The sequence below is a fragment of the Diadema antillarum genome, unplaced genomic scaffold (genome assembly GCF_040938485.1).
Source record: "Diadema antillarum isolate AM-2024a unplaced genomic scaffold, OU_Dant_1.0 seq00001621_RagTag, whole genome shotgun sequence".
NCBI classification, from domain to species: Eukaryota; Metazoa; Echinodermata; class Echinoidea; order Diadematoida; family Diadematidae; genus Diadema; species Diadema antillarum.
Window position 1 is genome coordinate 5,750 of NW_027272332.1, and position 142,055 is coordinate 147,804.

At 39.2% G+C, this 142,055-nt stretch overlaps 2 protein-coding genes and 1 long non-coding RNA gene across 3 annotated transcripts; 1 reads left to right on the top strand and 2 right to left on the bottom strand.

Moving 5' to 3' along the window:
- Positions 1-10,907: 10,907 nt before the first annotated feature.
- On the top strand, positions 10,908-41,718 carry LOC139711163 (uncharacterized; the record flags this gene model as incomplete). The annotated part of the gene is made up of 3 exons (XM_071623079.1): positions 10,908-11,116; positions 40,359-40,531; positions 41,388-41,718. Coding segments are annotated over 3 exons (713 nt in total), but the record flags the coding sequence as incomplete, so codon positions are not given.
- A 17,718-nt stretch (positions 41,719-59,436) lies between these two features.
- Positions 59,437-121,685, bottom strand: LOC139711167 (cation-independent mannose-6-phosphate receptor-like). The gene is made up of 44 exons (XM_071623082.1): positions 121,534-121,685; positions 117,334-117,622; positions 115,968-116,202; positions 113,665-113,888; positions 110,839-110,998; positions 110,048-110,219; positions 108,894-109,000; positions 108,062-108,364; positions 106,076-106,234; positions 105,406-105,540; positions 104,421-104,463; positions 103,021-103,141; positions 101,439-101,611; positions 100,619-100,778; positions 99,974-100,129; positions 99,059-99,262; positions 97,284-97,452; positions 95,702-96,016; positions 94,492-94,676; positions 93,885-93,965; positions 91,854-92,073; positions 90,607-90,735; positions 88,804-89,049; positions 88,039-88,102; positions 86,924-87,071; positions 85,624-85,756; positions 81,566-81,694; positions 80,765-81,030; positions 78,565-78,765; positions 76,418-76,564; positions 74,803-74,973; positions 73,962-74,163; positions 72,901-72,980; positions 72,222-72,382; positions 70,656-70,792; positions 69,632-69,773; positions 69,047-69,118; positions 68,006-68,089; positions 67,112-67,314; positions 65,477-65,583; positions 63,935-64,020; positions 63,016-63,153; positions 62,031-62,106; positions 59,437-60,317 (listed from the first exon to the last, which is right to left on the bottom strand). Exons 1-44 carry the CDS (start codon positions 121,683-121,685, stop codon positions 60,156-60,158), a joined length of 7,047 nt encoding a protein of 2,348 aa, XP_071479183.1. The 3' UTR covers positions 59,437-60,155.
- Positions 121,686-128,980: 7,295 nt separating this feature from the next.
- LOC139711165 (uncharacterized) lies at positions 128,981-130,543 on the bottom strand. The gene is made up of 3 exons (XR_011709498.1): positions 130,532-130,543; positions 129,725-129,819; positions 128,981-129,072 (listed from the first exon to the last, which is right to left on the bottom strand). It is a non-coding gene; the product is annotated as an uncharacterized lncRNA (long non-coding RNA).
- Between the last annotated feature and the right edge of the window lie 11,512 nt (positions 130,544-142,055).

Below are 142,055 nucleotides of genomic sequence, written 5' to 3' on the forward strand. Positions count from 1 at the left end.
AGCTAGAGCTATGATACCTATTACCTAATTTGAAGTGCTGTGATTTCACTAATCTTTAATCTAACTATTCAGTGTATTTATGTATACCTATGATATAAGCTTTCTGCCAACACTTTCCCCACTATAACACACATAGTATAGCTCTAGTTGGTGCATTATGAGTACATTATTATATGCACTCTATGTGTTTTTTTTTTTATGGTAGGAATTGAAATGTACAAGATATCCTGTGAAGAAGAGAAGGACTTACAACAGTCAAGGGACCATTTTGATGTAACTGTTTCACCGTCGTAGGAAGGAAAGGGTGATAATTTCTGATATGTGTGAAAGCCACTGCGAAGGAAAACAGTGTGTCGGGGATTTACAGAGCGCGGGACGCGACGGTATGCATTATTTTACCATTAAACATAATTAACTTACAATGACACGATGCAAAGAGGTCGCGTAGAAATTGATATGACATCTGCATTTTCGCGTCTAATGGTATATAGTAGGTGCTCACATTTGCATAGAGTATCTTGGGAATTTATAGCAAGGAAAAAAAAAAAGGGTCCTTACAACTTTACCGGCTCATGTGGAAAACAAATCGATAACATCAATTTAAATTCATGCTCGTTGCGCTGGGGGATTGAAGCGTCTTTCACGGAAATGAAACCAGTGATTTTCTAAAGAATAAAATATCAGTGCTTGGTTATGGGGTATGATAAATCCACTTACTGATGGGACGACATGGACTGAATGTTGTATGAGTAATCAAAACTGGAAAAGGCCTATACAGTTATCAGGCATGGTTTATATACAATGTACACTGTTGTAAGTGTATGGGACAATTTATCGCATATAAATACATATAAAATATAGTTTGCAAACACACTCGAGATATAATATGTGTCAGTTCAGCAGTGTTTTTAATTTTGATCTGTGCGCTTTCTACCTGCATGTATCCATATTTCATTTGCTTGTGTTTTCCTAAAAAACAGAACTTTGTGCGTGCAGTTTGATGGTGATTTCTGAAGGAAGACCGTCAGATATTAAAGATTGGAACTCTTCAAGTAATTTTGAATAGTTTCGCATAGTTAAAGATTGCCTGTGATTGGTCCAACAGACCTTGGAAAAATAAAAATCTAAGAAAGCAAGTTTGTATCATTTTTTGACCGCTTCATATTTCTCAATCCCTATACACTACCAAGAAGAAGCGTGAACTCTGACACACTTACATGTATATCATGACTACCAATTTCAAGCTTTCCAGTTCTTTCTTTTGAAATTGCTCGAGTTTGCAGAGAATGCTAATATCTATAAATCTATTCCTTATAGAAGCCCTTTCCGACAAGACCAGTCCCAACTGCCTCGTATTTTGTCGCTGACGTTCATTATTATTTTGGCAACAAGTTTTGATTTCTATACCAGTTTTCTGAGAGAGGAGATGCGCCCACCTGTCATGAATCTTTGGTGCCGCATAAAGTTCTTCTGTTGCCCCCCTTTTTTTCTGCAAAGGAAATATAAAAGATATTATTCTATTTGTTCAAGGTGCAAGGTGCCCGAATACTTATGTATCGAAATGCAATATATAGAATTTAAACGATAACAATGGTATATGCTCAGAAATAAGGCGATTAAGACACCTGAGAATTGGGAAATACAGCTCTCTTCTTTAATGAGATACGACAGATGATTTCGGATGTTAGCTGTGCTTCTGTTTTTATAAACCAAATATTAACTTCAAAACCGTGATGCACTGTTCTGAAAATCTCATCGTTTATTGGTAATGTTGATATAGCATCATATTTCGTAAAATGAAACTTTCCAATAAAGATAATACAGATGAAACACCATAACTTATAGGTTTGATCATCTACACACGATGTATTATTTTGTCGTCAACTATAACGAGTACATCGTTTGGCTATTTGGATTTTCGGAATGATAAAAACGTATATTTGAATATTTTGCATCAATATTGTAAAGGTATACGTGTAGAATGTTTCTTTTTCAAGAAACGTTACATTCTTCGTCATTGAACTTAAATCATACGAAAAGTTATAGATATATCCGTAGGCCATACGGCTACTATGATAAGAACATTTCTTTATAATGTCGAATCTCATACATTTTGAAGAATGATTATGATAATTTAGAGGTGTGATAGCTATCAGGTTCCATTTTCTCTTGGCTATTACGCAGTTTGGTCTCTATCTACCTCGGTTGCGTCGAAGCGATATGGTCCACGAATCATTACCTGTGTACACGATTGATATTGATTGATATTTATAGAATGATCAAAGGAAAGTGTCTTTATCGAGCCGACAATGATTGCACTTGACACAGGTGTCGCGCCAATGAAGCATCCTACATACACTTGTATCCCTGTCAATTAATTGCATTCGTCAAGCTTCGACAGAGAACACACTGTACATAATATTGTTAGATAATACAATGATTTGCTAATCATAATAATTTTGTTTAATAGTACTGTTAATATAGTTGAAATAATCAATAATGTTTCATATTACACACATGTAAGTATAAGTATTTGAATGTCATGTGTGTACTGCCGATGATTATGGGAAAGTATACTTGTTTTGCTTGAATGCAATTTGGCACAAAGCACACTGTCTTATAAAAGACTAATTTTGTTAATAATTTTGATAATAAATGTTATGCACCATATGAATCGACAATGAATGATTTGCAATTTGTTCATGAGATTGGATAAGTCACCTGTAACTTTCACGATAATTCGGCACTCACAACACATATGCATCTATTCTTGCAAGAGGAAAATTGTCGAATATGCATGCCATACGACTTTATAAGGAACACATGGACAGTGTTTTATTGATGAATGCCAGCAGATGAAATTATTTTATAGTAAAATCTGATGACTTGCAGACCAGAAAGGATACATCTCAAACGATGATGTACACATTGTAGACACGAAGACTGGAGTGGTGAGATTGGAGGTAAGAATAAGATTGGAGTAATAAGTTCTTAGACATGCATAAAACCTCTTTGGCTATAGATTCTTATACAAACTGTGTCTATAGTGCAGTAGCGCACTATGTTCAACTTGACCGTATAATAAAAACAATAAAATCAAAGCACAGAATGGCCCGAAGTTCATCGAAATAGGACAGAGCATAATTTGATTTTTTAGAAGAATTTTGAAGTTTAACATTATGTTTTCACCTGATAGTAATATAGGTGGCAAGTATCCGTTATGTAAATTTAACTGAGCTGGTGATGTCGTTAACTCATATCTTTGCCCTTGACTTATGACTGTGCTGTAAAAATATCATCAAAATAGTATATTTTCGTTGATGCTTTAAAAAGCAACTATTACCAACCCATTCTTACAAAAATCACCATTACACCATTATACAGTGTTGTATGTTTTGCAACACAACAAAGATTCAATACTAATGTTTTTTATGTTAATCAATTTACGAAATTGAAATTTCGTGAAAATGTGTGCGTAGGTCAGTTGAAACATTGTGCAAACATTAATTTGGAACATTAAATGTGCAGATAATGTGCAGAGAATGTCATTTCAAACTATGCAGTGATAAATCATCATTTGGATTTGAGACAGGCATGAGGCCCGCAAATATCTGGGATGGAAACGTGGTAAACTTATCGATCGATATCTATAAAATAAACTCGTAAATAATATTCTCACGTTTTGAGAGGAATACAAAGACAATATCTCATATTCATGATTGTGTTTCCGCAGGATGTATGCTCATTGCATCCAATGAATTACGTGTAGAACATTGTACAGCCTGTATCTCCTTGTTTTGAGTGGAAGCTGTTTTCAGGCTATACTCCTCTGTGTGCATTCGACGTACACGCATTGAAATAGAGCGCGCCTTTTCTCTTGACCCTTGACCTGGTCATTCGGTCACTGAAGCTCTGCAGCTTGAAACACATACAGAACACACACATACACATACACACAAACCCACGTATGCAACACACACCCACGTACAAGAGCGTGGGAATTCTTGAACGGGCAACAACAACGCGGGTCATAATCGTCGGTATGAGTTTAGAACTGGAAGGACCAGTTTGGATTGATGCCACCCTCCCTCCATGCCCTCTGTCCCCCTCGTTTACCGCGGGGAGGTGTTGTCTTGCCCATCTCTGGTTATAGGGGAATGTCACTGGTAGATTTCCCAATCTGTATGCACGATCATGCACACATATTGGTGTCCACTGGGAAGATCTGTGGTTCTGATGGTGAAACAAGTAACGATTATAACATTCACATTCTCATTTTCTTTTGAATGACACAATTTGAAAGATCATTAGGGTTGAGCATTGGATTTGTTAGATTTTTTTAAAAACATTATGTTAGCAGAAATTGTCCGAAATACTTATCAACTTCGCAGTGATGATGAGAATGGATGTAGAATGTCACAGTTTTGCAAGTCATACTATAAAAAAAAATCATTCTTACGTGTAAGCTTAGTTACTACGCGTAGTTTTTAGTGTAGGAGAACCTCATTTTTTATTTTTCTTTATGCTTTTATATCTCTTTAGTTTGGGGGAAGTGGTCATATCGACAGTATACGTACTACAGTCTGTGAGTATAGGTATGTAGTGAAAGGTTTACCATAAATATCATTTGAAGTGGCATAGAACTATATCAATGTTCCCGTCAAACTTGTAGTTTTTAATATGAAGATGGTTTGTGTAATAATCATCACCCTGTGATGGATAGTTCTCTCAGGGATTCTTATAGGGCCTACATGTACTTACTCTCTAAAAAAATGGAGTGAAAATATTCACTCTTGAAGGAGTGAATACAAAAAAAAGAGTGAATTTAGAGTGAAATGGGAGTGAATTTTGAGTGAAAATGTTTATTTTCACTCATAGTGGAGTGACCTCAGGGATCACTCGAAGATTTTGGAGTGATCCCTGAGGTCACTCTAAAAACGAGTGAAAATGAACATTTTCACCCAAAATTCACTCCAATTTCACTCTAAATTCACTCTTTTTTGTATTCACCCCTTCAAGAGTGAATATTTTCACTCGATTTTTTTAGAGAGTATATAGGAATTGAGTCTGGTATTTATACGAGTCCCAATTTTCTTACCTTTAGAAAGACTTAAATGTCAGAAGAGAAAAATATTTTGTATAATATCACACCTCAATTTCGTATGATTGTATTTTAAAGGAGGATACTTTGTGTATACAAGTAACGCTCTCCCACAAAAGTAATCGCTCATCAACATATAGTACATGTACCTGCAACGTCTTGAAGAACTTGGCTTGAAGTATGCACTATAGACCTATTCGGTTTCAAAACTTTGCCACATTTAATGTTTTTGTGGGTTATGCAATGAGTCGGTTGGATGATTGCTATACAATGTATGTCATTGCATAAATTAGCTATTGTTATTAACATAGAAAACAACGCCCAAACCAAACTGCTGTATTTGTTGCTTATTATCTCTGTTCTCCCCTTTCTGTTATAAAGAGTCATTATTTTTTTTTTGAAGCACAATGAAGAGATGGTGCACACAATTTGCAAACTTCTCAGGCAGACACGCGCTCATAATTCTGGAAATCAATGTTCATATAGTTTTATTTGAATGAGTGAATAAACGAACGAACGAATGAGGAAATTAACGAAGGAAGAGCATTGATATTTTATGGATTCTTTTGACGGTTAGGTGCGTAAATAGTGAGAGGTTATTCTTAGTGATATATGAATATTGGAAGGAAATTAAAACAACAACCTGTGGTCGCACGAAGACTTTGAGTAGAGATAAAAATGAGTATATAATTATTATGAACATGTTGACAACATTGTTTCGAACCACGACGGATCTTACTTCTGAGCAAACTCCTAGAAGTAATTTGTGAAGTTGGGATGATGATCTAAAGGCGAATATTGTACCAGACTTAAAATCATTGTAATGAGGATTCATAAATTCGTGTATTCAAACTATACGACTGGACAAACATTTTGTCACTGGTTCCAGAGAGGCAGTGAGCGAAGCTTCTACAGACAGACAATATTTTTTTGATTACTTCAGGAAGATGTTGATTAGAAAGAGGATTTCCGGATTAAAAGCAAACAAAACGACTTGCATATAAAATAGGAGAAACGTACACTGTATCTCATGGACAACGAATAGGTCAGAATTTCGGTTCGGACTCTTATTGATAAAGTTACTCATCTTAATCCCCGAGGTTATCAATTTTATTGCGTCAGAAATTAAATCAAAACGTTCTGTTTTCCTACTACTGCTATCAAACTTTGTTCGTCGGCCAGGCAATAAAAAGAAGTGTATGTGTGTGTGTGTGTGTGTGTGTGTGTGTGTGTGAGGGGGGGGGGGCAAACATTTTTCTGATCAATGACAACTCATAGTTTATGCAGGGAGGTGGGAAACATCCCACCTCCCTGGTTTATGTCAGTGGTATCTCAACTCGGACCAACTTTGTCAGTAGCAAGTTAATTTACGAAAGAAACTTCTCACGTATAGATATAAAGGGTGACATCACCGTTTGTGCAAAGTTCTGTGTAACAAGTAAATCCAAAGAGATATAGCTCCTTGGGTATATAAGTCATTGCATAACAGTCTTCCCGTTTGGTACTTCAAAAAATTATGAATTAAAGTTGACTGGCCCATCCTACCGTTCAATTTAAGTATTTCAATTCAAAGTTTGTCAAACAGTGCTGCATATTTTGTATGTAAAATGTGTTGACTTGAGTTGTTAATCATATACACTGTAGTATAATACCGTATATTGAAGGAGCGTTATTTACTCAATGATAAAACCAGGAAATGCCGTGCGTATAATGGAAAGATTATGACCAGTGGTGATACTCTCTTTGGCTGTTGAAGATAATAATTAACAAAGGGTCAAGGACGGACATTGTACTTGAGGATTTCCTTTTTGTACGATTCCCAAGTGGCAAGCACGATTTATGTGTGTGTGTGTGTGAGTGTGTATATGTGTGTTTTGTGTGTTTTTTTCGCGCATGAGTATAAGCTGGCTGAAATAGCAGATTCTCGTTTCCAGGATTTTCTTTCATTTTTCCAGCCACGCTTTTTTTTAGTCCTGTATGTGTAAAAACAAACATTATTATTATTGTATTTTGGCATAGGCCTATACGTATGTTTTGACCCAGCAAATGCAATGGTGTTTGATTTTGTTGTTATATAATAGTTGTGATATGATCTGTCATTTTCGCGTGATTTCGCGTGAAATGATTATGAAACATCATGCAAATGTGATTTTTTTTCCTCCTTGGATGAAGTCAAGGCACTTGTATTTCTAATAGATGTCATCGATGCTCACATTTTGTAGTAGGCCTATACCTTTTCGTCATCGAAGAAGACGGGAATAAAGACCAAGAAGTTCAACAGTAACACCTCTTTAAATCACCAATATTAGTGATCATGAAATTGCTATAGAGCTTGGAATTTCTCATCTGTTCACTGTGCATGTTGATTTGATCTAAATTGAAATATAATGACTTTGTGTCCTTTGATTAGAATGACCATGTACTCTGATCAGTAATATTTCGAGTTTTCTAATTGATAGGACGTAACTATTATGTTCTCTTTCTTTTTTTGAACGAATAAACCAGCCAATTATAAGCAAGAGCAGGTGTATTTCTTGTAGTATTACAGTATACTCTTATACTACATATTTCAGACTATTGGGAATAATGAAGCACCGTCCTCGATTTCGCCGAGGTAGAACCATGGAGCTATACGACACATGGTACAGTATATAGTATTGTTCATTTCGGAACAATGCACATTTTATAATAACGACAAATTTTCACTGGTCTTAACTCGTCACCATGAACCAAATATAATATGTTCGGTAACATGATTACAGCGATATCATAAAGGGGAAATCCAGTCCAAATATGAGTTAGTCTGATAAGAAAGAGTAAAATATTACGAGTTCAACGGTAAAATTTTGACCGAAATCGGGTGAAAAATAAGGAAGTTATGACATTTTGAAGTTTTGTTAATTTTTCAGGACACAGCTCTTGAACGGTCAATATGAATATGCAAATGGCATAGCTGTCATCCCCTCACAACTTGCTATATAGTTTGTATATTACACACATAAGATTTTGAGATTTCCATGAGTTTTTTTATGAAAATGCAATTATGCCCGCGGCTCAAATCTTGATATATCTAACTGATCACTATTCTGAAGTTATTCAACCAGGAATAACATCATGTTTCAGACTTCAAGTTCAAAGATAAAAACATTGAATTTTCGTCTTTTTCTTTTGTACACGATCAATGGAAAATTGTGAGGTTATGACATGCATGGTTAGCTCACTCATTTGCATATGCATATCCACTGTACAAGAACTGTTTTGCAGAAAGGAGCAAAACTTCAAAATGTCACAACGTCCTTATTTTTCATCCGATTTCAGTCAAATTTTTACCGTTTAACTTGTGAGATTTTACTCTTCTTTATCAGACTAACTTACTCTATTTCGCACGTGTTTCAATGACCTGTATATAATGTTATCAACCTTTGACTATGACATACAATGTAAACCGAGTGATACTGAACGTGGCGCGAAGAGTTGACTAAAGTGTATATAGTTCGTATAAAAAAATTTATATAGTGAAAGGTTTACTTGTTCATTAGAATCTTTGTTCTCTTAAATCGTACCTATACTCATTTTAAGTCACGACGTTGAGTTTGCACCGTTGCGTTTGCAATTCCTCCCCAAAATCCTTGGCCATATTTTGTGACACCTCTCAACGGAACTGGAGCGATGTTACTAATGTTGATAGTGTGTGGTCACCATGATTTATATAGCATCGTTGATGAATTGCATTGCCACCATGCTTTTTAGGTCGCCTTGAGCTATGCACTTCCCTATTGGTCAAGCAAGTGACCCGAACCCAAATCCGTCGACCGACCTCCTGCTGCCCTCCACCCTGAACTCTGACCTCAACTGAGCCTTTTCGGAATATACGGGGGCACTTGTCAGGCCGCGCAGGATCCCTCTTCCAAGACGGGTGATGGTCGGGTCAAAACACTGCGAGTCCACCCCCCTTCTTTCGAGCAGACCTTCACCTCGCTTTCTCTTTCTGTGAAAAGGAGTCGAATGTACAAAAATTTTCACACAGGAAATTAATTTGGTACACAGGGGTTGAGGGTATTGTTTACCATTGGGAGCAGTGATTTTAAAAATGTTCGAATAATCACATTAATGATGCATATTCTGTATTGTGTATAAGGTCAGTTATATCACAAAACATCCTATAACATATGAATATTTCGCAGTAAAAGCCTAAAGGAGATATTTTTCTCAATAAAGCATCACTGGAGACGATTTATATACTTTTATATAGGAATAATTTTATCATAATTATTGTTCACATTTTGTATATTTAACAATACTTAACATACATTATACTTATAAACATTTTTACATCGGTTGTTTCTATCCCTAACTCACAATTCAGAACTATATTTGAAGCACTAATGCTGGGTTTTTGTTTCATCTGCAAATGGTAAATAGGCCTTATGCCTTTAAACATAGAAGTACATTGTATAGCCTCCGTCACCTTTTACCGTCTCGATGGAGTAAGCTTTGTTGAAATTTCAATATTGGAACATTCAAATAATTTATTATTTATGTTCGAGGAACTGTTTAATTGCTGTTGATTGATTTGATTGGCGTTAAAAACTGTATTTTTCTTTTTTTTTTAGCTGTTGATTATCTACATCGTAACTGTATCATTATGTAAACTTTGTACCTTGCATGCAGAGCGACGAAATTCACAAAATCTTAAGGGATTAATAATTGAATGTAAAATTTCTTATTGAAAATTAGATATGTTCAGGAAGTTAACAAATAAACGAAGTTATTCTTTCAATGTTCATGCTTTATAAGTCATAGGGCTCATGCATCCAATGTACGCATTTAAACGTGGATTTTTCTATCATGCAATCTGTAAAGTTGAGTGGTCAATGTATAGCTCTTCAACCCCCAATTTTTACCTCATTCAACTCGTTACTTTCACCTTATTCACTCAGTCCACTTTAGTAGAAGGGAGCTTGTCATGTCATTGGGAACTATAGGTGTAGAGACTGATTCTCTCATTCACTTATTAGACCGTGCATTGTCTACTGTGGGAGCACGTGTTACAAGATGTATTGAAGTAAACCACAGGACGTCCATATCCCTGTATATGCTCTGTGCACCCGTGTATCCGATATAGGCAGAACTTTTCTCCCCCTTGGACCAACCCATATACATTGTAGATGCAAGTAGTGGGCACACAATGTCAAAGGCAGTGCCCTGTATCGATCGATCATGCACCTAATATGTGCACGGGCTGGGCTAGCCTTGTTTGCTCAGTGGAAAACACGTGTTGATATTAGCCGAAAAAGGACAGTAGACGCCATTTTGGAATGCCAGATACCGACGCACATTTAGCATGCATAGGGTCATTCCTTTCCCTCTGCGGTGTAGTTGGAGTTGCTATGTGATTCAAGACATGCATGTTCGTATAGTTTACCATGGGGGAAAACCACTCTTCAGTAAAGCGTTGATTCTTCCCTGCAATATAATTATATATTCAATGTTTGTAGAGAAGATGATTTGATAATGTCTATTGACATACTTTGTCAGTGAAATATGTCGATTGACTATTTTCTTGCTCAAAATACACAAAGTGGAAATTGACCTTTCTTTAGTACAATTTTGTTTGTGTTAAAATATAGTGAATGATTAAACGAAGTTATTCACATTTACATTTTATTTCTCATTGGTCCTTCATTTGTGAAGATGAAATACTGGAAACGTAAATCGTACTTCAGAAACAAAATTTAATGTCTTATTGGACTTGATAAGCGGCGTCAGTCTTCATGTTTTTGCTGATTTTTGTATCTTGACACAGAAGGCGTGGGAGAGCCAAAGAGTGAAGGCGGTGAGCTCTCTCCCTCCGAGCGGGAGCGGGCCGAGCGAGTGCGGGCGGACGCGGTGAAAGCCGCTGGAAGTCAGGTGCCAGGCGAACTGTACACGGGCAAATGCAAATGGTTCAGCCTGTCGAAGTGCTACGGTTTCATCACGCCGGACGATGGGACGGGAGACGTGTTCGTACACCAGGTAAGGAGCCCCCGAGCCTCCCCATCCCCCGAGCCTCCCCATCCCCGTTCGCTGTACCCCCGACCACAACACATTCACACACCACGGTCTAAACCCCAATCCATCAACGTGTACTCACTCCGGCTGGACCGTGTGTGTGTGTATGCGCAGCCCGGCTACGGCTTTTGATGTGAGCAGTCAGCAGTGCCGTGGCTCTCAAAAAACAAAAGACAACAACCTGCCAGATATTCATATCATTATGTAGAAGGAAGGGAAGGAAGCGGGTTTCATCTCACAGTTTTACTTGCAAGGTGGAAATGTACACATATTTGAATAACGAATAGCATGCACTCAAAACGGTGGCCTTACCCCTAAATTAAGTCATCTGGAATGGGATGAGATTGTAATTACGCATAGTCTAACATAGTTAACTGGTTCTCTGGCTATGCGTTCAATGTTAAAAACCATCTCACGCTCGTTCGTAAATCATTAATGTTTGTGATGTATGATGAGAAAGTTATCTTCGTAAAGTGTGTAACGGAATGCCCTAAGTATACTAATTATTGCAGCGTACGAAAGTGGTGAGAAATTAGAGATACGACATTATTATAATCATATCTTCAAAATTTTCTCAGTGCTTGCAGTGATATGCAGACTGCAATAATACATGTATTACCTTCTAGTTTGATGTGATGAGATGTCGCTCACGTGGCCTTCAATTTCGTATATAGAGATAAATCTCATGGTGCAAAGACCGAAATAATACTGCAATACCTGCTCGTATACAAATATATTTTAAGTGCAAGGGAACAGTAATTGGGAAAAAAGATGGTATGAGATCACTTGCCCATTATCTCCACCTTCTGATGGTAGAAATGCAACATTGGAAGATATCTCTCTCAATAATAAGCCTCAAAGACAGTGACGCCAAGTATTATGTGGACTATTAAAAGTAACGATTTATCAACAGGTGGTTATCCCATTTCAGTCTGGTGTGTAATAAGACGGGTCAAAGTATTTTTAGAGAAGAAAACTTTGTAGATCTGCAGATAACCATGGAAATATTATATACGAATTAATGTTTTCATGTCATGATGCGCTTTGACCTGTTTCTCCTCAAAACATTACGGACTGACAAATATTAGGACGTGGATGATACTTGAATGATTTTGCTGAGTCTGATGAGAAAACAGAAGGCACTACTATATCATAATAAAACTTTTAGTCTCTATATACGTTTTCTTCAGAGAAAAGATGATTTGTTGAAATCAGGTATGCACGTTGCAAAGATGTGCCCCTTCGAATAGAGCGTGGTCGTTTTCTCAAGTAGTAATGTGAAAAGTAGAACGAAGGATACAAAGCGAGCTTCCACGAAAAATAAAACAAACGACTCATCCCACAAAAGACAAAATAAGATAACAGATGAATTCCACCCGCACCATGATAATATAATATTTTGTTGATATATCGATTGATTATGAGGTTGCATAGTCGTTCACAAAAAGATAAATTCGTTGCGCAAATCACGATACCGCTTTGCCACTCTGACCCGATGATTTCCAGATTTATATTTTCTTCACATGTGCAGTTAGAAACCAAAATAAACCGATATACTGACATACTCATTTTTTTTTATTTGCAATTCAATTATATACTTTGTTCCCATCAAACGAAAGGTAATAACATGACATAAAAAAGTATACATTTGACAAAATACTTATATCGTATAACAATTTGTAAGTACTACAATTCATAAAGTTTGGTACGAAATAATATGTACGAATAATAATGAATACATAATAACATTACTTTGCCACGATGATTTCATGCATATACGTAGGCCTATACAACTAGGTTTGTTCCCGACCCCCAAACAGCTTGCTCAGGACTTGACGAACAACGCAACAACATAATGTGTATAACATTCCTAGTATTGGTCGAAATATATGTGATATTCTCGAAACAGACAGGGTTCGGGGTGGATATAATTATATTCCATTCATAAATTCGAATAAATTAGTAAACTCGTCTCTTCTGAATTAGGGATGCATTCTATGGTGGTAAAACAACATCAACATGCAACCAAAACACCAATGATATTTCGGAGGCTGAATAATGGTCGAAACGGAATAGGCATGAATATATCAACAAAAAGGCATACAAAAAATAATCTGCATACCTGTTAAGGTCATTTACCGATGGCATGGTAAAGAAAAAAAACCGAGAGAGAACTTGATTGGTTTCCCAGAAAGCTCAAGGTTATGGAAATGAGAGGGCCATTTATTTTTTTTTTCTGAAAGGGAGCGGGCTGACCTCCCATACTGACCAAAAAGGCCAAGGAATATGGCTCACTGAAAACGCGCAACCCGCCTAAAAATAACTCGCCTTTTTCCCGATCGAATCCAAGCCAATTGATGTGTATTTGTGAATTAGCAAAAATGTAGTGTTTAGAAGTTGTGTGACGCAATAAAGTCGCTGAATGTGTTGTATGTGGCGCGGATCTTGGCCTACAAGGTCGACACGCATGCGTAATGTTGTCTGCAGCACATGGGAATCGCCATGTGGTGGCGCTTTGTCACCGCCATTTGATTCATTGTCTGATGAATGTTTTTGTTTTGTACATACCATCAAACAATGCTCGCTTTGTAAAGTTCCATAGACATGCGTCAATACCTAACTGTATGTGACTAATTGATTGAAAGGCAAAACGCTTTCGGAAATATCATTAGACTGATATAGGGCCCTATGTGCTGATAGATTCCCAAAACCTTGTAAGCCGAATGGGCTTAAAACATACGCCACTTTTCAGATGTATACGGCGCGCCCTGTATATATACAAAAATAGAATGACAAATAGCAATATGATTCACACAAATACAAAACTACGGCATAAACAAGAGAAATAAACTTAAATACATTTCTGTTACATATACTGTACGACCATACATCGAGGGTAAAACAAATTGGAAGAGAGGAGAGTAACTATAAAGAATATTTAGAGATTGACTGATTAATTAATATTATTTCTGCATTTCTTTTTCGTACATAAAAAACCCCCAAAAACCATTTGAACAAACTGAATAAGTACAATATTGTTTGAATCTAACAGTTGAAACAGGTTGTTGATTAATTCAAGTATACGACATAACTCCTTAATAATATTGTATGAAGACGAGGTGTTATTTCATGCATTATTTACCATTTGCAGATGAAACAAAAACCCAGCTTTAGTACTCCAAAATAGTTCTAAAATGTGAGTTAGGGATACAAACAAAAATGGATATGAAACAAAATGATAATGCTCATCATAATGTTTGCTTCATAAAATGACGGATACTTTTATCTTAATTTGAGTGTCATATACAATACGTCTTGAACAATGCGTTGAATCACAGTGCTTTTGACGAACCGTATTACATCAAGGTGTCGATGAATTGAATTGGATGATCAGTAATTGGAGCGGGAAAAATAAACTATTTACCATGGTCATTAGCAGGACAGTACTAGCTGATGGCATCGCATGCATAATAGTTTACATCACGGAATTATGTCTGAACGCGTCTGAACTCAAGTCCACTCGCTGTGCTGTTCGACCAAAGAGTTATCAACTCCCTGGTTAGACCTTGAATCGCAGTTCATAATGTAGGACCCTGTAGCCAGTGGATTCGCGTATATCTTAGGAAGGCAAAAGGGAAAATAAAACTATTTGACTTGGTATATGGTGACATTGGTCAGTTATTGAAATCATCAAATCCGCGTGTTGCCATGCTATGTTCAGTTTAGCGTATAGGCCTATACACATGCGACCACGAAATGCTAATCACGTACTTACTCAAACTTTACATCATGCGTACTCGATCGATGAAATGAAAAACGCGATCACTTTATTCGTAGATTAAACGCGATCACTTTATTCGTAGATTTTCATTATCATGCCTCCCCCGACAGGTGCCAGAAGCATTATTTGCATGTACACATTGTATTTTGCTCCCCTGCCATTACAATGGTATGAATAATAATGCGCTTATTTGTGATACAATGTATACCTATGCTAAAAGATCTTCATCAACGCTCAGATAGGAACCAATTATTAAGCATAATCAAATGTCGTACTATCAGCTGTCCCAGAAATAAGTATAAAACTGTCCATCAGAATGGTAGATGGCGTCTTCAGGTCATCCATGTGCAAGTGCGATCGCCGAAGCTGTTATCGTGACTACCGTCATCACTGTCAACACCATCGACAATACTGACTCCATCACCAACCATCGTCAAGAACATCAGATTCAACACCACTGCTACCTCAATTTTTCCTACAAGGAAAATCCAACAACTCTCCAATTTATCTACCAATATCAAGAGCACCAGCAGTCAGCAATAACACGATCACGAACACCTATCATACCACCACCATTACTCTCAACACCACCTTCACCCCCATCAACAACACCTACCCCATCGCTGCCATTACAAACCATCGTCCACCACCGCTACCACAACTTCTCCCACAGGAAAATCCGGCTCTGCAATTTATCCACCAATAATATCAAGAGCACCAGCAGCCAACAAAAACACGGTCACCAACCTCCATACCACCAGCATCACCCTCAACAATATCAACTCCATCACTATCATCGTCGAGCATCATCAACACCAACTCCAATATACTGTCATCACAAACCATCCTCGACAACATCGACGCCAAGACTACCATTACCGACCACCACCAACGACATCGACTCTTGCAGTACCACCAACAATACTTACACTGCCATCACTAACCACCACCAACTGTAAACGTCATCTCCAACAACGACCGCTTCCACAATTTCTCCGACCTTGGCAGGAACACCAAAACAAGCATTAGGAGCTCCAATACCAAGACAATGTACCACCACCTGCACCAAAATCACCCCCACCATCACCACCACCACCACCAACATCAATGATCACACCACCAGTGCCACCACCGTCACCCACATCTGCCTCCACGCCCATCACCTCATGGACAACTGCCACTCCCGATTCTGCTATCCGTAACCCCATTCCTGGACCTACAACGTTAAAGGCGAACTCCAGTGCATTCGAAAGTTTGAAAAGAATTACATGTAGTAAAATTTCATTAGGACAACAATATACATCTGATAAAAATAGAATGAAAAATGATGAAGTTACGACATTTTGAAGTTTTGCTAATTTTCACAGGAAGCAGTTCTTGACCAGTGAATATGAATATGCAAATAGTGGAGTGATGATGTCATCCCCTCACAACTTGCCAAAGAGTTTTACGTAAGATTTTGAAATTTCCAATTTTTTTTCTATTCAGATGCAATAACACCCCAGTCTCAAAACCTTATTAAATTTTACTAATCATTATTCTGAAGTGATTCAACCAGGAATAACATCATGTTTTACACTAAGTATCTTCAATAACAGAAATATCAAATTTTCATCTTTTTTTTTTGTGGAAACGATCAATGGAAATCGTGAGGTGATGAGATCAGCTCACTCATTTGCATACTCATATCAACTGCTCAAGAACTGTCCTGCAGAAATTTACGAAACTTCACAATTTCATAACTATCCTATTTTTAAAAAAATCAAATTCTGATCATTTTTTTTTTATTGTTGTACTCGTGGGATTTTACTCTTTCTTGTCAGACTAACTTACATGATGTATATCTGGACTGGAATTCCTCTTTAATTTTAGGTCCTTGCCCCATTCTACGTCACCATGCCAATTTGCTGTCCCCTCACTCATCGGATCATTATGCAGGGGCAACTCGGCCAATCACCTCTTCTGGATATACCATAATCATGATCCTCTCATTATGAAGTCATCATAATCAACGGGTTTAGATTACTAGGATGTTCCTCCCATAGCAGTTTCCAATTAGCACTTGCATCACTTCGAAAGACATTAAGTGTCGGTAGACATCAGAGAAGAGAGAGAGAGAAAGAGAGAGAGAGAGAGAGCTAGAGAGGGATGGGGGGGGGGGGAGGGAGAGAGAGGCGGGGTTAATGGTGTCCGCGATGAAGATATTTCTGGTTTATTTCAAATCAAACAGATTATTTTCAGTATAATAATGTATTTAACATGTTTTGGTAGTTTCCTCATTTGCCTTAGCTGCGTCGCCTGCGTTTTGATTGGTGTCGGTGATTGTGGGTGTAAGGATGGAAGATATATTGGAAAGTGTATGTTATCCCGCATTAAAGGCGATTTAAAAAGGATGTGCAATCCATCCCTTGGGATCACGTGACATAAAATAACTAATACAGTTATTCTGGATCAGTTAAAGTTCATGAGCACAACTGTGAAAGTTTAATCAAATTCGGATAAAAGTGAGGAAAGTTATGAAATAATGAAGTTTTGTTAATTTTTTTTTTTTGCAAAACAGTTTTCGAACAGTCGATATGAATATGCAAGTGAGTGAGCTGAATATGTCATCACTTCACAATTTTCCATTGATCGAGCACATTGTACAAAAGATGTTTTTTTTTTCTGCTATAAAAGTTTAAAACATAATGGTATTCCTGGCTGAGACCGGAGCATAATTGTGTCCCCCCCCCCCCCCCAATTTCTAGATATTGTGTACAAACCATATTATGTCGTTATAATAGACAATAACATCATCAACTCATTAATTTACATATTCATATTGAGAGTTTGAGAATCTATTTTTTTTTTTTTGGGGGGGGATTTGCGATACTTCACAATTTCACAACAACTTTAAGAAGTAAATTGTCTCTGTTGTGCTTATAAGGTTTACTCTGTCTTATCAGACTTATAGGACTCTTTTAACTGGTCTGGTATCCCCTTTTACGTATTACAATTTTCGACTCGTATGGGTGCATTGCTGCGTATTATGGTAAAACCACTTGCTCGCTTGATCATTGCCCAGTGCTCCTAAAACTCCCTGTTGGGCGAAATTTGTTGCAACGTTATCCAAGTCACATTGTCAGCTTCAACAGAAAAAATAATATTCAGTTTTATTATGCTGGTGAGAATCATAACATATTGTTTTGTTTATTGCATTCGTTTCGTCTTTTGCGATGTGAATAAACTTTTGCATTTAATGTAATTTCGTAAGCAGTTCCAGAGACAGTATAATAATGCATAAAATATAATAAACCAGTGACAGTTGGTAAATCATTTCTGGAAGGTGGTAGACCAAGCTAACTGTATGTGTATGTGTTTGTTTATGTGTTTGTGTACATGTACTTACATACAACTTGTAGATTCATTTGTGGGGTATACAGAGAACCCCACAAATCAATGTGTGTACGATTTAAGGTAAATGTGCGTGTGTGTGTGCGCGCGCGCGCGCGTGTGTGTGTGTGTGTAGTATGGTGTGTGTTTGTCTAAATGAATGCGATGCAAACTTCTGATCCTGTCGTGGATAATTCATTGACTTGGAAATGTTATTCTACTCAAGAATTAAAGTTGCACATTGGTTTGTGAAGCAGCACATTAGTTTGGCTTTCCCTTTGCTGGATGTGCCAATGAAATTTTGCTGTATGAAAGACACTTTTTGGTCAGTTATTTGAGAGGGAGTGACAAGAATATGACCATAGATTCTTGGTATTTTTTTTTCTTAATACGGTAGTAAAGTACGCTAACAGACAAGAGTGCGACATTGCAAATGTAATAATGATGCGGTAACAAAATGTCTGATGTAGGGACTACATTCATTATTAATTCTGTGCACGTATAGCGGTTGGACGGTAAATTAAGTATCAACAAAAAGCTGAGAGTCAAGTTATTGATATCAGTATAATCATTCATGTCCTCCCTCATGTTCCACCGTACTTTCACAATATGTAGTCCCACGTATTTATATTTGCGTTGTTCAACTTTGGCCCTGGATAGCAGGGGTAATTCATGGAAATCTGGCATTTTGTTTTTTTCTGACAGAGTGAGATTCCAATGCCTGTGGAGAATATGTAAATGGGAAGCCTGCACAATGCCTTTGAGTATCTGACAACGAAGAGCGTTTTGGAGAACCATCTGCTAGTGTCGATGTAACGGGTACATAGGCCTTTACAATATTTTTGTGCACGTGCATATAATAGGCTAAAGTAGGCCTATGCGTATTTTTTTAAATTATACGTCACATAATGTGTGTGCTTGTCGCTACACGTGGTAGTAGAATCTTATTATCTAACGGGGATAGCAGTGTCATACCAAGCTTTGTCGACGACAGGAACTAAATTGAACGAAATTCCTTACACGGTGTTGTGAGTTTAGTAAAATTGCTTGTGCTGGGCAATACCACGCGTGAATGCATGATATTGAGCACGACCCCAAATCGTCATTGGCAAATGCCTGCAATGCTTGTAAAGACGTGTGGAAACCGTGGAACTTGCACAGATGCTATTCCCTTGTACACACTCCAGCTCTGAGAGGCCCTTGAGCACCCAAAATACCATCACGACCCGTGTTCGCCGCATCCCCCGCCGTTTGCCCGACACACTTGTCACGATTTTCCCTGCGTTCCTTGATGAAAGTTTGCAAGCGCACATTCTTCCGTGCCCGCCTTCGGTGCTGGCTTGACCATAGAGTCACCCAAACTAACCACAATTGTCATTTTAGGCACTGGCAGTTCGTCGTGATACTGTAATTAGGTTGTCCTTTCCCCCATTACACGAACTATTTTCTCAGTCCCACGCGTTCAAATCTCTGATGGTATGGTATACAGAGCATGTGGTTCCTGGAGACGATGTCATGCTATCAGCTATAGATATCATTTTCTAGTATACGACGAAGAGATTGTATTCAACTTCAAATGAAATCAATCTGATTGACTGAATTCGCATACCGAAACACGCCCAAGTCGCAGTGATACGTGTGAATCTTTTGTCAACCACCTGAAGATAAAGCCAACAAGAGCGAGTAGGCGTAAATAAGGCGATTAGATGAGAAGAGAATTTCAAAAGTGCTATGCCTACCTATGCTGTCCGTGGATAATTTGCCTCGTCACCAGCAGCCAGTGTAGCAGTAGTGACAGTGGAGATGCAGTCATTAACAGTTACACCTCCTTGGTCGTTACATGCTATGGCAGCATGTTGCTATTTGCCAACAAACATTGTCATCTCATTGGGAATGTTAATGGAGTGATGAATGAAGTTTGGATAATAATGGCAAGTTAATCATCCCCCATTTTGTCTTTTGAATTGGAGTTAGTCCTACTCCGTCGAAAAGTGGCACAAAATCTGCGTACGAACTATTCATTCGTAACAAATGAATATCAGCGCTCTTAATCGCATCTGTAAAATGATGGACGTGGGGTGACGAAATAGTAGAAGGAAGTTTGAATGCAATACTGTGATATCGATATCGGATTGTAATGTGATAAGACTATGCTTTGTCGTGTGAGATTGAAAGATATGTATTTCCCTTTACGCTTTATGTTTATACATGTACATCTTGTACATTTATTTGACAGCGAAAAGCTTTGCGGGAGAACAATTGACAATATGGACATTCAGAATAATCATATAGGTCGTATTTCCACATAAACAAGGTCCTGAAAATATCGTTTCCAGTTTCGACGATCTTGCTTAAGTGTTGAAGATGTCCTGACACGTGATACAAGTTATATTTATCATTCCGTTCTCATCACATGGGCGTATAAAAAAGAATTCATCAAAAGATCAATCCCACTAACAATGTCATCAACTGGCAACTCTCCCATTTCTTTGTGCAAAAATATAAATCTAATTTTTGTCTTATTACAGACCTTTCCACTTTGAAGTCAACATTGCTGTATGTTATTGCCACAAAACCAAAACTGATGCTGAAGACACAATGTTGTTATGATGGGGAGAACTTTGATTAGTGCAGGTCATTGGAGGACTTCTGCATGACGTATACCATCTCACCTAATTTGCAAATGCGCTGCTGCTGTTATCTGCAATGTTGTATGAAAACACTTGAAACTTTACGCGATTCCTTTGGATAAAATTCTTATTAGTCTGTCAGTTTTTGTTTTTAAGGTGTTTATTGAAGTAATGGTGTGGAGTTACACTTCACGTTTGCGAGAATACATTTTGGAGATTTTAACCCCACCCCGCAAAAAGAATACTCAAAAGAGTGTGCCAGATGCACGGCAGAGTCAAGATCTAAACGTTTTCATGGAAATATACTGAAATCAGTGACGTTACATTTTATGAAACAAATATCACGCCACTAATCTGACCATCATACGCAAGCAAATAAAAATTTCTGTCGCCGAACAGATTTCTCGATCTATCAATACGCTGTAGTATTAGGAATTAAGCAGATATGATTTTTTTTTTCTGTAATAATCTTTATCGTAAAGAGTTTCATTTTGTATGCTGAACATCACGAGAAGTTAGAGGTGAAGACACCGAAAAACATTGTTATATCGTCAAATAAAAATACAACCAAACAAACAACCAAACAACCAAGCATACATCAAAACAAACCTTTCTAAGTCCTGCCAATGACCAGCTGCGATTGAATACTAGTAGGTATCAAGTACAGCAAAAGGGTTAACGAACAATACTGCCTTTATATGAAGATGCTACTTTATATACAGCTTATAACAACAACAACAACAATAATAATAACACAAACAACAACAAACGAATATATTATACGAATTTTGAGTCACGACGCGCTCTGTGTAACCATGGTGTAATTTCAGACACGTGTAATTTCCGTTCATCTTCCTCTCTGCCAAAATGCAACAACTCGTTGACTCTGCTGGTGTTATTGTCAGCAGTGTACTGTTTACCTATATTCACTATTACTAAAAAGAGAAGAAGAAAGAGATGTGAATACAAAGAGAGATAGATCAATACAAAGAGAGCCAGGAGGATATGATAATATATACTGTGGATAATCCATGTTTCTTTTTGCATGAGGAAGCCTTGTACACTTAATGGTTGAGATGGGTAAAAAAAAGGGCAGGGGGTGGGGCAACGAACGAAGAAAGAGGAAGAGTTCGCGATTGGCCCTCTGCATAAATTGACCTCGGGAGGTATTTCATAAAGTTTTAATTCAATTTGCGGTCAGGAGTGACCGAGATCCCATTCAGGAGAGCGTGTCCTGAGGTGACCATTGATCGTATTTGCTCATAATGTAATAAAGAAAGAGAGAGAAAAAAATACAATAACAAAAGTGCTTGCAATTCGCGGTTTTATTCAGATTCGCTTCACACAATAGTGCATTCCTCGAGATTCTGCGGGAACTGAGCGTCAACGTCCGCACGTGCTTCGTTTATACGTTCGCGCGCTTTTTAACCAACATCATTCTCATATTTTGCTTATGAAAAAACGTGTGAACACAATGAGCAACGATTATCACTGCATCTGCACAGGGCACATAGTATCATGCAAGAAGTTTGGGTGCATTATGAGCCACTTCCACTTTAGCTCTGTGAATTCATATCAGTTTTCACTGCACAATCTGCGCATGAGCGAAATGAATGTCGTCTGTCTTTCTTTTCACTAAGTTGAAGGATGGGAGGGCCAAATTCTCACGTTTGTCCAGTTCACCGTTGTGTCCAGTGCTCGGTCACGTTTGTAAGAGGGAGAAGAATTGCGCTTCTATCTCTTTGAAAAAAATACATAAAAAATGTGGAGTAGACCATCTTTACTGACGGCTTTCATTGCAGCTGAGATCATCGTAAGTTTTAAAACAAAACATTTTGGAAACTTCCTTGCTGTTAGTATTGGGATTGGTGATTTAGAATTTATATTGTCATCTTATATTAACTATTCTTTAATTATTTTAGGAAGGGAACCAAACCATTAGGCCCTACTGCAATTCTTTTGTTAAAACAGCTCATAAGCTAATGTATTGAAGTGAACAAGGTACAGTTCTCTTACGGCGCTTGCCAACGTAGATATACAAAATTAAAGGCTACGATTCCAGATCTTATTCAAGTTTACCGGTAGTCATTCTGTGTGACACATTTAGGCTTGTATATATGTACTGCTTGCTCTCGAGAACAGAAGGCAATAAATCGACTTTTTGGGCGACAGGTTTATTCAATCGATGAAAGCAGACACAGAGAAATCATTTAACTGCCCCCCCCCAAAAAAAAAAAAGAAAAAAAGAAAAAAAAAGAAAATGGCTGTATTTGGGCCACTTATCTAGAGAGTGTTCTGCTTTTATTTCGCTCTTGTGAGATCATTCTTTTATCACTTGTTTATGATTGAAAGTTTCTATACTAGGTCCAGAATGACCATCAACCAACAAAATAGTTTGAATGTGATTGATCGGATATCACCGACATCAAAAAAAAAAAAAAATCGTAACAAGGATTAGTATCAGCTGGTCGAATGCATTTAGGAAGCCCTATGATAAGGTCTCACCTTTAACGCGCGATTATCATACGGACCTTGGAAGAGGCATGCAGATCATGATCCAAAAATTTTGTGGATGAGTGATGAGCAGAATATAGTGGGAAAATTTAGTTGAGCAAAAGAAGAGAAAATGAAGCTCTGCAATGACAACAGTGAATAAGGAGACGGAAATGTGGAGCCGGGGAGTGGGATGTAATGAATACTTCTCCTTGAAATAGAACATAAGTTCCCTTTGCGTCTAAGTTGGCGGGAAAACAACATGTTCTTGCCAAATTTGGGTGAATTCCCCTACTTCATCTCATTCGTATATAGGCATACACATATTTGCATGTATACACGGTGTGCAAGTGCATGATTATATACATGTAAATATAGTATCATTATCTCACTGACGTCCTTTTCTGATTTAATTCTATAACCAATACAATACTTTTCCCGTCGAACTTGATAAAATAAATGTGCGTCAAAATTAATTAAAGATTTTAAATACGCAAATGTAATAATACATGAAATAGTAAGCTATGCTTACAATAAGATTGTCCTGCGCCAAATACTGTTGTTGCAGAAGAAGAAAAAAAAGAGTAGAAGAACAAAAGAAGAAGAAGAAAGGGTTGATAAGGAAGAGCACAAAGGAGCAGATGGGGTGGTTATGGGGAAAGGGTAAAGATGAAAACGAAAGAGAGGAAATTGCAAGTTCATATGCTTCTTTGTCAAACGTCAAATCGTTCATGTTTAATGTCGCGGGAACCAAGCGTGTGTGCACATTATCACCTATCAGCGACCCGCGATCACTGAGGGGAAAATAAAATGTTCAAAATGTCGTGACCGCGAGAGCAGCCCCCATCACCAGGCCCGATTGTTGCCGACCAGCGATCTCTTCGTCCCTGCATGGTATTCATGTTAAATGTCATGAAATGCGGATAGCAGGGGGAGAAAAAACAACAACCCAGAGAGATATAGGACGTATAAAGAAAGAATGAGAAAGAGGGGCAGCCGTTAAAGAGAACCAGCAGCAGTTATGTCCCAATGTGGTTTATTGCCTTTCTGCTCCTGACTGACACGTCACTGCAAGAAGAACGTTCTCCAGCGCACCACAATCATATATTATTATGACGTCGCTCTCCTCAGTGGATGACTCACAGTGGTTTTCTGAAATACCACTAAATAACAATTTTCTCGTTGTTTGCATACCGAATCTCCATTATTAATCCATCAAATCTTCCCCCACTGAACTGAAGAGAACCATTGTGATTCGATCAACCCACGAGACAATAAACATGAGGTAAGGACAACACACTGTAAAGAGAATGACCCCTGACCTCAATGTATCGACGATGAATATGTTACGAAGTTCATTGGGATGGAATGTACTTGTATTCACGCAGTACAGTGTGCTTTAAACATTTCGACGCAAATTCGCTTAACCTTTAATGTTGTCTTTTGGATCAATGATGAAAGACATGACAAAATGACGTCATGGGATTGCGCATCTCACCGCAAACTTTAAAGGCATTATTTACCATTTGCAGACGAAACAAAATTCCAGCTTTAGTGCTTCAAAAAACTGTAGTTCTAAAATCTGAGTTACAAGAAATAGAAACAACCAATGTAAAAATTTGAATCGGTATAATCGATGTTAAGTATTGTTAAATAACAAAATGTGAACAATAGTTATAATAAAAATCTTTCTACACTAAACCGTCGGCAGTTATGGTTTATTCGAAAAAAACAGTGATATCTCCTCATATTTTCATATTCACGGTAGGATGTTTTGTGAAACTGACCTACACATATGCATCAAATGTGATATCTTGAACATTTTGTAAATCACTGCTCCCAACGGTAAACAGTATACCTTTAAAGTGCTGTTCCACGCCATGTTCAAGTTAACTTCAGTAATTAAAATGAATCAAACAGGTGAAGTTCTATCGAAATCGGTCTTGAAAGAAGAATTTATGGATTTCCTTTTAAAAGTTTCACATGTTTTCGCCAAAATCGGTCGCAACCACCCACACACACATACGCACATTAATTTGGGAGAGGGGATGTTGTCACCACATCACAACTCGCCCATTTCACTAGTTACAACAATCATGGGTTTGGTCGTTTTGGGAGGAACTACAACCTATTTTCCCCTTGAATTTGTCTGTCATTGTTATTATGATATTGTTATCACCAAAAATAGGATGCAACTTTTCAATGTGGAGTTGGGAGAGTTATTGAAGATTTGTGTGCGTGTGTGTGGGAGAGTTGAGTATTTTGATGACGTCATTACCTCTATATCCATTTGTGGTCGCGGCTGATATCCCTTTCGTAGAAACGTGCGCAAATTCTAACCTTCAAAAAAAAGTCTCTTTAAAAAAAAAATTGTCTGATGTTGATGAAACAGCTACCACTATCTTTGTTCGTCTGGTTATATTCATGACAACCATCATAATATTTTATGCATATAAGTGTGACATTATCACTTTGTTTGATGTGGATCTGGTACCCACGTGGTTTCCATTCAGATGCTGTTGTGGCTCATTGGCTAGGACCACGGACTGTTCAACACGAGGTTCGTCGTTCAAGTCCCCTGGCGGCAGTGGTTGTGCATGCCCCTATAGGCAAGGCCCTTCATCCTCATTGCCCAGTTCTTCGAAGGTTTCAGCAGTCGGTTCCATGGTTTATTGCTTGCTAGTATACATTGCTTTCATAGCGGGCATGTGAAATAATGCAATTCAATTCAGTTCAACTCAGCTCAACTCAAATCAGCTCAACTCCACTCCACTCAACTCAACTCAACTCAACTCAATTCAGTTCAATTCAATTCAACTCAGTTCAACTCAACTCAAAGTTAAACTCAATTCTACCTAACTCAATTTAATTTAATTCAGTTCAATTCAATTCAGTTCAATTCAATGCAGTTCAATTCGATTCAATTCAATTCAGTTCAGTTCAATGCAGTTCAATTCAATTCAATTCAATTCAATGCAGTTCAATTCAATTCGATTCTTCTCTGCCTAACAACATGCAGTAGAAAAATGATCATGCTATTGAGTACACTCACCGTCTCCCGTCATTCTCATCATTCCATCATTCCATTCTATCCAAATACCATCTTTATCTACTGGCCTCCAATTTCGTTTAAGCTCCATCCTCTCTTTGAACCCCCTCCCCCCCCCCCCCAAAAAAAAAAAAAGGAGGATTTTTTTTGTATTCTTTTTTCCCTTTTGCCAGTTTGCAGTGTATTCTAATTGAACTGCAAATGCGACCAGTCGCCATAATTTCTGCCTAGTGTGTCAGAGAGGAATAACTCATAGTTAATATGTACAATGTATGAAAGGGGTCGTCCCACGAGACCGACACCTACGAGCCACACCGCCCATGAGTTCGACACTAGGCAAATAAGGCCAGTGAGTCCGACACTAGGCAAAAGAGACCCATGAGTCCGACACTAGGCAAAAATGACCCATGAGTCCGACACTAGGCAAACAAGGCCCACGAGTTCGACACTAGGCAAAACAGGCCCACGAGACCGACATTACTGTACATTACGGGGCTCAATGTGTCGGTCTCGTGGGCCCTTTTTTGCTTAGTGTCGGACTCATGGGCCTTATTTACCTAGTGTCGAGCTCATACGCTGTTTGACTTGTGGGCCATATGACTCGTGGGCTGTATGACTCGTGGGTGTCGAACTTGTGACGTGCACCCGTATTTTTAGATTTTATGTGTATGTTGTGCCTGTGTGTGTGTGTGTGTGTGTGTGTGTGTGTGTGTGTGTGTGTGTGTGTGTGTGTGTGTATGTGTTTATAAGAGGAGTTGGGTGGGGAGGAACTGTCATCGGACATCTTCATCACTACGTCCTATACCATCTGTGACGAGTCTCATATCCTATCATTCATGGTGTAACACGGACTGCTCCTTATGAAGAAGTATTGTATATTTTGAAGAAATGAAAAGGTCGCCGGAAATGGATGTGTTATCCTACGCGGAATTCTCGTCCACGTTCACTTTTTTTTTTCTTTCACGACCAAGCGTAAGGTCACTCTGGCAATCTTCAGTTTATAGTCATAACCTACGAAGCGCTGTCGTCCAACACCCTTCAACTTTCACGATGGTGACCTAGTTGTTGGGACAAAGCTGGCGTCCTGATTTGTGCTTTGTGCTACTAGCCTTTCTCGCCAGCCTTTTCCAAAGTATATCGACGAACTGTCTTATTTTATTTTCTCTTTTGTTTTTAAGCTCAGTATATACAGGAACATCTAGCTTCTGTCTCTTGTTTTGGTTCCAAATTATTTATAAATGAAGCGTGTTATAAACAAGCAAGAGAGTAAAAATCCACAAGGTTTATTTTTGCAATACGACATGAAGATGGCAACGCAAATGAAGGAATATATCCTTCTAAGAGGATTATTTCATTGTCTTTTCAGTTACATTTAGGCAACAGGTGTGTGGCAGAAGACTATACCTTGCTAGGGGGGGTAAACGGTGAAATCTATTTTTACTGCTAAGAGAATAGCGTGTATACCAACGTTTGTTGATGTGGTAATCGCGGTCAGTTCGTGAAGCCAGGGTCAAGTCAGGTCAGGTCACCGTTTCAAACAGAACCCCCCCCCCCTCTCTCTCTCCCTCTCTCTCTCTTGGTCTATCTATCTCCCACACACATACAAACTGTACATAGCACTACTAACCACCACTATTATTGTTATTATTGTTATTATGATATGGCCGAGCTATCCACACTCCTGAGCGCACTTTTAACGGCGTATTTTGAATGCATCAAAAACTGTGTACTACTGAAATGCCCGTAACAAGACAGTTTACGTTGGTGTGCCAGAAAGAAAATGACTGCGCTCAGTGCAATCTGTACTTTCGGTATAAAAACTAATGTAGATCTGTGTTATATTCATTGTGTTTTCATCATTAGACACAATTTGCCAACCCTCAAAACGAGGAGTCCCCACACTGCAAAAAGTCCGGTGTTAAATAGTGAACACTGAGCTGGTGTTAAATTTTTGGTGCTCATTTATGGTGTTAAATTAACACCTCCGGGTGTCATTTCCAATTTTTAAACTGTTTTTTGAAGAGTTTCTTAGTAACTGCACTTCTTGTTGATTTTTAATTTAAACAAGACGATCAAGAATTTTACATTAAAATACTAGATTTTTGAAAAAATGTGAAAATAAATTTACACCAAAGTAACACCAGCTGGTGTGGTCTCTTATTGAAGCTGGACGGGTGTTAAACCATTGATATCAACACCAGCAAATATCAAATCAACACCATGTGGTGTCATTTTTGAATTAACACCAGTACAGTGTCAAAATAACACCAGCTACAGTGTCAAATTAACACCACGACGTGTCAGGTGAACACTTTTCAACACCATCACAGTGCATTTTTAACACCTGTGGGTGTGGTCCTCTATTGAAGTTTGATCGGTGTTAGATTTAACACCCGTGGTGTTAAATCTAACACCGATGTTTTTACAGTGCACAAAAAACAACAACAAACAAACAAATAAACAAACAAACAAACAAACAAACAAACAAACAAACAAACAGACTAACAAACAAACAGTGATCGGCACTCCAGCTCGTGGATGCGCGGTGTGAAGAAACGTACTTAGCAAAATGGCGCCGTATATTCAAAGTGTCCAAACTCTTGTCTAACAGTTGGAGTGAAAACCGTTGTCGCAGAATACCGTGACTTTCTCTGTTCAACTCCGATTTTTTTTTTCAGACACTGAACAAGCATCAATGTTTGAAATATCAAAGTCTTTTTGTTTTCGCTCAACATGGGCATTCTATTGTCTTGATGTGAAGAGTTACGAATAACGAAAATTAATTGGGAGAGAAAGTGGCTGAATTTTTATAAGAATAGCATCGAAATATCCACTAACCATTGTTGATCACGTGTCCAGCCGAAATTAAGAATACATGTATTGGGAAAGAGAAGGCAATCAATATTAATCGTCTGACGTCCCAACACGCTGTAACACGCTATTTCCAAGTTGACTTTAATTTATAAAGATAGAATAGACTAAGACGAACAGAATGGGAGAAATTACTTCAAGTCGGACTTTGAATTTACCAAAATTTTTCCTTTTTTTACCGAAGTTTTGTTTTTGTTTCCTTATGTTTGTTTGCTTGTTTGTTTTATTATTATTATTTTTTTTTTTGGGGGGGGGGGAAGGGGGTCACAACCATAATTTAATTATAGAGTATATTCGTTTGCGGGATGGGCGGGTCATCAAGTCATAACTCTCCAACTAGTTTGTGATAAAAATGGTTGGATGATGTGTATGGGAATGTTTTTGCGTGGAAGTGACTAGGTTTCGCAGTGTGGTGGAATTAGTAATTTCTTTTTTTTTTAAAGCACACATTCCTTCGACTTATTACTGACAATAATGTAACGGTCAATATTGATTCACTTGCTTTCTTTAAGAGGCAAATAAAATGTGCGCTCTCTTTATGCTAAATAGGTGAAAATATGTTGAATTTTGTTTGTATTTTCTTTCTGTAGTCTTCTCATCCAGCTATGGCGACACCCAAACTTAAAAAACGCATAACTTTTGATCGGATTGTGCGATTGTCCTCAAACTTCACCGACGTATTCTCCTAATATTGCTGCATTCACTAAATTTATATGGATGTTTGGATTTCATTTTCCTTAAAAGAAGGCACGATTTAAAAGGAATCAAATTACTTACAGTCAAGTGTTTCCAAACTATTCCATTTCTGGTCTCTTGAGAGTGGATTATATGCTAAACAGATTTAATAAGAGAGAGGCCATGTGTCACGAAAAGATCAGCGCCCTCTCTTGTCCTGTGTTTGCCAGTCACTTGCTATTCAATTGCTAACTGTCTTGGAGGAGTCTGCGCCTTTGAATGTTTCTATAACAGATATATGGCGCCATACAAATGCTGTGGATCATCGTCATCATCACTACGGCTCTTATTGATTGTCTGCTGAGTGACCAATGTTGGTTATAGAGGTACAGGTGTAGTCACCCCAGACTTGGTAGGGGATTGAGTGAATTCAGAAATATTAGTCGAGCACATCAATGAAGTTCTAGAAAATTTGCACAAGCGATTCGAAAATTGTGAAGCTTTAACCTTAAATCAAAGCCAAAACATAGTTCTGGTACGCCTGCAAAATTGTCAAATTTCGCTCCAAAATGTACAGGTATGCCTAACAAAATGTGTGGAATAACGCTGTAATAACAATGTATTCGTTGGGTAATGACGAAAATGTGAAATATTAACCAAAACTGTCAGCATCTCAGTTAGGTTTCTTGGTAGACTCTTTCGATATATTGCAAGCAAATATGAAATGGTGTAAGACGGGTTCTCTGACCCTTACCCTTATGTTTTCACTTTAAGGTTATAATGAAATCACTAACAAAACGCAATGCCATTATGATTCCACGAAATTTTCATTTTGAATAAAAAGAAAAAAAAAACTTACTGATGAATTAAAGGGGAATATGACTACATTCTCCTTACAATCGCATAAATCTTCAAATTCGACGAGGGGATGATTTGATTACTGTACAAATCTCCCGTTCATCCCATCTACATACGTATCCTCAGTAAATTTCCTTTTTTTTTGAATGACATCAATGGCATTACATTTATACAGTTTTATCCTTCACATAAAGTTATGGTAGCCTGCAAATATTACTCTAATTCGGGAGTGGTCGTAGCTACTAAATTATTGGCCTAAAACACACTTTCAGGGATTGAAGCACTGAAAAATGATTATGTTCTTGACCGACATCACTTATATCTCGTCCTGTTTGGTTTATTTAATCTTAACTCTGTTCGTTGTAATGAACTTGAACCATGCAGGAATAATATACCCTGCTTTAAGTTGAAGTGTTGGAGCCAGGCCGAGTAAGGCATCATCCCACCTTCCTGATTTAAACCTCTCATGCTCCCTTCCCCTACCCCCATCATTTTACCTTGAAGGGTAAACCAATGAAATAGAAAAGGGAAAGAGAGGGCATTTTGAACTCGTTTGACCTGTTCCGTGTTTCTATTTTACTCGGAGCGTATCCTACAGTTATTCTGCGACAGTGTTATATCTAAACACAATGAATTGGTCAAGCATAGCAAATTGATAATTTCCACTATATTCCCCATTTTGTTCTCATGCGTCGCAATAAATCATTGAGAACGCATTAGATGCAAACCAATCTACTTTTCCGACCGCCACCGCAATTCGGAGAGGAAATACATTATATAAACAAAAGCATGTGTTCTTTATAGGAAAATATTGCCCTTGTAAATATATATATAGCCCTGAAAGTTGGCGGTAAAGGCAACAGTGCTGAGGTTGTATGTTAGGCATTAGATGATAATTTGGGGAAAAAAAAGAAGGAAAACAGATCAAGGTCGGATTCATTTCCACAATAGATGAAAGGTTTCCGCTGGCCAGATCCGTATTCATTGACCACATGGTGGGGTAGGGGTGAGGGTGAAGGGGGGGGGGGGGGGAGGGGAGGGTGGCGTAGGGAAACTTCGCGCCAAACGCGTCGTCGCAGACCTCTTCGCTGTACCGAGGAGACACCGTTGGGCTAGGGCAGATTGTGGAATGCACACATACACCCACACACACATCCACATATTTACACATTATTATGATAAACCAACAGAACTATTATATTAGTTTTTATCAAAATATCGAACAGAAAGCTGAGAGAGTCTAGGAATTTTGACGTCTCGTACGTGTTCACAAAAAAAAGAAAAAAATATCGGTGATGTTGGTAACAAAACACAACCGATACCAGGTGTCGTCATGTCGCAAGTCATCCACCAGCTCACACACTATTGTCACCTACGTATCTAAAATGGATGCAAATTTATAAGGACCTCGCGTTAAAACGTTCTGAATTTGTTGCAATAAGGCCCTGAAGGCTATAACAGAAGAAAAACGAAACGACAAAATACATGTTATGCCACTTAATTTAATGCAGAAACCGATCAGGAAAGTTGCAAAGGTATATGAATGAAGATCTCTTCTCCATTGAGTTGTCTCGATATTCCCACCGATGATATTCTCCAGTTCATTTACATTTAATTCCTCATCGGCGACATGAGAGAGATCTTGACACGGCGCATGCGTACGGGAAGCGAACATTTTGAAAAAAAAAATACCCTGTACATAGACAGCAAATTATCAATTTTGTTTTTTCAAATCAAACTGAATTAGGAAAACAGAGTGAGTTGACTCCATATCTGTTGTAGTACCTCCCTTGTATGTGAATGTTTGCTTAATCCCAATAATGGGACTGCGACATGTCCCACTGTCAACCAAATGACAACGTCAGTTGTTTTCTTCAGAGAAATATTTTGGCCAACGTCTTACTCAGCATATGGCCTGTGTTGAGATGCTAATGCATATTAGATTTTCTATAATACGCAACTTCAAAGATCTGAAACTTGGGGAGGGTGGGGGTGGGCTGTCGCTGTTTTGATGGATCTGGGCTTGCTCTTTCGATTGACGTAATATTTTGAAAAGGCAGGAAATCGTTTCTTTAGTCATTTTTTTTTCACAACGTCAAAAGGTCTTATTAATCTGTGCCGAACGAACGTTAAAGAAAATACAATATTAGAAAGATTAAAACGATATCAATCGAAAACAGCTGATAATACCCTGAAGGGGACCAATATGTATTTATATATAGAAATCTTTTATAATCTATATATATATATATATATATATATATATATAATATATTCAAAGAATCAGTTGCGTGATATCACCACCGCAGGCGAAATCGGTATACAGAGATCTACGTTAAATATGCTGACACAACTATTTATTTAAGCCTGAAACAAGGTACAAGGGAAAACCAGGCCACCTCCTATAGGAAAACATTATGCAGTGTGATAAGGGCGTGTAATCTTAAGATTGTATTCTAAAGATGACGCGCTGATACGAAGGCTTATGTGTGGGTCAAATGATAATAAGCGTATGGTAATGGAGAAAGGACTGAAAAACAATAACCTCACATCAAGAAAACAAAATTGATATGCAGTGCAAGTAAACTAAGATACGGATGGATTGCCCTGCTCAGGTTCGCCGAGGTGGTGGCGCTGTTCCGTCTGGGAGTTCTCTACAACAGAAAGAGCATTTCAAATATAGACAAACTTATTTACATTTACATTTACATTTACATTTGTCTTGTTAGATATAATACTACAAATCTGATTTTTTTTTAGTAGTCATTGCTAGTATTTCAAAGGATAGGATTAAAAGAGAGAAGGGTTTTTTTTTTTTTTTTCATCTGAGCCTTAAAGGTCCTGTGTACCGTTTGGAGCAGTAATTTTAAAAATGGCCAAGATATCACTTTTAATGCATATTTTGAAGGTCAGTTGTATCACAAAACATCCTATACCATATAAAATTGTTGCAATAAAGCTGAACATGTAAGGAGATATCACTATTTTTCTTATTTAACCACAACTGTAGACGGTTTAGTCCTGAAACATCTTTGTTATAACTATTGTTCACATTTTGTATATTTAACAATACTTAACATCGATTATACTGGTTCAATTTTTTACATTGGTTGTTTCTATCCCTAACTCACATTTTAGAACTATTTTGAAGCACCAATGCTGGGTCTTTATTTCATTTTCAAATGGTAAATTATGCCTTTAATTGTGTTATCAATATAATGCCCCAGCCAGTCAAATAGACATCCCGGATCTGATCCGGAGTGATCCGGGGAGAGATCCGTGTTGACGCCTTGGACACCCTTGGACATCCGTGTATGTCCGTGTATATCCGCGGACATCCGGGAGGCCAACACGGCAACTTTTGGAGGTCAAAAACATCCGGCGTCATCCGGGGATTGCCGTGTTGGCAGAGCAATCCGGGGTGGTCCGTGTGACTGCCGTGTGACTGCCGTGTTGATCCGTGTAGATGCCGTGTTTGTCCGTGTAGACGCCGCGCTCTTCCGGCCTTATCCGTGTAGCTGCCGTGTTGATACCGTGTGTACAGTCATACCAACGCTCGTCGACGCTCCATCGAGATTGAAACTATCCCGGATCTCCCCGGATCTCCCCGGATCACTGTGTAGATCCTTGAGCATCCGTGTTTATATGTGACTGGGGCATATGATTTTTTGGTGATATTGCTTTCTTCTCCGGCAAGATCAAAGATTAACCTAGGTACAAAATCAATAATGACAAGATGAACAATATGATAATGTCTGCAGCATGGATTCCCCAGACATGAATTCCGAGTTAATTCTGTATCCGTATTCACTCCATGGTAGTTATAACATCAGTATAGTTATTTTCATTCCATACGACTAAGTAGGTCACTTCGCTGTATACCTCGGAATTGAATATCAATTGTTATGACTTACACCCGTTGGTATCTTCCGGTAACTCTCCAACGCCATCCACCCACCCAAGCCCCCCTCCCCCTTACCCCGTGAATGAAGGGCTACTGAAAACATGAATTAAGTGTTTAGATAATAATGTCTATTCATGATAACAAACGTAATGACATCCGGGGGAGGGGACATTTCATCAAAATGTTTTGGAAGTGAATTTCACTGACAAAAGAATCTGCTCTCAGCCAATCAGATGAAAGGATTTCAGCAGCTCAAAACGTTTTTTCAACAAGTTTCATGAAACGCTTTCCAAGGGCTTTTCCTCCATAATATACCAAGCTCAACAGAGAGTATACAGTAGTCCTCGCATCTCAGTGACGTGGTACATAAAGAGGTTGCCGCGGAATTGTAGAATTCAGGAAACGCTCGCTATTTTGATACAAAAATCCAGATTTGATGGCAAGAACAGCGGCTTGAGTAGAGGGCTTTTCATGCTTGTGGAAGTAGAACAATATTTTCGGCAAAAGATATCAATGAAAAATTGCGCCGCAATATATGCGCGCGGAGTGCTATTTTCATCAGTATTGATGAGATCAGATAAACGCCGTGAGTGGAATTTGCATTCTGTAATCATTCTTTCCTGTTTTTGAACGAAAATGATTTTAAAAAAATGATGTACGCCCACACGCACAATTATTGTTAGTTTGGGTAATCTTTTTTTTTTATTACACGACACGCGAAATCCCGATTTACCGGTGCTGTGTGGAAAAGGTCTGAAAGCAAAGACTAGTCGTGGCGTGCCTGGCTCTTCGCCCGTCCTTGACCTGTCCTCCGGCCATCGCTCGGACCCTCGAGCAAGGCTTGACCGCTTGCACTATTCAAATATGTAACGTGCGATGGTCATCTCAGGTGGTTGACCGTTCGGTGCCCAGTGACCTTAGCCTATCTTCAAGCTGTCATCATTACTTCTTATCGATGATTGCATACCATTATGACAATAATACATGTTTGCAGTATAGGCCTACATAATCATTCCGTGTTGTTCATTACAGATCCTTGTGTGGTCCGAGAATCTGGCCTGTTGGCTTGGAATTTGTTCCTGTCATCAATTTCTCTTCTTGAGTTAATGTTTGATTTAATTGATTAGGCCTAAATAACGAAACTTGTTTAAATGAGTCACTCCGGTGTGTGTATACTCGCAAAGTGATCACATCATAATGAATGACATTATACCTTTTGATAAGAAATGAAGCAAACACAACAAAAAACTTGTAAAAGAAATAGGCCTATATTATCACTTAGATTGTTCTGCTTCAAAGCATTGTATATCTCGCCATTCTCACCAATTTTAGTCTCTAAAAATATATCATTATGTTTTGTGATTTCGTTTTTAACGCGATGTACAAGCCTATGTCTGTATTAATTTCATGTTTTTTTTGGTTTTTTTTTTAAGCTAGCCAGCGTAATATAATGACCCATCAAGTCAGCTTTATTTGTGGCTTTTGAATGATCTGATTTGTTATTTTGGTATTAAATGAGTGGACGAGAAATCCAGAGAAAGCGAGCGATTTGTGTGTATTTTGCTACTCCTATTCTTCGTTGCTTTTCCGTGACAGCAAAATTGTTATCTTTCTTTGTATGGCTGTGATGCAGTATTAATGCTACTCATTATGGAGACACTCTGTACACTGGAATCTATTAAGTGTTGTTTGACTCTAGTTGGTTTTCTTTTTCCTCTGGGTCTGATAATTAGGCCTGTAACAAAATGTGATCTTATGGCTGTATACGCAATAATATTATCAGGTAGTGTTAGACAGAGCGAAAAAATGGCGCTACACCTGAAAAGAGACTGATGACTAAAGCCACACTTACTTTTCTGCCGAGATTGACGAACGCTATAAAGCCAAAAGAAACAACAACTACAACACTCTTTTCGTCGCAAGAGAGGGAATTCGTTCAAATTGCAGCGGTCTCTGCCATAGTAGCAGATGGCTTCACTGGACTTCCGTTTCGTATTGTCCCAGCCACATTTTTTAATGCTTCTCTCGAATGGACTTGTCGGGCTGATTTGAAGAATGGATCATGGATTACATAGTGTACCTACTCACTTCACTCGTAAATGTCGTTAATGTCCATCCCATTTCGCTGTCTTTCCTCATAATGGCATGCCAAAGATGGCAGCTGAAAACAGGGAAAAGCCTCGCTATAGTTTTATGCGTGGAAACACAAAAGAGCAGCGGTCCAGAAACAAGTCCTAGCTGTGTTGTTCATCCAGTAGTCGAGAATAATTATATCACATCCCTTTCGATTTGATTTTGTACTGTGTTTCTCTCCAGCGCCCCACCCTCCTCCCATGCCCCATCCATCAAGGTACATTGTCTTTCTCCCGCCCCCCCCCCCTCCGCCCCCTCTCCCTAAGGATGTTCTTCTTCGTTCTTTTCCTTCTCGCCTTTTTTAGAGGGGTGATGCTTCTCGTGCAAATGCCTTCTTTTTGAAGATCGCGGTGATGCTGGAAATTCCCAGGGTTGTGGGTGTCATGGCGTTGACGAACGAGTTAACAAATCATCCCTGTTGTCGTCATCATACACTTTGGAGCCGTTAAAAGAGTCCAAATGGAGAGTGAAAGCTGGGCCATTGGATCCCCATTCCGCTCCGTTCGGTTTCATTACATTGATGACATAACATACATACCGAGGGTGGGCCAAGGCAGAGTCACTTTCATTTTCGCGCACTTGGCTTCACCTCAACTAAGGAGGTACTGCCAGGCGAGATGTACCTCCTTGTCGTCTCCAAGCACGGAAGAAGACCGTATAGCCTACACGCACCCCCTCTCGGTTTGGCATTCCAACATAGTGAAAGCAAAAGTTTGTCCCGGCCCGCGTTAACGCCGTGTTTACTCACTAGAATAAACCCAATTTATGGCACCTATGTGGAATTTGTTAGGGGATATCTTCACGCTCCCCAGTGATTTACTTCTTCTCTGCTCCTTCTTTATATTCCTCTATTTCATAATCATGCCTCGACTTACATGGAACATGTGCTGTACTTACACGCGCGAGCACACACGCACACACGCACACACGCACACACACAAACACACAAACACGCAAACGCAAATTATGCAATAATGCGTTCATCTCACATTCCCATCATGGGTTTTGAATGATACAGTACTCAGAAAATAACCCAACAACGACATAAGCCTATTTCTTGTATCGATATATATGTATATATATAATATGCACCCCTGTCCGTTTACACTTATGACATTATTAAATTTTGTACGATTATTGTAACGCAGCAATAACGCGATGCGAATTATTTTAGATGAATATTCGTATCGATTTCATTTCCAATTTTAAAAAAGAAAACAGTGGAAAAAGAGGACGGGAAAAGGCGAGTACGCTGTAGCCTTATTGAAAATGTATATTGTGATTATAGAATAACCAATATGACTATTTCGTAAAATGTGCGTAAAAGTTTTAGAACTTTCTTATCTTAGGTCCGAATTTGCTGAAGCGTGTACCATTCTATCTTTCTGTTCGTTGAGTGACATTGCTCTTGCTGGGTCTATCTTGAGATTTGTTCTCCATGCATGTTGGGGCGCATCTGAACTCAGATGCGAGGTAAATTGACTATACGGGAGGCATTTTGTGATGGTGGTGTCAAAACGCAAAGTTTCTCCGATTACTGTTGGCAGCGATAACGGCAATTTTACTAAATTTGTCGCAGTGTTGATAAACCGTTCGCGTGGGGGTTCCAAGAATAGAATCTTATTATATCAACCGTCCGTCGCTTCTCACCCGTCAACGTACGTGTGGAATGTTGTTTGGATGACGCGCATGTTTACGTATGATCTATATACTGTTCAGATGTCAGATGAATTACCAAATCGTCCCTTCGTCGAGTTTGCTTATTAGAAAGTGTCTCCTCACCACCTGCATCTCAGTTCCGCTAAAGAAAATATCTGCAGTTAATAGAAAATTAATCACGATTGAAGTAATTGATTTTTCATTGCAGTGTTGCTGTCCTCATGTAGCCGTTGCTAATACAGCGTACTGCAATCTGTTTTTTGTTTCGGCTCCCTCCCTCTCCCCTTCAATTCAATTGTATTTACCTGATGAATAGCTTATTTGTCACTGTATTCATTGAAAAAAAAAATTGAGTATCACCAAGGAAAGTTGAGATTGGTCAGAACTTGTCACTGATGAGCACGATGTAGCACGCGCGGTGCGATATGAATATAGGTCCTACTATTTTTTTTTTTCAGTTGTAAGATGTCATTGTCAAAATAAAGTTCTGTGGCATGCATGTTTAGAGTAATCTCTGTGTGTGTGATTTGGTATGAGGCTTGCCTAGGGGTCAAGTCGTAGTGCCCGCATTTGGCGCTCAGTTCAACGTCTTCTCCGTCTTTTTTTTTTGTATAGTGCATTCCTTCTTGGTGAACTTGAACGTTCTGCGCAGAAACGGCACGCAGCGCCGTACACGCTCATCAAGTGCAAACACCTGCTCGCTATAGGAACTTACTCCCTGCCCTACCCCAATCTGAATCAGTGCGTATGTTGTCCGTGCGAAGTTCGCGCTTTGCCTCAATCCGAATGATTAGTCTACGTCGAAGCTAAAGATTACTCCAAACTTCTCAGATTTTAGATAAAATTATGAAACAAAAATGAAGGCCTTAGGGGCGTGAAAACTATGCAGTTCTTTGTATCTGGTCTTTGTGCGACATTCCTCCCAGCGAAACAAGAAAGACACCAAAGTTTCTAAGTGATGCATAAGTATGGACAATGATTTGCCACGTAAAGAAGCTGTTATATTATTACTATGCTATGGAGACATTTATTAATAACATGCATTCGAATGTCAAGCAGAAGTGACAGTGAACCGCCGTCAATTTATTGTGCTATGAACCAGCATGATCACAATTAGGGTTTTGATGTCAGTTAAATGAGTCACGTCGCTGATAAGGTTCACAGCACGCTGGGACAAAAACGTCTCGTGTGGGTCTGCCGGAATAGACTAAATCTCCCAGCATCCCTTGCGTTCATCGGCAATCCGAACCAACTTGACAATGAATAACGTCAATAATGCAGGTCGGAGGTTACTTCCTGACACTCTACTAGGTCACGATTGGTCAACAGTACTCCGCGAGGGGCACACACATCAAATATTTAACCTCGTTTGGCGCTAAATAAGAGATAGAGGGTGAAGGAGAGCGGAGAAGAGAGGGAGGGAGGGAGGGAGAGAATAGAGGAGAGAGAGTTACCAAGATCTTTGTGTATAGCTCGATTACTCCCAATCCACACAAGTGAATGATCAATAAATGTGACCTTCGTTCATGAATTTCGCTCATGCAGAGATTCAAAAGTGATAACAGTAATGCTTACGTTTGAGTATATTGCTTAAGGTTATCAGAATGTTGTAATGACTGTGATTATCATTATTATCTTTTCAAAACATTTAAAAACCTGTCACTATCGTTCAATGAACTTTCTAGACGTGCAACATTTTCATTTACTCACCTCCCCCCACCCCCCCCCCCCCCCCCCACCTAATCTTTCTTTATCTTCTCCACATTTTTTTTTTCTTGCAGAGAGTCATCAAAATGACTGGGTACAGAAGTCTAGAAACCAACGAAGAGGTCGAGTACAGGTTTCAGTTCTCCGAGAAAGGTCGCGAGGCTACCGTAGTCTCGGGTCCAGGCGGAGCTGAGTGTAAAGGAAGCAAGCGACGATTAAGACCAAAGCACAGGAGGACGGCTAACAGGTGGGTTCGATGTCTCCTATAGATATATATATATATACTATAATGCAGGTGGACATACATATAGATGTGTGAAGAGTTTCATTGCAAAACGTAGTAAGCGCCATTTTTAACATTTGAAGTAAGTCCACCATGAGATAAAGCAAAGTGAAGTATTTTCATGCAGTTTTACCTCACTATGTCTTCTTACATAACACGGAATATTCTTCAAGTTACTATCGTGAATATCCCATATTTTCTCTTTTTATTGCCTTTGAGCAGCTTTGCTCGAAGATATCTCAAATTCAGCACAAATGGAGTTGACTCATTTTGCGGTCAAACTCTCTATACATAGAGTCGTCTTATTTCCCGACCGTTTAGTCTTGCCGCTTTTCCCGAAGAGATATCACATGAATGAATAGATGAATAGATCTATCCATACTATTACGCATATGTAAATTTATATAAACATGTGTTGATTTATAAATACATACTATGTAGTCATCTAGCGGTTCATGAATATCAAAAATATAGATACAGAATATAGCTTATGTCTTATTTTGTAAAATAATACAGTGAATTCATGCAAATTGATAATATAAAAATACATGTATAACCAACCGAAATGTCCTTCATAGTAGAAGATGTGGTGTCGTGGAAGACTTTTTGATGGAATTAACGAATTTACAGATTCTCTGATGGACAGAAAAAGATTTTTCCATTCCTCTTTTATTCTGTATTACCGAATACTTTAAATTGGATTTGAAATGTGTCACTAGAAGATTTAAGATTTCTGTTTGGTAGATGCATATAAAATAATGGAATCTGTGACCTGCTCACATCAACTTTTTGACGTTTGCCGCTTGCCCTTTTTTTTTAGGTGCTTCAACTGTGGCCAGTCAGGCCACCATGCCAAAGACTGCCCGGAGCCGCCCTTGCCGAAACGCTGCTACGCCTGCAAGGCTGACGACCACCTCTGGGCCGACTGCCCCAACAAAAGCACTCAGGGAAACGGGAACGGGAGCGGGAATGGGAATGGGAACGGGAACGGGAACGGGAACGGGAGCGGGAGCGGCAATGCAAGTGGTGCCGGCTCGGCTGCGGACGGCTCGAAGGAGGGCGTCGAGGCAGCGACAACGAGCAACGGCCGGGCCAGTAGCGGCGGCGACGGCGCGACTGGAGAAGGAGGAGGCGGTGATGGCAAAACCTAGTAGTGGAAGAACGTAGCATGTCTAGTTAGGCAGGAGAAGCAGATATTATACCTCGGTCAGCTTTTTACACACACTCCTCCACTCTCTCGCCGACCTTTTGGATTATTTTTAGATAGTTCTTTTTTATTCTTCTATCTTGATCTTATCCTGTTCGCCGAAGAATCATATACTCAGTAGTGTGCGTAGGATTTTTAGAGAAAAAACAATGGAAAGTAATCACTCATGAGCACAGATATTTTTGTATGACTACTGTTTTTATTTTAATTGATTATGAGAAGTTTATTTCTTGAGGATGAGATAGAAATGATACTTGTCCGGAGATGTGAAATTCCTCGAAATCGATAAAATATTCTTTCATACTTTTCAGAAACGCTGATTTTTGTAGATAGTCATGGTACTTTTTTATACATGTGAAGGATCAATGAGAGATTTTACACAAAAAAATTTACACAAATTGTAGATCTAAGAGTCATACTTTTTCATCAAGCATACGTTGATTATTGGTTGATTACAGGAAAAAAAAAAGAGGAAAACATATACTTAGGTTATGTTGCCAGCTTTAATTCTAATAACTTTTTTTACGTTACGAAGGATCCCACAGCAGAAAAAAAATAAAACCAACAATCTCTGCTCAAGGACGGCGAGGGCGCCCTGATTCTTTCCCGCTGTCTCCTTGGTGACGGGTCGAATACGTATACTGTAATACTTCAGCACACTTTCTCCGCCAATTATGTCTGAGGGGAAAAGATTCCCAACTTGTCTGAACGCCTGGTAAAGAAGTGACGAAGCGACACCGAGGTATAACTTATGTAGATCGTAGCAAAGAAACAGTGTATCAACCTACCACGTTGTAGTTTTTTCTCAGGGCTGTAATGATATTATGTAAGTCATTGTAAATATTATGATGATGTCTCGTGGACCTATTTTTTTTTTTTTTTGGTCTTTTTTTTAATTGTTTTTTATTTCGCATGGACACTTCGTTCTAGGCTGGCTGCTTGTTAAAAAAAAAGATGTGGAAGAAGATGAAGATCTGATGGTATTTCGACGTCACTCAGGTGTTTTCTTATCTTACTATCAAAGTTTTCAACGTGCAGATCAAACGCTGGTGCTATAAAGAGTACTGTAATGCCTTTTATAAAGTGGCCTTACTTATTACATGTATTATGAACATGATATCCAGACAGGCGGTATTTCGCTTCACGATGTGGTATGGTGTTGACTATTATGTATGTATTTTTATTCGCATCCAGTGGTAGTTTTGTGTGTTTTCATAATCCGTGACAGGACAGCATCGAATCTCGCGATGTGATTGGTTAGTACACAGTGATTGTATTTTCGTCAGGTTGGCGTGACCACGTGATTGTTCTGGATATGTCTATGGAGGGATGGTCACCGCATTTCTTTCTTTTGTATATTTAACTCTCTCTCTCTCTCTCTCTCTCTCTCTGTCTCTTTAGATCTATAAGTTTGTCAACGGTCTTAACACAATGATATATATTGAATACGGGTTCCGTTACCGCACTGTTACCATGGCAACATGGCTACCCTGCGAGAGGGAGGGAGAGAGAGAGGGAGAGAGATGAGAAACGCACAATGGCGATTTTTTATTTTCGTCTTCCTTTGCGCGCCTTCGGACACTGTATTGACACCTAACCAAATTTCTTTGCGTTGAAGCAAATGGTGTAATGTTATTCCATAATCGGGCTTGTAGCGTTTACGCTGTTACAGAGAAAAAAAAAAGAAGAAGAAGAAAACAAAAATACGTCACACCGCTATTATTCAGACATCCGTTCGACTTCAGAGACAAAAGAGAAGGTGTGTGTATTGTTTTCTCGATGATTCCCTAATCGCGTTAAAAGAGTATGAAGTGCCACTTGTATACCATGTGAAAAAAAAAATGTAAGCTTTGAAGTGGTAAACGTAGTGGATGCACTCAAGAATACTTTTGACTTTGTGTGATAGGTCAAGAGGACCCTTTCAGCCACACATAACCAGCTCGTGTTATTGATGGGAGAACCAGGAAAAGTGCAACTGATAGAAAATCACGAGCTCTGAAGCACGCAGCATGAGGGATCTTCTCAGTGTAAATGAATTTTCAATCTTTTACGCGTTTTATTGCCGTTTTACATTGAGGGTGATGATCTATGCAGGTATCTTGTATTAAACTTTTTTCTTTTTTTTTAATGTATGAAAAATCACTTCTGTTTTGCGTATTTGTATCAATTCAGAGAAACGATACGAACTATGTATCGGTAACTTTCACTTAAAGCTGCAGGCAGGTTAAAACATGAGGGTACCTTAAAATCGATTGAATATCACTTTTTTTTTCATTTCGTTTCGAAAACAATTGGCCTGCAGTAAGGGTTTGTTCTGGAAATCTGTATGATTTAAGAGTGATATCATCTTACTTTTTTATATGGACGCGTATTCTTATGTCCCACGTACGGAAGAGGTTGAATGCCTGTGTCGAATCAATGGTTCTGATGTGAAGTGCAAGAATATCGTTTACCTCCACAGAAAGGTTTGCTATTTGTTTTTTTTTTCTAAACCAATCCTCTAATACCCGGTGCACCTAGAGTAAGTTCAATGTATACCGATGACTGCATGCACCTCCCGAAATTTTGTGGCACTAACTCACCGATCTCTATACGTATCTGCTTAACCTTTGTTGTTGTTGTTGTTGGTTTGTTTTTTAAATCTCAATGTGGACAAATTTCTCGGGAAATGAACGGATGAAGTCTCTTTCCGTATCTCCCGGCGTGGTGTGTCATTTCAAAATTACCCCGTAATGTTGTGTCACCTCTATTGAGGCCACCGCACACTATACGACTTTCGGTCGCACGACTGACCGACTTTGGATCTGAAATAAACAAGCGTGTTTATTTTGAGGCTATTCTGATTTATTTCGGATCCAAAGTCGGTCAGTCGTGCGACTGAAAGTTGTATAGTGGTGCGGTGGCCTTTAAATTATCCCTTCTGGCCATCTTCCAAGCTGTGAACCGCTAATCTACCTCAAGATCCGTCATATCGACAATATTTGTTTCAGTTGTATGAGATGATATGGCGGTGACGTTATTACCTTGTACGATGTCCTATACTACCCTGTGGTATTGTTGTACATTTTTTTTGACAATAAGTTTGACTTTTGTATCATCGCTTCGAAGTTTTTTTTTTTTTTTGGGGGGGGGGGCGTGGGGGGAATTTTTCAAGTTATGTGACACTTGCCCCTATACTCTGTTTTGTCATTTAAACTGTGTGGAGAAAGAAGACCTTAGAAGCTACCATGCAGTGTGCAGTTTTGGTTCTGTATTTGTCGCTTATCAATGCGGTCCGCCCTGCCATATTCTTCCTGTACGGAAGAAAAAGAACACGATATACCTCAGTAATGACGAACAGGAGTAACAAACGTACGTAACACGCTCAGCATAATGCATTGCATGTAAAAGCATAAAAACAATGTTGTCGCGCGTAATCGCCTCTTTTGAGCTTCGCCGTATTGGGACTTTTGAGCAGCACAAGGCGGTATGTCCTGGTTTGTCAGAAATCGTATAGGCATATACCGATATAGGCGTGTCCGAGGTTTGATGTACGATTTCATTTGATGTCAGTTGATGTTGATGTTCACGAACAGCTAGTCTGCATTCCAACCGTTAATGGGGTTTACAAGTTTAGCTTGTCTACATTTTATCTTTTATTGAGGCATCTCGATAAGCGGTTGTACCAGCTGGTATTCAAAACACACCCTAATGGCACACAGCCAACGTATAGTGGTTATAAATGTCTTTGCACCAGTGTATCATTCCAGAATATACATGTATTTTGATGCAAAGGCGAGTAACGATTTTCATACCTCCGTCCCGAAGGTGCTACAAGTATTGTGTTTTCCAATTTTCCACCCCTCCGCCTTCCATACACCCCTGGTCTAGTTGACACGATTTCAGAACAATCCTTTGATAGATATGATCCAGGTTTGCTATATAGGGTGTGAATGTGCTGATGGATTTATGGGAAAATCGCTCAAGATTAAAGGTATTGGCCACAAAATAGTCATTTTCTAGCCATGAATTCAGCAGTGCATGTCCCATGCATGGTATCAAGATTCGGTTGGAATTATGGAAATGATTCGACGGTCACTAGCTGATTAATGTATGACGTGACGGTCGAAATGTACTCTGTCGAAAAGTCCTTTGGCGGCCATAACTTATGCAAGGAATGTCCCATTGTAATTTTGTTCTGTGAGAAGGCTATAGTATAGAAATGAATGAAGAGTTCACACAAAATAACAATGGTGACGTGTCAAAGGTCAAAGCAAAGGTCACTGAAATTTAGCCATAAGATTTTATTTTTTTTTCAGGTGTAACTCCATTAACTTTGACACGGATATGATATCGTAACTAACATTAACTGATCAAGAAATATTTCCTGTGAGCAAAGAGGGCGCACGGTCAATCCTCAAGTTCAAAGGTCAAGTTCAATGAACTTCGTGGGATGTCACTGGAGAGATATACATCATGTACTTATACAGCAGCATATCATAGAGACTGCGTGTATCAGCGGAGGCAGCCCAGTCGGATGTATGCTGCAGTAGAGATTATCTGTTCTGCAAAGTCATTCCATTTGAATAGTGCCAATTAATCCTTATTAGAGAATGCCAAAAGAGAGCAATGAAATAATTATGTTTATCTTATTTCAGCTGCTCGTTTCATTTGTGTGTTTTTTCCGCGCATGCCAGCTGTAGTAAGAAGACCTCGTTGACTTCTTTTTTTTTTTTTAGATGTATATTCACAAGTTGTGAAATTATCAGCGATGCTGCCCATTACTAAATGCTGTGAACTGCATGTGATATTCATCCCTGTAACGTAAATTATTGAGTATTGTTTGATGGCTTCGAATTCATTCTGTGTTCAAATAATTCAGTGGAAAAAAGAGAAGACAAATTACAGTAGGATCTTTCGGTTAGTTGAATTCGAATTGCTGCGTCATAAAACTTCTTTATTAACTGCCATTACATTGGAACTTGCTGCATTTTTTTTAACGGAATTGGTGCATTTTGACTATACTCCTACATTTCGAGGACGGGACTTGATATGAGTGGAATTAGCTTTAAGTATAACAATTTTGAAGCTATCAAATTAGCGCAACTTGCAACTCCTAGGCTATTTCCTGAAATATGTTAAATGTCTTTTATTAGCCAGCGACACCAACGTTAATTTCCGCTCAGCACAAGTATTCATACCATAATATTCTCCACTTAATGTGTAAACTATTCGAGTGGTGGTACGCTGGTGTGTCAGCAATATCTTTACTGTTATGTGCATATGGCGCGAAACATTGTTATGGAGCTGTTCAGGTGCTATAGTGTCATCTGCTCCGACAAAAGCTGGTGGTGTTCGTAGTTTTTCATTAAATGGTTTTGGCGTGTATGTCGGGTCAGTGGTGTTCAATTCGTACCAATTTTAATCTGCCGAGTCGCAGTTTTGTGAGATATGTAGCGTGTAGACTTCCCCTTTATAGTCACAATCTTATTTGTTTCCATTGCAAAGTCGCTGCCATGCTCACGGTATAACGCACTGCACATAAACGAGTGATAAAGCTGTCATCTGGTTTTGTATAGATCGTTGTACACCTGTGTCATTTCTCCGTGCCATTCATTGAAATCTCAGGTTCCGTCTGATTTCAGTATGTGTATATAGAATGTAGTAAAGAAGAAAAAAATACCCATTTTTTATTACTTGAGTCTCGAGGTTCTTTCAGTTTCTTTTTTTTTTTTGTTCCTTTTTGTAGAAAAACTATGGTATACTTCAGTAAATGGGGAAGAAACCAGCAGTATTTTGTACTATGTAAGTATTTGTTATTGTAGGAGTAGAGTTAGTCGAAGAGAGGACAATGGATATATCTCAGGGATGCCCTTCTATGAACATTCGTCCTTTTGTAGCTTACGCCAATGTCACGTGACCCTCCTTGATGAAATATACCTCGCCTGTGGCTATGTGTGTTTTGACAAATGACCTAAATATCTATGCTCAGACATCTCTTTTTTTTTTGTTCAACTGCCGCGATGTGTGAAAACACACGTTTAAGAGAAAATTTTAAAACCCAACAACTCTTTGTTGTTTTATTTTTAGAAAGAAAAACAAAACAAAACGATGCTGTCTGCATAACCGTTTGCTAAATTCGTATGCTGCTTTTGGGAGATTTGATGAACTTTGTCGAATGATTTACTTAAACGCATGAAAGAATTACAATAAACTGTGCAACCTAATAATGTCAATATTATCTATGATACGTATGATCTTAGTCTGCAGAATGTTATATTTCCTCATTTCGTTGGCCCTGTTTTCATTTCCCGTGATGCTGGAGTTATAAGTATTATTCCAATGAAGACGATCTCTCCTTGTTATGCAGTGATACCCATGTTTATGGGGTTTTTCATTTTTTTTCCCCGATGTACCCGCTAGTCCTGGTTTCGTAACAAATTTGGAATGACTGTAGCTATGTCATTCACGTTAATTCCCTTAAAAGTATTAGAAACTTTCCGAAATATAATATGACACGCCATCACCTTTCAACATCGATCTTTGTGTCTTTGTTTGTTGTTATTTGTGGGGTTTTTTTCAGTGCGCACATCTGCGATTATAGTTTGACTCCGGGTAAATTCAAAAAGCACGCTGGGTCGCTGAACTAATCCAGCGTACAGGATTTTTGTTTCTGCACTTTTTCGTACATATGCCAAGCGTCCATTTTGCTTACTTCAAAAACCAGACTCTCCCGTGAAATACGTGTATTCATTTGGCATTCCGCGCACTACTCTTGACGGTTGCCCGCGGCAATAAGAAAGAATAGTGATTATTTTGAGCCTGGGCATTATTACATAGTTGTTGATTTTTTTCTTTTTCTTTTAATGATGATGTCATCGATTTTGTATATCTGTGTAGCTTGTAGACCCTGTAATTCACGTGACATCTCCGACCTTTACACTTTCATAGCGTTATTCAATTCACATGCTGTCCATATTTTCTTTTTTGTTTGTTTTTTGTTCGTTTTTGTATGTTACTTGAGACATGTCAGTTTGTCATCGGATATGTTTTGTTTCATCAAATCATGTCTGGAATATTGATATTAAAAATACATCGGCGTTCGCGCCTGTAAAAAGACAAAACAATTTATGTGTGATCATAGAGTTCTTTATGGCACTGTGTGCAATGAACGGTTTATCTTCAATCACTGATTTTAGTGATTGGGGTTAGTCAGTCTCGCAAATTTCATTAACGTCGCACCGGAGGATAAAGAAAGAATAAGCAGAGAGAGAGAAAAAAAAAAGAAATGGAGAAAGAAAGAGAGAGAGGGAGAGAGAGAGAGAGAGAGAGAGAGAGGGGGGGGGGGGAGCATCATAAGCCGCGGTCACACTGGCAAAAGATCGCGAAGTTTAAGATCGCGATCTTCAAAATCGCGATCTTTAAGATCTCGATCTTTTGCCGGTGTGACCGCGGCTATGTGTGTGCAGTGTGCCTGCTTCAGTGAAAGGGAAGATGGCTGACGTGACGAAACAAAGAAGGTACAATGTATGCGATTGCGATTCGTGACCCACTGCTCATGCGCACAGAGCTGTGAAAGCTCCAGTCCGACAGAGGAATTTCGTAAATCGTGTGAAGTCAGTCCAACAGAATTGTAATTCCAAAACACTAAAATCCTGAGTGGTAACAAAGCAATGATGATTTTTAGGGAGAAGTTGCATTGACTTCTTGAACAAAAGTGTGATTTCAATTATATTAAAAAAAAAATACTGGGAGAGTAGTCAGTTGATGACGTCACCTTGTCTAATTTGCGGGTGTGTTTGCTGCAATACCAATGTCACTTTACAGTGAGAACATGGGAAGCTTGAAAATTTCATAACCTTATTTTGTGTCCGATTTTGACATGGACTTACTCTATCAATGGGCCTGGGTGTAACATTGCACTGAACGTTGGCAATGGGGAACTACGGCGTCCTGCGATACATTCAGGTACACATTTATATCCTGTCAAAGTAGTGTTGAGGTAAGGTGGGCCAAATTTTGGGGTTGATGGAGAATGCAACCAAAATATACATGAGCATCGAGTGAATGCAGTAATATCAGCAGTTCACATTAGCGAAGTTTGACGACAATCGGACAATCCGTTCAAAAGTTACGAACTTTTAAGGTTTCGGTAGAGCCATCGCTGAATCAGAAGACTACTTCAGTTCGTAACGTCACATATTTGGACAACTATACAAAGAAAACATACAGAGAGTTCACAATTTCACTTTTAAACGACAAGTATACATCTCCTCGACTTGTTACTAACCTATATGCCAAGTGCAATATTATTCCCCTTGCTTTCTGAAAGAGATGTCAAGTACTCTTTCACTGTGCTAAAAAAAGTGAAAATACAACGTTGAATTTTCTTTGTATATTTATATCGTTTCCCATACGTGACGCCACAAAAGGTTGTAGCCTCTTCATCCAGCGATGGTGGCACCAAAACTTTAAAAATCCATTTTGAGTGTCCGGTTTTCCTCAAACTACATTGATGTATTCTACGAAATAATATTACTGCATTCACTCAAACCACATACTTATCACTGTGTTTGGGTTTGATTCTCCTTTATGAGCTGAATGACACACGACGATCAACTCGTTCTTCACTCATGGGAATTCCAGACGATTTTCATAATTTCACATCATGTAGTACATAAATCGACAGCTCCATGTATAGATTTGTGGGATGTATTGTGGTCCTTGAGCAGAGAAACAAACTCTGAAAAATCTTAGACAAATTACACTGAACAGTGTTGATGACATAGGAGCCTCACATATTTCAGAAATGTAGCAGTGTAATTCCATTACAATACCACTTGCTTAACAAGTCCACCTGTGTAGAATGTATGCATGCCATCTTCTTTTGTTCTGCTTCCTTGAGCCCCAACAGTACTCATGCATTCTTATGGTGAGGCTGCCATGTCATCCATCATCCTTGTTCATTGCAATTTGCTGTAAATTTTGAAAACGTTCTTATTCCTCAACCCAGTTACTATAAATTCTGAAACTCCGTACTCGGTATAACTGATTTATAGTTGTTCAAATGTAAAAGTCTGAAAATCATCCGGAGGTCTCCTTTATAGGGACTGTACAGTTCTGGCTGAGGTGAGGATTTAGCTTTTAATGTTTTGCAAGATATTCAGAAACCACTCTATGAGATGTCAAAGAGCATACAATAATCCTCAGGGGAATCAAAAGTTTATTTGAAGAAAATCGGTTTTGAAATGACCGAGTTATCCAAAAACAATGTAAAACAAAGAGATCCTAATAAAAGGCGTGGCTCGTCGCCTTTATTATTATCGCTTTTTTTTAAATATCTCGGCCATTTTAAAACCAATTTTCATCAAATAAACGTTGAATCCTTCTTAAAATTGCATGCTCTTTCATATTTCATACAAGGTTCTTCATTATCTCACTTAGGAATGTTATAAACCTGAATCCTCCCCTCAACCAGTACCGTACATTCCCTTCAAGAATAAACAAAATGAATAGACTGCATGCCTTTAACGATCAGACACAACCATCACACAATGACGCAACCACTTGAATCTTAAATAAATCATTTTTATTATTACTGAATGCAAAATCTTTTGAAATTTACAACACATGAAATGCGCGGCAACGACATTGCGCCACCGCATTCACCTCCAAATAAAAATAAGTAAAAACACGGGGATTCCAATTTCATTGTCTTTTCTCTCGTGTATAGTCCATATACGAAACGAAAACATAAATATACAATGCATGCAAAAAAAAAAAAAAAAACGGGCTACGTTTGACAGATCAGAGCCTGCTTAACATAATATTTCTCTTCACTTATTTCTCGACTACTGTAAGTCTTCATCATGCTAAATAAAACAGTTTGTTTCTAAAGTGTTATGCTGTGCGCTCTCACGAACAGAATACAAATGTCAAGTGCGCAATCTACTTTTTTCAATAGCACGATGAGTTGGCAATTTACATGTACATGAACTATCCAATATCAAGAATATGCAGTCTTGTTGGCCTTGACTGGCGAAGAAAGTCTTTCAACCAACCAAAGAATATCAACTAAAGACACCAACAGTTGAAGAGGTTTCGGCAAATGCAACGTATTGATAAACAAGAGACCCGGGTGTCTTGCGCTCACCCGAGTAGCGCAAGTTCACCTTTCACGCAGTCACTAATCTAAATCACTCACAGCTTTACCAAAATTGGACCAGGCATTCTCAAATAGAAGATGGAAATGTACAATGAGGGCCCAAATTTAGATCCCTCCCCCCCCCCCCCCCCCAATTAGTATCAATTTCAGCTCTATCACTTCTGGTTCTAGAAAAGAAGATTTTTTTTCCCCTTTAAGATTCCTTAATATGGGGGATGGGGGCCCCCTGGGGCCCCCTGGGTAGGGCATGGTGTCCATTTTAACAAACTGAGATCCTAACCCCCTAGGGATGCTACCTGCCAAGTTTGGTGAAAATACATCTTAAGGTTTTCAAGAAGAAGATGAAAATGTACAATTTTGGCCCCAATTTGGACCTCCCCACCCCTCCTCCCTGCCCCCAAGGGAGGCACCCCTAGATCTGCTATGAACAAATTTGAAACTACAGTCATTTTAATGTACTAACTCATAGTATTAACTTAGCTCTATCACTTCTGGTTCTAGAGAAGAAGATTTTTAAAGATTCCTCAATTTTTTTTTTTATTTTTTTTTTTTTTTGGGGGGGGGGGGGGGGGTTGGGCCCCCTGGGTGGGGCATGGTGCCCATTTTATGAAATTGAGATCCTAACCCCCTAGGGATGCTACCTGCCAAGTTTGGTGAAAATCGGTTTTGGGGTGTTCAAGAATTAGAAGATGGATGACGCACGACGCACGCCGGACGCCGGACGAAGAACGATCGCAATAGCTCCCTTGAGCCATCGGCCCAGGTGAGCTAAAAACGATAATCTTCACAAACGTTCTCATATCATATCTGTCTGCATCGGTGTATTCGAGTCATAATATAATCGCGCGTGTCGCTACATTTTCCGGTTTGTAATTTGCGCATGCGTATTTCCTCAGCTCTAAAATACGTTCATGTAAATTAACGAATTACATGTGACCTGTTTTCCGCTGTACTACTGGAGTGTATAAAAAAAAGTGAAAGTGAGAAGGGACTGATCAAGCTATGAAAATTGTGCACATTTCGGAAAAGTTCTATGTACTCCAACCGAAAGCATTCCCTTTTTCTTTCTTTTTTAATTTTTTACACAATGAAGTTGTTACGATTTCCCCCCAAAACAGATATCCATAACAGTAAGATCACATGTTTTCCTATACAACCATTATTCTAACCTCAAAAATATACAACTGTGGGCAAATGCATAGGCCTACAAAGAGTGCTTACGTCGCTTACTTGAAATCATATGTTAACACTCAATATCACGCGTGTGTGTGCGGTGGAAACTCGGTATAACGAAATCTGGTACAAGACGATGCCGCTATGACAAAATACAGCCAGCCTCGCCTCAGTCCAATTCAGAAAGACCCAAGAAAATCAATTTCGACTTAGACAAAGAATTAACACGTGTTTATATACATCCGGGAATGAAGCTATGAATCTGTATTTGTATATATTTATGCATTCAACTCTACAAAGGGGATCACAGTTGTCTCAAGCCTTTGGCTTTCTTTGTGAACTCTCCGGCACATTTTACACTGTATATATTTCTGTTCTTATGATTATCAATAAAGTGAATTGAAGTGAATTGAATTGAATTGAATTGGTCTTCGACTTAGCGAATTTTTCGACTTCTGCGAAGCTGACGCAGGCGAGCGTGACCCACCTTACAATATCAACAAGCGAAATTTCCAGGGTGCAAAGACTGACTTTGATGAGTTTCCACTTGACAATGCCCCCCCCCCCCCCCCCCCCCCCCTGCTTCGCATGAACTATCGTTTAGAAACCGATACAGGTTCCATTATTTTGTATGAGCGTAAGCAGAGGAGCCATGTTTTACTTCTATTTTTTTTTTCTTGCGCTTCCAACAGGATTGCGGTCAATGACACGGGAAACGTCTTCAAGATATAGGCCTACTAGGTACGTGCTGTAATAATCTTTACAAAACTGAAGTAATCTACCTGGAATATTATGTACGGCTTGTAAAGAACTCTTGCGCAATCACGTCACACTTTGAGTTATATATTCTCGTAAAAAGAGTGTTTTGATCGAGAAAGTGTAGATCCGCGAGTTCTTCCGAGTTCTTGCCACCACATCCACTACCCCTCCCCCCCCCCCCCCCAGGTTAGTCTCCTGTCTGCGATCATCTTCATTTATTTCCTGAACGTCTGCTTAAATTACCATCTTTTTTTTGATTTTTTAAATTACCATTTTTCTTATCGATTTTTTACAAATGGTATTTCAACTAATGAATGCCGGGTCACCTGGCAGTACCCTTAATTGATCAGATTGCGTGTTTCTTTGAAAGTAGATATATTATAATCGTGACTAAGTGAGTGCTTGTAAAAAGTCCATGCACACGAATTCCAGATGTCTGTCTTTTTTTCTTTTTTTTTGCGCCTTCATTCGCTTTGCGCGGGAAACTCGCAGACATTACCTTGCAGTACACTCATTGACCCTACAAAAAAAAAAAGTCTCACTAACACCATAACTTCGGATGGATTGAGCATCTGAGGAAAGCGATAGAAGATAATTACCGAGACTGAAAGCTCAAGATTATGGAAACAACCCTAGATAGGATTAACTGCTCCTTTACGACTGGCTGATGGTCTTCCTTGCTTTTTTTAATCACGCATTTTGACTGCCCTGCTTACATCGTCATGAAAATGTGGTAATCTTTTAGACGACGGCGTCAGTTCCTCAAAAATGCAGAGATTCTATAAACATTCATCTTCCAGTGATCTGCACAAAAGGCTGATTACATGAACAGAACATATACATGCGAGTGAAGAGTTTACTCTATTGTATTCAAATTACTGTACAGTACTTCCGTCAGCGATTATTGATCATGATATGAAAGAAATTCAATAGTTCCAAGTACATCAACCTTTCTCTCGCGTATATACACTGTATATATACAAATATATATAATTATATGTCTGTATATGCACGTATATGTGTTTATCAGCAAGCCTAATATGCTCTTTTACTTTCTCACACGACTTAACAGTATTGTGAAAGAGATGCTTGTCTCCCTGCTCGGGGTGAGTGACCAGTGAAGATAAGATATAAGAACATTAGATTCGTGAATTGGATTCCTGGATTCATAATATGAGAGGAAGGTTGGTATTAAAAGGAGCTCTTTCATGCACGTGTTCATAAACCAACAAAGTCCATGGCAACACATAGTTATGGTAAAACTTCTCGATTAAAGAATCGATGGTGACGGCGGATTATCTACAGACATTACAAAACCGCTTTTGTGAGAAGAGTTGTTTCACTGAATCAGAACAATAAAAACTCATCTGAACGTAATATAGTATGGAATGGATACTCAGTATTACCGCACAAACTATCATATCTGGGTCCTGTTTCATAAAGCTGTTTGTAAAGTTACGCACAACTTTACGAATGACTAGAATATGAAAGGCCAATATGTGTGCCATTCCCCCCCCCCCCCCCTCACATTTCAACAACGTACGACTGTATGTCAATATTTCATCTACATTGGGGCAAAAATACATTTTCAACTAAAAACGTGTGTTCATTATCATCTGCAAAATTTCAACTTCAGTTATTAAAATTAACAATGATTAGGAAATCCACTTGGCTTGCCATATTTAAGTCATTCTTAACCTGTTGAGGACGAGTCCCGTGTATACTCGGGCAGGTGTCTACGGGAAATGCATGTTGTAGCGAAATCAGTCCATCCTCGGTTAAAGTCATGCATAACTTTACGAACAGCTTTATGACACAGGGCCCTGGCTGTAACGACTCAAACTAGTTACCATGAGGTCAGGAATGTGTCCACTCTTTTATTCCAAACAGAACACGCCTACAAAGTCAAACATCATACAGAGCTGAGAACAAAATCAAAAATTGCACTTTCTTGGCTCAAAAGCTCCTGAATCATTTAAATCTGAGTAAGACATACGTACACATCATTTACAAAGCACTAGAAATCACTTCCTATCAAGGTCATTGATCTTTTACAGATGAAAAACTATTTCAAAGAGAACATGATTAGATTACGATCGAGGGCTTGCTTAATTGTAATCACTCCTCAATAAATAAGATCTAGACACTAAAATTCATGCATACACCTCAGCACATATCAGTGACAATAACAGCAATAACGTTGCAGTACACCTTCGCAGACTGATAATCACACATGACAAAAATCATGCTGCAGTGTTTACGCAAAACACGAAAACATCTGAATACTCAATTATTACACATTCTTCTTATATTACTGTGTGATGCAAAGATAAATATATCGAAAGAGTGAAGTATCAAGAAATCCAAGCTATTTTGTGACCCAGCGAGATTTTGAATCTGGAGGCATCTGATCTCTCCAAACAAACAATGCAATGAAAATCAACTGAAAAACAAAAGAATAAAAAAGAGTAGTAACATAAAATGTTTCCATTGTACTTTTACGAGTTGTTTCTATCTTGTACCATTGTTAGGGGCTGCAGAATTGTCAGAGGGTAAGTGGCAATGATCACGATGGAGCTCCAGAAGAGAATAATTTTTGAGGAGATTGGATTTCATTCTGATCTTTGTCATTTTTGGCCACCAAGGCTAACAAGCAAGCATTCAAAGGGCTGACGGCTTTTTGTCCCCTTTGAAGGCACAAATCTCTACATATTTCTGGACTGAACGAAGTCTTTGCAGGACCAGCTGGTGGGGTTAAAGTGCGGGAAGTAAGAGGTTCTACCACTGCTCCTTGTGGACTTGAACCTACAATTCTGTATTTGATGATAGAGGGTTTGCGGCCTTATACATAGAACCACAGTAGCTCTATAACCGACCAGACAAGTGCACCCTTTGGGCCACATTCAAATCTGTGTCAAGATTCTTTCTTCATTCATCCATAAAATGCAATGCACCCATTGCTCCAATGATCACACTTTTGATCAAAAAGAAGAGAAGAAGAAAAAAAAAATCTTCTACGTGCAAAGTTCTCTTTTGCAGGTGGTGTTACTGCTTAGCTCTCTGTCGACCATTTTGCATGCAGCATGCCATAATTACAAGTAGGTCCGGGGGTGCAAATGTATGGAGTTTTGGGCCATTTCTTTTGCACACAGAACTTGGTATAAAGGTACACGGAATGAAACTAACAGTTATATCCAGACACCGGACTGCCGCTAGTGGCCCGAGGTACGAAAAATACGATGACACACTATGCCATGTCATTTTGCATTAAATGACAGAATTGCACTGATTGAACACGCATTTAATGACACCTCACTCCAACAATACGTCACATACTATTCGCAAAATTGCTGGAAACGATCAGTCTTTAGTTCCCCGCTGCCCCCTCCCACACATGCACCCACACACACACACATCTTAACACCTACACTCACATACGCACACACATTCTTCGACAAATTGGTGCACCACGAAATATACAAATAGAACAGCTTGACGTGCAATTATAAATCAGCAACGTAGAAATCTCTGAAGCGCCACCAATCATTTCTACACATCTCTCTACTCACAGGTCATTTCCGGTGGCCGGCACGATTAAAATGGCACGAAAGGTACAAAGGCAAATATATATGCTAATCTATCTCCTAAATCTCATAAACACAAGCCCATTAGTTCTGCAGCAACTTGGGATTAACATCCGACGACATTGGTAAATCTCCCCTCATCATGAACGCTAACAATAGCATGAGGTGAATACTACAAAAAAACAACAACAAAAAAACGAATGAATAAAAAAAGTTTAGGATTGATTTCTTTGTTTTCATTGAATTTTTCTGCAAATTTCTGCAACTACTTGAGAATTCACTTACATTTCCTTTCCATATAATTTCTCAATTTGCAATTGTTGAAAGAACAAGAATAAAGCACACAATTCCACCCATATGCTATGCAAAGAAATAAAATATGAATCTTAGATAATTATTTCAAAGCACGCTGTACACTATCTCATTGCAAAATGCATCCCTCTGCCAAGCCACCATACCATATTCCTCCGTGCTACGACAAAATCACGTGACAGTAACCACAAGACCTCATGACTCGCATACATTTCACATGCTGGACTCCGAATGTGGTCGGTTTTCAAAAATTGCATAAAACTACCGCCACGTTCCCAGATGTGTTCCTGATCATGACTGTGCAAAGCAGTCGCAGAATCAATGAATCTATTTCATCCTAATCATCAACCAAATTTGTTGGGACACAAATATCTGGGTGCATTTCATGCACAAATATAGCATTTACGACTAATAGCAATAAGGTTATCAACCCATATAACCGTACCTTGTATCACTAACTTGTCAGTCCCATCACCACACACACATTGATAAATCTACTACTTACTTCCTACATTAATTGGATATTCTGAACACCACAAAGCAATCAACAAACTACACCAAGAGTGCGCACACGTTTTGATTTAGGTTGTTCCTACTGAGGTGTCGGGGAAAGTACTCAGGCGAGACTTGAACCCATCACCTGCTGACTGCTGCGCAGAGGCCTGACCACTGGTCCAAACTTATCATTTTCATACACCAAGATCATTAGAGCATAATAGTACTTGGTGGGTAGGTGAATCAGAAGTTGATGAAGTGTTGTGACAATCACAAATATCATTAACAAAAGGGTGATTTCAGATATATTGAATACATCTTTAAAAGAAGAGAAAAATAAGGATAACTTTACAATGTTTTCATTAAAAAGAAGAATGACCATTCTGTAATAGTTTCATCACTTTTCGGTTTGGGCGCTGTTTTTTATGTTAATGTCTATTTTAACCATAACCAGGGGGCTTCAATCATACCTAACAATAGTCCTGATTTATGGACTGACACAGCAATGCATCTGACTCATTTCACACTAGTAACTGTTTGAATTATCTTTTCTTATTTTGGAATCCCCAAGTTATGGCAGACATAAGTTACTGCCTTTTAAAACCAGATATGGGTAGGTTTATAGCAAGCTGAACCAGTCCACGGCCATGTTTCATTACAGGCATTCACAACTCTTGCACGTAACTGGGTATTGCAGCTACTACAGCAGCAACAGATTTGCTCATTGTTAACTGGCTACTGCCCTGCTGGTGCCATGGTAACTGCAAACATTCTGAGTTTCAGATATAAAGCGGGATTCTAATTACTCTAGGTAGACTCAGAGCAGAGTAATCTGCCTATTAGCTAGTACCTTTCTGCTTCTGAAGGTAACAGCAGTTGGATGGCAAGTCAAATTCACAAGCAGAAGGGCATATGTTAAACTTCTCTGGCACTAAACTTTTATTCTTTTATTTTGCCAACTTTCAGCTAAGGTGGGTCACAAGTATGTAGACACAGGATTGAAATACAGAAAAAGAAAAAGGCACTGCAAAAGGTTTGAGGTTGAATTCAACATCCGAGGCCTATTTCACACCGCCTTCACAAGAATTGCAAGGTACTGAGGAAACCCCATTTTAATGAAGATCTAAAAATCACAATGACCTTATTTATATCAGGATTGTGACTGCATTAGGGTACAAAAAAACAGAGGTGCAGAGATGGGACCGGTAAAATCGCCTTGTTGTAAGTAAGAAGGTTTTGTTATATCTGACCTCCTCATAATGAGAATCCACTGTACAGGAATTGCAGCTACCATGGCAACAGCTACAGACAAACAGCTAATCATTCGTAAAAGGTCGTTACTTGTTGCTATGGTAGCTCTGATTATCACTGTAGTTTAGAATTATTCATGAAATCACACAAGCGGAGCCAAGGTGATGTGCTGAAGGTGATGGTGGACACTCATCGGCTATCTTGGCAAGAACTTGGGAGAGGGAAAGGTTATTCTTGCAACATGTGAAGTCCAGTCCCATCTATTTTGTAATGCCCGGATACTAAAAACCACTCTCAGGGGCCTGTTCACATTTGACACTTTACATGCTTAATCCTGTGTGTGCTTTGAGTGCTGCTTGGCACTGAAAACCCCACAGCATTGCACTCTCTGTTTACAGTGCCTGGCACGTAAGGGGTTAAGAGGAATTCAACTCAAAAAATATCTCAGGGTCCTGCAGCTGCTTGGTGATATATCACACAACACATTGCTTTCTGCATAATTCTACCATGATGGTAAGGATAGATTTTCATTCCGATACTACCCTCGATTGAACATGATTACACAGGAACATCATAAATAACATTGCTTGTCTGTTCGTTTTGTGTTGGTTTTTTTTGTCACTACATACAGAAAGAGAAAAAGACTCTGGACGTTTCCGTTCCTCATACATGGGGCAAGATTTCGTCGTCGCTGTCGTCGTGGAATTCGAACGGGTTTCTCCTCGTGTCCTTCAAGAGTTCCTCATCCTCCTCCCCGCCAAAGCCGAGCAGAGATCTCGATTGCGCCCCGCCCTCCACCAGTTCCTCAGCATCTCCATTGGATAGCTAAGGGCAGAAGGAGAAGAGGGGGGCGGTGTGAAAGGGGACCTCCGGATTCAGACTTCTATATTTGAACAACTATGAATTAATTATACTGAGTACAGAGTTACAGAAGTTATAGTGATCGGGATGAGGAATAATAATGTTTTCAAAATTTGTAACAAATTGCAATGAACAAGGATCATGACATGGCAGCCTCACCATAAGAATGCATGAGTTAGGGCTCAAGGAAGCAGAACAAAAGAAGAAGGCATGCATAGATCATACACAGGTGAACTTGTTAAGCAAGCGGTATTGTAATGGAATTACACTGCTACATTTCTGAAATATGTGAGGCTCATATGTCATCAACACCGTTTAGTGTAATTTGTTTAAGATTTTCAGATTATTGGTTTCTCTGCTCGAGGGCCAAAATGAATTCCACAAGTCTATACATGGAGCTGCTGACTTATGTACTACATTATGTGAAATTATAAAAATTGTCTGAAATGCCCCTTTAAGTAGTAACATCAGTGAATGGATAGATAGATTGGCAGAACAGTGGTAGCCTAGGGTCAATGGATATTTGTTCAGACGAAAGGATGAATGAAGGGATGGATATATATGCAGATTGATGGATGGATAAATAAATGAGTGTGTCAATTGAAAGTTGTTAAGATGAATGGATAGATGGATTCACAGATGGATGAGTGGGTAAATGGATAGAAAAGTACATTGGTGGATAGATTGGTACATGGACGGATAAATTAGCAGTTGGGTAGATGGATTTTGCGAGAGCCAAGATTCAGGAAATTAAAATGTACGCAAAAGTTCCTGTTTACACTATATGCATTGAATGCCAGCAGCAATTTGCGAAATTTTCATGCCGCCAAAAACACTGTCGGCTCCAATTTGGGCATATTTCATGCCACGAAAATATCTTGCTTTACAGAAGATGGAAGGATGGATGGATAATAAATGAGTGTGTACGGGTAGACGGATAGATGTTCAGATGAAAGGAAGAATGGATGGATGGATAAATGGATGGGAAGACGGATAGCTGTTCAGATGAAGGGATTGATGACAGATGGATAAATGGTTGGGCAGATAAGTGGGCAGATAAATACGTGGGCAGATGGATAGGTACGTGGGTAGTAGGATGGATAAACAGAAAGACATATGGTTGGATGATCAAGCAGATAGGTTGATAGACGGATAAACGGGAGACGGACAGGCAAGATTATGATAATGATATTACCGATTACGACGCTGATGATGATGATGATGAAGGATAGAACGACTATTACGACTTAACCGTATCTGAGTGTAAGCAGCACGCGGCAGCAAGCTACTCTCTAATGGCCATCAATGTATTTTGCAAAACTCTTTATGACATTAATGAAGCTATCAGCCTGCTAAGAGCTTGATAAATGTCCCTCTTACGACTAGCGATAAGTTCTGAACAAAAAGGACTTTATCATGAAAATTTCAGATACTGGTGATCAATCTACTCTTTTGTCACGTATCTTGTCAGGGTGGATTTGCTACCAGACATTTTATTAGCTCTTGGGCAGTGATAAAATCTAATATCCCGTCGTTAAGATACAGGTTCTTCCGTTTTCTGAACGTGGGTGTTTGTGCAATGGTGGAAGGGGGGGGGGGTGGGACTGAAAGGGGGAGGAATGGAGTGAGAAAAAGAAGAAAAGGAAAAGAGGGTGGGGTGTGGCTTTTCACACTCACCTGTGAGTAGGAGTAGGTTGGGACTTTGGAGTATGCCCCAGGACAGCAGCACCTTAATCTCCAGTAGAGGGCTGACCTGAAACACACAGCAAGACAAACGCCCCAACAGTGACACAGGCTCAACAGAGGATATATACACACATATACCACATACACATATCCATACTCACTTGATCGAGTACTTTGTGGCAATGTTTCTAGTTTGAAAAATCTGATGTACACATTCCTGCATGAAAACAAAGTCTCAAACATTACTTTAATATTAAGCTATGAAGAAGTTTGAGCTGAATATAAGTGCTAAATGCTAAAGAAAGAAAGAAATAAAGTGATAGATCTGATTTACCAAACTCAATGTTTGATGAGTTTGATAGCAAACAGGTGAAGTACCACTTCTAAACATTTTAACAGTCCATGATCAGATAGAGCAAAATAAAACCTTTCCAGTGATACCTCATTTTTTTAACATTACAAGAAACTTTCTTGAAGTTATGGTTAAAAAGCTTTGTTCTTTGTTTTTTTTTAAAGCAGCTTTAATCGCAAATATCTCAAATCAACAAGAATTGCACAGTCGACTTATTTTGCCATAAAACACTTCATTTCCTAGTCAATAGTTTGAGAGTTGACTCTTTATAAGCATGGTGATACAATCTGTATTTCTTAGCAGATCTCTTGAAGGTGACGGCACATTTCTCAAAATTTTGTATGTTAGAGTGTTGTTGTTGTTTTTTCATTCCTTTGAGCATAATCAAACAGCTAAACCAGCATAATTCAGCACTTGCTAACATTGAGCCACTTCCAAACTAAACAGAGTTTTTAACTCAATGACCTTAACATCGAAGAACTTAACTGTAAGGATCTGACGTACATGATAGCACATGTCATAAAACTTGCGGCACAACCAAACGGCCAAGACAATTCCATACAAGCTTTCATGGTGCAGTCATTACAAGAAGAAGATGAGGCCAGGAGAGAGAAATCAACTTACCTCCGCTCCCTCTTGTGGAAAACAATCGCCAGGACGCAGAGGAAGATGATGACGAGGAGCACCGCAAAGATGATGGACGCCTTCCGGTGCTTGGCATCGACGACATCATGGCTACCGCCATCATCACCTGGTATCACACTGGGTGAGGAGGGAGGAATGGAGGGAATAAAAAAGAAAACAAGAAACAATACTCATCACGAGTCTAGAATAATAGTAAAAGTGGACATTTTTACACGAGTAATTTCTCATGATCGACCGGACAAAATGAACTCCGCTTGTTTTTAACCTAGCAGGTCTATATGTATGTAAATGTCGTTTACATCAAGCTCGCAGTTAATCTATGACCCCTTTGAGGGCTGAATTTCTTCCCGTAAGTGCACGCCTGCCCGCAGATGCTCCCAATGAATGAAATAGGAGTCACTGCATGCAGCACACTGCGCTTCTGGATTTTATCATCATTGTTAGTTAACTATATATATTCTCATAATTTACGAAGTATACAGGATAAGTTGCTTCTAAAGCAATCTCACTTAAAAATGAAAGTAACTTTGGGGGATTGTGCCTTCAGTTGTGCTGCTCCAAAACTTTGGAATAAATTACCTGAGAAAATGAGGAAGGCCCCATCACTTGCTGCCTTCAAATCTTTGTTGAAGACTTACCTTTTTCAGAAGCCTTTGATTAATTTGTTACCTATTTTGTGTGTGTCTAATCAGTGACAATGTCAGGAGCTCTGTTACATCACAGGGCAGTAAAGTATATTTACATAGTAGCTGCGCTATACAAATTTGTCTAATTATTATTAATTATCATTATTATAGAGTCATATCATCGATGCTAACAACCATGTGAATGTAACATATAGCTATGAGTTAATTTGCCAATCACTGACGATAATATGAACGTGGCTACAGATACTCACACTTTTCCTTCGATGCAAACTACAGACGTTAGCCACAGGAAAGTGTACTGACAATTACTCGACTCGTAGTAGAACTCTGGTGCCCCCTGCAAAGGGACGGAAAAGAGGTCAATGATACCATAATTAATTCTGGCACAGTTTGCCTTCCATAAGCCAGGGCAGACCTACCAACAGCAGACGTTATTGAGAAAATGTGGCGTTCATCATAAGAGCATGCTTGCAAACTTCTTATTGTCTTGTCTTTTGGCACGATTTCTGGGGGGTGTTTCATCCACGCTTGTCAGCGCCGACAGTTCAGCACCGACAACTGTCGGCGCTGACCAATTTCAGCAAAATCCTTGGTTTTGATTGGCCGAAATGCTCTGGTCACTGACTGTTACTATGGTGATTCAAGTTGTCAGCGCCGACAAACGTTGATGAAACACCCCCCTGATGGATTGATAAACAGTGTTAAATCAGTCACCCTGGCTTTCTAAGACGTGACAGATATTCTAGAACAGGTGTTGTTCACATTTCTTGCTCTGCTCATGTGTATAAGTCAATGCTCTCAACAACACATGCAGTTACACAAAGACATTCATGCGCATAAGTAGTTACAGTTGCAACTATGAACTCAATACACTTTTTTCATGTTGACAGTTTAACCCATTGAGGACAGTTTGATTTTGCTACAACACACATTTCCCATAGACGCTTGCCCGAGTATACTCTGGACTCGTCCTCAACAGGTTAACAATGGGATAGTTTAAGACCTACCACAATTGAATTCAAAGTGCAACTTGAATGATGATATGTTTTATACATACGGCCACTATAGAAAAGGGTGACATGACACTTGCTTCTGCAACAATTGCTCTGGTCTTAATTTTTCCAAGGTCTTAGGGTTAGAAGTTAGGGTTGTGATAGGGTTGTAGGCTTAGTTTGATGATAGGATTAGGGTAAGGGTTATATCAGTGGGTAGAATTTATGTTTGGCTTAGCGTGCAGATATTTCATGGGAGCAATTGTCCCAGAAGCAAGTGTCATGGAATCACAGAAATTATAAATGTTTGTGAGCCAGCAGGCTTTATATCCCCTCCAAACAACACGGCAATGAGGACAAAGGGCCATGCCTCGGGGCACGACACATGCTGCCATGTGACTTTTTGAACCAGGGACCTCAAGATTGAGAGTTTATGGTCCCAACCACTGGGCCACAACAGCTTCCCTATGATTTTCTCATCCTGTTGTGACGTCATTGCACAGTGATAAACACATTTTACTTGATACTTGATACTGTAATCCCTCTTGCAGCTCCAAGAAGCTATACTGGGATGAACTACACATGTGTGTCATTGGGAGGTGCCACAGTGATGATCTCTATTTACAAAAAAAAAAGGGCGCGCAGTGCGAGTAAAATCTGAATGCATCCTTCTTTAAAGGATGAGGGATCCAGAAGAAGGCAGCGAGGTTGTAATAGAGGGGAGAGCAGCCTCTCTGAATGTTGTAAGGGTGGTGTACGCTATAAAGTAAAACTGACGGCAGACATGTTGGATATGCTCACCGTTCCCCTGTCGGTCTCACACTGGAATATGACTGTGGATATCACGGTGTCTGCGTTGTCCTTTCCACAGCTGTTGGGTTTTGTCACGACCATTTCTATCAACTCATCTGAGTAAAAAGAATCGAGATGAAAAAAAAAAAGTGAACATGAGAAAAAAAACACCAAACAATCTGGTAAATTTCAGAAATTTGTGGCTATCCATGTATACAATTTCTGATGAGGACTCTTCATCTTTCTTGGTTGAATTCTGAAAAGACCCGAGCATGCTGCTTTAGTGATCAGTGTTACAACCAGGCTAATCTGATGCTTTCTGGGGAACTAATCCTCTAACAACAATCTATGAAGAACAGTACACACAACACTAATACAGGACGTCAATGTACGACTTCATTTGTATTGTATGATCGATGAACCACAAGTTAAGTTGTGTGCTTTGAGGTCTTTAAATCTGAACGACAACAGCCCATTGAATAATTATTTAAGAAATAGGATATGCAGCTCTGAATATATCGTTGTTGTGAAGAAAGTCGTCCCACAAAAGCAGACAAACTTGAGGCACCTCCACAACTCTCCTTACGATCTGAAGTCCACAGGCTGGCAAACAACGTGCAGCAAAACTACCCCATTAAAGGGATGGTTATAATTTTGGTTGAGACAGAGATTCAGGTTTTATTGCCATTTCAAAATCGATTGTAATCAAATAAACTGTTAATTCCTCTTAAAACCATATGCTCTTTAATATTTCATTTTAGTGGTTACATGTATCTGGCAAAAAGTTAAAATCTGAATCCCCGTCTCAATCAAAAACTATACCATCCCTTTCATAGTCAGACACGAGATTGCAGTTGATATATAAATGCAGCCCACCTTCTGGGTCTCCCCTTTCAGGTCTGTCCACGGAACAGACCAGCCGCTGCTGAGGATCGGCCATGGAGTTGAAAGGAACGTCATACCTGCCTCCATTGTTCGACCTCTCAGTGATCAAGTTTACAAAGTCGCAGGCTTTTCAGCTGACCGCCCCCCCCCTTAACCTTCTCTGGAAGACCACTGTGAAATGTGACGGATATTTAGTGCAGCGTAGTTTCAGAGCGTATTGAGAGACTAATAGGTTTTTATCAACCCTTTTTATTACCCTTATAATTTTTTTTTGAATACCCTTTATTAACAAAGTATTGAGAGAAGTTTGTAAGGCCGAGTGAAGTCATGGCCTACCCCCATTCCTTTGTGAACATAGCTTCTGTAGACCCGATCTATTCAATATACTTGATTTTCAGGCTGCCATGGCAAATGAAACTCTACATCAGTGCACTCAACAGACGTTATAACCCAAAATTTAGCACCAATATCTGGACATGTTACACACTAACGACAAAGTCTTGTGATGACTCTGGCTCAGTGAGTGGAGCGGCTGCCTTCACAATCGGGAGGTCGTGGGTTCAAACCCCGGCCGCGTCATACCAAAAGACGTTAAAAGATGGGAGTTGCTGCTACCTTGTTTGCCGCTCAGCAGTTGAAAAGGTTAGAGCAACGTCGATCTGGCGCTGCTCAGTGGCTGCCGGGCCCACGATCAATTGGGCAAAATGAATTTCCATTCTTGGACAATAAAATTTGGAGTTTATATGGAGTTTTTTATACCTTCTGCGTAATACTTTCTCGTCGACCTCATCCCAACGTCTCGGAAGAAGTTCTTGTCCGATTTCTTGGTCTGGCAGATGGCTGCATCTGCGCACGTTTGAGTCAGGTTGCTCGGCAGGGCTTTGTCCATGGTGATGAAGTAGACATAGGAGGACTGGGTGCCTGACGCCTCCAGACGGCTATCGCCCTCTGCCTGCCACGTCCTGTGAGCAGTAACAATGTAGCCATGACAACATGAACACACAACAACACGGAATGTACCACACACTGTGTCAATGTACAATATAATATACAGTATTATACCATGATTACAGTGTACATGTATATTTGGGGAGTGTACTATTGTGAATTGAAACTAGTCAGACGATTATGTGAGCGGTTGGATTTCATGATCAAGAACCACGGTGATGGAATGGAAAATATGTATTATTGTTAATGATTTCCACCTCAGCGATGATATACAATGTACACAACATTTATGTTTGGGGAGGCAGTACATTCACAAGTTCTTAATTTCACAAATATCTGCCGACACATGAAATTCACAACATATACATTGTAAACAGTATTCTATAAGTTGAAAAACTAAATTCTCACGAGACATCTAAAAGTGACGACCCAGGTTGACAAAGGTAGTTAATTACAGTGTATGTGAAATCCATGGTTCATTTTTAAACCATGGAAGAAATCAAGCACATAATAAGGGTTGCTCGCACATGTGCCTATTAGCATACACTTATTACCGGAAGTTTGTTACCATACACAGTGTGTCACATGCATTTCCATGATTAAATCTGCATAAGCAATGGCCTAGATTTAAACTAGTTTTGTGAATTCTGGTCCCAAAAAAATCCACCTATTGCCAAAGGCATATTTAAACACAAATGTACTTACGCTTGTTTCATTATTGGGCTGAAATCCATGACAACATTTGTTTCTGGATCGGTGATCTTCATATCTTTCATTGTCACTGGCACTCTGGAAAAAGGAAGGGGGGGGGGTGGGTTAAGGATGAAGAAAATGTAGACTGAATTCAACCATGCAAGGAAATAAATAGTATGTACATGAGCATGATCATTTTGATACAAGAATCCAGTTTACTGTATTAATCAACTGGCCCAACTTGTGCAGACTTCAAAGTGTATCTAATTTGTATGGGAAATGCTTTGCTTTGTTCATGCAGTAATATACAGATACACAGATGCAGAGAAACATAATAATAATAGTAATAGTAATAGTAATGATAATGATAATAATAATGATAATAATAATGATAATGATAATAATAATAATAATAACAATAATAATAATAATAATAATAATAATAATAATAATAATAATAATAATAATGATAATAATAATAATAATAATAATAATAATAATAATAATAATAATAATAATAATACAATGATTATAATAATCATAATAATGATAATAATAACAACAATAATAATAATCTTAAAAGCTAGTTTTTACTTGGCATATTTCACATTTGTTATGTATCTCAATGCGCTTTACAGACTATCATTACTCAGGTCACTGGATATATCATCACCTGCATGTATTATATTCAATATATCATATATTCTTATACCAGCACTGACGGTGCTCATCTTCCACTCACATAGACAGTGGAAGAAATGAATATCACTATCAACTTATCAATCACTAAACCAGCTAACCAACTGATTGATTAATCAACCAAATCTCCCATAAATAGCCATTTTACAAAGTGACTCATTGATAGATGTGACATAAAATATGCAAAGTTGTATGTTCCCCTTTGAAATTATAGAATGGAGCTCATAAACATATTCTATGTCTGTTTTTTTTTTTATTACAGTGTCACCATATACTTTGTTCAAAAAAAAGAAAGAAAAAATTACTGAAGACATGAGAAGGAATTCTCCAGCTTTTCTTATAAACTATGCTCACCTTTCCTCTTTACATGCCACAGTAGACTTCCATTCGAAGATGAATTCACATTTTCCTCCCACCACTTTTGACCTGGGAGAAATATCAAAGAGAGTGATTAGAAAATGGCCCTTAACACAGAATAAAGAGAGCTGCAAAAATTATTGTTTTCCTGAATGTTGCAGTTAAAGTGTGTACAACTTCCCTCTTGTGTCACGTTCACTATGTACACAGCAAGACACATCAGTCAAAACACTTTATCTTTTGTACTGACCTGTGATGAGGATATTTTACAAATACTGTAAAATATTTTTATTTTTCACATGATTAATCTTTCACACTCAGCAGGGTAAGACGGATTTTGAATGTTTTGAATTTTGTAGATGGACACGATAATTGAGCAGACACGTTAAACAGCTCAATACAAAATATTGTTTCTACACTATTCGATGTCAACATTGGAGCTAATTCATGAATATGCTGTGAAAAAGTAAAACATTTTTGTGCTCTCCTGAAATTTCATGATTTTGATATATGAGGTTGAGTCACCCAAGGGACGTTATTTTACACGAAATCATGAAAAAAAAAAGGGACTGTCGCACTTACTCCACAAACACGGGGTTGCCAATTTTGTTGGCGCACTTGAAGGTGATCTTGACGGTGCTTCCGGTGGTGGCGGTTCCGCTGCCGTCGCAGTCCGACACTTTCTCCCCTTCGCCAAAGGTCACCACTAGATCAGGCGTATTGCCTTCGGTCGGGTGAAGATGGGAGTTGAAAAACAACAACAATAAAATGACAAGAGGTAGTTCTTTCTTTCTTTCTGTCACACTGCCTTATGATCATGGTTACAAAGTGATGTCAGTAGCTTCGGGCACATGTTTGTAGGTTTCGTGAAATACTTTATAAGCCGAATATTTCGCGAAGCTTCTATTTTTGCGAATTTCGTGAGTTGGGTGCTATGTGCGAATTTAAAAATGCCTGAAAATATTAACTCAAATCCCGACTTGAATGTGACTCGCACACATACATTTTCTCTGTTCAGTCATGTATACCACAATCGTGAATTTAAGCACTCGCTTTGCAGTTTTAGCCATCTTTGTGTGGTCACACTCTTGCTTGCCAGTTGGTAGTCAAAAGTTAGTGGGCAACAACCTGGGCTTAATCACAAAAAAAAAAACCCTTTAACAAAGACAAGAAAAAAAAAAAAACCTCTCCCAAAATCCATCACTATACAATATTTTATGGCTGTGCGATACAAATGGAGGCAGCAGACAAATGGATAATAATGATAATCATTTGCGTAGGGCATGTCCAATGTGAAACTGATCAATGCGCTTTACACAGTAAAAACATCTCAATGATGAGCTCAAAAAGAATGAGGGAACTTTTTGAGATTTTGGGACCAACATGAATTCTCTTCATGAATAAACTTAGGTCAGAGAGAGAGAGAGAGAGGGAACATCTGCAATATTCCTCAACACCGAGGGCGCTGTCACTAGCACAATTAGGTGGCAGGATTGCCCCATGAGACGCCTGCACAACAATTTAAATGAAACCAGGTGAGAAAAATATGGCATGCACAACATTGCAAGAAATGAGACACTGTGCATGAAGATGGTCAATCTCTCACCACTAGTGGTCAGCTGCTGCGTGTATTCCATGCCCAGGACGTTCACCTGACCGTCGGGGCTCTGTCGACACATGCCTGCCTGGGCCGAACATCCCTCTGGAGTGTCGTAGGCCGGCTGGCACAGGTTCATGTAGTACCTGGCAGAAGATATTATTTGCAGAAGAGATGATGATGAATAGACAATAAAGGAGAGAGAAATGCATCTTAAAGGACAAGTTCACTTTCATAGACATGTGGGTTGAGTGAATGCAGCAATATTAGTAGAACACATCAGTGAGAGTTTGAGGAAAATCGGACAAACCGTTCAAAAGTTAGGAATATTTGAAGTTTCTGCTCAGTCAAGACTGGATGAGAAGACTACTATAGCTTGTGATGTCACATGTGTACAACGATATAAAGAAAGAATAAAGAAAATTCAACATATTTTCACTTTTCTCGCATAACAAATGAACACTTGACTTCTCTCTTTCAGAAGGCAGGGGGAATAATATTACCCTTAATATATGTCAGTAACAAGTCGAAGAAATGTGCACTTTATTCAAATAATAATAATAATAATAATTAGACAAATTTGTATATCGCAGCTACTATGTAAATATACTCTACTGCGCTGTGATGTATGCAGAGCTCCTGTCACTGATTAGACACACGAAAATAAATAACAAATTAATCAAAGGCTTCTGAAAAAAGATAAGTCTTCAAGTGAAGTTTTGTGAAATTCTCTTTATATCTTCTTTATATCGTTGTACGCATATGACATCATACACTGTAGTAGTCTTCTCATCCAGCAGTGACTGCCCTGATACTTTAAAAATTCATAACTTTTGAACGGATTGTCGGATTTTCCCCAAACTTTCACTGATGTGTTCTACTAATATTGCTGCATTCACTCAATCCATATGTATATGAAGGTGGACTTGTCCTTTAACATTTGCATCACCACTGAGAGTAACTCATGCATAAACTGACATTATGGAAATTATGCTTGTCATTATCAAGTGATGTAAAATGACTGACATGCATTTGATGATAACTTTGAATTAATGTTTCCCTAACTCTTGTCTGTACCAGGGGCTTTGGAGAGTGTGTAAAATGTTATGGCATTTTCAGTGCTAGCTGGCAAAGAAAAAGCTTAAAATAGGGCAGAAAAGTTTAAAGACTGCCTTTGATTATCATGGCAGTGCATCATGTCTGGCATGGCAGAATATTGGCTAAGGTGAATGACCTTATAAATCATAAGGACATGGGTTCACACAGCCATGCCATTACTAAGAAGTGCTTTGTCAGGCCCTCAAAGGGACTGTTGTTCATGCATCATGTGCAATATCATGAAGAGAGGCAAAAGAAAGGCAGAGTGCAGAGAAAAAAATGCACATAAATATAGACCAAAAACATTGAAAAAGTTTTGAAATATCTAAACTGGGTCATATAGCTAGATTACTGCCAGTAATAGTAATAATGAAAAATATACTAACTAAAACCATGGCAGCACTTGGGCTGTAACGAAGCTGACAAAAAAAAAAAAATGGAAGAAAATTGTAAGATATAAGATTTGAAACTTCTCACTCATTTTTGTTGCTGTCATGAAACTGGAAGCTACCAGTGATGCGGGACAGCGGCTTGAGGTCGTAGACGTGGTCTTCGAAGGCGATGTCACATGGTCTCGTCTCGGGAGCGCAGGCTGCACGGGTTATCCAGCGGAACGAGTAGTGACAGTCGAGGTCAGACTGCACAGAAAAGGAAGGTTTAATGCTTTTCTGTGACTTTTAACTGTCTGCTAAAATACATGCATCTCAGCTACTGTCCTCCACTAGTCCACTTTCTCTATAGCTTTTCACAAAATGTTTGAAGAACATTGGCATCTGCCCAAAGAAATAGCACTTTCTACATCATTTTCAACATCCAAACACCAACTTGAACAAAGGATAACAACAATATCACAACAAGAAAGATATATCATCATAATTACCATAATCTAAAATTCCCAACCAATTTTCAGACGGAAAAAAAAAATCAAAGATCAAAGTCTGCTACCCATACATAGTGATAAGAAATTATATTTCCCAATGCTGTTGTGTATTGATGGACTAGACCTAAAGACATATGATCATTTCTAGCACCAGATTTGACCAGTCATAAAATCTAGCTTCAAATGCGAGGCGTTGAAGATCCCTTTACAGTGAAGAAGCACCCTCTATTCATATGATTTTCCTCCAAATGAAGTGTTTCTAGTTGCTGGACTCACCGTGAACAAAGTCGGGGATGTGTTGACGGCGTTCCTGTCGCAGACCATCAGAACTGTGCTTTGCCTCTTCTCACCAGTAGCTGGAAACAAAATGGACAGCATTAGAAATCAAATCAAGGCAATGAGCTGATTCAGATGGTCTTGTTTCGTTTTCGTTTTTTGTCATGAAAAGGTTTGGCATGCCACAATGCTTGATTTGTTCTGTTTTTTTTTTTTTTTTAGATTTCAATTCATTTCATCAATGTTCAAAGAAATGTTACATTAATTTTTCACTGGACAAAGATTTTTCTCTTCCACTTCTTCTTCTTCTTTGAATGCCACAATTTGCCTTGTTGAAAATGTTTCCTGACTATTACTATTCACCTGGAGCAAATCACGAAGGGTGGCCACTTCACCGGGTTTAATAGCACCCTGCTCTTTGCAGGATAAATGTATGAAGTGGGTTCTTTCACATGCATGAGTTGTGACTGCCCAACATAAAGGTCTTATATTTAGTGTCATATTCAAGGGACAGGATGTTTTTGCCTCTTACTAGAGGGATCTGCATGGTGACACATATCATGCTTTTAATAGCTAGACTCAATGGGATTTTCATTTTTATTTCATTTCATTTAATTTCATTCAAATCCGAGCTATTTGACTGTGATGCAGATGTGTTACCGACTGAGCCACATCACTGACCACAGCTATCTTGAACTGGCATTACCCGTTGATGACCAGCTGATTTTGCAACAATATGCATTTCCCATGACACTTGCCCAAGTGAACTCAGGACTAGTCTTCATTGGATTAATAATGACCCTGAATAATACCTAATTTGCTAATACAAAATTCGGCCACTAGCCTTCTTACAAAAGCACAAACAGTGACTGCTCCAATTAATTGAACGGGAACATAAGGCCATTTTTTATCAAACAGAAAGCCCTGTGGTATAGTGGGATGTTGCTTTGGACCCACACCCATCTGGATACAAAGAAATGTTTGGCTATTTTTTCTTTTGTTTTTCCAAAGATCTTCTTGCAAAAAATAAGGAGACTTGGTATCTTGCTGGCAAGGCTTACTGTGCGGGCAGGGCGAGCCCCCAGAGTACTCCACCCTGATCAACTCCCCCTCCTGACTGATGCGCTGTGTGGATTGCTCTCCCAGGGAGAATCTGTCCTGCCCGGCATGGAGGCAGATCGCCGACCCGCTGCACTCCCCGGACTGGTCCGAGGACAGTCCGCACAGCTTCAGCTTCATCGTCTTGGCAGAGGAGGCTACCACCTGTAAGAACGGGAGGACAAAATAAGTCTCCACTTTCTCCCTTTCTCTTCCCAGAGTTCTGTGATGCAATGGGTATCATATCATTACTGTCTGCTTTGCACCCTTTCCTCTTTTTTCTTGTGTTTTTGGTTTTCCTCTACCCCAAATTTCAGAGTTCCCCCCCCCCCCCTTTACCCACATCTGCATTGCTTTCTATGATGCATATCGACACTTCTGTTAACCCGCTGAGGATGAGTCCCAAGTACAATCTGTATACTCGGGCAGGTGTCAATGGAAATGCGTGTTGTAGCAAAATCAGTCCGTCCTCAACGGGTTGAATTTGTGCAGGAAGAATAAGTCGGGTGGATTCCATTTCATCAATATGAAGAACAGATGTGAATACAATTTTGATTTGATTTGATTTGACTTGATTTGAACTGATCTGTTTGATATGACTGCTAATAGAGTGAAATGGATGCTTATAAGTAAGCCACAACAGGACAAGGACATGATAATAAAAGCAATGCCAAAAGACATTGCAATATTCAGTACATTCAAATAAAATCACATATTCAAGATAAGAGGACAAACATGGAAAGACTTTATTGTTGCATGAAAAAACTGATGGTGATGAATTGTTGCGACTTGTTTTCTTCTTACTGTCTGTTCCTGTGCTGACAAGGATGTGAAGTCAAAGGTATACTGGAGGGCGCTGTTGAAGAATGTGCAGTCCGTGTCCGTTTCTGGTGCAGCGGCTGGGCAGACCACATTGGTTCCCCACGTAAAATGGTAGGTGCAATCAGAAATGTCTCCCTCTAGAGTTGGTGAGCCCTGAAGGGCAGAAATTATCAGAAAGACAGAAAGAAAAAAAAATGATAGTGACACAATTTTGCATGTGCTGCATTCTGGACACAGGAATTATCTTGAACAGCAATTCAGAAAATACAACAATATTATTTCTTAGAAAGCAAGAAGATAACGAATTGTTTTTGATGGACCACCCCAGAAATATAAATTTGAGCAGAACCAACTCAAGAAAAGTTGTCCATGACAATTAAAAGTCTTGCATAACATAAAACTAACACATAAAGACCAGAGTCAAAATGTGGAAGGCATTCAATTGGTATAGATGAATTGAATACCGGGTACATGTAGCTTGTCACTACCTCCACTGGCAATGTAAAATATGGTGACACAACATTTGCTCCTGTGCCAATTGCTCCCATCTTATTTTCTCCACAGACATAGGCTTAGGGTTAGGGTTGTGATAGGGTTTTAGGTTTACTTTGATGTGAGGATTATGAATAGGGTTAGGGGTATGTTTGTGGGTAGGTTTTATGTTTGTCTTAACCCTATTCTAACTGGGGGGGGGGGGTCAAATTGACCCCCCCTCGATGTTTCGCGCCACGATTTCACAACGCACAAAGCTTTTGCCGCGTCGTTTCACGATTTTTTTCATTGAAGTCTCCCGCATATTTTGAGACCAAATTTGCGAGTCACGGTACACCGTTTTGAAGTTACGTAATGTTTTGCATATGCATGTCAACCAAAAAACAGCTCAAATTCATGATATCGTGTGCAAATCCAATGCAAATTGTGTTTTTTGGTTAAATTGATATAAATTATATTATGTCAACTTTTAACAATTGAAATTAATCAATTCTAATGTAGATAAGCCTGAAAAAGTGCCTGCAACAAGTTTTGGCAAAAAAACAATGGAAAACAAAAGGTTGAAAAAACAACGAAATACATAAGAAATTAACAAAACAATAAAAAACAAAAGAAATTAATTTCAATTGAGCTATTTTTTACACAAAAATTGTTTGATGTGTCTTGAGGAATTCTGACACACAAATTTAGCAATCCCCCAGTCTTTTTAATGGAGTTATAGGTGAAAATATGATTTCATGCACAAATTTGCATAATTAATTTATTAAAAATAGAAAGGCAATATTTTTCTATTGTATGACGATGCAATCTTGTAGTTGACATCCAGCTCTATCTTCAGGCAAAATTTCGCGGCGATCGCGCGATCGGCAGCCGAGATCTGAAGGGGGGGGGGGGGGGGGGGTCAAATTGACCCCCCCTCAGTAAAAACTTGGTCTCAAATAGCCCAGTTAGAATAGGGTTAACATGCAGATATTTCATGGGAGCAACTGTCGCAGGAGCTCATGTCATGGAACTGTGAAATTATACCTAAATTTGAATACAGTTGTAAACTGGCATAGTGTGCAATCGATGTGTTGAACTTTGAACTTTGACCTTGTCAACGTACCTGAGTGATTCCCTGTCTGCAGAAGAAGGTGATGATGGACGAGATATTTCTGGAGCTGTCCTGGGGGCAACGGTCACCCTGTGTGTACGTGATGGTCAGTCTGCCATCGGATCCTACCTTGGGCTCCTCGGACACTCGTCCCAGGCTCTGGGCAAGTCGGGGAAACAATAAACAGTGACTTACAATGAAATCTGACCTCTGAACTCTGACCTCTGACCTCATGACACTTAACCCTAACTTACAAATGTACCTGGGGGGGGGGGGGGGGAGGGGCCATAATGGCCCCCCCCCTCGATAAATTCCGCGACCATTCCAGCACGCAAAATTTTTTGACCACGGCGCTCGCTGACTTTTTACTTTCAAGTCTCGCGCAACTTTTGAGACCAAATTTGTTGCGCCCGGGCATACCATTCGGAAGCCACGCCTCTTCAAAAAATTTTCGTCAACCCCAAAATTGCTCAAAAACGTGATTTTGTGTACAAAGTCAATACAAATTGTATTTTTTCAATTAATTTCTATAAAGATTCATATTTTTAATTTTAATGGCTGAAATCAATTTATTTTAGCATAATCATACTTCAAAAAAAGTGTTTGACAAATTCTGCTGAAAAAAAACAACAAAAACAAAAAACAAGGAAATACATAAAAGATGGATAAAACAATAAAAACGTAAGAAGTTAATTTTGATACTGAATTTTTTTTATGCACAAATGTTAGGACTGTCACTAGGAATATTTACACCAAAAATCAGCATTCCATAAGCTTTTATAAGCCAATTACAGACGAAAATGAGGTTTTTGCATATATTTGCATAATCAATTGATTTAAAATAGAAAATGCAAATTTTTGGAAAATATAACTTCAGTCTTGTAGATTACATCCAGCTTTATGTTCAGGCAAAATTTTGCGGCGATCGCGCGATCAACGGCCGAGATCTGAAGGGGGGCCATAATGGCCCCCCAGGAATTCAAGCTCACTAAATAGCCCAGGTAAGTTAGGGTTAATGCTCCTGCCTAGTCCCCACATCAACCCATGGAGAACCAATGCCAAAACAATCTTGCTGTAACGAGCATGGATACAGAATAATCTGCAGTGTCTAAACTCGAATAATATCCAAACCTCAAATACTTGTTGCCAATAGCACTGAAAACTTACCTGTTCAAGTATTGATGATTTTATATGTTATGTCCTGATTGATTGTATATGTTATGTCAAGCGCATAGAGAATTTATGATAATTATCAGTATTATCTAATCCCAAGCCCTAATGAAAGAGAAACAGAGACAAGCATAGTGCCGTAACAAGCACGGACAATGTGCAATTTCAGATTGGTTCTTCTGCAAAAAAAGTACATTTGCACAAATACTCACCACATGAAGTCTGTGTGTACAATACAAAACTGTATGTTAAGCCGTGCTGTCAGTGTGAAATTTCCAGTTCACACAGTAAGACACTGAATGCATCTACAGTGTTTGCCAATGTATTAACAACACCAGTGTATGAGCTGCAACCTGGATCTTGCCCATCATACACGCACATACCATATATAAGGTCTTATTTATCCAGGGTAGCCTCTTCAGTGTTGCCACTGTTCTACCAGAGGGCCCTGCAATTATCATCACCCTAGCGTTGCCAGGTACCCATTTATACACCTGGGTCGAGAGGAACATGGTGGGTAAATACATCTTGTTCAAGGACGTAAGCACTGGGCGGGACTCCACCTCAAGTCCTCCGATTGGGAGTCAGGAGTCTTATCCACTATGCCACAACGCCCATGAACTCTAACATTACAATCAGAAGGTTTCACCTGAATTGTAAGCATACCCAGAGATTAATTACAAAAATTTGTTGAAGAAAACAAACCTGAACACTTTAAGGACTTATGGCTTTGAATATTGTACAAAACCAAGACACAAACACTCCCACTGCAAAGACGCTATAAATGAAGTGATAAGATGGTTGTGGGGGATACTTGTGTGCTCTATGCCTCTCAACATAGGATGATAATTCTAGAATCAGGAAGGTTATCATAGTATTTTAATAGGACATGAAAGAATGGCTACTTTTCGTCAGGAAGCATCTTGCAGACGACGCGAGAATAGACATGTTTGTGTATCATTTCTCATTCTCTCTCTGTCTTTACTCACCACTGCATTTCCACCTTTGACCTGGCAGGCAGCCGAGTTGGGGTGGCAGGTCAGGCCAGGGATGGGGTTCAGAGGTCGGCACAGGTTGATGTAGGTCACGCTGCCATCGCCGTTGAGGTTGGTCGCCAGGTGGTAGCCCTGGTCGTTGATGAGGGGGGCGAGGTTGATGGCCTCAGAGCCGTTCATGACGCTGCACTGGATCTGAGAGAGGAGAGGTCAAACCACGGTGAGGTCAAGGTCAAGGGTCAGCACAGAAATGAGAAATGACCTTTGCTACACTCAAGTGGCTTGACTTAGTTTGAAAGGCTCAATACTTGTTGATTTTACTTGTTTTGTTTGTTTTATTTAATCACAGGTTAAAAGCACTCAACCAGCCAAGAGGCTGTTTTACAGAGAGGCCATGAATCAAATAATGCCAGTCATTCCTTCAAGCTATGCCACATATAATAATAATAATAAGAAGAAGAAGAACAACAACTACAATAATAATATAACAATTATAATAATGATAATAATAATAACAATAATAACAATATAATAATAATAATAATAATAATAGCAATAATACTACTACTAATAATAACAATAATAAAAATAATGACAATAATAATAACAATAATAACTAGAAATGTCGCAATGGCGACTGGTATGCCTCCGCCATAATGCATGATTCTCCTAATAGGTCTAGATAGTACATGTGGACAATGTGTGATTACATTTTTACAAAACTGGCAAAATATTGAAATGACAAGTTTGTCACAAATGTGTTGAATGTTCACCTTCCTTGACCTTGGTTTAATTGGATGAATAGGAGAGCATGTATTTGGGGATTTAAGGACTTTAACTTGACTTTGACCCATTCATACATTTATGCATTCAGTAATTTTCATGGTACCGGTATGGAGAAAAAGTGCAATTTCTGTACTGAATAGTAAATTGTTACCATGTTCATCTGGCCTTTGACCCTAAAATTCATAAGATAATCACGTTCAGTTAGAACATGCATAAATATGCAGTAAGTTTCACGATAAATTGAGCCACTTCCGAGATATGGAGGAAAAAGTTAGTTCAGCACTTTCACTTGATCTTTGACCTTTTGACCTTTGAGGCAAAAAAAAAAAAAAAAAAAAAAAAAAAAAAAACTCTCCAGAGAATTTCTATTAGGTTATACATGCATACACCAAGTGTAAAAAAAAATAATCCTGCTGGCATTGCATGAACATGAGGGAAATAGTAAAATTTTGAAGTGTTGCACTTGACCTCTGACCCCTGACCTTTGACCCCATGAACCCTACATTCTCTAGATAATCACTGCCAGTCAGTACATGTATATACTATGTTCCATGAAGATACCTTGAACAATTTTCCAATTTACAGAGAAAAAAAAGTTTTAATACTTTTACTCGACCTTTTGACCTTTGACCTTTGACCTCATGACCCAAACTTTCACCAGAGAATCTAAATTGGGTAATACATGTATACACTAAGTTTCAAGAAAATATCTTCAGGCATTGCATAGATATGGTGGAAATAGTGAAATTTTATGTATTTGACCTTGACCTTTTGACCTTTGACCTTGAGCATGTGCACCCAAAAGTTGATAGGCACAACTTCACCCCCTAATATACATACATGCCAAGTTTCATTAGGATACCTCAACAGGTTTTGATAGTTACCTTGTCCACAAAATTCATTACGGACGGACGGAAGGACGGACGGACGGACAACCCGAAAACATAATGCCTCCGGCACCACTTCGTGGCGGAGGCATAAAAATGATAATAATAATAATAATAATGATAATAATAGCAATAATAATAATAACAGAATAACACTTATATAGCGCTTAATACTATGTTTCTACGCGCATTAATACAGAAAATACACATATGGTGGGCATCTGCACTTTCTGTAGCTGTTATTACTGACATTTACGTATGTTCCCTCATAATGCAAGATCAACTCAAGTCTACAGTTGTATTTGTATACATACATTGTATTTTTGTTTTGAGTTATTGTTATTTCTGTACCTTACTACATCTGTCTCCTTCTGCAGTTCATGAACGTTATATTGTAAAATGTTGTTGAATATCAATTATTTTTTTACTGAAAGCGCCGAAGTAAAGTCCTACCTGAAATAAGGAAGCAAACCAACCATTACATTAAACAATACTTTATCACAACTACACACAATACTTACAAACTTCTCGCAGGCCAACGACGTGTGCCATGAGAAGTAGTACGTGCAGTCGTCAGACTCCGCGATGAAGACGGGCTCGCCGAGGGCATCACTGCGATGTGGGCAGACGAAGTTGATGACGCTGCTCCGCTGGTACTGGTTGTTGTGGCACTCCTTCCCATTGTCGTAGCGCAGGAAGAGAATGCTGTCGTCGAAGTAGAGATTGCGGTTGAAGATGCCGGCGTTGAAGTTGCGCCCCGTGGTTGAGAGTTCTTCTTGACAGGAACCTGGGGTTGGGAAGAGGAGGGGGGAAGAGAGTGAAAATTAGTGTTTGTTTACTTTCTAACAACGTCTTCATAAAACAAGAAAACAAAAGATTTAAACAAACAAATAAAACCAAGACATTTGTTTGAATCATGACATTGTAATATAACATTGTAGTAGACATTTCTCCACTATCACATTCAGCACATGAGATAAACTACAGCTATGACCATTCCATTTTCAATAGCGAACATTACATCTGTCCTACCGGAAACTTCTTCAGCATTTGAGCAGATGTTAGTGAATTTTTACAGTGACAACATGTTTGCAAATTTTTTGTGAAGACATAAGAAATCATTTGTAAAGGCAATTGTACATTCTTGTACAATTGTTCCTTTTCTTGGGACATATTCATTATTTTTTTATGTGCTAAATAAGCACTGTAATTATTATTATCATTATTTGTATTTCTAATACTATAGACCCGAACTTTGCAATGTAATGGAATACCAGTCTACAAAAGGTCAAAGCACCCGACATCTCAGGACGAGTACTGACCGATGTCTTGCCCCTCACAGTTGGTCTGTCCGAGAGGGTTGCAGATGTTCAGGACGTACTTGTGACCATCGCTGCCCATGACGGTGTAACCATCCTCCTTCTTCAGGGAGGTGAAGTCAAACCTGAAACCTGCCGGAGGAAGACGACGTGAAAGCAGTCTATGCAAAATACAATGTACTACAATGATGATGATGGTGGTGGTGGTGACGATGATGGTGGTGATGATGATCATGGTAATGATGATGATGCTTATGATGATGATGCTAGTGATGATGATGCTGATCATGATTATGATTGTGATGATAATTAATGGTGATGATAATGGTGGTGATGATGATGATGATATTAAGCTGGTGATGATGAGAGTGATGATAATGATGGTGATGATGGTGATGATGATTGTGATGATAATGGTGAGGATAATGGTGACGATGATGATAATGATGGTGACCATGATTACGATGATGATGATGATGATGATAATATTGAGCTGGTGATGATAATGATGATGAAGATTATCATGAGGAAATGACTAAGATGACACTGCCGATACTAGTTGCATTAGTGGAGGCAAATGTTAGGGGGGGTGGGCCTCCGAGGCCCCCCCCTCGACGTTTCGTGCGATGTATCGCTATCGCGAAAAGCTATCGCCGCGACATTTCATTACTTTTTTCTTTCGAGTCTCCCGCATCTTTTGACACCAAATTTGCGATGCCCAGGCACGCGGTTCCACAGTTGCGCATTAATATGTACGTGCATGTCAGACCAAAAATTGCTCAAAAACGTGAATTCGTGTACAATTTCAATGCAAACTGTGTTTACAGGCAAATTTCATAAAAGCATGATTATTTTGGGGTTTTATTGATTAAAATCAATTAATAACATACTTTCTTGTTCAGAACAATGTCACGGACAAATTTCATCGAAAAAACAATGAAAAACATAAAGTCGAAAAAACAAAAAAATACATAAGATATTAAAAAAACAATAAAATACTTCAGGTTCAGATTACAGGGCCTACACTGCACTCACTGCATGCGTTGCACACACTACATCTATGGCACAGTTTACTCTCATTGCGTGACTCAAGACGAGTTCTTGGAAATGGTGTGTGGCACGGGGAGCGAATCGCGGGAATTCTATCAGCGTAGTATCAACGGTGTTTGGAAATGACTTCGTTGTCACCACAAATTTGCTAATTGTTCACCATGTTCTTTGTAATGATATTTCGCACCACACACTTTGATAACTTTGGGACCTTAATATTCAAATCATTTCAACGAAATTCCGTATATTAAGCGTGTTTATTATTAATGGGAGCGCCCTGTACGATTTTCAAAATGACAATCCATTTCATATATATCCGGTACCGTTTTGAAGGTTAAAATCTTACCGTACTTTTGTAAATAATCACTGATAGTTGGTAAATATTCAATCGATCAATTGTGATAACTATGCGATCACAAAGATCATTGAAACATTGCATATAACAAATACTGCGCCAGGTGTAGATTGTAGGCGTGTACATACTGTGAGCCCATTTGGCTTATTTATGCGATCTCATCTGAGCATTATTAATGTACGTGCATATATATGTGTACACACACACACACACACACACACACAGACATATATATATATATACATGTATATATATATATATATATATAATTATAAAGAGGGAGACAGAGTAATAGCAGGAGAACAAGGAAATAATGATTTCGGAAACTTTTCATGCTGTACACCAATAGTTTATTTTGTTTTCACAAATTTTCGGACACTGTATACCCTTTGTCAGGTGTTCTTCAGATTGATTACATTCTGAGATCAATTATATTAATTGGGATGAAAGAATTAGAAAAAGATCATTTCAAATGGTACTTTCATGACTTTATAACATTTTCTGTTTCACTGTTGCACAACCGTTGTATGCCACTTATTAAGTTCATAAAACAACGATCACAGCTTTAATCTCCTAGATTTGTCGAAAGTGAATTAAAAGCTTTTCACGATAAAATCCTTCGATAATGCCATCTCAGAATGTAAATTTTATTTCCCGCAACTGAACAAATTTCCTGTACTAAGGTGTTTTCACTTCGATTTATTTCTGTAAAAAGAACATGGTCCTTTGCGGCAATAACATAGAAAACACGAATTGTTTTCTTCCAGCTAATATAAACGGATATATGGACTGTACATAATTTATACATGTAGAAGACGCTTGTGAAGTTTCATGTCCCAGAGTGCGCGTGTCTTGACTTCAGCAGTACATCTGCAAGAAAGATAGAGAACACAAGTCAGTGGTTACTGTCAAGTATTCCTTTAATCTCCTAAGAATAAACATACTATTATCATATAACGGTAAAGAAATTAACGGAAAACGAGGTAACTGTAATTAAAACAACAACAGGCAAATAACGCAGTACCTGTTTAAAAAAACGAACACAGTAACTGTTACCTTACAAAGTAAATTTGCAAGACAAAAATGTTTTTCAGAAAATTGAAGGTTGACGGCAAAAGTGTTAGTTCGGCATATAAACTTCAGCATCAAAAAGGTTATCAAGATTCGAACAAAACTGTGAATAGATGAGAAAAAGAAAGAACTTTGAAACAGCCTTACGTTTTAAGATGCGTATCTGAAACTGGCTGCGGTGTAGAAGAACGCACATGTATGGCGATGCGCCGTATCCAAAATCTGGTACGCCCATCGGAAATTCCGCTATGTCGCATGTCCCGGAGTTCCAATGTGTTCCGGACGCTCTGTTGCGTCCGGAACGATGGAAACTAAAACAAAACACGCCTCATCAAACGGACTAAAAAATCAACAACCCCCCAAAAATGAAACAAACATCAACATGAGGACAAAGCATGCCATAAAAATGAAAATGAAACTAAAGAAAATCAGCACCGACAAACGAAATGATCAAGTCGGCGCCGCGAAATTAAATCATGCATGCAGTAGAATGATGTTGTAGAGGACGACAGAACGTTGTACTTGTTACATGTTCCAACCATTTACTACTTTTCGCCGGACATGGCAGCAAACACATTTTGCCTACCGCAAGCCCGATCGCGACTTATTGCGATCCCGTGCGTGCAAGTAAACACGATCATTTGCTCGCGATAAGGTGGGAACTTGATCGCTGGCTGACCTGTACCTAGATAGCCCGGCCTAGTTAGGGTTAATGGTTCAAAGTGTGACAATGATGATGGCAATGATTATGATGATGACCCTAGTGGGGATATTACAATACAGACAATAATGACAGTGATAACTGTACAACGATGATGATAGCCATGGTGATGACAATGATAGCTATGAGATATTATGTTTCCTCCCTATGGAACCATTTGGATTATCATTCTAACTTCAAACATTGTCATAAAGCTTATAAATTAACAAAAAAAAACAAAAAAAAACTTACAGATAAGAAGAGGTGGCATTGGAAATAATGAATTATTTACCAATGGTTGATGTTACATAAAACATGAGACATTACGAACTAAGGTTACATTATTCACACATCATAGTTCATACAGAACTCTGGTACATTAACAGAGTCCTATGAACTCAAAATCACATGACAAGAAAGGCTGAAAAATGTGGGGTTTTCTTTTAATAGATACCTTAATCTATCTTGTATTCTAAGATTGACAAACTTTGAAGCAATATCAATAAAGATAAGGTTTTATCCCTGTCTGGGAGATATGAATTAGACTAGCATCATACCTAACAGGCTAATATCTATGTCTCTCACATTCAAACCTACAGTACCATTTCTCCATAAAATGACATTGGTGTGTCATAAAGGCTATGGGAATGAGTAATCTGTAATGGCCTAGAACAGAACATATACTTTTCTACAGGTTGGAGGGGGGAAGGTTGCAGAATATAGCACAAGTTTCATTCACAATTTCGGTAGAATTCTTCCACCTGTATGGACAAAACAACAATTTTGCTGCATGGGCACTAAAGTTTCTTTATGCCCCTCACATGGGGCTTATTAGCAACACAATAAACAGTGCTACGTATGAGCTTTGCAGTTTTTTATTCCTACCTGAGATGGGGTTTGTGGTGGTGCAGTCTCCAGTAGGCTTGGTGTTGTCTGTGATGTCACAGGCATAGCTGGTCAGCCACAGGAAGTGGTACTCGCAATTACCGTCCACGTGGTCAAAGCTGGGCTCGCTGACCTACATGTATGACAGACATCATTGACATGATAAAAAATATTATTATTGACATCATTTTATGTCGCTGATGTGCTAGAATATGAATTCATCTAATCATACATCGATATCTAATGATGATAACATAGTGAAGCTGGATAACAAATGTAAAATCAGTAACAAATCATACCTAAATGAATGCATATACAGATAACTGAAAATTGTGATGATGACAATGATGACGACGATGATAACTTTGCAGACAATAAAGAAAGTAATCGTCACAGCATATTTCAATTGGGTGAAATGCTTTGCAATGGAAATCAAACTGTCATCATTAAGGGATGCCAAAAAGAGATAATGATAATCGAGCTGTTCAGAATCAATAACCTTATTACACCTCAATAACCCTGGGTTTCTAATAAGCCAGTTCGGAGATAGCTCATGTGCACATGGGTACAAATGACCTTTCATTTTTCTCAGTTGGTTAGGCACTTCACTCAATTCAAAGCGACATAATGCAGCAGCTTGCCCAACATAGCAATTTATGGAACTCATATTCTAACAAAGAATGAACCTGTGTAGATGAAGTGACCAGAATGGTTTGTCAATCAACACTTTGGGAAGCATCTATTTCATTGTGCTGTTTTGAATACATTAACAATTTTTTTTTGTTTTTTGGTTAACAATGCCAAACACCAGGCTTGCTGTCAAGTGGATGTACTGGCAGGCTCCATTTATAAGGAGCCATGAATAATCATAGCATTACAGATGCTTATGTCAGTGAAATTAAAAACCAACATGTCTCTCGGTACAAATGACCTTTTTTCTGCTCATGCTCAGACTGGAACCTGAACTGGCTTATTATACAGTAGGGTAAAGACAAACAGCAGAATGCAACTTAAAGTGAAAACATAGTTCTTTCTGGTAAGGGTTTGAGAACCCGTCTTGCACCATTTCATATTTGCTTGCAATATATCGAAAGAGGCTACCAAGAAACTTACCGATCAGGTAAGTTCTGAGATGCGAACCTTTTTGGTTAATACTTCGCATTTTCGACGTTACCCAACGAATATCTTGTTATTGCAGCCTTATTCCACACATTTCTTAGGCATACGTGTACATATGGGAGCGAAATTTGACAATTTTGCAGGCAAGCCAGAACTATGTTTTGCCTTTAAAGGGACTCACCATAGAGTTTTTGTCACACTGGATGTTGATCACCGTACTGCGTTTCCTCCCCGAGCCGTCGGGACAAGCCTGGCCCGAGGTGTACCTAAGGACCAGATGACCGTTCTCCACGGTGGGTCCCTGGTCCACCTCCCCGAGGCTGATGTAGCTACAAGGAGCCGAAGACAAAACAAAAAGAGATAGTTGCATGCATGCTCAGATGCTCATGGTGTGGTTAGTCGTTGCATAGTTGTATTAACCATCTTATGTTATTTTCCAACAAATTTTACATCAGATATCCAGCAGTTATGGTGCCCATACAAGAGCCATACACAGAACACACACAGGTTGTATACAATTCATCTCAGACTGTCGCTGCCATAAAGTTATCTTTACCTACATACAGGCAATTGCAAACAATGCAAATTTCTCTTTTCGTCTTTATATTGGTCAGAATTTCAGGAATGGACTTTTGTCTTGTGAAAATCCTCTCTGACGGACTGCAGGTACTGAATGCATCAGCAAAGGCACAGATTTGCCAAGAGCGATTCTTCCTGAGGTGATTCAGTTTAAGATAATTGAAAGCTGAGATGAAAAGTGATGATCTTATGTTATCGTTGCGTGCCCGGAAGAAGGTCACGTAGGCACGCAAGGTGCATGTATTACTTATGCGCCTCATGTGCATTCCCATCCTTTTTCCAGGCACACATTATGTTTGTTTTTCAACATTTGCAAGTCAGCTTATTTACAATATCGTAAGAAATTAAAGGAAAGTATTTTGTTGGCAGAATGAAGTATCACTATTAAACTTGAGGTTGTCCCAACTACTTTAAGGATATTACATAATTCAACACAGCATCCATTAAGTACCTGAAAGTAGCCGTTCTCTTACACAACCCCGACATCTCTATTAAACATGATACTCACTGGACCAGACAATTCTTTTGTTGAACCAACACATACAAAAGTGTAATGCGCCACGTGCCTCACTGACATCCAAATCATCAAAAACGTAAATGGAAACTTTTGTCTGAATTTGGTGAGATCATCATCGATAAATTGGTCTTACTCCGCAACTTTTCTTTTAAGCACTTTTCCTCCTTGCACACAAACAAAGGAAAATATATCTTCCTCACCTCTTTTTGCCAGTGGAGTCTGTCGTCTCAAGACATGCTGCAGCATTGTGGGGGCAAAATTCTCCTGGAATTTAGGAAGAGAGTGAGGGAAAATAGATGAAACCACAAACAAAGAACCACTACAGACAGATACCTGTACTACACATCTCCTGGAATTAGAAGGAGAGTGACAATGGACAGAATAATTTAGACAGGAAAACAGTGTAATGTCGATGCAATATATTTTGCAACACATGTAATCTCATAGCCTTGTGAAGTTTGGGAGTTAGTTGATATTCACCATATCAACAGCTTGCTATGAAGAACATTGCTGCCTGCAACACAAATGCAAGGCATCATTACCCCCCTATCCCTAACTATGCTTCCCAATATCATATTCCACTGTTCTAGTTCTTGACGATAATTTAACCCCTTGTGACATTGTCTACAAGTCACAGTTGCAAAATATGTGCCATGCACAGTACCGTAGTTATACTATTATCACTGTTGTTTGGTTCCTCTGTACAGCAGCATAGACTGCACAGCACCCTGACGCAACATACTCACATATAAAGCATACCGGTAATCACTCATACATGATACCTCACCACTTCTCCATACTGTGTCATATACTGCTTATTCTTGCAATTTCATAATTATGCTGCCCCTCCCCCTCCCCCCCCAAAAAAAGAACCCAACCAACAAAAAATATAACACATGCTGAGCATTTTCAAAAAATGAAGATGGAACTGTAATGGTTGCCGTGGGTCTCATACAGTCCCTCACCTTGTGCTCCGTGTCTGTGCCACAGAGACCGGCAGACGTTGATGTAGTAGGCGTCGCCCGTTGTGGCCACGCCCTGCACCCTGTAGTTGTCGGTCAGCTTGGAGAGAGGGGCGAGGTCGTACTGCTGTCCCCCCTCCCGGTAGCTGCACTCCACCACCTTGAATGGTGGGCAGGCCAGCGGGGTGGCCCACTCAAAGATGTAGGTGCAATCCGCACTCTCTTGGATGTAGTGGGGCGAGCCAATCCCTACACAAGATAAAATTTGACTCAATTCATTTCAGTTTCCTAACAAAACCCAATATTAACTTGATGTAACTTTTTTTCATTTCTTATGGTTTGCTTTCATTTACGCTACTTAATAAATAATGTGAATAGACAACATGAACAAAATATCTAATGCATACAATACACTAAATGGTTGATATAGGCAATACACACATGTGCTACACTGTACATACAAGTGATGACATTAAAGATTCAATGTGTAGAAGATGAAGCAAAGGCCATTCAGCTCATTAGTGATAATGCGCAGATTATGCATGGTTTTCCGTGGACCTGTCATCACGCACAGCCACGAATTCGCCCTGTTTGGGGCCTTTGCGTGCCTATGCACTGAAAGTGTGTGGTTTGTTAGTGATTTTTGCGTGATCTTTCTGTAGTTCTTGTGCAATTCATCGGTGATTTTCATCATGTAAATCAGCGAAAATTCTTGATGGACAAGCACGCACAACCAAATTTCTTGCGTGATTCATGCGTTTACGCGACTTTTGGGCAGTGTGACCGGGCCTTCAAGTGCGTGCTCTAGTTTTTGCTAGGGCGAGGCACACCACGCAGCTGGAAGTTGATGACATAACAAAAGGCTTCTATTTAGGGAAATCGGGCGACTTTCAGCATGCATACGTATGGGTGGAAATTACTGATCTCTGTAGAAGAACAAGATCATTAGTGGAAATGAGCTGCTTGGCGGAGGTCTGCGCTCTAAGAGAGCTCTTCTCTAGTTCAAAATGTTTTCTTGCCTGTCTCAAACTTGGCTGAGTGCCTTAACACACAAACCCAACAAAATACTATTTTTATACACACATTTTGCACTCATCACATACGTGCACAACATACAGTGTACCAGACATACATGATATCGGACAACAACAAAGAAAATATTACGAACTATCATAACTATGTTCAATGAATTGTGTGTGTGTGTGTGTGTGTGTGTGTGTGTGTGTGTGTGTGTGTGTGTGTGTGTGTGTGTGTGTGTGTGTGTGTGTGTGTGTGTGTGTGTTTTTTTGGGGGGTGTTTTTCCTGCTAAGCAAGCATCTTATTGATCTGATTGTTTCCACCACCCCCTTGCCCCCCTCCATCCATGTTGGGGGAAGTTTACCAACTCACTTCTGGCGTAGAATTAATTAAGGTTTTCAAACAACTTTCAGGCAGATTTGGGCAGTTGACACATGCAAAGCTGTTTTGATTATGGGGTTAGAAATGCCTTTCTGAATTGCCAAAAAGAATGCGACTCCAAATGCATTTGAGCCAGAAACATGTTTCTATGGAGATGATAAATGCAAAGTCGTTTTGAAACACATTTATAGCTCAGACCTGCCCACACCAACTACTGCCAACTACACATTTCCGCTCCTTGGGTCAAACTGCGCAATGGAGCTATGCAGTGACTCACGATGGAGGTGATACATTCAGCAACTCGGGAAACACGATTCAAAACACCCTTGCATATGCATTTTGATGGTGGATATTGGAACGTGTTTCAAACATGGGAAAGATGATTAATGCAGCCGTGGTGTTACTCACCCTCCACATTTTCGTCGCAGTAGAAGTTGATGGCTGTGGATCTCTGGTAGACAGTGTGGCAGGTGGAACCCTGGGTGTAGTTCAGCTTCAGAACGCCGTTAGAGTAAGTCAGGTTTTTATTGAACAATCCTGGGTAAGGAAGGGTAACAGTAATTCAACGAAATCTACATTGCACACTTCAACAACCAAGATCTTCACGAGACTGGATTACATTTGCTATGGTTTCTGTGCAGCAGAAGTATGCATTACAAGCCCACTCTAGATAATCACAGTAGTATTAAAGAGGTTCAATTTTTTTTATTTGCAGTTCCTAAAATGTATCAAATCCACGAGATTCAAAGTGTAAAACATGGATGGGTTTCACACTTGAAATGAAAGAACTCCTCCATAATAGTCTTTAAAAAAAAAAAATTTCCTGCCATTTTGTCGACGAAATGACCGATTTTGTAACGAAATAGGCCATGCAACACTTGGCGCTCCATACAAATTGTCCATGGTTTAAACCATGGTTTCAATTGTACCACCTTCGTGAATTCGGGACATATAGTTTAAGCATACCAAGAGATGCACACATTGTTGAAAAGCCATGCAGTGTGTGCTACAGCAGTTGTATGGAGTGTTGTTTGCTATTCACATTATAAGCTTACAAGCATCGCTTTTTGTTGGTTCAGTCATATTTCAAACTCCTATTGGGTATGTGGTTAAACTTTGGTTCCACCATTTATTTAAAAGTACAGCTTTGTGTTAAGTATTTTCTCATATATCACTGCATTTACATTCATAGCTACTGTATGTTTCAAATTGTCTGTGATATGTATAGTACTGTGCACTCCCGTTATAACAAACATGGTTATAATGAAATTCTGGTTATAATGAAGTAAAAGTTCAGGCCCCAACATTATCCGCTCTATGTCTTTCATTGTTTATTTGTTCAGTTATTAACTGCAATTTCAATATAACGAAAGAAAACTGCTGGTCCCGAGGACTTTATAATGGGGGAGTGTTCTGTATTTGGTTGTGGTTGACGAATATGAGAAAGAAATATCATAAATTTGATTTTGTAAGTGTTCGGTAAAGGAGACTTCCCACAGTGTCTGAAAACTCTAATCAGGCTTAGCAACATGTTCTAGAACCATAATCAACACATTAGGAATATTTTTGCAAATCTGAAACCCCCCATGAAGTCTGGAGCAATTTGCTCTCCTTATGTGAAACCTTCTGTCGCACTGCCCGGGCGGAGATCTCACCTGCGTTCTTGAACGTCCCATCTGCCATCTTCTGGCAGCCGCCCACAGTGCCGCCGGCGCAGTCGCCCTGGCCCGAGACCAGCGGGCCACAGACGTTGATGTTGTAGGTGTAGTCGCTGGTGGTGACGGTGTAGTCCTGGGTTTTGCTGTACAGGGTCGACAGGTTGAACTCATACCCAAACTCTGGGACCTGGACGGAACAGTTGCCTCCCACCACTCTCTGGTGTCAAAAGAAAGAAAGAAAGAAAAAAGATTGAATTGCAACTGATTGACAAATCAAATATTTACGTCGATGTAGGACAATTTGTCAATCAGTTGCAATGAAAACACCTCGAAGGAAGAATTTCATTTGAATAATTACGCAGTACCCTCTGCATGCTATAAGGATTAGAACCAACACTTGCTGTCGGGCGGAAGCTCGGTGGTCTGGTGGAGATGACGCCTGTCCGGAGATCATGAGGTCGTAAGTTCGAATCCTGCTCGAGTATGTATGCCCATGTTTTTATCATGGCTACTACTAAAACACAGATCAATTCAGTGCTTATTCACGTTGATGTAGGGCAATTTATCAATCAGTGGCAATGAAATATTTCGACGGAAGAATTTCATGAATTTGAAAGATTGAATTATGTCCACAAATCAACAGTAACAGCATTGTGAAACAAAAATGCAGAGAAAGAGAGTGAGGATGAAGACATGGGGGTGGGGGCGGGGGGTGGCATTGCATCAAACTATGGGAACTGTACAATCAATGGGGACCATCAGTGATTTCTTGGCTGTGGAGAAGTGTTGCTATGGATGTGACCACTGACTGCAGATTTCTCACAAATGAAAAGTTACCAAGGTTTTATGCAAGAGGGTCCAGATTTGGCATTTCCTGTGTTGTTAGGTTGTGATGTACAAGTAACTGTTTGGTCTTGATGTTTTGTGCTGTGATTTGAGTTTGTGCTGTACAATGTACTTCATATAATGCTGGTTTGTTTGTTTGTTTGTTTGTTTGTTTGTTTGTTTGTTTGTTTGCTTGTTTGTTTGTTTGTTTTTTGGTCACTGAAGTGATGTAATTGTAATATTGTACTTGACATACAATACTTGAAGGAATAGGTCATATTCATCAGCAAACAGTTTTCTGACTCAATAAGGGAGAAAATAGTTAACTAAAAAAGCAAGAACAACCACTGCCAATCCCATCTCAGGCTTGGGCTGGTACCAAATCAAATGTGCAGATATCTGTTTTGATGTCACAAGTGCAAAGAAGTCCCAAAAGTCTGCCTCCATGCATAACATTAAATACACTAGGTACCTCTAACCATCAAGTGGCATAAAACATATTTCTGTGATTCATTGCCAGATATTTCTACAACATTTGCAATATTTATTGTTTCAAAGAGGTTGAGCAGAATTCTCTTTCATTTCAGCTCTTTGATGGCTATGAAACTTGTTTCCATTGCAAAATTCTAAGATGCATCATGATTGCCAAATGGATTCTCAAATTGGCAACAAATTTTTAGAAGACTGAAGTTCCTGTCTGTCTCTTGTGTTGGCAAAGTTTGTTTGAGTGTGTGCAGATCTAATGAAATTAACCAGTTCCACTGAATCCTCCTCCAATTTAAGGTGTGCAGTGAAATTCAGAGTTGGCAATTTAATGATCATATGAAGATTATTTCTGCAGAAAAATTACTCAAAATTTGATTTGATACAGTTTAACATTTTGCTTTCGCTGCTGATCAGTATGCAAAAGATGACTACAAACACAGTCCTGTTATCCACATTCCCCATTTGTAAAGCCGACAGATCAAACTTGCGCATCTTCATCGTATTATGAGGGCGGCAAACCTTGAATGAGACACTTCCTTTAATGTATACTAGAAAAAAATCCATCAGAGTAACATACCATCAAAGCACCCTTATAAAATGACAATTCTATATAAAACTGATATAAAATTTCAAAGAGACACAGAATATGTCAAGCTGTCAATAATGTCAACGGTCATTATATCCGTAGTTTTACGAGATCTCCCAGACTCCTCTCACCTGAAGCGGACATGCTGCTGGTGTCTCCCAGGAGAAGATGTACTCACATTCCGGCGTCTCGGTTTGGAACACGGGAGATCCCTGCAACGAAACATGACGGGAGATAAGACGAAGAGCGCGTGGTGATGTCTGAAGTTGCCAATTTGGAAAGCAGTCCTTATACTCACAGCTCTTACAAACCACGTGATGCACATTTTTTCTTTGTCGCTGAAAAAGGTCAAATCATCAACAGAGATGCACATTCCAGTCTGGTTTTTATGATCTATTTCCAAGTTGCACAACTGAGTTGCTGGATATTTCATATTGGTAAAAAATGAAATAAATAAATCTGGAATATCTGCAGAAAGCCAGAGACTTAAGAATATTTTAGAAACAGATATAGTAGCAGATTCTTCAACATGGTATTATGAAGTACCAGGAGAATCAGACAACACACTGGCAGCACAAAAAGCATGTCGGGGCATGACTTTCATGCAATGTAAAGAGGACAAGGTATGGATAAAGACGTCTCATTAGCACCGGAAATTACAGGAGAAACATAATGAGCAGCAATCTCCAGGAAGGCGATCACCAGATAGGAAAAAAAATCACACAGGAATAATCTTACCGGCGTGTCTGAGCACTCAAAGTTGATGCGCGTGCTGCGGTGGTACTTTCCGTGGCAGATGTCGCCATTCACGTATCGTATGCTGAGCGAGCCGTCGACGGCCGCTTCGGGCATGGCCTGCACGTAGCCCAGATTGAAGGTATCGCCGCTGTTGGGGCTGGTCTGACAAGCACCAATGGGTCCACCTGCAGAAAAACAGCACAGATATTTCTTTACAAAGCAATATACTGTGTGGTGCAAAATTATCTTTTTTTTAGGGCGTTTTTTTTTTTTCATGAATTTTGCAAGTCAGGTGCTTTTAGCGAAATTAAGGACACACAAATACATTGTATCATTAATCTGATCCCAACATGAATGTGACATGGCCACATACATTATTGGCATGCAGCACATAGCACATGAACAAAGTGCATGAGCCTGGCAATACAGTTCAGCAGACATAAATCTTGGCACACCATTTTAGAAATATGTCTCAGCATGACAATTAACAACACTATTTGTAAATTTCTTGCATTTGCATTTTCTATGCTGGATCTCTACTTCTGCTCAATGAAAATAAGTGAATGATACAGATTTCTCTGTTCACTGCTGTACACCATGATCGTAAATATCTGGGACATCCTGATTAGACTCACTAGATCTATGGCATATACAGTAGGCCATCAATTACTGTGGAAATGCTGTGTTGGAGTGATACATCTGTACCTCATGCAATGTCTTGTGTAGTGTGGTACAGTTCAGTGTAGTGTAGTTTGATGTAAGTAGTGTAGTGTAGAATAGTATAGTATAATTCAGTATACTGTACTATGGTGTACATGTAGTTTATAGTATAGTATAGTAAAGTGTAATGCAATGTAGTGTAGTGTAGTGAAGTGTAGTGGAGTATAGTGTAGAGTAATGTAGTGTACTGCAGCAAAGTGTAGTGCAGTGTAGTGTTGTGTGTAGTGCAGTGCAGTGGAATGTATTACCCATAGCCATGAAATGTTGTGTAAAGCAATATTGCAGTGCTGCGTAAAATGAGTATTGTACAATGTTGCGTAGCATAAGTTTGAATCAATGTACACATGCAATTCGATGCTTTCCTTGACACATATTAAGCATATAGTGTTTTGCTTCTTTGTTTTTTTTTTTCCTTTTGTTTTAGTTGTTTTTCACAGTGATAAACTGCGATTCTAAGGTACACCACAGCTGCAAGGCAGCCACAACATACCTGGGCAGCTGCTAGCTGTGGTATCTCCCTTGTTGACCGGCCGACAGATGTTGATGTGATAGCTGAGTGTCTCGAACCCTGGCCTGGTGTCCACTGCCTCCCAGTTGCCTGTGTCCTTGGCCAGGGGTGAGAGGTCATACTGGTTGCCGTGGGCATCCGACACCAGGCAGTCCACGGATTCGGGCAGGCAGGCCAGCGGTGTCTCCACTTGGAAGATGAAGTGCTCGCCCTCCTGACGCACGAATGCGGGTCGTGGCTCGGTCTGGGAGGCATTGCGCCGGCACAAGAATGATATGACTGTTGTGGCGTTCAGTGCTGTGTGAGATTGATGAAATCCAGAGCTGTCTGATGAGTGTTGATGTAACAAACACCCAGTCTCCTTATAGTAATTATTTGTGTATGTACTTTACAAACATTACTTCTTTCAGCAGAGTACATGTATATCCATACTGAAGCTGTGCAATATGAGTAAATATCACTAGTATTAGTACAGATGTATGCCTCATTCACAAAAAAAAACCAACAACCACACAAAGAAACATACAAAAAATTGTAAATTCTTTTAATAATTAGGCTGGCCTGTAAAAGTGCTGGTATTTGATTTATGTGTAGAGACATACTTTTTGTCCATGGACAGATCATAGAATTGGTAAGAGAAATAAAATGTTTACATGTCCTTGCAAGCACTACTCACAAGAAAAATACAACCAAACTAACAACAAAACAGACAAGAAAACACACAAACTAAATCTCAAGTCAACTGTGCTGTGGGGATATAGCTAGGAGCCTGATGTTCCAGGATTAAACTTGATATAAGTTGATCTCCAAGAGACATACTGTGACGATAAGGGGGGGGGGGGGGGGGGGGGGTGTATTAGGTGACTGCATCAGAAAGCCAGCAAAATGTCACATAACCAGATTTTACAGAAGGACTCAAACGAGGTGAAGTACATCAAGCTACAGTAGTCCATCTTTGGTTTTGTCTATTTACTGAAAGAGCGATTCTCCTTCATAACTCTACAGTTTGGGATAATACAACAAGTGGAAAATTGTTATTTCTACAGCTTTTCTAGAAAACGTTTTTGGAGAATAGTGGAATAAGGTATGCCTTAGAGACCCCATTTAATTTCTCAAGACCTTGTACACACTCTTCAATTTCAACGCTAATAAATTTTGAAAGATTAATGCTACTGCTTTGAAAGTTAGTATGAGTCATGAATAGAATGTGCAACTAGAGTGTGCAAAATTTCAGCATAATCTAATGATCCCTTCATTGTGGTTGATATTGAGTTTTAAATCCAGTTTTTTTTTGTCCCATTCATTGCACAAAACATATCTTTGTGAGATCAAGCACTTGAAAAGACCCATAACTTTTCTCAGTAAACACTTTTCCGAGAGTGTGTGTGTTTTCTTTCCATTATTTAGGTTACGAAGGTCTATTGTAACAAGTTATACATCGTTTTAAAGCTTAGAGCCTGCTCTTTCAGCATATTCCCTATGCTAAAAATCCATGTCTGGCATTTTTTGGTGATTTTGAGATGGAGGGTCACAAATGTACATCCAGAGTATGGTATTAGCCTACCTTTTAAAGGGTAAAAGTGCCCATTGTTGTACTCCAGCGTGAGGAGACCCTCATCCGAGAAGGCAAGACTTGAGGAGGCCGTGCCGAGGGAGTTGTGCGGGGTCGTCCCAGAGAGGAGACAGGCCCCTGAGTTTTGGGGGCAGGATGGAGCTGCCCCACAGATGTTAATCTGCACCAGGTATGGGGCAAAATAGCAAGCGGGTAAGTGCACTGGTGTGTTCGAGCACTCTCCCAAAGCGTACTGTACCATATCATACACATGCCGTATGGCACTTCCAACACTCCAACAGCAAGCGTACTGTACCATATCGTACACATGCCGTAGGAGCTCTTAGATACTCCACAGGCATACCGTACCTTACCACACTTAAATAAACTGGCCCAAATGTGTACAGTACCAGAAGTATTTGACGTGAGAGAAAGGCGTGCAACACACACTACATCACAATACAAATATTTGGTTCTCTTTATTAGGGATGCCTGCATGTACAATGTAGCTTAGGTATTATAACCCCTTTGCTATAAAACGTGTGACCCCTCTGACTCTAGTTAAAAAATACATCCACAGAGCTCTGGAACGCTGCCAATATGGCACGGCGTGGCACAGTATGGTACGGTATGGCATGGTTCGCTTCACTTTTGAGCACTTGAACATGGCTTTACTACCATTTGTATCTTCACATATACAATCATCTCCAATCTGAGTGCATGATATAGTAACAATGAAAAATAAAGGAATTTGTTACAGTGATTATAATGCTGAAAGCTGATTGGTTTGTGTTAATCTACAGCCACGGTAACTGCAATCGTCATACTGATGATGAAATCGATGGATAGTGCTTTACAAAAAAATAATGCGAGGGACAATTTTCAGAAGAAAGAGTCAGTATTGAATTTCGTAGTGTGCCGGAAAACTCAAATTTCTCATAAGGAGATTCCCCGCAATTTTCAACTGAGCATATTACAGTGCAACTTCATCTGTAAGCCCTATAATACTCAACTTCTGGTGTATCGCATTTTGCAAGTTCCCTCACATTCCCCCCACATCATGCCATATCTTATTGCTCAGGGGAAACAATTTGGGTCGTAGTAAAATACGAGGTGACGAAGGTGACAAAAATTCGCAGTGATAGGAAGTAATGCAAGGTGTTCAGTAGAAAAATACACCTAAAGGACGAGTTCACCTTCATAGACATGTGGGTTGAGTGAATGCAGCAATATTAGTAGAACACATCAGTGAGAGTTTGAGCAAAATCGGACAATCTGTTAAAACTTTATGAATTTTTTGAAGTTTCTGCTTAGTCACGGCTGGATGAAAATACTATTATAGGTTGTGATGTCACATGAGTACAACGACATAAAGAAAGAATAAAGAAAATTAAACATATTTCCATTTTTCTAGCATAACACAAGAACACTCGACTTCTCTCTTTCAGAAGGCAGGAGGAATAATATTACCCTTAACATACATACGTCAGTAGCAAGTCGTAGAACTGTGCACTTTATTCAAAAAGTAAAAGTTTTGTGAAATTCTCTTTTTATTTTCCTTATATAATTGTACGCATGTGACATCATACACTCTAGTAGTCTTCTCTTCCAGCAGTGACTGCGCAGATACTTCAAATATTCGTAACTTTTGAACGGAAAGTCCAATTTCCCTCAAACTTTCACTGATGTGTTCTACTAATATTGCTGCATTCTCTCAATTCTTATGTATATGAAGGTGGACTTGTCCTTTAAATAGATGATGGCAAGAAACCGAACTCTCTCTTTACCTGATAACTGGCTCCGTCGGTTCCTGTCACTTCATATCCACCTTCCTTCTGCAGGGGCTGCAGGTTGTACGTATAGTCGGAATTCATGTCCCTCACTGTGCAGTTCTCCCCCTCTGACACGCCAATGGCGCAGGCCGCCTCAGTCTCCCACAGGAAGCTGTATGTGCAGGAATCTACCACTTCCAGCAGCCGAGGGGTGCTGGCCTGTATTTGATGCACATCAAGTAACAAAAGAACAGACATTGCCGCTCAGCATCAGGTGCACATTGAAGATAATAATAATATATCAATTTTGATATGTCAATCTATAAAGCGCAAAACCTATAGACATATACTGCGCTGCAAAAGCTTCTGATGTATTTGATGATAATAGACAAAAAGATAAAAGATGTGTTTTGAGTCGTGATTTAAAGACTGCTACGGTTGGGGATTTCCTGACTTCTAATGGTAGGTCATTCCAAATTCCTAGGTCCAATGGCTACAGGTATTACAACGCGCTGTTGACTACAGTAACCCTTTGCATGCTTTGAGCGCTATTTGGCACAGAAAACTCCATAGCCTTGAACACATTGTCAAAAGTCCATCGCACAGAATGGGTTAAGTAGTGAAATAAGTCATGGTCAGAAAGGATGTCATCGCCTGTGAGGTATGAATAAAATCTTGTCCATCATTTACCACAGGTTGTACATACATGTAAAATGACTCAATCCCACATATACATTGACAGTGATCTAAAGCTCTCTGATAAAAGGAAAATGATCCAAAAATCAAATTCTCATAACAATTACATGCAAACAAAAAGATGTCCTATATTTGCACGACAGCCACATTTGAAATGGGAATAGATTTCTTCATTTTATGGGTCAAATGACCTTTGACCCAGTTATGATGTCGCTGCATGAGAAAGATACTAACTAGAATGCCCTTGTTGCAGGCGAAATGAATCCGGCTCGTCACTCGCTGCCCGTTGCCACAGTCACTGCCGTTCTCATACGTCAGCAGAAGATGGCCGCTGCTCTCGATCGTCGGTGGGGAGCTGGGCACGCCCAGGTTGGCCACGGACACACTCTCCTGTGGACATAAAGCATTGTTCGTTCGCGTCAGTCCCAGGCTAAGATGTGACCATCACACCTTGATCTACCAAGAATTGCCCACGCACTCTATTGTGCAGAGCCCATTTGGCAGTTAACCATAGGATTGTTCAAGCCATCGGTTGATTTGAATACACACACACATACAGATACTATTATGTATTATTATTATATGTTACAATGCCACCCGTCTTGCTTTGAAAGGGCATGGTATGTGGAAAAAAAAAAGGAGATAAATTACCTTCCTGTGGATTTGGTGGGGGGGGATTCTTGTTTGTACGTTCATTTGTTGCCAGAAGAAATAAACTACAAGCAACACATCAGCAAACTGTCCAAAGATACTCTTGACTGGTATTCTAATGAACAGAAGCCTTTCTCTGCGTGGCGCCATTCATGAGTCTTGTAAGAAGAGAATACATGCACTCTCTTCAACTGCAAAAGAAGCAAATGTGACAAATTAGTGGTTCACCTGGTTGTTTTCAAAGCTCGTCTGGCAGACGCCTGCAAAGGAGCCACACTGCATGTAGGGGTTGATGGGGCGGCAGACATTGATGTAGTACTTCTTGCGATTAGCTGGGTCCTTATCATCCACAAACGACCAGTTCTCCTCCTCTAGTGCTTTTGAGAGACTGAGGGAAGGAAAATAAGAGTGTCTCCGTTGAGTAAGATACAATAACCCAAACTCACTACTGTATACGCTTTTACTTTTGCGTACATATATTTTTGCGAATGAGGAGGTCATAGACATTTTCGCGAGATGTTATTTTCGCGATCTGACGCCGACGTGAACGCAAATGCGCTATCACCCTAGCGTATGGAGACATTTTCCTGTGTTGCTAAATTCGTGATCCAAGTGATATTTGCGAAATTCGCAAAAAATTAAACCCTGGCGAAAATAACAGCTTATATACTAACTTCTTCCACAGAAATTGCATTGGAACATGTTGCCTCAGACCTTGGTCAGCTATCATCTGGTCGGTCGGTCGGTCGGTAGATCGATCGATCAATGAATGAATGAATCAATCAATCAATGAATCAATCCATCAATCAATTACTATAGACAGGTTTTACTGTAGTAATTATCGTCATTATCATGATGATGATGTTAATAGTAATAAAAAAATAATAATGATAATGACAATAATAATAATAATGATAATAATAATTCTTCTTCTTAGTATTATTATTATCATCATCATCATCATTACCATTGTTATGATTATTACTATCAAACAAAGAGAAAAACACATAGAAACACAAAACACAAACTGGTTCACTCATTAACACACCTGGACAGGTCGTATTGCTCATGCTTTGCCTCATCCGTGACGACGCACTCGATGGGCTGCTGCGGGCAGGCGTGCTTGGTGTACCACCGGAAGAAATACGTGGCCTCATTCTCCTGGAAGAACTGTGGCGAACCTACGTCCTCCTTGGGATCACAGAGAAAAGCTATCTCCGTCTGGCAGCGAGTAGAAATATACAAAAATAAACACACAAAATAAGCAAAATAGAATGCAAATTGGGAGATTTCCAGTGTTAGCGGTGGTCTATGTGCTATCTCAACACTCGCACTAGTGAAAACTCAAAATCAGTTGTTTTTTTTTTTTTGTTTTTTTTTTTTTTACCTGGAGGGAATGTGGGTCTTGGGCAAAAAAGTGGAAGTCACAATCCCCCCCCCCCAATTTTTAGTTGAAGTTAAGGGGTGTAGCACTGTTGAGAAATCACCTGTGGGCTACTACAAATGTAGTTTACACCATGTCCTTTGAAGCAGTCAATGGTGACTGGTGTGACTCCGCCAAATCACATGGTTCTCCAATAGGTATCAAGTCTTCACAATGTGAAACAACAGCGTAACATAAGTGGCAGAAAAAAATGACATGTTTGTCACAAGTGTGTCTTACATTACTTCCCATGAACCAGGTTTCATTTGAATGGATGGCCAAGTTATTTAAAAGAACAAGTACATGCATTAAGGAATTTCAGCATTTTCATTTGACGTTTCATCCTTGCCCTTTGATCCATGTCCCACAATCCTTCATGTATTCACTAACTGGTAACATCAATTTTCATTACAATATGAGCTATTTTCAAAATATGCAAAGTTAAACTGAGACACATTAAGATTTTCACTTGACCTTTGACCCCATGGTCGAAATCATTCCCTATAGAATCATTGTGCAGCAATGCATGTAATTACTGTGTACCTAGCTAGATTATTTTTAGGGCCTATGCACTGGGCAATCTCCTTGGTATGGAGAAAAAAGAGGAATTCAGTAGAATTTCAGCATTTCAACCTGGCCTTTGACCCATGACCAAAAATTCTCCAAGACAAACATTGACAGGCAGTGCCAGCATATGTACTAAGTTTTATGAAGATACCTTGAGCCATTTCCAAGATATGGAGAAAAAAGTGAATGTTAGCATTTTCACTTGACCTTTGACCTCTGACCTTTGACCCCAAGGCCCAAAATTGTCCCTAGAGAATCTCTACCTGGTAATACAAGTATATATTAAGTTTCAAGAAAATACCTTGAGGCATTGCATACAATGTAGACATGGGGGAAATAGTGAAATTTTAAGAATTCAACTTTGACCTTTGACCTTGAGCATTTGCACCTGAAAGTTAATAGGTACAACTTTTTACTGAGACATATTTTTACATACATACATATACCAAGTTTTATGTGGATACCTCAAACAGTTCTTAAGTTACGATGTCCACAAAACTGATTGCGGACGGGACGACGGACGAACAATCAGATGGACGAACAACCCAAAAACATAATGCCTCCTGTGACCCCTTCATGGCGTAGGCATAAAAACACCAACAACGCAATTGTGTCAAAACCTGAAGAACAAGCAGCTCACCATTCTGTGAGTGACTTTCTCAGAGTGGTAGGGGGTTCCCCCGAGATAGGTCAGCTTGATGATGCCATCAAAGTATCCAAGGGACCTGTTTGTTATGCCCAGAACATAGGACTCTCCAGACCTGTAGAGGGCAGCAGATGAAATGAAAAGTGAGCGAGATAAAAAAAAAACAAGCAAAACAAACAAAACAGAATGCGCAAAAATTTTAACACTGCGAAAATTTCCACTATTATATTTACTTGACTTATTATCTGCCATTTTGGTAAAAGCAAAAATATTGCCCATGTTTTCTTTGATATTTTTTGATGTGATTTGTTTAATGTAGCAGCTTAGGAAGCAACAGAAGCCTGAAAGCAAACAACAATGAGATCAACAGCCTTTGGTTCCCTCTAGAGGATTAGGTAGTGAGGACAGTTCCATGACATTTGCTCCTGTGACAATTGCTCCCATGAAATATCTGTACGCTATTAAAGCCAAACATATATTCTACCCACAAACATAACCCTAACACTATGCATAATCCATACATCAAACTAAACCTGAAACCCCATCACAAACCTTACCCTAACCCTAAGTCCTTGAAGACAGATAAGACTGGAGCAACTGCTGCAGGAGCAGTTGTTGTGTCACTGGTGAGGATACAGTAACTTGTCCAGATGCACAACGGCTGCACCAAGGGGGCTTGAACCGAGGACCTCATGATTGGTATTTCATAGTCTTTCCTCTGAGCCACAACAGCTCCTCCCCTTACATGTTCTATCTTTTCTTATTGTCAAGTATGACTTAGAACATCAATAAAATCTTAAAGGTGATGAACAGACCAAGGAAGAATTTGGCTTCTTTGTTGTTGTTGTTCTTTCTTCTTTTTTATTTTGAAAACTTATGCCAACGAAATATCTACAGCATAGCCAACTTCTGTGAAGAGATAATCAAGAAATTATTGATGGTATTTACAGAATTTAATCCTACATATAAATTCTATGAGCACCTGTCACCTATTTGTGAATGTTAAAGGGAAATATACCTCATATACACATGGATATTATGCAGATTCAATCAATGCAAAAATATCAGGAGTACACAGTTGGGAGGTTCGAGGAAAATTGGACAAATTGTTCAAGGGTTACACATTTTTTGAAGTTTTGGTTAAATCTGTGTGCCATCATTGCCGCATAAAGTAGAATACAACAATTTGTGATGTCACAATAGGGCAGCAATATACAGAAAACAATGAAGAGAACTCAACATAATTTCACTTTTAATGAAAAGTACACGTTACTTTGACATGATACAGACATATGCTAAGGGTTATTTTATTCCCCGCATCTTCTGAAAGAGGGTTACGCTTGAAAATCCAAAGCTTGCAATCTCGTAACTACGAGGGTGTGCTACACACTTACCCGTCGCGTCTGCTCTGGCAGGACCCAGGGTTTGGCACATCACCTAAAAAGAATGCAGCTTTCTGATTGGTTGATTGCCCATCATGTGACAGGCAGTAAAAAGTTTCATCGCACGCTGTGGCTGTAAGCCATGCAATTTTGCTTGAGCAACAATGGATATTGCACGGCTGATTTCCAATTGCCACTGACTTCCATATGGACAGCTCTGATGTCAAACTAAACAAACCTTTGCCGTGCACACTCAGTGGTTACAAGTGCACTTGCAAGCACGCGTGTAAGTATCAAACCATGTGATGTATGTAAGTCGGAACTTTGTCGACCTAAGCGCAAATCTTGACCACTTCTGCTATAACAATATGTCGAGTTACATGAGGTGAACGGTTATATTTTTATTGTCATTTGGTCATCTTCAGAGTGTACTTGGATGTAAAGTTGCTAGGAGAACCAACTCGTGAAACAAAATAATACGCTCATATCTACATAGGTCAGTGTGAGACAGCAGAAAATACTATTAATGGGACTACCGGGTATGAAAATCACTACTCATTCCCAGCCAGTTTGGGGATGATTGTGCTTAACTCTTTATGTGCCACGTTTGCATGTCTGACTCAGTCAAGGGCGTGCCAACTTCATACATTTTGCTCAAATGCACAGCCGCACCCAAACTGTTCAATAATCGCCAAATGCGGCAGTCCAATGAAAGCTACACTCACGATTTAATTCCTGTCACATGAAGCTTGCATTATGTAGTGATTGAGTATCACGTGGCTTTTCCAACTGGATTTGAGAGTAAATTCTAAGTATCTGCCACTGTTCCATGTGCAAAAGTCACACCTGAACAATGTAGTAGCTACTGGTCATTTGGAAGAAAAATAATCATACAGTGTAGGTTTGTCATAAAATTTACATCATAGAAAAGATTGACATTTTCTCTACAACTTTGTCCACTGTATGTCCAGCAAAACAAATATTTATAAAAAGTTACATGGATCTGAAAATCCAAAGCATGTTTCCGTTGCAGCCTCAGAATAATGTGAAGCAGCCGCCGTGTGCCACTCCAGGTCGTACTGGCAGGAGTCACTGGACTTGCGGACCAAGATAGGGGCGCTCTCCAAGTCCCCTGGGAATGAGGATATTTCCAAATATTTCCCCTTTAAAGACAATCTCTCATTTACCAATGCTGCATCATCCATCCACATTTAAATACACTCCTAGCTATGCACTAGCACCAATACTCATACATATTTATCGAAATTATAGCCATGTTGCATTCTTTGAATGACAAAGGCAAACTCTACAAAGGCATTTTCACATATGAAAGTTACACAAACAAGCACACTCATACACATACACATATACAAACACATACACAAACACATACACATACATACACAAACACATACATACACATCACATACACACAAACATATCACATACACATACACACACACACATACACGTACACATACACATACACATACACATACACATACACATACACATACACATACACATACACGTACACATACAAAGACAAAGACAAAGACACAAATGTATGGTAACAAGAGATGCCCCTAATATCCAGATGTCGATGTTTCTATTGATCATTTTCATAGCTTTTAACATTACATAACCCACAAGGGTTTTGAGCTCACCTGGGCTGCATATGAATGTGATGTCGGTCGTTGTTTTCCTACTGCCGCTACAGACTGAACCGTCGGTGTAAGTCATGGTGATGTAACCATTGGTGAATGTGGGCGACGCAAGAAATCTCCCCAGGCTCTTGCCCGTCTGCTGCCCACTTTGGTCAGTTTCTGAAAGGCAGGAAACATTGGGAGTATTGAAAAGATATGGGCTGCAACTCTAAGGCCAAAAAAAAAAAATTGTTGCATTGGCATAACCCGCCCGACCCTAAAAATTCCGCCGACCCCATGTTTTTTTATTATTTTTTTTTTGCTATCGATATCAAATATCTTGTTGATTGCGATCGCGATCGCACAAACCCGGAAGTGGAAACGGCTCTGGGGATATCGGATGTACGAGGGAGAGATCTAGTGCCTCGCATAAGCCTTCCTTGATCAGTACGTCATCTGTTTCCAACATGGACACGTACTCCAACAAGATTTATTCAGTGTATACGTAGCATTCAGACTGCGATGTATTGTGCACAGTTTTGCCATAGGTTTCTTGTGTGGAGAACTTACACGAATCTGTATATGTGGGACTGTGATAGAGATCGCCGTGTGCGATGAAAAGATCGTACATATGGGTCAATTTGCATCTATCTTATCTAAGTCAAAATAGTAAAATATGAAGTGAAAACATTCAGGATAGGGATTTCAACATCTTTAAATTCTGTGAAGGGGTATAATTCCAGTAATATCGGCCTCATAAATGATTTGTAGAATAGATGAACACAGCACATTCGGTGCAGCAGTTGTAACTGTTTACTGAGCTGAGCGAGAGTTTTACACGTAAAATGCAGGTAGCAAAAAAAAAAAAAAAAAAATCCGCCCGACCGACCCTATTTGAAAATCTCAAGTTACGCCAATGCAACAATTTTTTTTTTTTGGCCTAATTGTGAGCAAAATGTTGAGGGTTGATCAAGGGGGGGGGGGGGGGGGGGAGGGAGTGGGGGGGATGGTGGGGGAGGTTGAGATCGTGCTGTCAAATGATTGTGACTACTCCACAAAACTTCTTTTTTTTTTAAAGAAGGTAAGTTCACATTCCTTAGACTTGCTCCTGACATATGTTAAGGATAATATTTCTCCTCTGCTTCGGAGAGAGGTTAAAAGTATTCACTTTGCTGGAAAAATACAATTATAGATGTTGAATTCTCTTTATATTATCTTAAGATTATTGCCCTCCTGTTCTATTGCAAATTGTTGTAGTCTCGTTATCCAACAATGATAGCATGTGGATTTAGCCTAAACTTCCAAAAATTCAAAACTTTTCAAAGGATTGTCAGAATTTCCTCAAAACCTCACTGATGTGTTCTGCACTCACTGAATCCTCCATTCCATCTCCACCCTTCCCCATCTCTTTTTGGCTCTCTCTATACACCTATCCACCCTTCTCCATGTCTATTCTGATCCCTCCACATTCCTCTCCATCCCTCTCATCTCCTAACTGCCCATTCTCCACCTCTTCATTGCCCTCTCTCTGCCACTCTCCATTCCCTCTCTCTACCCTCTCTCTGCCCCTTCTCCACCCCCTCTCCATCCCCCTCTACCTCTTCTCTGCCCCTCTTCACTCCTTTCTGCCTTTTCTCCATTCTCTCTTCATCCTTTTTCCATTTCTTCTGCATCCCGCCACACCCCTTCTCTGCCCCATCTTTACTAATCTCTGCCCCTTCTCCACCCCCTCTCCAACTAGTCTCCATCAAATATCTACCCCTTTCCATCCAATCTTCACCCCTCTCCACCCCTCACCACCCAATCTCCACCCCTCTCCACTCAATCTCCACCCAATCTCCACCCAATCTCCACCCCATTCCACCCAATCTCCACCAAATCTCCACCAAATCTCCACCCCTCTCCACCCAATCTCCACCAAATCTTCACCCCTCTCCATCCAATCTCCACCCAATATCCACCCAACTTCGCCCCCACTGCACCCCCTCTCCACTCCTTGACACTCACCGAGGGCACACGAGGAGGACGGAGATGGACAAGAGTCCAGGTTAGCCAGGTTCTCCTTCATGATGTCGGCACAGACATTGATGTAATACTCTGTGCTCTGCAGTTCGCCGTGGTCATGGCGACCGTCTAGGACCAGCCAGTTGGAACCTGTTTCCCGAATCAGCGGCGAGAGGTCATAGCGCCGCTTGCCCTGGTCCAAACGGCACGACGCCCTGACCAGATCGGGCACGCAGGCCACTTTGGTGTGCCAGTCGAAGAAGTATGTGCACTCTGTCTCTGTCACATAAACCGGGTTGCCAGGATCTATGGAACAATATCCACATACACCAATATCAACACTTCCTCTCTTGATGCAGTAAAGCTACAAAGTTTGCAGGTTGGAATAGTGAAAAGTCTAGTACCTCTCCCCTTTTCCAGTGACGGTGAATTATCCAAGTGTAGGACAGCAGTGGTCAATCATCATTTTCTTAATTCAAGTGTGATTTTTTTTTTCTTCCCTCAATCGGGCTAAAGTTATGACAAAAATTATTCAATTTCAATCAAACCCCTCCTTCCCATCCATTCACTTTGTCAGTGAAATGGTGTTTTAGGGTACTATGGAGTTACATTCTCTCTGGTTCTCAGACTAGACAAGTTGCCTGTCCATGAAGTCTTCAAACCACTGTGTGTCACCTCGTCTCAGGCTGTCGAGAAGATCTCTAGAGATGTGTCACCTTTGGGAGCGTTATATGTCTGCAGCTCACGTGTTGAGGCTAGTGCACATGTTTAGCAGACACATTTCTCTTTTTCAATATATTTTCATGTTTATTAATCTTATTCTTTTTCTCCTCACCCTGTGTTTCGTTGCAGTGGAAGGAGATGATTGATGTGCGCTGAAAACCGTTGTGGTTGCACGTCTGGCCGTGTTTATAAATAAGGGTCAACTCTCCGTCTGAGTATCTGCAACAGTCGAGATTGAAGATGAAGTAAAAATGAAAAATGCAAGAGACATGCTGGTATATTCCCATTATTCATTCAATGAACATTTTCACATATAATTAGCTAAATTCATACATAATAAAGGGAGTCACAAAATCTGTCTTCTGATGAATAGTGCTAAAAAAAAAGGAATGAAAAATAATGATACACTACACTGGCCAAAGTAGAAGACACAAGAGGCAATAATTAGCCGTTCCTGTACTTGGAAGAGAAACATCTAAGAATTTAGACGTGTCACATCAGTAACCTCTTGGTGTAGTGGGTGCCAGACTTACAGCAACATATAAAAAGATAAATAAAAGATTCATGCAATTCATTGGTACTAAAAGAGAAATATTGGCAACTGTAGAGGGTTTTTGTTTTTGTTTTGATTTTGATTTAGGGTGTTCTCCTTTCTTCACAATGTTACTACAAAGTGATATCACAATATATCGGTCAAAGTTAACACATCACTTGTTCTAATATAAAAAAATACAAGTGACAAATAAACTCAAATGAAGCATGAACTGTACACAGTTTTAGAGACTCCAACCCCAAGCACCTTCTGATCTGGAGATTCTTCCACCTGAACCCCTAGCAAACGGGAGGCTCCAACTTGATGTGCGTGAAGCGTGAAGTCCCTTTGGTCATTAGGGTTCTAGGTGTTCTCTCGTGCTATCTCAGGCTTATTTTGCAACATATGATGGCACAAAGTCAGTACTAATTCAATCATTCAAATCATACATTTTGGCTTAATAAAACTTCATTTCATAGGATATCACATGCATACGCTATTCATGCATGCATGTGAAATTGATTGGCATCTGCAAAACCGTACAAGCGGGAGACACAGAGCCAGGGTGGGAGAAATTTAATCTCAAGCGAGAGAACGGGAGATTTGTGAAAATGGGCTGTCAATGGGAGATCTCCCTTCGAAAACGGGAGAGTTGGAGTCTCTGCTGTACGATGATATGAAAAAACAAAAAACACACAAAGCAAAGAAGGGCATATGGGCAATGACATATATACCTCAATTCATGTTTATATTCTATGCCGGCTGATTTCGAAGAAGACCCGTCTTTGTCGACTTGGCACACAGCTGCCGACTGACAAGCAATGGGGAATGTCAAGTTGGCGCACACATTCAAGTAGAAGATGTAGTGAGGATCGTTCCCCACATAATAGCTTATCTCCCCTGTGGCTGGAGGTTTCATCAGTATTCAAAAGAGGAGGAAAAAAGGGGGATTGGGTACATTAGCATGTGAGTGACATGTCACTCATTCCTGTTAATATATTATGTGTGTAAGAGAATGAGTAATAAGTTTCGGGTGGTTCAGTTGCTAATGGGTTACTGAAGCACCAAGTATCTAATAGTTTCAACTATTAATCACTCATTGTGATTAATACCCCTACCTACAACTGAGGGAATTACAGTGTAGGTCAACCAGCATTTATTTTTGTACTTTTTCATGGAAAAAAAAATGTTACCATGGCAATGCACTGGTTCAACAGTAAATAAATGTATTGCTCACTGTTAGTCACATGTGCACATCTCAAGTCAAGCGCTCAAAAACTGAGTGAGCAAGATTAATAAAATGACGATTTCTATGATTTTCATTAAAAATGGTGCTACCATGGCAACACAATGTTGGACATTAAGAAAAAATTAAGTTTGCACAACTATGTATCACAGCTGTCACATGTGCCACATTTCAAGCCAAATGCTCAAAGGCTGAGGGGCTTAGCTGAATTCGCAATATCATTGTATCATTTTCATTCAAAATAAAAGCAAAGAGACAGTAAACAACATGATGACTGACTTGTCTTGTTGAGGGGTGAGAGGTCAAGCTCCAGTCCGTGGGTAGGCTTGTTGAAGGCACATGTGTCGGTGCTGAGGAACTCCGCCTCACACGCGTACTCTGTCTGCCACTGAACCTGGTACTGGCAGTTCGTCTTGGACAGGAGGATGGGACCTCGGTTCTGCGGTGGAGCCAGGGATGTGAAAAGGTACGAATTGGCAGTCATTTTGTTTGTGCAAATTACATAGGCCTGTACTATTTTGAATTCTGACGAACGATGCATGGGCCTGAGTGCATCAGTATGAATTGTGTGCATGAGGTAAACTATGGAATGCCTTAACCATGAGGCCAAGCTGAGTGGGTGTAGGCTAAATTCCATAGTTACTGCTTCCACGCTACTCCCACTGATGCACAAGAAGATGTGTGCATTATCAGTTTTATAGAATGGGGGACAAATTATTTTGCCAGAAATATACAGTGTTTTTTTTTTTTATCATGCTACCTGATGGTAAATGCACTGGATGCACTTCCTTTTGGCACGTCACAGATCAAATTGTGTAACAGTAATAACTGATGACTGGAAATTGTTAACCGATGTATGGCTAGCTAGCCATCACTCGCCAAGCGCGTGTATGCCTGCTACATGTAAGTGCACATACTCCTTGTTACAATTGTTCAAGTATGAGTGATAACAAGTCTACTGTGTCTGTTGAACATGCTGCCAGTAAAAACTGATCCATGGCTCTGGACCAATGAGATTGCAGTATTCTCTCGACCCATTCTATGAAATAAAATGTCAATGAGTGCAGCTTCTATTGTCTGGAAGCATGACAAGTTTAATCCATTACATAAACTAGAAATGTCACTATGGCCACTGATGCCTCCGCCATAATGCATAATTCTCCCAATAGGTGTATAGTGCAATGTCTTCACAATGTGTGATGACAGTTTCACATAACTGGCAAAACAATGAAATGACAGGTTTGTCAGAAATATCTTGAATGTTCACTTTCCTTGAACTAGGTTTGCTATAATTGTCTATTAAAGAGTGCAGGTATATGTATTTGGGGAATTGAGGATTTTTACTTGACTTCTGACTGACCCTTTTATAAGTTTATGCATTGAGTAATTTTCAAGGTATGAAGAAAGTGTAATTACAGTATAAAATAGATTCTTTTTTTGCATTTAAACCTGGCCTTGACCCTTAACCTTTGACCTTTGACCTTCTGGCAGAAAATTTCCAAGAGAATCTCCATTACGTAATACATGTATATAAAGTTTTAAAAATAATTATGCAAGCATTGCATATACTAGTAAATGAGGGAAATAGTAAAATTTTGAAGAGTTGACCTTGACCTTTGACCCCTGAATATTGACCCATGACCCCTAAATTCCCTAGATAATCCCTGCCAGTCAGTACATGCGTATGTACCAAGTTCCATGAAGATACATTGAACCATTTGCGAGAAAAGTGAAATTGTAACATTTTCTCCCAATCTTTTACCTTTTGACCTTTGACCTTATGACATGAAACTCTCTCTGGAGAATCTTTATGCAGTAGTACACGTCCACACTAAGTTTCAAGAAAATACCTTCGGGCATTGCATGGATATGGGGGAAATAGCAACATTTTTAGCATTTGACCTTGACCTTTTGACCTTTGACCTCTTGCCATTGTCACTAAAATCTACTCAACTAATTGCCCCATCATACATCATCCTTGGACCAAGTTTGGTGAAAGCTGCTTCGTCCAGTTTTGAGTTATCATGTAAACAGATAAATTTCAGGTTTTGACCTTGATCTTTGACCTTTGACCTCTGTCCGATTTCACTCAAAAATTAATCAAGTAATTGTCCCACCATACTTGTACATCATCCTCGGACAAAGTTTGGTGAAATTTGCTTGATCCAGTCTTGAGTTAACGCGTAAACAGATACAATTTCATGATTTGACCTTGACCTTTGACCTCTGTCCGATTTCACTCAAAAATTAATCAAGTAATTGTCCCACCATACATCATCCTCGGACAAAGTTTGGTGAAATTTGCTTGATCCAGTCTTGAGTTATCGCGTAAACAGATACAATTTCATGATTTGACCTTGACCTTTGACCTTTGGCCGATTTCACCCAAAATCTAATCAAGTAATTGCCCCATCATACTTTATACTTGGACCAAGTTTGGTAAAATTCCAGTCAATATTACTCAAGTTATCGTGTAAACGAATGCAGACGGACGTACAGACAACCTGAAAACATAATGCCTCCGGCACCACTTCGTGGCGGAGGCATAAAAATGCTTATGACATAAAAATGCCTATATTTATTTGATACATAGTTTAAACCATCGAGTCCTGAGAGAATATGTTGTAAAATTGTCATCTTCACATGTCAATGATTCTTGTGTCGACTCCTTTTTATTGAAACCTATGTTTTTTTAACCTTGAGCATTAGCATCCTCAGGTTGATAGGTACAGCTTCGTCTACTCATAAATACAAATCATGTACATATGCCAAGTTGCATTTGGATACCTCAAACGGTGTTTATGCTAGGCTGTAAACAAAAATTTATTACAAATGGATGGAAAGAAGGACTGACGAACGGACGGACAAACTAAAAACATAACTACATGTATGCATCCGGCGACACTTCGTGGTGCAGCAAGCATGTCCAGGCTAACATCATAGAATTACAACCACTGAAATGATATAAAATGTGAAATCAAAGTAGATTACTGATATCAAACAGCAAAATCAAACAGATGACAATTTTTTTTTTCCTTCTTGAATCATCACTCTAACCCAGCATCTTGTTTGTATTAAAAGATAAGTTAGATCTGTAAAACTCACCCCAGTGTATCTGCCTTGCTCCCGGGGGCATACAAAGACGATCGTCACCGTGGAGTTGAAGCCCCCACACTCGTCTTGCACCTCCCTGCCCTGGTACTGCAGCTGCAGCTCGTCGTCCGACAGGAGCTGGAGCGGCTGGAGAGCCTGGCCCTTGTCCACAAAAGTACCTTGCTTGGTGAGGCAGGCGGCCGAGCCTGACGAACACCCCAAAGTGGGGCCGGAATCTTGAGGGGAGGAGGAGGGCAAGATGAAGACTGAGGGGAGGGTTTGGAGTGCTCTCCTAGAGCGTACCGTACCATACCCATGCAAGAGGAGTGCTTGAACGCTCCTAAGCATATCGTACTAAACTGTACTATACTGACCCACAAGTGGATGATTTTCCAATGTGCTCCAAAAGCGTACCATCACGGACCTACAACACACATGGGCTATGAATGGAGGTCTTTCTTTGATCCGACTTGCATCGCTCCGACTTGCATCGCCGCCACCTGATCATGTGCATCTTGATGAGTACATGCAGATGTTTGGACAATGACAACTGTGTAGTCGTTCATCGTCACTGACAAAAAAAAAAAAAAAAAAATGTTTCCCTCATTTCAGTTTCATTTCACTGAGGTGCCTTTCTAGACTTAACTGCCTTTGGAAAATCAACGATGATGGGGAGCAGCAAACCTCAATTCATGACAAATTTTGTGTCACAAAATTAATGATTACTGAGTGGACACATATGTAACGTTGCTTAATGGCAAGACATACATGTCATCTACCATTACTCTGAAACAATGTGCGAAAAATGGAAAAAATCAGATTACAAATTACAACCAACCTGTGGAAATGCTTGCTTTCTCTCGTAAAGTAAGTGCATTTCACAAATGAAATTAACTGAGCGATGATTTCCCAATGTAAACTATAACAGCACATGCATTTTTCTTGATTCAAGAGAGTTATCGTCTTCTGTGCATGTAGTTTTTAGATATCTCAAAGTGCCGTTTTGTTTTTATTTCAGGCTGGCTGTCAGTAATGCACGATGAGATCAAAGCAGGAAAGCATCTTTAAAATGTTTTTGTAACACTTTTCACAGAAACAGGTGTTTGAATTAGAGTGAAGCATGTATGTCCATGTGTGGTAGGTCCATGGTACCATAACCATGCCAGAAGATGGCATGAGGAGAATACCCAGAACACACACATACAAATGTACATCTTAATGCAAAGATTTGAGTCTCTTTGTTAAGGATACCTGTAAGAGGTATAAGCCTCTTACAGGTGCATGACCCTGTTGCTACAAGACGTGTAATCCCCTCTAAAAAAACTCCTGAGACAAACTTTCTCTACAAAGCACTTTAATGCTCCAAATCTGGCGTAGTATGGTGCAGTACGCATCAGATCGGTTCGTTTTAGTTTGCTTTTGAGCGCTCACAAGCAGCCTGAGATAAAGCTCCTCAACACAAATGGTGACAACTTGAAATGAGGCACAAAAGGTGCACACACACTTCAACATCTTGTCATGTTCTTCTCTCTAGTTAGTGGGAACACACAACATGAATATCAAGAAAGGCATCCTTTTTAAAGACAGCTTTCATTCCTCTGTCTTCAACTTTTGTCAAACTCCGCTATATGTCTCTCTCTCTCTTATCTGTCACAGTATCAAAGATATCAGAAATATAAATGTCATGTGAATAATCTTTCTCAGTTCTCTTTTCTGTTAACCTTATTTCTTGTAGAAAGGCAATCATACTTCACACATCATGTCATCGATGAATCGAAAGTTGCAGCTGGCCTACTGACCTGTTATTTTGTGAACATTAACTCACTAGAGACCAGCCTGAATAAACTTATTATTAGATTGTATTATTATTATCATATCATAACCATGTCAGATCATACTTCAACGGGTTATCAATAGCTTCTGAGCACATTTTCTACATACTTTGGAAACCACATCATGTGTACCATCAAGATAATAACCTTCTCTGAAGAGCCACCTCATTAATCCCTACCAGCTGTCAGCAAGAACAATTTCAATTGTCTCAAAATTCTTTACCAAATTTGTCTTCTTTCAAACTTCCTACTGCTTCAGTGTTGTAAAATCAACATTTCAGGGCTTCTCTGGACTGTAATAATTGCATCATGTATGAATTGAAACTATAAAACTATAGGGATGCTACAGTCACCTTTATATTCATGGAAAATCTTCAAATCCTTCAGACCATGGTTGGAAGAAGAGAGAAGGGCATATCAAGAGAGGGGATAACAAACATGATTTGATGGTTTGCATTATCAGTCGTGAGTAAAAGCACTAACCTGGTGTGATATCTCTGCAGACGTTGATGTAAAGGTCATCAGACCCGGCCGATTCAACCAAGTATCCCCCCTGGAGCTTGATCAGAGGTGAGAGGTCACGCTTTTTGCCCTTGAGGTCGTAGACGGAGCAGGGAACTTCGCTAACGGCTGCGCTGCGGACCATCTTGCAAGCCACTGTGGTGTACCACTCAAAGAGATACGCGCAGTCCGTTTTCTCCAGGAAGGCTGGTGATCCCTACGACATTCAAAACAAGGTTATTACACATTAAGGCATGGTGTCCATACATAACTACACCCACACACTACAACAAACATGCACTTATTGAGCCCTTTAAGATTTTTAAAAAGAGCTACACAGGGTGCTACATAACTTTTTTTAACCACTTGCCCAGTCGGGCAAGCAGATTGTCAAATTTGCTGCAAAACACTTGCCCGAACATTAATTTTGCTTGCCCGAAAAAAAGTCCAAAATATAAGGAAATAATCAAGAAAATCATCTGTAAGTCAAGGGCTTAATAAAACACAATCATTTGAATAAACAGCACACATCGATTTGCATGTTTAATCATAATAGAGTAACAAACTTGGTCCGATCAAGTGTTGCTATTACATTGCATTGGGGCTTCTTCACATAAGTGCTGGAAAGTTGCTGAAATGACATACGTGTATAAAGTGTCTTGCGTCACTAAAGAGCCATTACTTTGCTTGCCCAATTTGGGCAAGCATTAATTCTCAATGTTCAAAAACACTTGCCTGAATTTGATTTTCACTTGCCCCGGGCAATCGGGCAAGTGCTTATGTAAATATTTTTTTTTTTTTTTCAATCTTGGTATATTTGTAACATTGCATCCATACCATTTCATTCATGACAATATTGGTAACATCATCCAGGTGTATCTGGAGACTGTCCACAATTTGGCAAAAAATGAAAAAAAATATTAAAAACTTTTGAAATTGAACATACATGAGGCTCACCTACAAACAAACAAACAAACAAACTTGTTCACTTTGAAACTACATCAAGTGTATTGTCCTGTTATACAAAAGCCATGTGCTACATGTAAGTCTGATGAAATGATATGCGGACATTTCTTCAGAACTTGCTACAGCATAATATACATGTATATGGAAAAATCTTAACCCTAGACTGTGATCTTTGACCCTATTGGAGCTAGTATGTGTCTCAATATCCAAAAGACTTTATAAGATTACCACTACACCATAATATTGCACTTGTATCACGTTTTACAAACATTTTGATGTAATTGTGTTAAACCCTAAATGTGACAATGTGAACAATGAATACTCTGTTGCAAACACATGCCCACAACAGAACGCTCACACCGCTCAAGAGTACGCAACCTACCAGAGTAGTTCCACACTTGAAGTCGATAGTCGTTCGCCATGTCTCGCTGCCGGTCCCGCACGAGCCGCCGAGATAGTCCAGGCGAAACCCACCCGTGTCCAAGTTTGAAACTGGCTGTAGGGTGTCGTTTCGGTTGCCAATGTTGATGTAATTGCTGCCTTGCTTCACACAGGATGAAGAGTCTGCAGCGCATGAGTCTGCACCCTCATATGACTGCACGCTGTCACACAGGTTTAAGTAGAAAGTGCTTTGCGCCCCACCGACGGCTGCCTGCACCGTCCACGTACCCCTGACAAACAAGAAAGCAAAAATTTCCATTCACTACAGGTTGTTCACCTACTTCTGCAAATCTCTGCACTTCAGTTTCAGTTTTATACAGAAGCTGTCTTGTAAGTTTTAAACAGTTGGAAATGTAGAGAGCACATATGCAACCCTGTATACAGCTGTACATATGTGACCCGCTACAACAAAAGGATCCTGAAGTCGGGGGAGAACAATTTTCTGAAAATTGCATGACGTTATTCCCTCACTCTTCTACTGTAATTTTATACATAGCACAACCCATAAAAGTACTCGGTTGCGGAGATATCGACGATATTATTAGCGCATGTCAAGTGGTTGAGGAAATCAGAGTTTCGAGAGAAACGCCTTCAAAGTTTTCGTTCCGACGCTATCATGATCAACGGGGGGTGAGACAGTTTTCACCACTTGACAATAGAAGGCATGCTCCTAGCGACCTCCGCAATGTTCATTCAAGCTTAGCGCCAGCGGTCTGCACACGGCCAATCAGTAATCAGGATGCCATGCACTGACCAAAGAGATCACTCCCTCGATGCTAGGGGCGGAGTCTAGCTGCGGCGCTAAATCCAAATCTTCGGACATGTTTCTGTTACAGGTTGTACGTTAAAAATCAGAAAATCATGGCCTAGAAAAATGCTGATTTCTTGCCTTTCCTATTATCATTTAGCTTCGAAATTTCGGCAGATGATAGAAAAAACATTGGACTACAGAAGTATGCCAAAAACAGAAATCCGGTTGTTTTGACCAATTTTGATGATGTGACTTCAAACTCGATTTTCTCTGCTCAGCCGTCAGCGACTTTAGGATCCTTTTGTTGTAGAGGGTCACATATATGCATGTCTGTGTTTGTAGGATCCGACTAGATGTGTCTGTCTGTCAGAGTACCTTCTTCCTGTCTCTCTATGCATTTGCATAATGACCAAAAAGAGCATCCTACAAGAATATCGAACTTGAACCCGAGGTATATCAAGGAGAAGAACAAATTTTATCATCAGTACACCCTGAAGCATACAGTTCTAGTTTTGACACAGTCCCATGCGCTACATTCCTGGGCAGTATAATTACAACTCATCTTAAATGAAGTCAGCACATACATTATATCAGCCAGCACATCTGCCAGGAGGAAAATATACATCTTTATGTGCCTGCCTACAATAATATATTATGTGGATCTACAATATCGACACTTCCCGGTAACCGAATATGATCAAATTTACTTGTTCTGAAATAATTTGTTTCCTGTGACTTTGGTGCAATTTGGGTGTGCAGAATTTGAGATTTCCACTTGTGCATGACATACATGTAGGACCGAAAGCACAATCGTACATTATCATCAGACCAACAAACAGCACAAATACTCTTTTCCTTCCACTGTTGTGCAACTAGCACTAGTGGTGTTATATGCAACGGTACAGCCTTCCACTGCACTGGAAGCTGTTCAAGCTGAGAAGGCCTTGGGTTGATGTTTGAAGGAAGAAGCTGATTAAATCCTACCTGATTCAAACTATGTCATTGTGTCTTGTACAATGTGCCCCAACAACTCTAACCCTGGGGTGCTCCTTGTACACAGTTATTTGCGCTCGGGCTGGTCGCAGTTACATTGTAAGAGAACTTCAGTTGCTGGCTGGCCCTGCTTCACACAAGTAGTACAGTTCGTTGTATGTGCACAACATAATTTACAACAATGTGTATATCAAACTATGGCACCAGCACCAAGGTTCGAACTCCTGTGCCACTGGTCAACCATGAACAAGAGCACACCAAAAGTTTACACATGTACAAGATTTCTACATGAAGCAGGCAGCTGAATTTTAAACAGCGTTGTAGTCGAATTATGCATTATGGGCAGCTTGCTCATGACGACTACTGTAAAAGTGGATATTTTCGTGCAACTAATTTTTTGCGCTCGCCGCGGTAAGAAGAGTTTCGCGTGTTTTTAACTCTGTGGTATCAAGACATCAACTACAGGAACATATGGCAAGCAAAAATATTCACATGCTTTTATTTTTGCGCTAGTTTCTGATCGCGCGGAATGCGCAAAAATGTCAACACCGCGAAAATTTCCACTTTTACAGTATCTGACCAATATAGTTTGCCCAGTCTCTACAGCCAGGTAACCCCAAGCGATTTTGGAGTTTCATCAAAAGCAGACAATGTGACCAATCAGGAGTATCTCCCTTGAAATCAGGAGAAGGCACCACGTACTCTGATAGTCCAAAGAAGGCAGACATATTCAATCACCAGTTTGCTCTGTCTTTACCAGTGAAGAGCCCATAAACAACATCAAACACCTTGGGAAGCCATGTCGATCAATGCGTGAGATCACCATCAACCCTGCCGGTGTCTACAAGCTTTTGTCTGAACTAGAAACACACAAAGCGTCAGGTTCTGATAAGATACTAACCAGACTCCTGAAAGTGTTGGCTCTAGAGCTCACTCCAGTCTTTACACTTCTGTACCAAACATCCCTAGATCAAGGAAAAATCCCAGATGACTGGAAAGAAGCAGACATCCCACCAATCTACAAAAAGGGTGACAGAAACAAAGCACAGAACTACCATCCTATCTCACTAACTTCAGTCTCATGTAAAATTCTCGAGCACATTATACACAGTGCTACTTTTTACCATGGACAATTTGGAAGACAACAACATTCTCTCTGATGCCCAGCATGGTTTTCGCAAACATCGCTCAAATGAGTCTCAGTTCATTCTTGCCATGCAGGACTTCGCCAAAGGCATTGATGATAAAGGACAGCATGATGTCATTCTACTTGACTTCTGAAAAGCCTTTGATAAGGTACCCCATGCCAGACTCCTTCACAAGTTGCATCAAATGGATCACCAACTTCCTTCACAACTGGAGTTAACAAGTAATCGTGAAGGGTCTGTCAGGTCACCTCTGGCATACCCCACGGTAGCGTGTTAGGCCCCCTCCTCTTTCTCCTGTTTGGCTGCACCATCAGGCTTTTCGCTAATGACTGCATGCTTTATTGAAGAATCAACTCAGAGGCTGACTCAAAACACCTGCAAGAGGATCTGGACACCCTGGGAAAGGGAGAGAGACTGGCTTAAGGATTTCAACCCCCTCAAGTGTCAGGTCCTCACCATCACAAACAATCGAGGAAACCTGTTGAGAGGTCCTACACAACAGCATCCATGGCCAGACCCTGGCAAAAGCAGAAACAGCCAAATATCTAGGGATCCATCTCAAGAACAACATTAACTGGACTCCCCACATTAAGCTGTCACCAAGAAAGCAAGTAGCATCAGTGCATTCTTGCAACAAAACATCAGACCTTTAAATCTTCAGTTATTCAGGGTCGAAGGAGAAAAAAAGATTAAATTTAAATTGCATTTGTATTAATTATACGTTAAGCTTGGCCTATTAAAGGGGTAGACCTAAATATTAAATTAACAATGTAAATTGAGGTGTTCTTGACAATATAAATTCATCGTTACATTTTAACTTTTATCATAGAGGTTCTATCATGAATACAAAAGAAAAATTATTAAATTTACAAAAGATTTTCTCCCAACAAAGACAGAGTCATTAATGTCGGTGACATTCATTGTAAAAATAAATTCAGATGGAATTGTCATGTGCGATGTGGCTTTTTGGACAATGTCAATGTAGGCTGACCGACTTGCAGTGTGCTTCTCTGGTTATTTCTAAATCTTAAGATTAAGGGCCTACGGTCTAGACCTAACGTTACTCTACAACATGTTAATTTAGGCCTAGGTCTACGGATTTTACGTTGCGTTCGTATTCTCGCGCTGACTACAAGTGTACATATGGGGCCGTACATATTTACTGGTATGTGGGACTGAACACTGCTCGCTGCCGCTGAAAACACGGATGAACTTGTACACTAGGCAAGGATATTTTGTTGTAACTCACCATTTCTGGAGAGGTGTGAGGTCCACATCACCAGCGCTACATGCTGAAACATGTTTTTCAGTGCATAGACACACCAAGACAAACAGAGATAATAGAATTTTAGACAAAATCCCGAACGCTTGACGTGGAGATCCACCTACCAACTTCGCCATGTTGATGACTGATTACGCATGCGTGCCCTGCTCCCTCATTCAATATGTGATCTCGCTGCCCAGTCATGTGATGGGACAATCATGTGATTTAAGTATGGCTCTCGGTGTTACGCAATATACTTAGGCACTGAAAAGGACAATAGGCTGAAAGATACTACCACAATCATAATCAAAATCTGTGCGTGTATATTGCATGGTCGGCGCAGCCGTGGGGGCCGTGGGGATCGGGCCCCCACACTTTTTGTGCACCATACAAAGGAATACATAAGGTGTCATCACTTTGGGCCCCCACACTTTTTTTTTTTGACCCGGAAGTACGTATTAAAGTGGCACTAAAATAGAAATAGATATAGGGATCTTGAAGTATGGCGGCGGTAAGGTTATGTTTTTCTCTGAAGACCTTTTTTTTTTTTGCTTGTTAGCTCATGAAACCCGGAAGTGGGCCCCCACACTTTTGAAAACACTGCGCCGGCCCTGTATTGTATATACCCAAACACGTAGAGATTCCGGAAATATACAGCTAATGAACAAAACAGAAATATAAACTTAATTGTGTTGTTTTGGCAATTGACGATTTTCTGCTCGCAATTTGTTTGCTTGTCAGTCACTAATACGTGAACATTACATTGCTCAGTTGTTTGATAAAGCCTATTGTTAATGAAAAAACAACAACAACAACAATGGCAATCTTATCCCAGGGTAGTCTCTTTAGTGTTGCCGCTGTTCTACCAGAGGCCGCTGCCAATGTTATTACCCTATATATGTACAGCGTTATCGGCACCCATTTACCCAGTTTGAAAGCGACAGGGCAGGTAAAACACCCGAAGGACGCATCTAGTCGCTTGACGAGATCGCGGACCTCCGCTAGAGTCAAAAGTCTTATTACCGACTACTAGTATGTCAAAGTGTCCTACATTAACCCTACGGGAAGAGATTAGTTAAAGTGACTTTATCGCACTGGAATGTAGGGCCGAAATCATATCCTATGACTAGGCATGTGTCACCAATTTATTTCGAAATATCCATGGCAAGGACTTGCAAGAACTGAAAAATTTGCAAAAGTTTGAATGTTCATGAAGAACATCACTGTGTGTATTAGAGCCATTGCATTTTTCCTCTTTTTTATTTTAGTTTAGAGTTCGTAAGTGGCGAATTTGTGATATCTTTAAGAAAGCAAGAGATGTAATTGGACTTATGAATTTGAATATCTCACAATAATATGGAATAAATGAGACTGATGCCACTTTAATTAAAACTTACTGATGTTTCACTGAAAAAAAAAGTATGAAAATTTTTCTTTTGTTCAGATACCTCTCCATCGCAAGAAACCGAAATACTCTGGTGGGAATGAAATGTGACTAATTACCCTGGACATCAAAAAGTGCTTCGACATCCATGGTCTGGCGTTATAGTCTCTGCTCAAAACTCATCGCAAAATTAGTGCGTGGAAGGTTACTTTCACTACTCGGATAAGGAGCTATCATACATTTGACAGATCGATCCATCAAACGTGTCTATTCTAGTCGGTCATCTAGTATTATCCTAAATCAATGCATCGGTTCCTCAGGGATCAACCCTTGGCTCGTTCCTCTTCCCTGTCTTCATTAGTGATCTCGAGTGACGAGCGCGTACCCGGGTGCACGCCAAGAGACCGACACCCACGAGTCACACAGTCTACGAGTTAGACAGCTCACGAATCATACAGCCCATGAATTCGACACTAAGCAAACAAGGCCCATGCAAGAAACCGACACATTAAAACCAGTGTTGTATCTGTCGAACTCGTGGGCTGTTTTTACCTGTAAGTGTCGGCCTCATGGGCTTTATTTGCCTAGTGTAGAACTCGTGGGCTGTAGGATTCGTGGACTGTATGACTCATGGGTGTCGGTCTTGTGAGATGACCCCTGAAAAAAAAAAACCCAGTGTGCTTTACCTGTACGCAGACGACTCGACCGTGTTTTGTGCTATCAGATCTATTGACGAACCTGTGGCCATGTATCTGGAATAGCTTGCCAGACAATGTTGTAGACCCACTCTTCTCAACGTTGTTGTTGTTGTTGTTGTTGTTGTTGTTGTTATTGTTGTTGTTGTTGTTGTTGTTGTTGTTTTCTTTAACCCGTGGCTCACTTTGGCTCCAACAAAGGTTTTTTTTTTTTTTTAGGCCCAGTTACAGGTGTTAAGCCCTTTGGGTTCAGAATGCATTTTATAGTCACCTATTGTCAATACGTCTGAGTCTGCGGTCCTGTCCCCATGCATTCATTCTTGATTTCTTTCTTTCTTTCTTTTCGCTGTAAACACTGATTACTCCATGTGGTTATCTGTCACAGTGCATTGCTACTTTTGCTACCTTTCTTTGTTTGTTTATTCTCATTTCTCATGGGCTATTGTTCACTTATGCATTTCATTGAAAAAAAGAAGTGTGAGTTAACATTGGCAAACTTGTATAAGTTCAAATCCTAGAATATTGTGTTGACTTTATCAATTTTTCTAATTTGATGTAAATTAGCACAAAGTACACCCATAGGCCTAAATATATCGAGGTAAAAATGTGAAAACCTTTGATTATGTGAAACAGAAAGGGTACATTCTACTGTCGTGAAATAAATGAAAATATGTTGAGTCTAAGATTACTGATTACGGTTCCTTGAGTATCTGCCTCGAGTTTTGATTAACATCGGTGCTCAATCAATGAAACTTCGAGATTTTGAAATGGAATAAAATGAAATGAAATTTGTCAACAAATATCTTTCCACGCCTTGACTGAGAGGTTTCCAACTAGACGTGCTTTTAGCCGCGTTGACCACAACGTCCAGCAAATCCCAGGGGTCCCTTTATGTATAAAGTGACTCTAGCAGATCCACCAGAATAGCGCCATCTATTGACTGGCAACCAAGGAACCGAATGTCGAAAAACAAGACAAGCAAAACAAAAACAGAAACAAAAATGTCGCATGCTAGCAGAATCCCGTGGTCCCTATAGATAGCCTTAAATAAAAAAGAAAAAGATGAAAAAAAGATTCACCTGTTCGTTATCAGTTCGTTATCCGAAGGTTCTATAAACCCCAAACGAAATAGGGTTCATTAATCCGAAAAAGAGAGAAAAAAAAATGCGAATTAACTTCGTATTCGGCAGTGTTCGGATTATACTTGTCGGATCGCCTTGTCTGAAGGCTACATATCTGGTCCAATTACTTGGATGTCTATGACTTGACGTCACTGTAATTACGATTCCAAACTTGTGTACGCTTCCAGCGTTTTGACGACAATTTGATTCTCCATTGTCACTTTGAGCTTACTTTTCTTGCTCGTATATTAAAGGAACTGTACATAGGGCAACGGTGAAAAATGGCTGAAAGGATACCTGTCAAATTAATAATCTACATTGTCGGTGCTTTTTTATTGATATCAACCTGTTTCTTCCTGGTTGATATTGATTCATTAACCGTGCTTTCGTCGTTTCGACCACAGCGCACGGAACGGCAATTCGCAAAGGTTGGTTACTCTTTCTGTATGGTTTTCATTCAACTCAGTGGAAGGGAAGGCGGAATAAAACGGATCCCTTGGGTAAAACGTACCTACCTCCTTGTCTCAGTATTAGATGCAGCTACTTGTTCTACATCGGCCTAACAAGAAAACGTTATCGCGATTTCTTCTTTGAGGAAAATGTGAAAGCAAAAAGCCAGCTGAAATTAATATGTCATTTCTACAGTAGCAAATTTTTTTTTTTCGTACATAGTATGGCATACACACACAACCTAAATTGGTAGGCAGGACTAATAAGAAGCTAGTCCAGATGGTGTCACCCTGGACTAGTGTTATTCTAGTAATGCTAGCTTGACTTGCTTATTGGACTACCGTGAAGTTAGTAATGACTACTGGACTTGGTAAGCCAAGGCAAGTAATGACTTCTGGACTTGCATAATGCTAGTCATGATGTTAGTTAACACTGCTGGACTAGGGAAATCAAGCTAGTAATGAGCATAAAACTACTCATCATGTTAGTAGTGATTGCTGGACTAGTTAGGCAAAAGATAGTCAAAGAGTGCTGGACTAGCACAAAGCTAGTCATGTCTGCTGAACTAAGTTACTAGCTTTGGATTTCCATGCTAGTCATGACTGCTGGACTAGCATGAGACTTGTAATGGATGCTGGACTATGCTGAGTAAGGCTAGTCATTGCTGCTTGACTAGAAAACGACTAGCTTTAAACTAGTGTAGATGGTGTCAAGTTACACTAACATAGAACTAGTACAAACAGCTAGACTAGCTTATTGCTGGTCTGGCCCTTTTGACTAGCTTTCACCAAACCTAGTGCAGCATGCGTGACAAGCGAAAGCTAGTCAAGGTCTCGGAGATGAATCTGAAATGAAATTACATGTATGCAGATAATGTAACTGTGACGAAAATACATTAAAACAAAAGCAATAATATCAGGTTAAAAATCTCAAATTTTATTCATCCAACGAATGCAGCAAATTAATGTAGGCATCATGAATATCACAAATGAATCTTACATAATTGAAAAGAAATTGAATTGCAGCATTGAATAAACATATGAATATACAGGTTTACATAAAAACACTCAATGCACAATGGGAAGCATGAAATAAATCAAGAGTCGAGCTCTACAACTGCATATCTCCTTATATACAACATTTATATAAAATTGAACCCGTAAATGGCCATGTGTTGTGAACTTGCAACCCAAAAGGGTGGACCAAAAAAAAAAATTATGTTATGATTCATTGTTATATGAGCTCATTAAGCACATGAAATTGTGACACGGCAAGTGATAGAATAAAAAAAAACGATGAAGGTGCGGGGGAGGTGAGGGGGAGAGGGGAGAGAAACGGTACACATAAAGTCTATGGGAGCGATTTTTTTAATTATGTGAATAACTTTGCTATACTAGGAACTAGGCAGTTGATTTTGGTTTTTTCTTACAGCTAGGACAGGTATAATAATCCAACTCCAAATGCATTATAAATTTCTCAATGATAATTATCTCAAATCAAGTCACAAAAGCTTTAATCATATGACCAAGTCAACTTAACACTATGAGAGCAAATTTATTATAATTCATAATTTTGGTATAATATGGGCTACAAACTTGATTTGAGTCTTTCTCATCCTTCTCATTATTTCAACTTCATAACGCATGTTTTATTGTACAGTGTATTAAGAACTATAAATTACATGTGGCTATACAACTCGAAATCTGTGTCAAGGAGTAGCCGCAAGGCAAAGTCTGAAACTAAAGCAGAAATTCATTCCCAAGGACTGTAAATGTACAGTACATGTATTTTGGAATTTAATTAGAGAAATCTGACTCTGGTTGCTTTCTTACAAATGATTATAACATAGGCATATAGTAATAACTCATTGAGATAATGTGTGTGGTTCCTATACAATTTCGTTATTACAGAGTATATTTTCATAAACTTTCACACACAAGCACATTACTGTCCATAAGAATAAGATGTAATGAGGCTTGCAGTGATGTAACATCCAATACAAATGTAGGTACAACCTGTACATTGAATGTATTAATCTGATCTAAAAATACAACAAACGGAACAAATTCTCTAAAAATTTCAGATTTTGACTTTCTTTTTATATCATGCCATTTTGTACAGAAAGGATGCATTTCTGAAGGTGGTATCAAGGTATGAAATCAGACTAGTACAAGACCGATGTTAGTACACAAAACAGTCTGTCCAAAGGGGTTTTCCGAGGTATTGTCGTGAACAACATTTCATGAATATTCTTTATCTTTAAGGTATCTACTTAAAGCGTATCTTGACTGTAATGCTTTCGGGTCTGGAGAGCAAGATTTTTTTTTTCCTCTCTTGGGGGCCCTATCCTCTGCCCCCCCCCCCCCCCCCCCCCCCGAGCTCCAAGGAGGTTATCATAGGTATTGAGGCATTGTCATGAACGTATATTCTTCACCTATAAAGATATCCACATACACCATATCTTCCCTTGCCCCCCTCGACCACATGCTCAACATGAACAACCTTGGGACCCTACCCACTAAGGATGATCCCAACCAAGTTTGTCTGAAATCTGGACTCCGGTTTGAAGAAGATGGACATGTGTTTTTTCCCCTTGGCCCCCACCACCGAAACTTGGGTCTTTCCATGAACAAACTATATTCTTTATAGGTAAATATATAGATCTACAAATAACATATTAACTGCATTGTTTTGGGGTCTGGAGAAGAAGATTTTTAAAGATTACCCCCTTTTTCCCCTTGGGGCTGTCCCCCTGGGCCACATGCTCCACATGAACAACTTTTGGTCCCTACCCCCCCCCCCCTAAGAATGATCCCCACCAAGTTTGGTTGATATCCGCCCACCAGTTCTTGAGAAGAAGATGAAAATGTAAAAGTCTATGCACGACGCATGACGAACAAAAAGCGATCGATCGCAATAGCTCACTCAAGCCTTTGGCTCAGTTGAGTTTAAAATAGACACAATGAACATTACCCACTTCACTAGCAGTTGTTAAGACCACATTTTGAAAACAGTACATGGATCGACCAGTCTCTGTCCTAAAAATAGATCTTTTTTTTTTCACCAGAAAGCCAGTTTCTGACTAAAGGCAGTTTATTGTGTTACTGATATTTGATCATCTAATATTCAAATTAAATATCAACTAGCACTAATTGACAAAATTTGAAACAGTTAACCAAAATAAACTAACGATTATACCTCAAATGACCTTGTTTTTTTAACTTTTGAGGCTTTGACCCTGTCACGTGACTTCAAAGTGTGTCATAAGGGGAAAGTTACCATAGTGCACCTATTATCCAAGTTTGGTTACGATTGAAGTTCAAAAAAGTTACTGAAACTGTAACAGATGGACACATGGAAGGAAGCATGGATGAACATACAGAATTTGGATCGTTTTGTGTCATCACAATATTTGGTGAATACTGCCAGTTGTTTGGGAAAATAAAATCTTCCCTATAATAAGGTTGTTTTCAGGGCAGCTTGAAGTTTCAAAACAAACTCTTTTCATCGACGAGCCCTGTTCTACTTTTAGTGTTGAAGTGCTGCAGTACGTCCTGGTAACAGCTTCATGTTCAACTACAGATGAGCCTGATGAGGCTGACTCTTCAACAAGAATGTAAGTTCCAACTTCAGAGGAGCATTTAATGTATCTCAAAAGAGGAAAAAGCAAGGATATGTACGTAGGCCTATACACCGATGGTAGCTGTCTCTTCTCGTTGGGCTTCTAATCTAACGTTGAAATTGTGTTCAGTCAGGGGCTTGGTGAAAGCTGCAACTACTCTCTCTCTGCCTGAGTTGATGAGTGGTGTCATAGCTCCTCAAGGTCTCCAAACGATACTCAATGAATCCCGAGATCCTTGTCATACAGGTACTCCTGAAATATAAGAATGCATTGTAGGTCAAAGCTTTTTCTCGAGTCTCAACAAATTTCACTTTGGCACAGAGTTGACTATAACTGATGAAGATCTGATAGCAGTAGAAATACATGTAGTTGCATTCTTATGGAAGAAAACGAGAATAGGTTTATAATAAATGAACGGCGCAACTGGCATGTTGGAGCTTACGTTACATATTTACATTACGTTACGTTGGAGTTTACGTACATCCAACCTAAGTCATGGAATCAGACCAATCTGCACACAAAATTTATTAGACATCTATGAACATGTACATCAAAGATTATCAAAAGCCCCCACATTGCCTGTATATTTGCCCAATGATTTAATTAAGACATAGATGCAATTAATTTCCCTGTAAAGGCCATTTTTTTTTTTTTTTTTTTTTTTGGGGGGGGGGGGGGGGGGGGCTCATGACCATATCCTGTACAACTTTGGGTCCTTGCCCCCTAACTAAACAAGGATGATCAACTCCTAGTATGGTTGAATTCTGTCCACTATCTCTGGAGAAAAGTTGAAAATGTTCAAGTTTTTAAAAGCTAGATGAATAAGATACCATGTATGTCACTTAAGCTTTCTGCTAAAGAGGGCTAAAAAGTTGTAGATCACATAAACTTAGTATAAACTTACATATCCTTGTGCACCTTGTGTGGTGTCTCACAAAGTGGGGTACTGCATCGCAACTGCCTTGGCTTCAACGCGTCTTTTGCTCACTACTTGGGTATCTGAATTTAAAAAGGAAGCAAGAAGAATGTTAATCATATGTTACGAAGCAAATATATAACATCAAAAAATTGACCCTCATTTCAATCTTTTAAGGGGCTGAACTATTTTCATGTTTTTTTTCTTGGCATTAATTTCTATTGCTATTCAGTACCGCTGTTTCAAGTACATTTATTCATGTGCTTCTTACACCAAATATCAGTTAATACAAATGAAAATTTCATGCAGATGGGTTAAGTGTGGATGTGCACAGTTAGTAGAAAAATACAAGATGTGATTATCCATTGAACTTTATGGCAAATCAATTTCTATTTTTTTTTATTCATCATTATTATAATTATATCATAAGTATTAGGACTGTTATCATTTACATGTGGCCCAATGGGGCTACCAAGAAAATAAGTCAGCGCGGAGTCTTGTAGGTACACTCTGTTTACATGTTTCATACAAGTATATCAGTCTTTATTTTTAAATCTATAACCATCACTTCATTTACAACGTTATACTTACCGGTCCCTTCATTTTTTTTTTTTTTTTTTTTTTTTTTTGGGGGGGGGGGGGCACATTTTAGACTGTTATTCTCTATATTTGAGAAGACAAAAACAAAAGTGAACAGGCAAATTAGATGGTGCTATATTGCATGGAAATGTATAGTACAAGACATGACAATGGGAAACTGGTTTTCCAGACCAGTATTCAAACAATTGAACTTACGCTGTACAGTTTTCTGCTTCCATTATCAACAAGAAATATGCTACGATGAACTGGATAAGCAGGTGTCTCCTTGGAGCAGTCAGAACTCCTTCCATCAGCTATTGAAGTATCTCCTCTCCCTTGGAGTGATGTGTGTGTTGAATTCCTGGGCAAATAAGTAAAATTTAAAGGTTTTACAAATCATACAAATTATGGCATGAGGATAATAGGTCCCTCCAGTTTACATTATAAACTTGAAGTGCAAAATCATTTAATATACATATTTGCCATAAGCAACGTTCAGCTCTACTTACACAACTCAAGACTGACCATAACATGGTTTTCACTTCTGTCGATACAGCAAGTACACATTTTTCTTAAATACGAGTACTAACCTCTCAAGGCTTTCATTTTCAGAGAGAAGGACAGCTCCAAAACTGCTCCATGAAGAATAATTAATACTTGAAAATCATTTCTTCAAACAAAACAAAACCAACAAAGCTTTCAGTCTCTTAATGTAGCCTCTTATGTAATTACTGAGACTCTAGAATGTAAAATAAATGTGAATCAATTTCAAACTAGTCTCCCTTCATTAATCATCGTGGAAAACAACAGAATAGCTTACAGCAGGGTTAGTGCAATGGAAGTCCATATCTCAGAGGCTCCTTCGCTGATGTTGGCCCGGTGTTTCCAGCATTCGTCAACCCTGCATTCAATGGCTAGTCGTTGGCCACATCTGTTACATGTACTTCTTCAATCTGGTGATCTGCACCCTCGTGGTGTGACAGAGACTGTACAGCTATCAATCTGTCTTCGTTCTCCAAATGATGACCCCTATACCGAGTTCCTTTAAATCACCATCACTCCGAAGAACTGTCATGTTACGTCTTTTAATCTGGAGGAAAGCATGAAAACACAATGTTCAGAAATGGATTTAGAACTCATCTCCACAAGACAATATGCAGTTCCGTTTTGTTCACACAAATACTAAGTGTGCATCAATAGAAAAGCTAGAAATTCCTTTTTAGCTACATCGATCAGCATATTTAGAAAGACCCAAAGATGATCTCTGCCAAATTTCAATGCCTAAGGTCACCTGTAACTTTCATAAAAAACAATGTTCAAATATAGTACCCGTTGTCGTCTGCTAAAAAGGGGGATCGATCTCCATGATGTGTGAGCACGTTGATCTTCAGCTAGAAGTGTGATGTCACAGTGGACTATTACACTTAACAGTGCATGCATCGTATTTCTTACTTAGATGATTGCCACACATGACGTGGGAGTGCAATAGCACTATGGTATTCTCCCAGCTGTGTGGATGCTCGAATGTGGTGGCAAATAAAAGTCCTTTTTACTACATAGGTCATCACAATTATATAAATCACCAAATTTCACCATTTTTTTTTTTATTACCGTATCAATCGAGATCACCTTCTGGCAACACAGTGTCAGTGATTCGACTCAATAGCAATGTAGAGTTTCTAGACGCTTCTAGTCGATTGCATTAACCCTATTTTAACTGAGCTATTGGAGACCAAGTTTTTACGGGGGGGGGGGGGGGGGGGGGGTCAATTTGACCCCCCCTTCAGATCTCGGCCGCCGATCGCGCGATCGCCGCAAAATTTTGCCTGAAAATAGAGCCGGATGTCAACTACAAGATTACACGGTCATACAATAGAAAAAATGTTGATTTTATATTTTTGAATAAATTAATTATGCAAATTTATGCATGAAATTATATTTTTACATATAACTCCAACAAAAAGACTGAAGGATTGCTAAATTTTTGTGTCAGAGTTCCTCAAGACACATCAATTTTCTTTAAAAAAAATAGCGCAGTCAAAATCAGTTTCTTTTGTTTTTTTATTGTTTTGTTAATTTTTCATGTATTTTACTGTTTTTTCGATCTTTTGTTTTCCATTGTTTGTTTTTTTCCAAAATTTGTTGGAAGCACTTTTTCAAGCTTATCTACATTAGAATTGATTAATTTCAATGGTTAAAAGTTGAAATAATCTAATTTATATCAATTAACCAAAAAACAAACAAACAAACCACAATTTGCATAGGATTTGCACAGAAATCATGAATTTGAGCTGTTTTCAGGTTGACATGCATATGCAAAACATTGCGTAACTTCAAAACGGTGTACCCGGACGTCGCAAATTTGGTCTCAAAATATGCGGGAGACTTCAATGAAAAAAAGTCATGAAATGACGCGGCAAAATCTTTGCGCGTTGCGGAATCGTGGCGTGAAATGTCGAGAAGGGGGTCAATTTGACCCCCCAGTTAAAATAGGGTTAATTATAGCACAGCTTTATATACGTCGATCTCTAACCGTGGTCTAAACTCGACCAGACGTCTCCCTCTACATACTTTACAGTGATCATCTCTGTGTGCATGATGCTATGCTTGTAGTCCATGTAGAGTTCATACCACTGCACTGTAGGCCTAACGTTAGGTCTATAATACCGCAATGAGAACCGGACCTAGGCCCTAGGATATAGCTTATCCTGGAAAACCGTTCAATGTAGGCCCTAGATGTTTAACAGTGGTCTAGGTTCTGCATCTACTACGTTCTAGGGCTAAATCGTGATATCGGTCCCCTCTCATTCTGCGTGTGTGTCTCCACTAATGCGCAAAGTCTATGGAGGTTGAAAGAAGTCCCCAGCTATAGCGGTGAAGGGTGAGTGGGGACCTAACCGGAGTTCTAGACTACCTACTAATACTAGTTGGGCCTAACCCGTTAGTAATAGTAGGCCTATTTCGCGTTAATGCTGTTCTAGTTGGAATAGAATAAATTAGTAGGGCCTACAATTAACGCCAACGGTTGTGAGACTTGTTTAGACTAACGGTTAGACTTTTACAGTTAGACTCGAGTAAGCCCTACCTCGGTAGAACCCCAACTTAAGTACATGTAGACTAGACCGTGTCTAGTTCTATTAGTTTCTCTAAGATCTAACATTACACTGTTAGTAGTTAACGTTAGGCCTACGACTAACGTTCTGGAGAATTTAGACTCAGAGTTTAGTGTGTCCCAATATTTTCTGAAACGCATAATGTTAACATTAGAACTTTTAGAACTCTATTAGAAGATAGCTCCTGATGATCGATGTATCATGAGAGGCATTTTTTCAACTTCGCTCTATAGGTGCCTACAAAAGTACAAGTAGCCCCCTCACACAGTTACAATGTCAGATGTACAATGTCAATGACGGTTACATTCGTCACTCGTTTTTGTTAATTTTGGAAATCATAACCTGGTCTAGACTCTATTTTGTTTGAAAAATGCGTTTCTAACGTTAAAAAGTTAAAGACTTATGAAATAGTCCGCGAATAGGCCGAGCCCCATCCCAACATGCACAAAGACTCAAAGTATTACTGTAGTATTAGATCCTAACACCTAACAGTTGAGTTTCGGCCTCGGATTCTAGCTGTCTGGTGTTTATGGTAAAGTAACTGCGACCAGCCCCATAGCTAACTGTGTACACTAACGTTACAAGGAGCGTCCCGGGCCCGGGGTTATTCGTAAGGTAACTTAGATGGTCGTTTACGGAGAGGTAGTAGCCCATAATACTGGAAAAACTCAACAAGTTATAATTAGATCGATCTATGGTTTGCTTACCTTCAAAAATGTGAATAATATCTCCGCCCCACTCCATTTGAAGACAGAAATTTTCTCACGTCCATTACATCCAGGCTCTGATTCTCACGATTGCACACGCACGTAAATCCTATGCATATAATACACGCACAGCACATCGCATACACATGCACACAGTACGTCCACGTACGCACAGGCGACAGACGCGTCGCTCAGGTAAACCTTCCCGCGCCCAAACCAGGGGAAATTGCGGCTGGTGATTGGCTTAAAGTAAACACATGACAGGGGAATTCTCAATTTCTATTGGCCTAACCAAATGGCATTCAAATATATATTCACTGGAATTCACCCTAGTTCTGCCAGCTTGACTTACTAGTTCACGGTAGTTCCTTCAGTTTTACTAACATGCGCTGTTTTCGTAAGATCAACGAGTTTATGATAGTTTCTCCACTTCGACTAGCTTTACACTAGTTCCTCCACTTTGACTAATTCTTGGCGTATACACTGCAAACTAGTACAGCATACAATTTTATGCTAGTCAGACTTGATTGACTAGCTTTGGGTTAGTAAACCATGGCCTGATTTAATCCAGCAGAGCATTACTAGCTGCATTGCCGCATTTTACTATCATCATGTTCGTATAGCAATTTTTACTAACCGTGCTCGACTAGTTTAATGCTAGTCAGGCCAGGAATTGACCCATTTAGGTTGTGTGTGTAGTCTTTTTTCAAACGTGACGAAATCTGTACAGTCTGGTCGAAGCAGTATATGTGGTGTGTTAGTTCATTTTTTATATTGATTCTTGTACTGGACTAAGTCTAGTTGGTCAATATAAACCTATCCGTTCTCCGTAATGATATCACGTCTACGAACTTTGGGATCTACAGTTTTACAATCATAGATTTAACGCAGGCCTCATCATATTTCTGTTATTTCCTTGTGACACCTTTATATCATGATAATGACCATTAATATTTGCGTTCACTATGTTCTGTTTTTTTTTCCTTTCTCTCTCTTCAATCAAAAGACAATCATGGTTGCATGCATTTTGAATTCTTACTTGTATTACTACCAATTATTTTGTAATGTCTTTGAGAAAGTGGAATATGTAAAAAATGAATTGAATTTAACTGAACTGAACAAAATGAGAGGTATAGCTGATGCTGTTTTATGGTATCTATTCCTTAAAGGTTATTTTGGGGAATGATATATCTTTCTCACTTTGGTGATTTTGAGTGACTTTATCATCCAGCATGGATTCTGTGAGTGATGTATGAATTCTCATTTGTTTCAGTATAGTGTAGAGTAACTATGTGCTTGGGCATGTTGGGCGTGGTATTTTTCCAGACGATTATTGTCGAGTAAAACGGACTTTGTCTCGGGGGCAAAACGAACCCGTGGGTCCGTTTTGTATTTGCCCTATGAACGTATCAATGCTTTTAACTGTACGCATCTTTCAGCATTAAATTTATGTATCAACTATCATACATTGCGTTCATATGCATATGCATAGAGAAACATGATGAAGGTGGTTTATTTTTTGTTGTTTCATAGCTATTTATTAAGATGGAAAGGACATCATCGGTACTTTTTTTTTCCAATCTGCATGTCTGCATTTCCTTTTTTTTTTTTGGTAGAATAAAAAGATTAATGTCTGCATTCACTATCATATCTTTTTTTTTACCAAATTTTCTTTTATTGGTCCATGATGTTTCACTATAAATACTGGGGCCTTGAACGAGACAGGAAAAAAAAAAAATGTAAATCCCTCTATCACAGAATCAGTGGAAAATCGCTTCGAAACATGTTGTATTAAGCGCTGTATAAATGTGTCATATCATTAGGTGATCCGAGAATCCTCTCGGATCACCTTCTGTATCTGTACTGATTCTTTGTTCTTCTTCTTCTTCTTCTTTATTTCTCCGCAAAAGTTGTGTAGAGATAAGCTCAGAAAGTGCATTGCCTATGAATGTCAAACTTATACCATATGTGTATCATGTCCCAAAGACGACATGTCAAGTAAAATCGTAGTGATCAGTCGACCGTGACGTCACTATGACGTCATTATATGAAAACACATTTTCAATCATATCTCATTAATGGAGTGGAATTTCTCAATGAAATTTACGTCACATAAATTTCAATTCAAGGGAATTCTACCCATATTTTCAGAATTCCTCGCATCGTAAAGACGTGCGCGTACGCGCGCGTTGAAATATTTGTATGCTCCAATCAAGCTCAAATTTTTTTTGCATACGTTTCAGACCATTTGGAGCATTTTTTGAAAAATTGAAAAAATTGGACGGACGCGTACGCGCGCGCACATATACGCACGTACAGCTCATATGCAACAGAAATTTCCCGATTTTTTACATTTATCGGATGTCTGAAAAGTCAAGGAATATTTCTAGCAAGTTTCAAGTCAATCCGACTCAATATGACGTCATACGGGACTGTCAAAGTTGAAATTCCGCGCGCGCGTCAATGGCGATATACAGTACAACAATGCCCCAAAACCGCCAATTTTAAATCCGATTTTACTCGTCAGGATGGACGGTGACCCCCCATTTTCTTTACATATTCTGAAAGCTGATGAGTTGTACATGTCAGTTTATGGGTTGGCGATACTGAAAAAGTCATTCAAAGATATCAAATTTCTTAATAAAGTTAAAAAAGTAAATTTTCAAAATGACGTCATCAAATTTCAAGTTCATTCAAGCATATCTCACTTTTTCTTTAATTGATTTACGTCCAAATTTCAATATGTTGTAGCTTATTAAATGGTCTTTCAGATATATAATAACAACAATTTGATTGGATGACGGCATCACCTCGTAAAAATGGATTTAAAGTAATCTTGTCAAATTTGACCAGTTTACGTGTTATCTCTATGGGAGTGCAGTTTTTCTGGAAATGAAAACTGACATGACTATCTTTATCGAGCACTAGCTCACTTATGCTTCGGTGAATTTCTCCCATATTTTAGTATGTTGTAGCTGAGACTTTGGGCTATCGTTAATGTGCCCTTCGTTTTTTCATACGGAGTCGGCATCATGCCCAAAAACTTGGTTGAAATTAAAGCTTATCTTCCATGTATTTTCATATTCCTTTCTTTCTGCAACTTTCTTTGCAATAACTCAAGAAAAACAAGCTCTATCAGCCCAATATTTTGCACATGTTTAGTTTATGTCACGTACATTATTTCATAAAATAACAACTACTTGATCGGGCACCTTCTTGGGTATGTAAATTAGGGTCAAAGGTCAAAAATGTTTCATCCTGTATCTTGGTTAATACATGTCTTATCTTTCCCATATTTTGCATACGTAAAGACCATGTTACAAGAATCATTTCACAAAATAACCACTTTTTGCTCAGACGCCATCTTGTCTGTGCAAAGTAGGGTCAAAGGTCATATGTACTTCTTTCTTTATCTTTATTATGACGTGTTATCTCTATGGGAGGGAATTTTTCTAGATGTGAAAATTGACATGATTGTCTTTATCGACGACTAGCTCAATTACCCTTCGGTGAATTTCTTCCAGATGTTAGTATGTTGTAGCCAATGTAATACTCTTTAAGTTTTGTTAATCAAAGTTTTAATCGGATGATGTCTTCACCACGTGAAAATGGATATAATGTAACCTTGTCAAATTTAACCAGTTTACGTGTTATCTCTATGGGAGGGAATTTTTCTGGAAATGAAAATTGACATGACTTTCTTTATCGAGCACTACCTCACTTACTCTTCTGTAAATTTCTCCCAGATTTTAATATGATGTAGCTGAGACTTTGGGCTATCATCAGTGATTCTTCATTTTTTCATACGATGCCGAGATCACGTAAAAACTTGGTTGACATCAAACTTATATTCGATGTATTGAGATATTTCTTTCTCTCTGCAACTTTCTTTGCAATAACTCAAGAAAAACAGCCCCTATCATCCCCATATTTGGCACATGTTTAGTTTATGTCACGTACATTATTTCATAAAATAACAACTACTTGATCAGACACCATCTTGGGTATGTAAATTAGGGTCAAAGGTCATAAATGTTTTAACCTGTATCTTGGTGAATACATGTCCTATCTTTCCCATATTTTACACACGCAAAGGCCATGTTACAAGAATCATTTCACAAAATAACCACTTTTTGGTCAGATGCCATCTTGGCTGTGCAAAGTTGGGTCAATGGTCAAATATACTTCATTCTGTATCTTCTTTATAGTGTATACCGAATTTGGTAACAGAGATAGCAGACCTAACTCTCTTTTCTAAATGAGAATCCAAATATCACACGTCCAATGTCTCTAAACACAGATGAAACCTATATGGTCATGCCTATTGCGATCAGGACTCGAATCATTGATTAAAAAAAAATCGGATCACCTAATTTGTCAGTCTTGACAAATTCCAAGTCTAGTTATCATTGTTATTATTATTATTATTATTATTATTATTATTATTATTATTGTTGTTGTTATTATTATTATTATTATTGTTGTTGTTGTTGTTGTTATTATTATTATTATTATTATCATTATTATTATCTTTGTTGTTGTTTAATCATGACTTTATTCAAGTTCAAGTAAGTGTGAGAATAACAAATATACAAAAGAACCAGGTCCACCGTTTCATTCAAAACGAATGGCAGGTTTAGACACGTACATGGGGATACAAAACAAGAATATTAGAGTTTACATTATTTCAACCCATATCACACATAGAATATCAGATATTACCGGTGATCAATCAATAAAAACAATCAATACATAATACTATTTCTGTGTTACAATAACAGCAGTGATGTAGTTATCATCCGCAGTATTAATACAATAATCCACATTAAGATATAATATAATAAATTATACAAATACACATATAGACCTATATATATGCATATACATACATATACACACACATACATATATACAAAAAAAACCCCACATAAACCTTATTATCATCATCATCTCATCAAATCTTCACCAACGTTAATCTTTATTTGGCTCTGTGCCCCATACCCCTACCACATATTATGATTATCAGAACCCATCTTATTTACAACTATCAATCTTTTTCAACCTAAAACCAAAAACTATAAATAAACATTTCTACATTTTTTTTTCAATTACCCATTCACCCATAATATTACAGTGCATCAATACTAATCTCATCTCAACTTTCCAAACATATCATTTAACCTCAAATTCCTTTCCTTTCCCAACAAAAAAAAACAAAACATAGAAAAATGCGAAATCCAAACCAGCCGCAGCGGCAGAATAAACTTTCACCCGCTATCCCCATCTCATACCTGCGGCTACCCTCCTCCCCCCCCCCTTCCCGGGAAAAAAAGAATCTACAGCCAATACCACATATAAACCGTAAATATCTGCGCCTGTATATTATACAAACAATAAATATCTATATCAATAATTATAACATACCTCAAACAGTATTCTACAATTATATCACATACATAACACAGCATGATTACGAACATGTGTCTTACAGACCGGCAAACATATTCCTGTACTTCCACGTCGGCTTCATAGTGAGTGTGAATATTGCATAACTATTGAGTCATGGATCTAGGTGCCGTACCTCCCCCCAAGCTCTCTCTTTCCTGGCATAAAATATTGAAAAAGAGGAGAGTATGGCGAGTTTAGAGAGTGTCTGGAAAAATTCGTTTGGACGAATCTTTGAACCTGTTGTTCTCAGAATTCGCTTTAAACGGCTTTTGTTCCCCCGGTCTATTAGGCCCCTTGCCCCGACTTCTATCGCGTGGAATGACACTGAGTAGCCCTTATCCTGGATGTCCCGCACAATTGAATTATACTTTTCTACTTTTCTTTGATGTGCATCCTTGAGGTTCATTTCAAAGGGAACAGTTAGTTCAACAATCGTGATATCTTGTTCTTCCTTAAGGATAACTAAATCAAAATCTTATATACAATAAGTGGCAGTTGACGGATCACAGTGATCCGTTTTGCCCATCTATAATTACCTGAGTCCGTTTTACGCAACCCACAAGGACAGGGAGAGATTATTTTAACTACACTTACGGAGGGTAAATGGAAAGGCTTATCATACATTCTGTATCCTTTCCATTTTTTATTTTGTAAGCTCAATAATTCATTGAGTGTCTCACATCTCTTATACACATACTTGTGTTCTACGTCAGCCTCTCTTTTCCAATAGTTTAATTCAATTCAATTTTCAATTTCGATTTATTTTCATATTTCTCGATGAAAAATTACATCAAATGTAACAAAATTAAATGAAATACATGATATCCAGCTGGAGACATACATAGAATATTGCAAATACATAAAACATAATAGTGGTCGATCTGTTAAGTTTGGAATCTGTTAATGAATGCTAAAGAAATATGAAGGAACCTACTTAAAAGCGAGCTTGTTGAGCGTAGGTCCCAGTTAAAATCGAGTTTGAGATTGAGATGGGGAGCACGGGTACAACAATGACCGAGACATAAGAGAAAAACAAAATAATAAAGTACAATTACACAGTTATATAGCAAATTGTTCTCTAATGCAGATTAGGGGTCGGAAAAGCCACATGCTGTAGGCGGATGAACCGTTGCCGTTCTGGCAATAATATAAATATGACTCAATATATAATAACAATGATACCGTTTAGACGGTATTAGAAATGTATACATTGCGTGTATTAAGAAGGGAACACATGCACCTGCAAATCCAGAAAAAAAAAGACATTCAACAACCAATTACAGTGCAGTGAGAATTGAAATACCAGCTGATACCTCGTCCCAGCTATCTTCAAAGAAGGAAGAATATACATGAACACAGTGACAGAATTTAAGGGCGCAAACAGCTGAGCTCTTAAAGTCTGGTTTAACATGACAACAACCCTGGAGTACTGTATGGCGGGATAGTCCTGGACAGCACAAAACAAAATTTCAATGAGCTGAATTAATGTAAGTATTCAATAAATACTGTCTTAATTTGCATTTGAAGGATGATTATAGTGATAAACAACATGTGAGTTCAGGGGGAGATCGTTCCAGTATTTCGGTCATCGCGAAAATGGTGCGAGTACGTGGAAGGTGATAAGCGTCCCGTTGGCGGGTGGGATATTGTGAACTGAGTAGTTTCTCTTGAACATGTCGCGAAAAACATCAGGAAGATCATTCGTGGAGTATTTATACATGAAAATACCTAGGTTGTAATCAAACAAGTCAATCAATTTCAAAATTTTATTCTTGTGAAAAAAAAAATCATTTATATGAGATAAATATCCAGCGTTATTGATAATTCTGATGGCGCGTTTTTGAAGAAGGAAAAGCGAATCAAGCAAAAATCTGGACGAAGTACCCCATGCTAGAATTCCATAGTTGAGGTAAGGGGAAATCATTGTTGAGTATATAATTTGTAATATATGTATGGGGAAATAATATTTCAGCTTGTTTAAAATTCCAATATTTCGGGACAAAATTTATTAAATAGTTAATATGGGTTTTCCAGGACAGATCACTATCAATGTAAAGTCCTAGAAACTTAATACTATCTACCTGGTTTAAATTGATACCCTTGATCTTCACATAATCACAAACAGAGTGCAGAGAATTGCTGAACAGCATATAATGCGTCTTATCGATATTTAGTGACAACTTATTTGCGTGGATCCAGGACTGAACAAGTTTCAGTTCATTGTTTAACATATGTATAAGCGTGTTAGAGTTTCAAGGAGTTAATGGCTTTGAACAAAATGTTACGCATGAATTATATATACCTTTTTTGATTTTCGTATTACTTTTTTTTTGTAACTGTATCGCAAAATCTATGGTATTGGAATAAAAATATGATTTGAATTGATTTGAACTGTAGCCACAGTATAGCTGTAGCTCGATCATTGAGTTATCAAGCACTTTTGATAACTCATCTATCAAACTCTTTTTCAAA

Excerpts from the sequence above, each read along its gene's own strand:
- LOC139711167 (XM_071623082.1), bottom strand. The coding sequence starts at position 121,685 with ATGGCGAAGTTGGTAGGTGGATCTCCACGTCAAGCGTTCGGGATTTTG. Across the intron at positions 103,142-104,420 it reads TGCCAGAGCAGACGCGACGG|GTCTGGAGAGTCCTATGTTC; the intron begins GTAAGTGTGTAG and ends TGCCCTCTACAG. Across the intron at positions 60,318-62,030 it reads CAACCTACTCCTACTCACAG|CTATCCAATGGAGATGCTGA; the intron begins GTGAGTGTGAAA and ends TTCTGCCCTTAG.